This window comes from Anomalospiza imberbis, chromosome 13 (assembly GCF_031753505.1).
Source record: "Anomalospiza imberbis isolate Cuckoo-Finch-1a 21T00152 chromosome 13, ASM3175350v1, whole genome shotgun sequence".
Classification (NCBI taxonomy): Eukaryota; Metazoa; Chordata; class Aves; order Passeriformes; family Viduidae; genus Anomalospiza; species Anomalospiza imberbis.
The window spans coordinates 19966744-20110922 of NC_089693.1; the positions used below are offsets into that span (position 1 = coordinate 19966744).

The 144179-nt window shown below is 42.2% G+C and overlaps 3 protein-coding genes across 6 annotated transcripts; 1 reads left to right on the plus strand and 2 right to left on the minus strand.

Annotated features, from left to right (window-relative positions):
- The first annotated feature begins 15272 nt into the window (after positions 1-15272).
- NRG4 (neuregulin 4) lies at positions 15273-37523 on the plus strand. Of its 2 annotated transcripts, none has more exons than XM_068204428.1 (6): positions 15273-15440; positions 16419-16473; positions 20424-20517; positions 28130-28279; positions 31992-32071; positions 32144-37523. In XM_068204428.1, exons 2-6 carry the CDS (start codon positions 16464-16466, stop codon positions 32167-32169), a joined length of 360 nt encoding a protein of 119 aa, XP_068060529.1. In that variant the 5' UTR covers positions 15273-15440; positions 16419-16463; the 3' UTR covers positions 32170-37523. The 2 variants fall into 2 exon arrangements, with proteins under 2 accessions (XP_068060529.1, XP_068060530.1); XM_068204429.1 differs by having other exon boundaries at positions 15274-15440; positions 32164-37523.
- A 587-nt stretch (positions 37524-38110) lies between these two features.
- On the minus strand, positions 38111-45898 carry FBXO22 (F-box protein 22). Of its 2 annotated transcripts, XM_068204421.1 has the most exons (7): positions 45756-45898; positions 45533-45665; positions 44424-44511; positions 43956-44051; positions 42925-43089; positions 42437-42602; positions 38111-41378 (listed from the first exon to the last, which is right to left on the minus strand). In XM_068204421.1, the coding sequence occupies exons 1-7, from the start codon at positions 45857-45859 to the stop codon at positions 40949-40951; spliced, it is 1182 nt and encodes a 393-aa protein (XP_068060522.1). In that variant the 5' UTR covers positions 45860-45898; the 3' UTR covers positions 38111-40948. The 2 variants fall into 2 exon arrangements, with proteins under 2 accessions (XP_068060522.1, XP_068060523.1); XM_068204422.1 differs by lacking the exons at positions 45533-45665; positions 45756-45898 and adding an exon at positions 45141-45215.
- A 715-nt stretch (positions 45899-46613) lies between these two features.
- On the minus strand, positions 46614-92466 carry UBE2Q2 (ubiquitin conjugating enzyme E2 Q2). Of its 2 annotated transcripts, XM_068204411.1 has the most exons (13): positions 92036-92462; positions 76008-76112; positions 69384-69488; positions 67709-67765; positions 65541-65681; positions 59208-59292; positions 54403-54463; positions 52282-52372; positions 51916-51974; positions 50769-50817; positions 49865-49960; positions 49363-49429; positions 46614-47655 (listed from the first exon to the last, which is right to left on the minus strand). In XM_068204411.1, the coding sequence occupies exons 1-13, from the start codon at positions 92219-92221 to the stop codon at positions 47624-47626; spliced, it is 1134 nt and encodes a 377-aa protein (XP_068060512.1). In that variant the 5' UTR covers positions 92222-92462; the 3' UTR covers positions 46614-47623. The 2 variants fall into 2 exon arrangements, with proteins under 2 accessions (XP_068060512.1, XP_068060513.1); XM_068204412.1 differs by lacking the exon at positions 76008-76112 and having other exon boundaries at positions 92036-92466.
- Between the last annotated feature and the right edge of the window lie 51713 nt (positions 92467-144179).

Here is a 144179-nt window from a genome sequence, read left to right on the forward strand (position 1 = left end):
ATCAGCTGGATAACAGATGATTTAAAATACAAATATTCTATATCACATACTTCAAATCTAGGCTCTGAATGCAAACAGTACCATTATCTGCTTAACAAAGACCAATTATTCACTGAATAATCAAGCTACTGTGCAAGTTCTGAATACCTGTAATATGTTATTTGATAATATGGTGTCTTCTGACCTAGACAGTGCTGCCTACGATATGTAATTAAAGGTTTCAGATACGTTTTGCTTCTCGTCTGCCAAATGTTGTTCATGCAGTATGCTTTATACACTCAGTGAAACTAAGAGAAAAACAGCCTTTTTCAGACTGAATTGCTTCGCTAAACCATTTAAACACAAGCAGTAAAAGCCCCAACATCAGATGTCCATCTAGGGAAGGAAAGTACCACTGCTATCAGTTTTTCTTGCAATATCGAATCCTCCATTTTATAACTTCATATTTTGAACACTGGCATTCCTTTTTTTCTACCTTCATTCTAGGAAAGAACACTTAGCATTGCCTTATGATAGCATTATAAACAACTTAAGTATTTAACTTCATTAGACATTATCAGGAGAGAAAGCTCCTGCCCCACACAGCCACCAACAAAAAGGGAGTATGTTTAAAGGTGATTTTTAAAGCTTGTGAAATACACAGCCACTAGGGTATAAAGTCCTCCCTCTCTTGACAAAATGCACTGTGCAAACCTGTATTTCCTAGTCAATTTGTCGCATGCACCTTAATTATTTTCTGGAGGAATGAAGCAGAAGAAAGCTGACTGACTTCACATGTTCACTCAGTCCATGGAATCCCTCCATCAAGGCAGCCTGTGAAAGCTAACAGTTAACAGCGTTCTTAGAGGAGACTGTGGAACCTTTCTCACTAGAGATACACTTACTTCATTTAGCCCAGCAAACATCAATCAGATCCCAGCTGCTGCCAGTCCCCTGGACACTCAGAGACCTGGTCGCATTTGCAAATGCCTCAAACAAATAACCAATTAGTCTTTGCTTGCTAGTTCACTGTACCCAGTGCTTTCAGATTTGGGCCTTGGCAGGCTACCAGCTACTTGGACTGCAGTCCCTTCCCCCCAAAAAAGGGAAGGGACTGAAAGAAGTCCCTTATAGTCCCCTTTCAGTCTTATACTGAGAGAAGTTCTTCAAAAGCAACAAGCTGATCTACGCTTCAGAATGAAGTGTTGCAGTCAGATTGGGTAAAATATCCAACTGCTAATGGAAAACACACCAAGTGTCTTTCCATCACCCCCAAATTTCAGAAAAAACACAAGGGAGATGCTGATGAGTATTTTTAATCAAAAGAGAATGTAATTAAAAAATAAACCAAACATCACCATTACAACTGGACAGTCCGCAGCTCGAGATTCAAAGGGTTGTAACAGTCCCTGAGCTCCTGTTCCTTGGGCTCTTGAGGAAATCCTTTGCCTGGCACTCCAGGCCTTCCCAGCATTTCAAAGAATACCTTCATTTACACATCAAAACTCCTGCCTTCTGGCAGGATATGAAGCCTGGGTACTAGCCTAAAAGCAGCACTTCAAGACAACTGTTATAGTCTCTTCCTTAGCTAGAAGCATGGCTTTTTACCTGCACAACAGTTACTTCTTTTTCTACAGCAGAATAACAGATGCAGGAAGATGGCCAGCATCATTAAACTAAAACCCTTTAGAATCTTTAACTAAATATAATCTTTTTCAAATGTCAGTCTCAGGAGTCACTATGGTGACTATTTTGACTTCTAAAACCAGAGTGAAATTCCTTACCAGTTACTTCTATCTCATTAAAAGCAACCGACTAAAGGAATTCTTTCTCATTTTCACATTAAAAAACAATAGCAGGGAGACAAGTTTGGTGAAGATATCCATGAATCTCACTCAGCATGTCACATACAGATTCATCACAGATTTATCCCACAACAAAATCTGAAGTATAATATATTTCAGAAAATTTCAATACAAGTCATATGACAGCATGCATGTAAAAGCCCCAACTACTACTCAGGAAGTACTCTCTGATGTTGAGCTAAAGAACAGGGGCTAAAAGAAAAGCTTTGAATTTTTCTGTGCTACCCCTCCTTTTTTTCCTTCTTTTGAACTGGAAAAAATTCCACAGAGCACAAGCCATTCCCCAAAGCAGTGCAAAGCGCAGCTCAGCAGGGATTTAGCAGAGCCTGGCACTCAGTGTCAGCAGCAGAGCCGGCTGCCCCAGTGCTGCTGCAACAGGTGGATCACCAGTGGATCACCAACAGACAGGCCACAGCTCTCACCAGACTCTAACAGGAGCAATGAAATATTTCCTCCTCCCCAAATCTACTCAGAATTCCCACTGGCAGCCTAGTTTCACTGCTCTGTACTGAGAGTTGAATTCCCATTTTAAAATACTTGGAAGACATACTAATGCAGAGAATATCTGCTCAAAAACAGTTCCTTTGGAGTAAATCTCAAACTTGACATTTTTTTTTTTAATTTAAAATTAACTTTTCCCATTGCATGTTGCAGTACAGAACAAAAGTTTTTCAGAAAGCTATCTGTAGTCCTTTAAATATGCTCTTGCAGGAAAAAAGGTTAAAAAATCTCAATACTTACAATATTTAAAAACTTGACTGCACTTCTGTTCAAAACAAAATGAAAACTTCAGTGAACAAAGTCTAGCCACTCTCCTCCACAAAGACAAAACTCTTCTTTGCAGTCCACAAGCACCTTCACATCACTTATCACACTAGAATCACTGCAGCAGTACTATATAATAAATATACACATAACAATCAAAAGTGAGGATCCCTGATCTCAACAGCAAGGAAGATTGTTTCAGATAAATTACCTTCTTCTGACTTATCTTCTACTTGTATAGTCACCTGTTCCAATTTCAAAATATACAGACTTTTCCATGTGGCTATATGAAAAACAAGCTCTTGACTTACACAACAGAAAATGTACAAAAGTTAACACTTCTAACTAAAAAATAAACGGAATTTAAAAACTACTTTAGCAAGTACTCTTGTCTGCAAATAAGGTATCAGAATATTACAGCATAAACATCACCTAATTGTTTTTTTTTTCAGTGGTACTCCTTTAGATAACTAGAGGAAAGCTAGGTCATTACTATTTCAGTGTTTGCAATGTGAAATGTGATAACAAAAATGTACACGTGCTCATGGTGCCAAAGACAGTAAGTCTTCTCTTTGCCAGTATTGATCCTTGATATGCAGGTAAACAAGAAATACCTGGGTACACCCAAAATGCACAGACCTGAATGAACATCTGCTATGCATTTCAAGAGACTATGTGACAAGCTTGTGCTAGGGTGCAAAGATGTCAATGGAATTTTTGTGACATACACACAGTATTATCTCTATAACTAAGGGGTTCCTAAGCACCTATCACCATTCACTATATTCTCATTAAAATGTATTTAGACTGCAAATCCTCTGGGACAGGTCTTGTCTTTTATCTGTACTTGAAGAGTCTACTGTTCACAATGAGAATCCCAGCCTTATTTCCTTTAAATACTAGCATAGCACAAGTTGAGGTTTTTTAACGTAGAAGACTGAAAATATTCAGAAAGAGTCCTTTGTGTTCATTCTGTACTTAATTTGCATTTACAGCCCAGTATCAACACTTCAGCTGTCATTCTAGTAACACTTTTTCCTACCTAAGAAATTCAAGGTGGGGCCAAATTTGCCTGTATAATGATTTCACAGTAAGTGGCAACCAGATGGACAGCACACTGCCATGTGCTCCCCTTTGCTCAGAGGTGGAAAAGTGAGCAAGTGTGAACCACAAAAAAAGAACAGAGTAGGGAGAAAAACACCTCTGCAGTGTGCCCATTAATTCATGTACCAGGAGCATGAACCAACCTCCCTGCTCCTTGTAGCTCAGGATGTAAATTCAGAGGAGCAGAGATTAGGGCAGCTCAGAACAGCTGCTGTCTCCAGCACAGCCCTTGCTGGGAGGGCACTTCTCTGTGCTCCAGCCAGCAGTGGTGCGTTCCTGAGAGGAGCCAGGAACCAGCACCAGCAGGGCCCTGAGAAAGGAAGGGAACAAGCACTTCTCTCCTCGGGGCAGCCTCTCTGGAACCTGCACTCTTCAATGAAGCACCAAGAGCCCAGAGGCTCAGAAGTTGTGCCCACTCTGCAGCCTCCTCTTTTTTTTTTTTTTTGCCCAGGGATAACACGTGTCAAAAACTTTTAAGTAAACCTCGATGCTGCCCATGTTCTGTATGGCTCTTTAGTTGGAGGAGACAATCTGGCCATATTATAATGTCTCCAAGGAGTACCTGCCCTTTAAAGCTAGTTCTAAAAATAACACCTTTTCAAGTTGAACATATCTATTTAATTACACTACTGCCCCTGCTCTAAAAGTCCTCCTTCTTAAGAGTGAACAGAAAAAAAAAAAAAAAAAAGAAGAGAGCATTCAGATATGGCAGCTGGAAACAGAAGAAAAACAACAAACATGTGCAAGAAAAATCGTTCCGATTGGCTTTGTTTAATACACTTGTGCAATTAACATGTGAACTTTGATCCGTATCTCCCTTTGCTGTTAAAAAGTTGCTTTCAAAGCTGTCTACTTTTATCATTCCAGATAAAAATGCAATTATTTACTATATGTGGGTTGTAAAATGCAGGCTGCTATTATATATAGAGAAAAATTAAGCACTGCTTGCTGAGACACACCACATGCCTCATGTTTACATCCTGTATGTTTGCTAACTTTAATTATTACAGACAGGAGCTCTTTAGTTCACTCAAAGCAGAGCTTTCTTTACATTTGTACCATCAGCTAAATTCTGGTAGTCCAAATGACTGCTTTTCTGTAAGAAATTATTTGATAAACTTGAACAAAAGCATTGAAGGAAAAATTATAAAATAATTCAACAGTAAAGGTCTCACTAACTTCAATAAAACTTCTATTTTGGTATTTTTATACACAAATTCTCATTTTCTATTAGTGGAAAAACCTGGTAGGCACACTTAAATATCAGACACATAACACTTTCCACTACAAAGACTTTCACAACTTTTTTGAGAAGCTCTGACACTTGCCTGGTCTGCAGGCGCCTTTGAAGTTCCCTGGAACAGCAGAGATGCTCTTTGTCTCACAGCAATCCATTCAAGTTAAACTGAACAGTTCTCCTATGCCTGCTTGCTTTTTTAATCAAGTATTCGGTATCGCTCAAGCGCCAATCCAAATGGACACAAACTCCCTGTACAAAGGGCTGGGCACCAGGTGCCTCCGACAGAACACAGGCAAGTGTGCTGTGAGCACTGGCAGGCTGCTGAGGCCAAAAAGCAGAGGCAGGACACAGAGCAGAAAGGAGGATGAAAACGGTCAGATTTCACCTGTTCTTCCCCTACACAAAGCACAGAACCCTAAGGTCCTCTCCCCATGCATCCAGTAACAACCTCACCAAATAAGGCAATTACCTGAATTAGAAATGGCCACTGAAGGCTCAAATCCCATTTAGGGATTTTTTAAAGTCAACAAGGGAAGTTTATACCTCCATGCAGTGTAATTTTACAAAATAAAACCCAAACCAAACACACACACAAAAGGGGCTAAGCCTCCCAATACCAAGAGGTTCCATGTTAGCAACTAATTTGCAAGAAGGTTATTTGGGCTGAAAGTAAAGCCCTTGAAAATTCAGAAGCACCCCGTTTAGAACAGCCTATTACTTTAGCTCCATTTGCAGTAATCCTCCTCTCAACTATTTAAGATCACCTACTACTCTTCCTGCAAATCCTTGCCTCATTCAGTGAGCAGGATGGCTCGTAACACAGAACTGTATCTGCACAACCCTCAATCAGATATTTGCTGACTTACAGGTCTAACTCTGCAACCAATGGATTTGAACATTCATTTTCAAAAGTAGTTTCATTTGTTTGTAATGCTATAGGCACACATGGTGCTTTACAGATGCAAGGAAACATACAAAAATTGCCCCCAAAATTTTTGGTTGAAACACATCAAAGCAACACTGAACTCTAGAACACGATAAAAGGCAAGTGAGACAGAGGAATAAACCAAGAAATAAGTTGATGTTGCATTTGATAATGCTTAGCTGATAGACATTATTAACAAGTATCATTAGAAAACCTCCACCGCTACTTGAATTTACAAGACCTGACTTCACTCTATTCATGCAAATCCAGTGATTTCAACGGGATTACATGGAGGCAACAGCCTTCACTGGGACCTTATAACTCAGCTAAGAATTAAACCAAATACGTCAACTTGTCGCACCAAAAAATCCCAAGCCCAGCAAATGGGTGGGATGAAATATGACAGAGACTGAGGTAACCTTGCTGCTGCCCACAACACACCAGCTAGGAATCCGGAGGAAAAAAGGTTTCAATTCACCTTGGACAGAAATCTCTGGAGCCAAAGAATGAACAATAGCAAAGTTCTACCCCAAAGCAGTAAGAAGCCAACCTTTTACTATATTTTTTACTCTTCTTCTCTTGAAAATGGCATTTCACCAAGTATGCTCATACGCACCTACACTACAAAAATACTCCCAAAAGTTCAGAAATTTTTTCCAAGTCAAAAAATCCGAAACTCCGCATTTTCGAACACCACTGATTCCAGACTTATCCTCATATTACTGAGCCTAACAAGAGCGTGGCAAATACCCTTCAGCAGCACACAGTATCACTCTAGAACCAGAGGAGAGGAAAAGGAGGAATCAAACCTCAGTCCTCCTCTCATACACCAACCAGCACCGTAGATTCTTCAGATGGCACTTATTGGACACTTTAGATGTTAACACACGTGGAAGTAAGGACTCCAGTCAGTCTCCTATGTCAATACTGCTTCTGCAGTGCTGATAGGGATAAAGTAGTTTTTCTGTTAGTTAACCCCACTGTCCAGGAAGCAGTTTAGCTGAGCACCACTGTAACTGAAGTAACACCCTGTTTGCTACTCTGATAAAAGATGCAGTTTTGTCCTGCATAACACAATTCAATTAATTCTTGTGCTATTGCCAGGTAATGCAACTAATTTAAATGAATACTGATGATGCAGGTAAATTTTAGTCATGTCAGGATCTCACAGGACAGTGCAGTTTCTCCTCCTAATTTGGACCGTGTAGTAACACGGAAACCACGCGCTTCATCACGCTGGAGATTTTGCTAGTTCTGTCCCGCCGTGCTAAAAGTAACCTGTGATGCAATATCACTGCAGCGTCAGACTCCGCAGTGGAGAGGCCATCAGAGACAAACAGCAAGCTGCCAGGTAGCCAGGTTTGGGGGAGTCACCACGGAACCCAAGCTGGTGTAACAGCACAATAGCACTGGGGGCCAGGAGAGGCAAAGCGTAATGAGCTGTAAGCATCTTGTACAGGGCATCTTCAGAACTGTCATCACACTTACATCCAACTAACCTTTGGGAACAGGCACAGTGAGAGGGGAGACAGCTACACTGTTATGTTCTGCTTTTATGCTGTCAGTCAAGATCTGAAAATACTTCAGCTGAGTAGCAGGCTTGCACTGGTACTCACACGGCAAGCATACCTAGCTCACATCTTAATTTTCTTACTGGCCTTTTCATAAACCAGTGCGAGCTCAGATCTTTATCTCACCTACTACTCCAGTTCTGTGGCTGAAATAGCAGATGTGTACTCTTGCTTCACATCCTTGCTGTCCACTGCTGTCTTTAGCATAATTACTACCCGATAACCACATCTAAATTTGTGTGCAACTTCCACCTCTTTTCACCCTCTTTTCAGGCGAAAACAGCATTTTGCCCTAAACAATTTTGCAATACGTAGCATCAGGACAGAGCTGCAAAAACTCCACTTTGTTCAGAAACACAGAGGAATCAGTAAGATGAGTACGCACATGCACTGCTTTGGGAATGGGCTCCTCACTCACACCATCCCCTCACTGACTGTGGACTCTTCCCAGCACTTAGGAAACATAACACGTTTGAAGCAGCGCACACTTCTTATTCTGCATCCTCTGTAAATGAGAAGCATTCCTCCCCTTCTTTGCACAGAGTATTCTGCCTCACAAGACAGACACTGTTCACAACATCAAGACACACATTTTACCACACAAGATACTTGGTGCACAATTGCAGTATTTCATTGCGAAGCACCGATGTGCTACTATTGTACAGTCTAATTTATAACCCCCACCTAACGTGACTGAGGTAGCAATAACCCTTCTCCAAGTGTCCTGCAGGAACTCACAGCATCTTCACAGGAGCTATCAAAAAATTATTATCAGTATTGTTTCATCTAATCTACACTTGGACAGTAAAGTTAGCACAGCACATTAAAAGTACAGAGGTTGCTTATCCCTCCTTGTGCAAATTCCAGTAATAAGTGTTGCAAAAATAGCAGGATTCCTAAGAGTCACATAGCAAAGCAGCAGTTTCTGACTGTGTGCCTGTGAAAGGTGCCCTGCACTCAGACAAATGCGCCTTCTCTGCTGATTGCATTCACAGCTGTAAATACCCTACACCATTACTCATTTTACTTCGTTTACACATACAATCTTTTGCAGCTGTTACAACTGATGTCAGGTGCATGCTCTAATACAGTGCTTGCAAATAGGTTTGCTCCTAAACCTTCATGTAAGAAACAAGAAATTCTGGAAACACGCCTAGCAGAACCTTTTCCCTAACTTCAGTATAGCAACAAGCTTTGAAACCACGAATGTTCGTGTACTGCTATTTTTAAGAAAAGTTACTATAACATATTGTCCTGTTACAGCTCATCAATTCCCACAATTTAGATTTCACCTCTACAAATCTAAGAAAAAAGGCCTATAAAGTTTATTACATTTTATGGAAGGCAAGCCGAAAATTCCCTAGTAAAGAGCACTCTAAATGGATTTCGAGTCTAGAAAAGAAACTACTATTCCTTTTCTCGTTGGGGCAAGGAATAGCGTTACTTCAGGACAGGGGGCTTCCAAGAATCAATGCGGCACCTTACAGATACAGAGTACTCTTGCGTGAAGACACTGCTGAGCACCACCGTTGGGTGGGTTTGCACACAGCAGACAATAAAAGCAACTTTCACGCTCAGGCGTTACCGGGGCCGTTCGTATTCGGAATCCGCACACCCGAAGTTGTCCAGCCGGGCCCGTCCGGAGGCGCGCGGGCCGCGCCGACGAGCGGTGCCGGGGGACTGCGATGCGAGAGGCGCCGCTCGAGGTCGAGAGCCCCCCGGCCCCCGCGGTAACGCCGCTCCGGCTGCGACGCCGCGGCCCCGCAACACAGGCGAGGGCGATCCTCACGCCGCCCCGGGCGGGCCGCGGCTCGGCGGTGCCCGCGTGAGGGGGCTCGGGCCCCCCGCGGGCCGGCCCGCAGCAGAGCGCCCTCGGGCCCCCGGCCCCACCGCCGGCAAGTTGGCGGGAGGCGGCGCCCGCCGCCAAACTTTGTCCGCCGCGGAGGGGCTCGCCCGCCAGCGCGGCCCCCGCCGCCGCGGCGCAGGGAGCCCGCAGGGCCACCCCGCCCGACCCCGGGGACGGTGGGGCGTGCGGCGGCCCCGGGAGGCGGAGGAACCGGGATCCGCGAGCCGCGCACGGCCACGACGGGGGCACAGCACAGACCCGCTGGCCGCGCTGGAGCGCGGTGCGGTGCCGCTGCTCGGGCACGGCCGAGACCCGCTGCCCGCGCCGGGGCGCGGCGCGGATCGGGGCTCCCCGCTCGCGCCTCCGTCCCCGGGGCTCCCCCGCACGTACCTGCTGCCCGGCGCGCGCCCCGCGCGGGACCGGCGGCCGCGCGGGGAGGAACCCGGGGGCCGCCCGCGCGCGCCTCCCGCCGTTCCCGCCGGGTCGCCTTGGAAACGCGGGGCCGGCGCGCGGGGTCGGTCCGCGGGAGCGGAGGGGGCGCGCGCGCGCCCGCCGCGCGTCACGCGGGCGCGGCCGGGCCAATCGCGGCGGCGGGCGGCGCGCGCCGTAGTACTACGGGCCGGCCGGCGCGAGCGGCCCCGGCCCCGCCCCCGGCGCGACCCCCGCCGCGACCCGAGCCCGCTGCGGCACGGCCGCGGCCACGGCCACGGCCACAGCCACGGCCACGGCCACAGCACGGCCACGGCCACAGCCACAGCACAGCCGCAGCCACGGCCACAGCCGCGGCACAGCCACGGCCACAGCCACAGCCACGGCCACGGCCACAGCACAGCCACAGCCACGGCCACAGCCACGGCCACAGCCGCGGCCACGGCCACAGCCACAGCCACGGCCACGGCCACAGCACAGCCACGGCCACAGCCACGGCCACAGCCACGGCCACGGCCACAGCACGGCCACGGCCACAGCCACAGCACAGCCGCAGCCACGGCCACAGCCGCGGCACAGCCACGGCCACAGCCACAGCCACGGCCACGGCCACAGCACAGCCACAGCCACGGCCACAGCCACGGCCACAGCCGCGGCCACGGCCACAGCCACAGCCACGGCCACGGCCACAGCACAGCCACGGCCACAGCCACGGCCACAGCCACGGCCACGGCCACAGCACGGCCACGGCCACAGCCACAGCACAGCCGCAGCCACGGCCACAGCCGCGGCACAGCCACGGCCACAGCCACAGCCACGGCCACGGCCACAGCACAGCCACAGCACGGCCACGGCCACAGCACAGCCACGGCCACGGCCACGGCCACGGCCACAGCACAGCCACGGCCACGGCCACAGCCACGGCCACGGCCACGGCCACGGCCACGGCCACAGCACAGCCACGGCCACAGCACAGCCACGGCCACAGCACAGCCACGGCCACGGCCGCAGCACAGCCGCAGCACAGCCACAGCACGGCCACGGCCACGGCCACAGCACAGCCACAGCCACGGCCACAGCCACAGCCACAGCACGGCCACGGCCATAGCCACAGTCACAGCACAGCCACGGCCACAGCACGGCCACGGCCGCAGCACAGCCACGGCCATGGCCATAGCCACAGCACAGCCGCAGCCGCAGCCGCGATCGCCCCGCTCCGCTCCGCTCCGCTCCGCTCCCCAGAGGCCGGGATTACATAACGGCGCCGGAGCGAGCAGCTGCAGGATTACAGCATGCGGATTAGGGATTACGTTGATTCAGCAGATTGCCCTGGGCATGTCTGAGAAAGATTACACCAGCAGAGTTAAGAATACCCGTTTGCTGCGGTAAGCCGTGGTTTAAGTAGAACAAATTAACTCAATACAAAATTATATGCACAAAAAAAAAAAAAAAAAAAGAAGAAAAATGAAGTGAAACACCCCAAGGTTAAGAACTTTGGTGCTTTAAATGGACAAAATAAAAGAGGCTGAATTTCAGGGTTTGACATTTATCTCCCCTATGTTTTGGAACAGCTGCTGTTAGCAGCAACCAGCTATTAGAGCTGGATGAATCTTAAAAAATCAAAATCATTATTATGAAGACTAGTTACACTTGATTCCTGATGACTGCCACATAAAGTAAATATCTAAACTCCTATGACATAGATTTTTAGTAACTCAAGATTATTTAAATGGCACTGGCCTATTTTATCGTGTCACCATGTGCTAAACTGTCTCCTTGTATGTTAACCTGTAATATGCATATTTTGAGTCCTGATTACTGGATCTGAGATTTTTGACATTTGAGAGCTGAGGTTATGAGGGACACTACATCTGCCACTGAGGTATGAATAAAAATTAGCCATGCAGAGACAAACTTTAAGGTGCATTCATTTCAGTTATTTCTTACAAGAGTTAGGGATGAAACTTGGAAGCAAAAGTGCCACAATAATCATACAAAATGACAGGATAGTGCTGGGGGTTGGTTGTTTTCCAAGACTGACAGTGATTTTTTTTTAATGCAAGGGTCTGGTAAGATTTAATAATTCCCCTCACATAAGCATACACAAGCTTGAAACTGGAATCTCCATCTCAAAATTACAAATCCGTGGTGTGACTACAGTCGTTACATTGGGCAGAAGCCTCAACTTTGTGGCTTTGCCAACGTCTGTATGAATATCTCATACAATAGAACTGGTTTCAGATGGAAATTTGCAGTTGTTTGCAAGCTGCTTAGGAAATTTTGGCAATGGAAAGTTTTCCCTGAAATTCACTGTAATGTCTCAAATTTCAATTTCAGCACCATGACAAGAGCTTTACCCCCTGTTTTAGTATATAATTGATCCTAGACATACTGTAGTGGATAAAAATGAAAATGTAAACCTAAATTTTTGCTGTAGGGATTTCTAATGTAAGACTCAGCCATTTGTTGTCATTTTAGAAAACTGCCACAGAAAGAATTTTGAAGAACTGTTTAAAAAAAATTACCCTGTCAACCAAAGCACACTGAGATTTGTGAGCTGTTTGTCATCTGCATTAGCTTTCTGTCTTCTGTCAGAATTTCCTGATATTGTGGTAATCCCATCCTAAAAGAAAGTTCCAGTGTATAAATTTGAGTAAAACATTGTTCTTATACAGATTTGTTATCTTACCTGCAATTCTTCTTATAGAGATCCTCATTTGTTCTGATGCCTTAGGTTTAGCTGTAATATTTTTCAGATTCTGTACTGCTTTAGTGTGTAGTTCTGAGCTTGGTACTAAGGGATGGTGAGCTCTCTTCACAGAGCAGGGAGACGAAACAATTCCTTTCCTAGCTTGGGACCAAGGACAACCGATCCAAATTTCAGGCCCAAAAGCATAAACAATGTGGACTGAAGAGAGGAAAAACAAGCAGGATGGGGCTTCATAATCTAAAGCCATAGTTGGACAATTAACTCCAATATGCAAATGGACCAGAACTTATAAAAGTGAGACCTCATGACCAGTTGTCCATTTTGGTTCATCTAGGGCGTAGCCCTGGCTGGGCTTTTGTACTGCCCAAGGTGGATCCATTGAGGTCTTTTAATAAATCCCTGCTTTATTCTTTAGCTCTGTCTAGCCTCTGTTCTAGGCCAACCTTCACAAGGCATCAGTTTCAGGCAGTTTGATGGATTTTTTCTGATGCCTGATGATATTCTGTGCTCAGATCAGTTATGAGCTTCTGACACTAAAAGTATGAGAAGTTATACCCAGGTGAGAAAAAAACTTTTTAACAACTTTTTAACTTTTTAACTTCAGGACAGTTCCTGGCTTTTGGAGAAAGTACAAGGTGTAGACTACTGACTGCTTGACAGGTATCAAGGACATCTCAGAAGGAAATTTATATTTAATCAGCATAATAAGCAATTTTAAAATTTTTTCCCCTTCACTGTTTTCATTACACAAATATTTAAGCTCAATATTGGGGCAGAATGAGATTTTACCTTTTTTGATTTTTAGAAAGAATACATAGTGCAGTAGAATCCTGATCTCAAAGACAGCTGTAAGGTGCAACTTAATCTAAATGTACAAACAATGTATATTTGACTGAAACTATCTTCTTTAATTTGGGGGAGCATTTATATAGAGATTAATTTTAAGAATGTTTGAACAGCAAAGATCCATAAACCAAAGCCCAGATCATTATTCAGTGCTTTTTATCTGCCTGTGCTCATTAAGACTTAGAGGTACTGTGGATGCTTAGGCCAGCTAACCAGTAAAAGTACACAAAACCAAGAGGCAATACAGATTCTGATTTAAATAGATGGGGAGTAAAGCAGACACGTTCATTTAAAGACAAATCTAACAAGTTCAAGACTTGTTCCAATAGATCTCAGTATACACAGGTGACCTCACTTTCATGTATAAGTATTTCAAGCAATGCATTTCTATTCTTAATATCAGTTTAGATGGCAAAGATAAGGGGAAAAGGGTAGAACTGGTAAGATTTTTCAACAAGCTGGCACAGAGCAAAACAGGCTATATTTTAAATTTCAGATTAAAATACTCTTAACTGGATATACAAAGTAACATTTCACAAACCCTGAAGATACGTGGAAGATAAACATTTGAGCATTCATACAATTGAATTTTTAGTTTCTGTGAGCATAGGCTATATCTGCATCTAGAGGAAGACTCAGTTTGGAAAGTGCAAGAAATGCACAGATGATCTTTGTGTTTCTAGGATGAACTCAGTGCACACACAGGCGTGAGTTACAATCAAATTTAGCAACAATTTCTGCTGCAGTGCTTCCTTTTCTTTAAATGTATCATCTTATTATCTAATGAGATAGAGTCCAGTTTATTCTTTTTAGAACACTGATACATACCTGAACTTCTGTTCAGAGTGCAACACCTCAGAGAAAAGCATCTAAATACATGATTACGTAATGATGTACTTTTCAATCTTAAAAACAAAAAAGTCAAAGCTGCGAATGCTGTCAGCAACACCTCTTTAAAAACCCATCTTTAGACCCATATTGTGATACTCATTATCAGAACGTAAAAAATAAAGTTATGCTTTCACATTGGCGAGGAAGTATTTTCACTCTCTCCCTTTGTCACCCCTATTTCCTTGAATACACAGGCAACAAAGTTTGAAAATAAATAATTAGTAGTCCCACAGCCTTCCTCAAGCTGTCTTGCTCTCTACACTCAGCTTATAAACAATTTGTCTTACATGGAACAATTAGTCCTAGTCCCAAGAACTGATGAGTTGCATGGCACATCCATTTAACAGACTGATGCAGTAGAAAACCATCAGCTTTCCCTAAGGGATTTTCTACCAGATCATTGGATTTAAGCATCTTCTGAAAAAGTTAAACTTAGACCAGGAGCAGCACCAGAGATACTGAGGTATGTACTGACAGTAAGAGGAAGGAGAGCTAATGCGAGATCTCCTTTTGGCAGTAGCAAAACTCAAGCTGTTCTGTCAATTCAAGGATTCATATCCTAATTAAATCCAGTACAGGAGCTAGCCATGAAATTTAGGTTATATGTCCTGTTTGTATTTTATGTGAGTTATTGGATATTATACAATTTTGTGGAGCTTTCTGTGAAAAGAGAAACTAAATGAACAAAGACTACTTGCTCCAATAAAACACAAATTTAAATCAGATTTTTGATGCCAGTTTAAAATATATGATACTATTTATATGTACAACATTATGTGAGTATTTTGAATTCAACAATAAACTCTAGTACTGGTAACCCTGGAAAAATATGCAAGTAATCCTGTGAGCATGATGGGGTGTTACCCTATTCTGCACTTGGCCCCTGTACACGTGTTTGTTATAACCTCACCCACAGTATGTAAACTGGAAACCTTTTTAACAGCACTTATAGAATCCAGATCTTGACTGCTAGAAAAACGAATCTCCAGGATGATTTATTTCTTTTGAAAACAAGATTTGAGTTCTGAAGTGACCCCTGTTCATTTGTTTCTTCGTGCCACGTGCTGTGTTAATTGTTCTTGGTTCTGTACACAGAGCAAAGTGTAGCTGTGAGCCAGCTCAAGAGGACGCCTTTGGGTGGGGACCTTGCTGTTACAGCCCAGTATCACAGGGAACTGCCCGTTCAGATTGTCTTCTATGGACAGGACAGTTAAAAAGCTAGAGAAGCCACCTGAGGTCCCATGAAAACCAGAACCGTCTACTTATAAAGTAAGTACAAATTCATTACTCCTTTTGAAATGGGCCTCTACAGAAAGTCAGCTGTTAGTTAAAGCTGCAGTATAGGCAACTATTTCTCATAAGGCTGATAATATATTTTATTTGATCATTTAATGGTTAAAAAAATCTTGCTTCCAATATAGGACAGTTTGCTTAAATATTTACTTTGCATACACTCTGAAGACAGAAAGAGCAAACATGAGAAAGTGATCTATTATGTTGGACTTGTTCAGTAACCTATTTGGCATAGTAAACCTTGGCTATACCTAACAAGAAAACAGAATATAACTAGGATAGATGGTTATAGAGTTGCCATGTCTACAGAGTAAGTAATTTCTTTTAGCAATATCAAGTGAACATTGGTTTCTGTCCAGGCAGAGGGTTTCTACTGTAGATTTTAAAAATCATTGTACAAATTCTAAAAATTCACAGCTTATATTATTAATTTTACCTGACATCCAGACATGAGGAACACTCAAGTGAAACACATATTCAGTCAGAGAAATGACAAATTAGAAAGTTCTTGTTTGTGGAATGGAAGAATTCTACCAGCAGGATTTTACCTGACTAATTAGCAGTCTGAGGAATGGTTCAGTTGTGTGCATTGCCTTTCAAGGTGCAAGTGTCAATCTAATTAGCTAGCCAGAATCAATCAGACTGCCTAAATGCATCAGGTATTACAAATCTGAATAAGCATGACAGTTTTTGAAAAGTATTCATTGTTTAAACATGCTTTAGTCTGAATTTAGTTTTACTCTGCCTTCAGGGATTCACTGAACTTGACAGCAGACTTGAATGTTTGCCATTAACTGTGAATCAATGGAACTTACATATAACAGTACATTACTGTTAGAGTGCAACAGATGTCTTAGCAGGAACGCTGAAAGTTGCATTCCAATAGCTATTTCTTCAGGGGAAAAAGACACCAGGTTCAAAAATTATATGCTTAATTTACATGTTTGTCTTTAGGTGCTGTTGCCTCTGACCAAGAACAAAAATTGTTGTTGGAATAATATGCGAACAGGTAATTTCTTCCAAGTCTTTACTTGGATACATACACCTCTATAATTAGAGTTCATTAAAATTGCATTGATTTTGATAGCTGCCACTGGGATTGTCACAACTGCTCTGCAGAGATGCCACCCCTCACTAGAGTTTACCAGCCAGTGGTACAAATCCTGTAAGGAGATGTTTGCTTCGATCAATCCTCATATTTCAATTTGTGATGGGTTAGCGTGCAGTCCAAAGTTGCTTACCAGTGAGGAAGCATGCATCAGCCCCCTTTTACCTTCTGCCAACATTTCCCACTCCTCTCTCTTCCTTTTTTGTGTTGGCAGTCTAGTATTTTAGCCTCTATTTTAGGCAAGACAGCTGAGTCAACATGTGGATTATCAAGGCTGGCTGGCTCTTTGGGGTTAAGATGGTATTGAGCCTGCATTTGGTGTTTTTTCATAGTCAGGACAGTCAAGTTACAAAAGTTTAAATGCAAACAGACTAGATGGTTTAGGGACACAGTACTGCACCAGCTACTAGGAAAATTGACTCTATCCCAGCTGAAACCAGGACACCTGCATGTCCCCAAAAATAATAATTAAGAATAAGTGTATTTAGAGGCTGCTACTACCTCAGTCAGTTTTAAGTATTCAGTCTAGCATTAGAAAGAACAACCTCATTTTATTCCTCTTCACTTCTTCCACCAAAATCCAACTTTTTTAAGAAGTAACTTTTGTGTCCTACTTCTCTTTAATCTCTCACAAAGAAGGTGTTATCAAAATACATACTTATATGTTATGTGCAACAGACATTGATAGAATTCTATTAATTTCAAAGCTAAATCTTTTGTATTTTTTAATTGGCCATCATGTCTTGACTTGTTAAACTTTTCTATCTTCATTATGGAGTCTGACTGTATGATACATTTGACTTTCAAAGCATACAATTTGCATTTTTAGATTAATATAATGTATTGACTTACCTCATGAAAAATCATAACACATTCACCAATGCTAATGTAATTGGGTTTTGGCTTGTATTGAACCCCTTCTGATTCTCCAGTATACTCTTTTGCATCACTGACTATTGATTTAAAGGGATAAACTGGTGCTTTCACACTTTCCTCTCTACAAATACCGAACTGTAACTTTGAAATTTGCAGCAAGCTACTGCATTTCAATATCATAGGTGTGGAGTACAATAATACCTATTTTTGTACTGTAGCAAATTACAATTTGTTAGGAATATTTTTTCCTAGAGTTAAAGCTTCCTGAATTTCTTTGATTGTATTTCATAATTTGAACATCTATGTTATACTGTGTCACTCAGATAGTTTTACTAATCAGTAGCAAAGTATTAAAACACAAAATAGAATTAATGAAAAGCACAGCTGGATGGAAAAAAGGGGTACCTGCTCAAGGTGCACATAGAGGTTTTTTCAAGTTTCTCATTACTGCTAAAATTAAGGTAACCATTTTCCCCATAGTATTGGAAGAAAAGTCTATCTCTAGAAAGAAAGCCTATAGAAAAATTGTCTGTAATTACAATCAAAAAGGTTTCAAAGGTTTCCTAGGCACTTTTTGTTCTTTCTCTCCACCTCTGTCACTTTTCTCTAATAGACCTAAGAGAAAGTGTCTGAGGTATTTTGCCAGAACAGAAATGTCTGGTTGGGCTGCAGAGCTGGTGCTTGATACAAAGATCACACCTTAACAGTGTTCATTCTCCCAGATGTTCCAAGGCCTGAATGACTCGAGGCATTTAGAATTCTTCAGTACTCTGCCCCATGCCAGTGTGAGACAAGGCCTATTTCTGCATAAAGATGAAGAAGTAGAACCAACGAGGAAGGATTTTAAGGAGGCTAACACATTTGAGAATTGCTTTGAAACCTTTCCATGAGCTGTTCAAAAGCATTTTTCTGCGGGGCCTGCCTTCTATCATCTTACTTCTCTGTCTGCTAGAATTTCAACAGTTAACTCCTTCAGACACTTAACAGAGTTGAGATGAGATTGAAGTTGAGAGATTTGTTTTTCGCACTTGATTCTTAAAATTGTATAGATATTTGGATACACTGTTGATGTGTTCAGCGCCCTCTCTTCATTTAAGGAAGGATGTAGCCTTCAACTGAATTACACTCTCACAGGAGGTCCACTGTTATGTTTGAACAGACTAAAATCAACTAAGGTGTAGTTCTTGTTTAAAAACCTCCTTGTTTTCTCCCGTTCCCATTCTCTTCCTATTGCAAATGTACAGTTACCCATACAAAATAATTTAAAAAGTCTTTTAATTGTGAACTTGCAGTAAATGAACTGCCAGCTGAGAAGCACAGAAAGCTTCAGAGTTAAAATAAATTTCCATTTAACTTCTAACAAGGTAGGACAGAACACACATTTTTTCTGTGCAACAAGGTCAAAAAATGAACAATCTTTCCAGCCTGTCTTCTCCCCTCCTCCAGCTTCCTAATTTATCTGCCCACAGGCAAGAAGGTCCAGTTACCATTTGGATGCTGGCACTTTGGTAACAGGAACGTGAAACTGAATTCCTCTTGGGCCCTGGGGTATAACTGTCTTCATCTTAAAATAATGTAAGGACTTTACTCACACTTCTAATCAATATGCTGTCATAGAAAGGGAAGAATGTAGGAAAAGAAGGGAGAGTAGAATCAGTAGAGCTGGCCTAGAGGATAGCAGGATGCGCAATGGTTTTGTTGCACAGAGGTAGAAGTAGCTGAGCATTTCTGCCACTCTTAGAAAAGCCTGGCTTTTTTTAGATAAGAAGTTGTAGAAGGTCTCTTAGGGTAGAATGTCATACAGCCACACTTGTTACTTTTTTTTTTCTGTAGGAATAAAGGGAAACCCTAACTCTTTTTCTTGAAGGACAAATAAGAAAACTAAAATCTTGATTCCTCTTAACTCTATGTTATGTATAGAACATGTCATCTATACATAAATAGTGACACAGCAGAATTCTGGTTTTCAGAACTTCTGGGAGAAATAGCAGCAAGAACACCTAAAGTGTGAGGTTAACATGTGACTGTCACCCCTGTGATATCAGAAGAATGGTCTATTTTCGTTTTGATTGAGATACTGTGGTTTCATAAGATGGAAGAAATAGATAAAAATATTAGATGCATATATATGAAATGAGTTACTGATGCATTAAATGTGTCATAAATATATTCAGTCCAACTTCCAAATTTAGACTGCTTTCAGGAAGAGTGAAGTGGTACAGTTAGATGTGCTTTTTAAGCACAAAATGGACAAGTGCTGCTACAAGTGCCAACATTAGTGTCCTGTATTTGGGGTGTTTTTAGAATGCCTAATTATGTTTAACACATTAAGAATTCATCTAAGAAGCCTACTGAGTTAGGAAAAAGCCTTTTTGAGATCTGTGGAAATGATATAGCAGCCAGCAATCCTGTAGGTAAGTGTGTGCTTGCAGGCTGTGCCCTGGTTTGGCCACTGAGGATCGGGGTGGGGAAAGGTGGGGGTGTCCCCGTGTGCTGCAGTTCAGCTTTCATGCAGCCCGGAGCAGACCCAGAACGTCCTGGCCCTGAGCTGGGACTGGGTGCATCCGGACTGACTGACTCTGGTGCAGGAGCTAGTTAAGCTAAAGGTAGTTTGTGCCACTGGAACAGACAAACCAGACTTCACACAGGTCATCTTGTGAAGCACTGTACTCACTATGGTGAGTGGTCGTGAAAGGCAAAGGAAGTCACGGAGAATTTCTCACTGCAAGAGAGAGTTTGATTTATTCATCTAATTTAGCTATTTCACGTCTGATATGGTGATAAATTTTTGATCTTTTCTGCATATTGTTACATGAAACTGTTCTGCAAAACCTTGCACTGTGTTGCTGGCCTGGAAGGCAAGACCTATACCTTTTTTGCTCATAGGCTGGTTTCATTTGTGTAGTAATTTATTTTTGTGTTTATTTGGTTTGAAGTCTATTTTTCACAGTGTTTGTTTTGGTCTTATTTTTAAGATCATGAAGAACTCTGTGGCACCAGTTATGGATCTTTTTGTCTAAATGGAGGGATTTGTTATATGATTCCTACTGTATCCAGTCCATTCTGCAGGTCAGTGAAACTAAAGTGTGTCTAAGTATTGGACAGTAGCTGTCTAAAGACTATTTCTCCATTTTCCCTCTTTAAGGAATCACTGCTAAAGCATTATCTAAAAGAAAATACCAATTGCCTATTACTTACCTAGTTTACAGAGACATAGCAATATGAGAAAAATAAATGTGTATATTTGGTGTACACTTGCTTGTCAGGTGGAAGAGTATTCAGTTACGTATGCATTCAGGATTATATCTATAATTAGAGCCATATTTCCTCATTACAATGCAGAAAGAACAAAATACCCTTTGCCTCGTGGAATATAGACTGTGGGAAAGGCATTCAGAAAGGCAAAGTACAGTTTTTCTTACAAATTAATTCTATTGCAAAAATCTTTGTAATACAAAATGGCCTGACCTGAACAAAATTCAGAGACACAAAAAATAATATAATCTTCTAAGGGGGAAAAAGAATGTCATTCAAGACTTACTGTGTTCTTTGAATTGTGCTGAAATACTCAAAGAGCAGCTTTATAGTGACAGCCAAAGACTACTTGATAAAAAAACATCAAGGCAGCAAATACAGATCCTTCTTACACCACTCCATAACAGAACCATTCTTTCTTCTGGAGTCCATGTAGCAAACAGGAAAAGAAGCAGTGCCTGGTTTTGCATGCGGATACATTTCCTGCATAAATACTGCCCTATCTTTTTATTCTCTGCTTTAACAAGACATAAGATGCTAAATAAAACTGTCACTTTTCATGGTCCTGCATTTACTAATTCTGAGTTATCAATCATCAAAATAAATTATGGTTGATTTAATGGGCATTCAGACAAATATTAGATGCACTTAAGGATATTATCTTTTTTCTTCCATGGCAATTTCTGTTTCCTCTTCTGCCTTGAGCTATGACTAATGATAACTGGATAAAAAGTTGAAGAAGGAAACAACATCTTTTCCCAGATGCCTAATTAAAGTATTACTTCCTTTTGTTTGGGACAGTTCAATCTAAACACTTAAACTCAAGCACATAAACTCATTTAGTTAGGGAGAAAAAAGGCAATTTTGTGGTAAATGCTCATTGAAAAATATACACAGCATATCACTGTCATTGTTCAGTGTCACCATGAATCAGATCCAGAAGTGAGATTAAAGCCCTGAAGTGCTGTATGACGATTTATTCTATGTGCTAAACACTGCCAGCTTATGCAGTATAAAATGAATACTACACAAAAAAGTAAAACATTTTGAAATACATGTGTTTTTTTTTCCTAGGAGGAATTCTGTATTATTGTACATAAATGAAAAATGAATGGTTAAACTAAAGAGCAGCAGTTACACAATTTCAAAGCACCCTCTCAACTACTGCTGGACTGTGTAACAAGAAAGATGTATTCAATGCAATGACTATAAATATGAAGTAACCAATACATAGAAAAATTCATTCTTCAGGAGCACAAACTAGTCAGCATAGATAATTTCCACTTTAACAGCTCCAAATGAAGTAATTTTCAGTTCAGGTACTATAGGATTTTAAAATCTGCTGAAGCAGAAAAGTAACATCTTAAGAACATTTTTGTTATACTCAGACAATCTTATAGCATTTAAATTATCAACTATTTTTTCTGTATCTAGTGGTTGATTATGAAATTAGATTGGTTTAAATAGCAGCATTCTATTTAAGCACATCCTCATTCTAAGCATGTTCCTTAATCAGTCAGAGAAGGCTAATTATAGATGAGAAAGGTTTTGTTTACACACAGATATCTTAGTAATCAGCAGTGATGTGAATAGAAACAACAGAAAAAATGCATCACTATTCAGCAGAATTCAGAAAATATTTGGTGCTTTGGAACTTCATGACTGGCATCTTCACACATTTGTGCAGTTTCTTTGATGAAGGTTTCTGCCAAATCCCACCCAAAGTTCCCCAGTGTTCTCAAATGATCATGTCCTACTGAAAGAAAACTCAGATCACTTTTAGAATCAAGGGCTGAATGATTGTTAATTCAAAGGAGGAGATGGAGAAAGAACAGAGTAGCAAACTGTAAAAATACCTTAAAACACATTTGCCTTGACATGGTACTTAATCACACAAACGTGTTGTGCTCAGCAGAGTTACTCTATGCAACATCATTGGAAGTTAAGTTCACCATGTGACTAAGAAAATGCATCATTCTTTAGAAATATGTGTTTTGTAGCATGCTAAAAATGAAGAACTGCTGTTTACCTTTGGAATTTCAGGGGGTTTTTATCATTCAGAAATAGATACATGCAAGGCAGAGATTTAATATCTGTTGAACATTAGTTGACCCCCCCTCCATATGCAACAGTAGCAATTTTAAATACAGCTGACTTGCATTAAAACATGTGGTTGCTCAGCTGTCATCTTCCTTCACTGCTCTCCCAACAAGGAGTTCATGTTCTCAGCAGTAAAAAGCACACCTGTCACCATAAACCAGATGAGCTCCAAACCCAGGAACACTCAAATGAACTAAATAAACAGGCAGCAGGACAGAGGAGGATGGAAAAGCAGCTGCCTCAGGTGCATCATAAAACACAAGGTGGAAAGCTGTTTGCCTCAGCACCTGATGCACAGCTGTCCCAGCTGTCCCATAATCATTAATTAATGCACTGCAGAATTAAGTGAAGATTTTGGTTTCTGAGGGGAAGCTCTGCTACTCCCATTTTTTCTTACACTTGGCAGATTTCTGAGAGCATTCTTTCTGCATTTCAAGCAAAATGCAGATGGTTCCACATGCGCAGAGCTCTGCTTTGGAGGGCAGTACACACAGAAATCAGCAGTGAATGCTCCCATTTTGGGACAGGGATCCCACTCTGCTGAGGGCCAGGTATTGTAAGAGACACAGGCAGACCTCACAAATCTCCTCCCTGAAACTCCTGTGTATCTTCAAGGATATTTCTTCCTTTTTCCCTTCCTTTGCTTCCATCCTAATGGAATCTCTCCTCCACCTTTCCTATGATAATCCAGTAAATCCCATGCAAATTCCTTCTGCTGCTTTCTGTACACTCCCTCCTGGCCTGGCTCTCTGCCATGGGCCCTTCGTTCCCCGTTTCAGACATCCCCACAAGTCATACACTTGCTGTGCTCTCAGCCTGCAGAACATGCACCCTGCAAGTTGCCAGGGAGGGGCTTCCCAGTCATTTGGGCTTTTCTTCATTCTCTGCCTCCAAAAATACACTTTAATGTACCTCAGGCTCTTCTGAAATCAAACTGTCCAATCAGTATTTTTCAATTCTTCTTTTGGCTTGAAAGGTAGTAACAAAAGTTAGAATTCACACCAAAAGTATAGCTAAAAGGGGTCAATAATTAAGATTTCTTTTTAATGGGACATAAAATATAAAACACAACATTCTCTTATGTGTCTGAAAAGTATTAGCAATCTGAATTAATAGAACTGCCAGATAGGGGAACCTTCCCAGACAAACACATAGCTAAGGGAGGGGAGAAGAAGCCATTCTTTTGGGGAAGAATAACCCATTCTTTCAACTGCCCTCCAGTGAGAGCACTTTATTTTACTCTCTGTGTATAGAGAGTAACGGGTTTGAAACTTCTCTAAATGCAAAAATTTTTAAAAAGCTGCTTAGATGTCCAGTTAAGTTTGCCATTGCTTACTGACTTTGGCTCTAAATTCTTTTTCATCCTTACTAGATGTTCTTAGACTGAATGTATTAGGACAAATTTTAGGACTCTGCTACGACTGAAGATTATGTTGATTTTGAAGTTATCAGCCATGTAATCTGAATTGCATTGACAAGCAGATAATTTCTCATCTTTTTCTGCTCAGAGCTTTGTATTTACATGGAAGTAGTATTTATACCAAGAAGTATCCAAAATTTTCCTGACTGAAGGAAGACTAAATGGAAACTAAAGTCAACACCCTGATAGCATAATGCAAAGCAGTGAGAATCTGTGTGTGCGTTTGACTCAAATTCTACTTCCTACTTTTACAGTTTATCTGATACTTCCTTATGATGCCCACCTTAGAGTCTGGCAAAGAAAGAAACCTTACCTTCTTAGGATCATTTGCACTGTCCATCAAGCAGCATCTGGAAGGAGACAGCAGCAGTGCCCGTGTTACTGCAGGGCCATTATGTTTTAGTTACTAATCAGATTGTAAAGGATCAATGTAATTGCAGACCTGCTGGTCTTCTCCTGACATCTTATCCAATGCAGTCCATTTTCTTCCACCTTGCATTGATGCTGACATGATTACTACCCTGTGCTGAAAGATCCTATGGATTTCTTTCCATATGCCAGTGTTTTGTCTGGAGCTCCTATAGGACATTTGTATACAACAGTTAGGGCTGGCTCATCTCATCTGACAAGAGGTGTGGGTGTGTGTGCATGTGTGTGCAGCCATCTAGGAGAGCAGAAATCTGGATGCCAGCTGAAAATGGGAGGTTTTAGTCACAGATTTTCCTCAAACATTGAAGGCTGCCGTCTTTCAACTCTGAATTAGAAATTCAATTTTCTTAGAGGGGGAAAGACCTTTTTTCCATTTGAAAAATCAGCTCTGGAATGCTGCATAGTAGGACCGTTGAAAGGCAGCACCGGGCACAGGCAGCACCAGCAGGTTAACAGCAGGCAGGTGGTGTGCAACAGCAACACCTGGCCAAGGAACACAAACTCAATGAGTGCAGCTCCTCCTTACTGCAGCCTGCACCGGGCTCCTCTGGGCTTTGCCCCAACTCATTCAAGTGCAGGTACACCAGTGCCTGCCACGGCAAGCACTGCTCTTAACTCGTGCGCTACTTCCAGGCACCCGTAAACGGAGTTGCTACTGGTTTTAAGGCTGTGTATAGTAAGACTGCCTGCCTCTAGGAGATGCTACACAGACACCGTCATTCTGGGCTATGTTCACAGCCCACGTGTGTGTTAGAGACTGCATTTCTGTCTTGCTTACAGTCACTGCATATGTAACGCCACTGAAATTATTGGAGCTTTGCTAGTGCAACAGGATAAGCAGGTCTTCTGAGAGAATTCCACTGCTAATTACTGAAGTATGCTTAGTTTCTTTCTCACCTATTTTAGCAAAGCACTTGCAGAAGAAACATCTCCTGGTTGGTTTAAAGCATCAATTGCTTCTGTCTTTAACATAGGCCTTTACCTATTTGTACATCAGGAAAGGTGACTTCATAAAAGCTTGTTCAAACCAATATCTGAACATCTGGATTTTCACAAATGCTCTAACTGTAGCACAGCTTGGTCACATCAGCTATAATTTTATTATTTAAATGTAACCCAAAGATACCTCATCTTAATTTTCCTGTTTCTATGAAAACCTACATAAGTTTTAGGTTACATGACAGCATTTTCTAGATAGCCCGGAATCACTTTCAGCAAGTGTGTCAACAGGCCAGCACAGAGAAAGTGGATGGGTAGTTTTGTAATCCCTAATGCATTGCTCACAGTTAAACAGATACTATCAAACTAGCTAGTCATATTTCTATAACTTGTTTTTGTTACAACCATGCAGAATTAATAGGTTCAGCCTCCAGGATGTCTTAAGTTTGGCATGTGCTTCTTTAGTATAGGTTTTTTTCTTTTTGCTATAACCTTGGATTCATATCACTGTAGTTTTACCCTTACCATCTTAGGCCTTCAAGCTGTTTTCCCTCTTAAAGACTTGTGACCACCTTAAGCATCTGGTTCTGTTTTCTGTTTTGTAGGAAGTGCTACGATCTCAGTGACCCTTTTGCTGTGCTGTCAACACATTCCCAATTCTTTTCCCACGGTCTTTGCAGAACAGGAATACAGCTTCCATCACTGTTCACACCAGCTCACTCTCCTGTATCACAGCATTCAGTAACCCTTACCCTTCACCTGATCCTCTATGCAGCTCTCTGCAGCTATGACTGTCCTGTCTTCCTCCTGCTATATTCTGCTCTTTAGGCTACTGACTTACTCCCTTTACACGCATTCTTTAGAACTTTTCCATGAGCTTTAATTTGATGCCAAAACCTACTTTTTCTTCCTGTATCATTTTAGCCTTGCATTATTCTCCAGTTTTCATTGCTATTCAAGTATACTCCTATGAATTTCTCATTCCATTTTCTTTCCCTGTTACTCTATTCAGGTCTCCAAAGCATTTCTCTCTCACTTGCTAGAGAACAATGCCCCACTCAAACTACACTTCTATTCTTAAAGTATTCTACAGTATTTCAGAAATAGGCCACTGAAAAGCCACTACACTTAGAATAAATATCTGGAACATTATCTCAAGCAATCAGAGCAGTCTGCCTACCCTTGCTTCTCCCAGCAGTGAAACATCATGACTTTGAAAAGCCTCAGATTGTCCTTAGTAAATGCTGTCTGTTTGATCAGTTGCATACCTTTAATATATGATGGTAATTAGATGTCTTTTTTTAGTGTCCAAATCTTCTCTATTTCCAAAGACAAAGAATTTAAAGGGTAGTAACTGTTTGTGCAGTGGTTTAGGCCAGCAGTACTGAAATACTGGTCCAGAACTCACAGAAAGTGTAGTGGGAGTCACATCAGGCATCATGTCAGACAACTCAAAGGGAACCTTTGGTCCTAGTTAGATATGCTAAACATGCTTCTTTTTTGGCAGTTCCTCCCCTCTCCACCTTCTTACCCCTCATCTGAAATTATACCTTGCAGCTGCCAATGGCATTTGAGAATTTCAAGGATGTTGCAGAATTTAGCCCATTTTTCTCAGCTGGAGCCTGAAATTGCTTATGTCACAGATTATTATGACTTCAGTGCCAGAAATAGCAAGAAGGAGCAAGAACTTTAGTAATACAAATAGAGAGAAGCAAATTTACATATATAAAAAATACACACAGAATCTAGATATTGAAAGAAGTGCTTTCCATTTTCTGTAATGAAATCAATTCCTTAAGAAAACTTAGCAGAATAAGTGCAAAATACGTAACAAATGAAGATTAGTTTTGCTTCAACCTACCTATTTTTGGCTGAATATGAATTACTAAGCCATTGATTTTATTTATTTTTAATAAAATGTCATACCATTTTACCATGGTCAAATACCATATTTGTTTTAATCCTTTCTTCAAAAGAAGTTTTCAGAAGCTCAACACATAAAATAAGCATAGTAGAGAAGACATCTACGTAGGTCTCTCCAAGAGGGGGTTATTCACCTAGCACGTAACATGTTCTGGCATGAATTATTACACTGCATGAACTACTTTCACAGTTTAAGCTGGACTGTGTCTCAATGAATTCTCATTTCCTTGATCTCTTTAGCTGACACTACTATCTTCAACAAAGGATGCCAGAAAGTTACCTGAAACAGGGAAAGCATGACTACTGTGTGAGAATCAGTGGGATGACAGTTAACACTAAAGAAGGAGGCTTAATTAATTAAATCTGTCAACGATGAGTATATTAAACTTAATATATAAAGGCAGTATGGATCAGAATGTAAACTTGATGCCCAACATGCCTAATTCCCTTTGTTCCAGAAATATCAGGTGAGAGGAAATTCTGTAACAAAACTTGCTGTGAAGCAAATGTAACTTTTGAATTAAGTCTTAAGTTCTCTACCCAGAAGAAGCCTTTTGTGCTTTTCATCGTAGATGACAAGATACCATCTAATCCAAATCCAACTTGGTTTCCCAGGTGTATTGAGAATTACACAGGAGCTCGTTGCGAGGAAGTTTTGCTGCCCAGTATCAAATCCCAAACAAAAGGTGACCTGTTTGCAGCTTTCTTGGCTTCCCTTCTTCTTCTAGGAGTTCTTGTAATTGGAGCATTCTACTTCCTTTGCAGGTAAAAGTGATTCATAAGGCTGAAGCTATTCAATCAAGTAGAAATGTCTTCTGGCAATCATGTACTAATTATTTGAATGTAAAATTATGTAATGAATTATCCATAAGGTTGTATGGTTATTCAGCATAACGAATGGGGATGTCTCAACTTGTTGCTTGTAATATTTACTTCCTGGCTTGAAGTTTTCTCAGTGTCATTTCTAAGCTCTTACTTACAGCTGCTTTGTAAAAAATACACCCCTGAGATTTTACAGTCCATCTAGAGTTAGTGCTAACATTTTAAAACATTAGTCTACCTTATGTTGTCCAAAGACTGAGAAGTAGAAGTAAATTAACAAAGTGCTTAGGGATCAGAAACTGTTCCTACTGAACTGGTAACTGAAGCAGCTGGTGCCATTAGCTCCTGATTCTTCTACCACTCCCAGTCTAAAAAGGAAAGCTAAGGAAAGAATGCAATTGAAGAATACTTCCAGGTAGATGTTTACTAGCATTTAGGACAACTTAGAGAGCCAACTAATTTGTCGTGGATGATCCAGGTTTGAGTAGAAGACAAACGTCAATGCCAGCCAGCAAGTGCTGCAGGGTTGGTTTTAGTAGCATTTTAGACATGTTAGGACTTGGAATGAAAACACATAAGGAGTAACTGGGATTGAGCAACTATTTGATGCTGTACATATATCACTACACTTACACCAAACCCAAACAAATGTATCATCTTCACTTGCAATGCCCTCTTTATTTTGCACCTGTGTCCCCTCTTTATTTGTAGAGTACAGCACTTTTTGTAAGAACTCATTTTACCATATATCAATAATATGTTTATGCATCTCTATGTCTCTATAAGGCATCTTATAGCCCCTGTAATTCTTTACCATCACAGACTTGCAGAATCTTCTCTTTCCTTCTATACTGCATTTCTCCTTGGTTATGTTAACCAAAGGTTCTTGCAATTCTGTTCTTTGTGCTCCCATGGTCACATTGCCAAATCAACTTTTCTGATCTGTGCCTTTCAATGAGCGACCTTTGGAATAGCTGGTCTAGTTTTACCTCAGCTGCTGTCATGGAAACCCACTGAATGCCAGCTTCTCCCACAGCTGAATGTATTTAGAAGAGATAGAGAGCATTGGATAAAACAGTTGGTATAAAAAAAAAAATCCCGTGTTGTAAAGGACACCCCCCAGATTAGCAATTTTAATTAAATTCATCTTGCTTAGCCATGGAATTCCACAGTGGTTGTTCTCTAAAAAAACATTTGCAAATTACTATAAATTTATTAGAACAAACTACAGCTTAAACTAACTTAAGAAAAATTCATTCAAGTCTCATGGAGATACAGACCGTATTTCTTTAGAAGTAAAAATTGTCTCAGAGAAAAGGAAAAAAATTCTTCCGAGAGTAAAGTGTTAAAAGATCCCTTTTGTTTCACATACAGTAAAATTAGGGGAAAGCTGGAGACAATCTATTGAGTTTTATGGTCCATGTACAGAAGCTTAGAGTGACAGCAATGACAGGTCTGTGATAATTCTTTTATTAGTCAGTTAGAACATCAACTCCTCTTTACTCACTCTTTACCTAACTGGCAGAACAAGTAGTAGTGCCTCTTTATTAGCAAAATAAAAAGGGCAACAACTCAGTTATAAGTTCTTGAACCCTATCTTACACACCAGACTAATTTGGGAAATCTCATAAAATTATTATCAAATTCTTTAGTGCAGATAAAAGAACCTAACTGGCTAAAATTGTCTTACCTTTACACTTCAGAGGCTGATGTAGGATGATCATCTGCTAGAGAACTCATCTAAAAATGAAACACTTTACATCTCTGAGTCCTTGTCTCTTGGCTGAAGTGACCAACACGTGAGGAGTCTCAAGTGGATACTTTAATCTACTCATCTCTTTTCAGATGAGTGAATGAGCATTATTGCTAAGAGCTGTCGTTAATCCAGACTTTTTTCTCAAACTGCATCTATCACCTGTATCTTAGAAGAGGGTGGAGCTGGGGCTTATAAGGGTTAGCTGAGAGTTTGCATCATCTTTGACTTGGCCTCCTGACAGGATATATCAAGTTTAAAACGTTAAGAGACATACTGTGCTAAAGTTTCCACTATTCCACTTCATTAACAAAGACATCTGATCCACAATCAGAGAGCAGAGAGCCTTTTTCCTCATCCTGTGTTAGTGAGCATTTCCACAGCTCTTTCAGCAGAGGGTTCTAGTGGGATTTTAGTACAAACAGTAATGTAATCTGGAGGGGTGAGAAGCGGAAATACTAACTGAACTTCAGGACAAGGAAACTGAATTCCTAAAACTGTACATCAAATCGTTTGGAATATAGAACTCGGTGCTCTATTTTCTTGTCTGTATCATCGTACCTCCCTTCCTTTCCAAGCTTTCTTTCTCTCAGGCTATTTGGGGCAGATCTGAGGACCAAGCATGTGCAAGTGCATTTCATGCTCCCTAAAAACAAATCCATTCAACATACAAGGGTGGAGGTTTCATTGCCCTGCTTATGAAACTAAATCATAACTTACAGTAGAAGTAATCTATAAAAGAGTAGGGCTGCACATGAAAGCTCTGGGTGAGCAGTGGGAAATAATTCTCCTTTTACATTTAATTGAGTCATCACATTTTTATCAGCTGGTGATGTATTTTTCCAGTATGCAGAGCACATGGAGGCAGGGCAGACGCAGATCTAGCCGCTCTCCATCTTGAAACAATCCCCCACCCTCTCCAACAAACAGTGCTGATAAAGCCTGTCCTTCTGACATGGGCAAAACAGGGAAGTGTACAAAAATCCCTGCTATTACTGCTACTGAGGAACAAATGGCATATTCTGCTTCCAGCAATTCACCCATCAGACCAGGTCCATCTGGTCTTCTTCCTCCAGAAACATATTGTACCAGGGTTACTGGAAGAAGAGTAAGAAAGGTAGCTGAGCAGAAGAGATGCCACATGAGCCAGCTTTTCTTTAAAAGCAATATAGAAGCCCAAATGCCACACATACAGATCAGAGGTATAGAGCAAACCCTAGGGAAAAGCAAAATAAATCTGCAATTCATTTCTATATTCCATTGTAAATGCATGCTAAAATGCCAAATGACCTGTAAAGTAAGTGTAATATTGATGAACAAGAACTCAGACAGCCAAAACAACAGGGTCTAGGAATAAAGCCATTTAAGCTGTCCAAGACAACAGACTTTGCGGAGGAGTTACATCACCACAGGACACAAACTGGACAGAACAGAGAATAGCTCATGACTCTTCTCAAGAGAGCAGATGTCTGATTACTATTAAAAGAAAGGGAACTAGACAGCAAATGCTCAGCTCCATTTACAAGATTTGCTTCTCTTCAACAAAGTGTGGCAAATTACACATAATTTCCAAACACAAAATTGATAAATAATTCTGTGCTGTTTGCTAATTGTTTAAATGAAGACCTAAGAAATCAGACAAGCAGGAACATTACCTTCAGGAGAGAAGCCATGTAGTTCCAAATGCTGTACTGGCCTCTGATCTCTGTTCTTCTCCCTCAAACACATGCTTCTCAAAATGAGTATTAATGAGTATTAATTAGAAAGTAATTGGAGAAGATCCATGTCACTTTTTCCAATGGAAAAATCATTCCATTAATTTGTCTCTTCCCTGATAACATTTTTCACTCTGTGTGTATTTTTCTCTCTCTCTGTTGTCTCCTTTTTGTTTTTTATGGTCAGGAAAGTTTCCATTCCAAGGACAAGTTCTTCAGAGTGTGGTGCCAACCTAGTTGAAACTACAAGCAGCAATGGCTGCAACAGTGAGTACAGTTTAAAATTAAATGACCGGACTCCACAAGGGAAGCGGGGAAGGAAGTTTTTGTTAATTAAAGTCACATGTTTTATTTTTCAGAAATAACAACAGCCTAAAGAATTACAGTGGAAGAATGGTGGAGAAAAAACATGCAGAGCAACCCTAAGAATCTAAGCTGTAGAAGGTGACATGGTAAGCAAGATGAGAGAAGAAAGTTGACTGAAACAGGAGGCTGACAGGTTGGAGAAGACTTCATCTAAGACTTAAACAGTTGCACTTACTGGAGTTTCTATGTACTTTTAAAACTGTATCAATTATACAGAAATCACTCTAATTTATGTTTGAATTCTATGAGATTTTTTTATGGTTTTCAATAATGCACAGGTAGATGCACGAGGTAATTTTGGGTTTTACTACATGAGAAATAAATAAAATACAATATTTTTTTCACTGCACAGAGAATAAGAGATATCACAGGATTTTAGCGTGAGATGATACTATGAATTTTTGATAGTGGTTTTTCATTTTTCACAGGATTTCCCCAGAGAAGCTGAAGCCTGTCTTGATTCAATAGTTTCAAAATTGATATTTGTGATACATGTCCAGAATTTGGCTTGTTTCAGACACCCTTACCAGATGTAGGGGGAAAAACCCCTACCTTCCTCCCAGCTAATACTTACTTTCTTTTTTTTTTTTTTTTAATATTGTAACAACATCAGCACGAGGTACCATTGGTAGTTTATTGCCCAGGTTCCTGGCACACAATTTTAATTCAAATTAAAGGGAAATATTAAGAAAAGAGATTGATAATGGTTAAAAAGGTTTTTTAGGCAGAGTTTGGTGTGCATTCCTAATACCAAACAAGACATCTTCCTTCATAGTTTTTAATTTTGTCTGGCTTTCTTCTGAAAATCTCACTACTGAGGGAAATTCAAACCTTACCTTGAATGTTCCAGGTGATATTTCAGATAGTAGAAAACAGGAATTTTGTTCATCAGGTCAATTTCTGACACAAAATATTATCCAGACAGGTATCTTGGCTGAAAAAAGCTGTCCTCTCCAAAGATTTATTTCTTTTATCCACATAAGCATCTGTTGATCACACTGATATATTATATACCACACTTTGGTCCGTTACAGGAGTCTCTTACTCAGACAAAGAGAGGCCATCTGCCATGGTCCGTGTCTTTTTTTTCGCCTTCACAACACAAAGAGAATGCCTGGTTAGTCAGAGGCATAGAAAATGTGAACTGAACAGGTTTTTTTTCAACTTATTTCTAGCACTGGCGGCAGAAACCAGCAAAAAATCAGATATGTTTCCATAATGGCACATCACCAAGCAGGCCATTATATGGGATTTATAAGGTTGTACTGAAGGGAAGATTAGCTGAGGAAATTCATGAATTGAAAGGAGAGAAAATGCAGAACAGAGATTTCTTATCTCCAAAAGAAACAATCTGAAGAGGTATAAAAACATAGGTGCAGAGAAAATGTTGAATAAGCTCCTATTTCTAGGATGTCTACTACATGCTCTAGGGTCAGAAAAAGCAGTGTGCACGTTGTATCGATGTAGACAAAAGCACAGTGGGAGGGGGAAGAAAAGGCACTTGGGTACAGTGCATAAGGTAAGAAGTCAAAGAGAAATTATGTTACAATGGCTACTAGAACACAAGCCAGAATAATTCATTGCCTTCTGAAAACTCCTGTCAGAGAGGTCAGAGTCCAAGTTAGTGCTCAGCATGTGAAAGGAGAATCTGAGGGCACCAAGTCAGGCAGAGGACCTGATCCAGAGATTAAGTTATATAAAGCACTAGAAGATCACTTTCTCCCCAAATTAACCAATCTTACATGTTATTTTCTGGACTTCAAATCTTTAGCAGGTAAGCTGAAGGAAGCTGATAATATTGTTTTAAAGGCTAGGAAAGATAAAGGTTATTTTTCATCACATAGGGACAGGCCACTGTTGTACAGAGTTCAAGATGTGTGTAGCAGTAATGACAGCTACATCGGGATCAGCGTTGCCTGAAGGACTTCGCACAGCCTCAGTTAAAATTTATCAGAGATGACACCTGGTAGATCACTTTGCTGTGTTATTGATCGTAAGACAGCCAGGTTCACACTTTGGTAAACTGTATCCACTGAAGAAGGAAAAGGCTTTTGGTCATCTTAAGTGGCAATTCAGGAAGGAGATACTAATATAAGATACAAGATATAATACTAATATAAGATATAAGAAATAAATGGACTGAAGTTATTCTGTATAAGCTCTTAGAATCCTCTCAGCTTTCTAGACAGACATGGAATAATTATTCATTGTTACTGAGCTTGTTTGCATTATTTGGGAAACAATCTCTACAAAAAGTGGGGCTGAATAAACTGACCCCATGTTTAAATGCCAACAAGCTGATTTATGAATCACTGTTATTTGTGAAGGAAATGCTATTAGCAATTCAGACTGCCTCAAACCCATTGCACCTGAGAACATTTCAGCTTCTAAAATTATTTCAGTTCACAAACTTTGTGACTATGATGTTCAAATCAAAATGACATCAGGCTACAAATTCATTTTCAGGTGGTCAAATGTCACAGAAAGTACAGGGTAGCATTATATATAATTTAATAAAATAGTGCAACACTCTTTAGCAATGACTGCTTACAAAATTAATGAAGTAGATCTGTGAGCAGTTAAGGAAACTCCAGTTCCAATGGATCAGATCTTGTGGTTGGAGTCACTGGAGTCTTAAAAATTATTACGTGTTTATGAAAGGGTGAGTAATAAGGGCTCTCTCCTGTCTCCCATTTCCATGAAAGAGAAGATATCTTTGAAATTACCTCTCCACCAGCTGAAAGGTTATGTAGGGAAGAAACTGGAAAAGACTAATTTCCTAAGAAACTCCATTACTATGATTACACAACAACCTACTAGAGTGTTATGGCAAAAACTCTTTTATGCCTGGGGATCATGTTATCCTACCAGAACCTTGTCGTAAAAGTCTCGTCATAATCTATTCCAAAAACCTTTTAATCACTTGCAGAACAGACAGCCATTAGCAGGAAATCTATTTATAGACCTATAAGTTATATATATGCTTATATGTCACTTAATATAGAATTGGTTTTCATTAGCAGCCCAAACAAACACTGGAGCAAAGTGCAGTTAAAGTTACAGTTAAAGAAAGTCAAATGGCTTGTCAAAGAAAATGAGGATTTCTCTGTGCCTCATAGTCTTTTATTTTATAATGTTAAATATTAGGCAGAAAATCCAACAGAAGTCCATTTGGTAGCACTCCCCATTTTAAAGATAATGTCAGTGTTGTGCAACTCATTCAAAATTTACTGCACTAAAAGAAAACATTTTCCTTCTGGCCCTAATTTTTTGAAGAGCTGTAGAGAGGCTCTGATTGTGTAACTCAGTTATTTGAAATTGGAAAGCCAAGAAGAAATGCGGGATAGAACTTCTCACAGCAGAAATGGTCTGCGTGAGTTATCTGCTTATGCTTATCCCAGTCTGTTCTTGCTCTCCTGGTGACTGCAGCCTGTTCAACACAATCTGTATGTAAGGCAAAAGATCCATTTCATGACAGCAGAGCAGGCAATACAAACCCTGTGAAACACCAATAGTCAGACTGCTGCTCACTTCCATCTTTGACACTGATACTGCACTAAACCTTTCAGCAGGAACCATTTCTAGAGCTGCAGAACCTGAAATAACAAGAAGATACTGCTGGTTTCGGTCCCCAGATTAAAGCCACAACCAATTTTTAACACTTTTTAATGCACCTCTATGTGAGTTTCTGTACCATTTGAAAACTTTCTTCTGTGCACATTAAAAGAGACTGTTTTCAAATTTTCCTCTCAATGCAAGTAATATTTTAATCTAAAACTTGCAGTTGGGCTGCAAAAATCTGGGTGAGCTTCCACAGGTGGTCTTTTATAAGAGGGCTGGATCACTTGAATCTATGTTGTACATTCTCCATCACAGAGTTTGCTGCCATTCAGACATTTTCACCAGTTCTGAAGATTCTAGGAGGGTGGCTCTTTTGAGAGGATTATTGTTTGCCGTCACCGTTGCCATATTGACAACTCAGCTAAGATGCATTTATTTCAAAAAAAGCTGTTTCTAACTCTCATAGCTGTGAAAATTTATCATGGAAAGGTGACATGACCTCCCACTGACTCAGTGATGTGAATCTCTGAAACATTTCTTTTCAGAATTTTATGCTACCTGCTCAGGGAAGATATACTGGTGAGATGTAATGATGAAAATGTATACATTGTATTTCAAAAGCATTTAGAAGCACAAATCCCAATGATTTGGGAATAATTTTTTTTCACCTAAATTATCAAAGCACTTGGAAAAAAAAAAAGCTAATTAGCTGTTTCTCTGCTGATAATTCTAAGTATCCGGGTGATATCACTTCCAAATAATCCAAACCTCTCTTAGGCATTTCCCTTGAGTTTCCAATTTCTCACTGTAGCTGTCTGCTCTCTTTAGAATAATACCCCACACTGTCCTGAAGTGCTGGTAGGCATGGAATAATCAATTAAATGGCCCTACAAATGTTTAAACTTGTATTTGTTTGACCTAAACCAGTAGTACAGGACCAATGCACACCAGCAGCAGAAGTGAGCTTGGTTTACCTCGCCGCACACCTTGGAGCTTACAGCTCAGAACCCCCTCAAGGCTAATCTGGAGTCCTGCTGAAACAGCTTCTTCTGAAGCTGGTGTTGGCTGAGAAATGGACTTAGCAACAGGAAAAACTGCAGATGATAATAAGCCTCCAACAACTGTGTTACCTGCATTTGTGTGCAGAACAGACAACTGCTGTGTATTAAGATTAAATGGATTTTAGAGATCCACCAGAGATTCATAAAGTAAAAAAAAAAATCTTTTCCACCAGGAAATCATGAAAAATAATCAGACAGTGGAGGAAATCATTACTTTCTTAATGTTTGCAGAATGCTCAGAGACTATAACAGAAGAGATTCTATAAAAGACCACTTAACTGTACACTTAAGATCTTTGTAACTTCTAACTATGCAAACTTCTATACTTCAAATGTTATTTTTCTGTATCATTCTGTTGAGTAAAACAGAAGCAGGTATCTGAATGACAAATGCTTTTTGCTTGTTCTCTTACGGGGCCAAACACCAGAAAACTTAATTCCAGTTTCTAATATGAAAGCTAAGAAGCCCCACCACAGAGTTACTCCTAGTAGAAAGAAGTTCTCCATTTTTAGAAAGAAAAATAGAAACTAAGAGGGGGTAATGACACTGAGTGAGTTTTGAGGTAAATTTTAACTAAAAATTAATTCAGAATCCTATCTAACTATTTGTTCTTAAAAGTTTTGCTCCTCTTTATCAATTTATTCTCACTTTATTACAACAGCATGTTACAGAAACGTCCTATAATGAGGAGATCTTTGGACAGTAACTTTAAAATAAAAGTTGCAGCAATAGCTTTATATTTGGCAGTTGCTGCTTTGGTTGTGTGAGTACAAGTTTATACATCACACTGTTTGCCTATTATTTTTGGAATTTTTGAAACCTACAGATCAATTAATTGAATGATGCATAAGAACAAATGTGCAGCAAAACATTAATATTCAAAACACTGGAAAAAACAATGTCTTTACCTTTTGTAAGCAAAACTACCACTCCTCCCTGCAGGTCTTGTGACTTTGCAAGTTTTCCTTTTTTTGCAACAAAACCAAAATCCAGTTGTGGTCACTTAGGGACTCTGTTCTCTTGCTGGAAACACATTACTGTCAGCACTGTAACTGCAGTCACAGTGTTATCTTTAGATGTTTAGAGCAGGCCTGCTATTTACATTTGCCTCAATCACTGAATACTCATTTAAGTAACTTTACCTACTTTAAAACCTCATACTTGCTTCTTTTGAGTGACAGAAGTATAAATTTTGGCACTGCACAACTTTCTATCAATTATCTCTGCCTTTTGGTACGCGCACCTCGTAAGCAAATATATTTGGAGTTCTCTCAGGAGTTGTTGTGGTTGAAGAGCAAATATCAGAATGGAGGCAAAATTAATTTGGATAGCAAAACACTTTAATCAGAGATGTTGCAATTTTATCACTTACACCATTTCCCTGTCACATGGAAGGCATGATGTGGCCTGGGACAGATATTGTATTGGTTCCAGCTATGTGCATGGTTCTAGGGTGTTTTGGGCACATCCCCACACTTCTTGATGCTGAAGAGAAGGATTCCTGGATTCTGATGCAGACCCCCCACCCCTCCACCCCCTTTTCTGCACTGTTTACTCTGAAGCTTCCTCAGCTACAGGACCTGCTGACTGTCCCCTGCAGACCGGCCTAGCGGTTCTGGTTTAGCTGTGCCGTTGTCTGAGCTCACCACCAACTTCTCCGACCTTCTGGTTGAGTCTGCACTGTTACTGAGGACACGTGGCCGACCACTCTTCAACTACTCTAACACAGCAGCCAGTTAACCTCCCTAGGCTGCTCAGCATGGCTGGCAGCACCAGGAATCCTATCTGCATTACAGAAATGAAACATTTCCTTTCTGTCCTGTTAGACATAAAGGGCCAAATGTGACATTCTGGTTATGTTAAAATAAAACAGTCACCTCCCACCAAGGGGCTTCTCTGAAAATTCAACCATACTCCACTTCCAGACACCTCTCCCTCTAAATGAAAGAACTAAATGTTGTCCAAGTCACATCCACACTTACTAATCGCCCATTCACAGATGGCCACTGGGAGTTCACAGCTCATACTGTCTTCTAATTGAAAAAACCCTCCATCAATACAGCCATGGGGAAGTGCTGTCTGTGCTCAACACACACTGACACTAACAGTTACTGCTCAGCACAAATACACCCCTACTAAAGCTTGCTAGGCCAAGTTCAGGAAAAGTTTAACTAGACATGGGCATAAAGTTGCTAACTGAAGTCTTCCTTAAATAACATTTGTGGCAAAAATTGTTATTTTGTTGTACAACATACAGGTAAGTATTTTCTTTTTACTACACTGAAAATGGGCCAGGTGCTTGATTTAGCATTTGGAAATCAGGTGATATAGTACAAAATTAATCTTATTTTCTTGTCATTCTATTACAAAGTGGAAATAAAAGGGAGGAAAGAATTTAAAAAGTGGCAAATATATTATTAGCTATACTGAGACTATGCTGAATTTACTTACTTGATACTGCATGCCAGCTGCAGCAATCAAAACAGGTGACTGATTTAAAAGCATGGGAAAAACATGCAGAAGCACAAGTTTTATTTAAAGTCTCTATATAAATATAATATAGCTAGATCTTGTGTCTCACACAATTCCAAATTTAAGAGCAGAAAACCTCCTAAAGAAACTTAAAGACAGATAAGACTTATTTCTAAGTACTCTGGATTTAAAAGACTGTAATCACACTAGAGGAGAGGAGGCAACCACTATATTCTGAACCACACAGTTACGCAAATGAAATTCAGTTCAAGGTGGTGAGCCCAGCTGAACTCTTAGCTGGGCAACATCTTTAAATGAGACCTTTTACTCTAAGAATAGAAGGCAAGGTACTTTGACATACTTCTATCTTTATTTAACAAGTACTTTGTTACTTTTCTCTAAAGATTTTCATTGATTTTATCTAGTAAAACTGCTCAGTTTAGTAAATAGTACTCTGGGAAAGTTCTGCATCTCTTGAGAAATAAAATCCAGGAAATGATAGATTTAATGCATCAGTAGTTTTCCTAGAGTGCTTTACATACTTAAATAGAGCACATCAAAGTACTGTTTCTTTCTACATTTGGGTTTGGTTTGCCATTGACACTAAATTGGGAGGAGCTGTCAACTCCCTCAAGGACAGAGGCCCTGCAGAGACACTGACAAAAAGAGATGGGCAATCACCAGCCATGTGAAATGTAACAATGGCAAGTGCTGGATTCTGCACCTGGGACGGGGCCATGCTGGTTGTGTGTAGGGACTGGGGAGCAGGAGGGTGGAGAGCAGCTGTAGGAAGGGAGCTGGGCTCGATGGGAAGCTGGGTATGAGCCAGCCGTGCCCTGGCACTCAGGAGGGCCAATCGTGTGGGGGGCGTCAGGCCCAACACCACCAGCCAGACCAGGGAGGGGACTGTGCTGCTCCGCTCTGCACTGGGCAGTCTCCAGTCCTGTGGGCAGTCTTGGGAACCTCAGTATAAGAAAGACATCAAGTTTAGAGGGGGTCCAGAGGAATGCCATGAGGAAGTGAAGGATCTGGAGGAGAAGCCTTATGAGGAGTGGCTGAGGACACTTGGTTTGCTCAGCCTGGAGGAGACTGAGGGGAGGCCTCATTGCGGTCTTCAGCATCTCTTCATTCTCATGAACACTGACAGAACTTGAGAAGTGGCATGAAGCTGAGTCAGGGAGGTTTAGGTTGGATATCAGGAAAAAGTTTTCCACCCAGAGTGGCTGGACACTGGAACAGGCTCCCCAGGGAAGTGGTCAGAGCACCAAGCCCTGCTTGAGCTCAAGAAGAGTTTGGACAACACTCTCAGGCACTTGGTGGGATTCTTGGGGTGTCCTGTTCAGGGCCAAGAGTTGGACTCAATGATCCTGGTGGGTCCCTTCCAATTCGGCACATTCTATGATTTGTAGAAACCATTTTCATTTTGGAAGAAAAAAAGGCTTTCTTCAAATGCAGAATTCCATCAAATATAATTTCCTGCAATTCTGATTTGTACAGGGGATTACACAAAATGCAAGGCTTTCTCACAGACAGTACAGTAAACGCTATTGCAACTACAAGACTCAGTAATATTACCAAAATGATGTCTATGTTTTGGAAGGGGCTTTGACTGCAAGATGTCCACTCTTCCAGACTTCTGAGCTCTGGAACGAAACAAACAGCTCCCTGAAGCATTAAACTTTACTTATGCTTGGTTTGCTTTAGTTGAACCAAGGTGAATAAGAGTCATAACAGTAGTATAACCATGAAGCAGGTCATCCTTTATGTCATTACATTCTCTTAACACGAAATTCCCAGTAACTATTCGATCACATCCTATTTCCCCATGTCCAAAAAAGCCAAAGAGGGGTACATTTGGAAAAAACTTCCTAAATGCATCTGCTTCCATATTCCTTTTGGTTTTGTAATGCCGATATCCTCTGCCAACACAGGCAAACATGAAGCCAATGGTGTTGTGCTCGGGGATGTTTGCTGCTTTGAGACGCTGCATGGCCGCTTCTGCTGTCCTCTCATCAGCCACATCCTGGTCTAGCAGGACAGTGGCACTCTGGATCTGGGGACCGCTGAAAGCCAACCCAACCACACCGCAGGCGTCACCAGGCTGGGCATGGTTACTGAAAGGCAACGGGCACCCAGTTAGAGAATGTTTCTGGGGGACCACTTCTCACCTGACTAAACTGCTGCTGTGGCAGACGCAGGTTCAACGCAGCTGACATTGCAGTGATTCTGATACCATCCAAAGTTAAAAAGCAAACCAAAGACTTCATATTTTAGCAATGTTTTTGTGTAGCAACCTTACACAAGGAAAACTTCCACATCCATTACTAGGTATTAACCATAAACTTGTTTCACTCATACCAAACTCAGTAGTTTGTGTATGTCATAGCTCTGCAATTCCAACTAAAACATCAGTTAAACTTAAGGCAAGCAAAGGCACTGAGGATTTATGCATCAAAGCAGGGCAGCAGTCAGTAAAGGTTTCAGATTCATGTTGCTTTAAATTGGTTGCCCAGGACACACGAGGTTAAGTAGTTATGTACTTAACCTTTATCTGCAGTGACTTTATTTAAGGTCAGCTCTCTTATCTGGGGCAATGGTGCTGCTGGCAAAATCAGATGCAAGAAAAACGCCGATATTAGTATGAACTCCAGATGCCCAGTGGGACAAGAGGAGCTATGGGCATGGTTGCACTGTGCTCCACAGGACGGAGTGCCACGTCCTTCAGCAGCCGTGGTGGATCAGGTGAGCTCCTGGGGCACAGCCTTGCTGTGGGTGCAGCTACAGCTCCGTGCTCTGAGCCAAACTGAGGCAGATACACAAACACATGTTCACATCCTGGGCTCTGTCACAATGGGCACTCGTCTACCTGCACTCCAGAGATGAAATGCTGACTGCAATAAACACAAAAAGGTATCTGAAGCTGGAAATCTCCTTTTCATTGGGTTTCTCCTAGCTGAGTTTCCAGAATCCAAATTGTAACACAGCCATAGCAAGCTTCCAGCTTTTCTGGCTACATGACAGCTGTAGCAGTTGTAACATTTTTTCCCCTTTAAGAAATTGTTATTTTACTACTGGTAAAGGGGATTTTCAGTATAACTAGAAGGCTATAGATCCGCAATGTTTCTCTCATGTTAAATCTTTTTCATCATTTACCTTGAGAAAAAATACCTACTTCTCAGAGGTCAGTGATGTAAAGCTCTCCACTTGTCCCCCAGCCAGGATGATACTTTTCTCATTCAATGGATTGACTATTTGATGAAGAAATCGAGTAGCTCCAGTCTTCCAGGAGTTGTAGCCAAACAGAAGAACAACACGGAGATCTGGGTTATTCTTCAGACCTACAAACAAAAGCCAACACTGATCCCCTTATTTTTATATCGTGAACTCCAACCATCCTAGCTTCTCCTCAAATAATACATCACACCTCTCTCTGAACAGCTCCGCTTGAATCATAACTGAGATAACGGGAAACCGATACTAGGGATAACTTCCCCTTAGTAGTCCAGAGGGAGGAGCAGAGATGCACAGTCACCAGCTGGAGCCCCACAGAGGCTCTTGGAGCCAGTACAGAAGCTGCTGGTTCTACTCAGAACTCCAGACTGGCACTTCAGACAGCAGCACTGCACAAAAGCCCACGTAAAGGAGAGAAAAATGACATACCTGCTTCAGCAAATTTGCTTTCATCAAAGACCCTGTTCTTCACATCTTTAGAAAAATGGAAAGTATGAATTTTCACCCCATCAATTTTGGGAAACAACAGAGCAAACCCAGCTTCGCCCTCTTCAATTTCTTGCGGCTGATTGCTACTTGAACCCATCGGGGTAACTACGGAGACAAAACCAAGGATCTTGTGTTCAGAGATTCTAGTACATTCATTTACACTAACACGGGCAGAAAGAGGTAGCTCAGGTGATATAAAACATGACAATCTATTTCCATGACAACTTATCTAATTGAAAACTAACTTGTTTTTGTTAATGCTTTGGAAAGATGAAATGCATAGTCCTGCTGGCTATCGATCACACTGAAGCCAGTTTTGACACGGAGACATGGATATATTTACACATATCTCCCCAGTCACACCAAATATAAAACATTAGGAAAACAAGAACAGTGCAACACAAGCCTTCCAGCCAACTTCTGCAGGCACACAGACATACTCAAGTTTTTAAGGTGTCCTATAAGCATATGATGACAGTATAAAGCAAAACTGACACAAAAATTTGGAGTGTATTATTAAAATATGGCAATGACAACAATCAAAATACCTTCCTTACAATATGGGAAGTGAATGTAAGGTGACAAACCATAAAAAAACAACTTTCTAATGACAAAAGTGAAGCATGAGAAAAAGCCTGCCACAGGAGGCCGTGAATTTTCCAGTTACTGCATTTGCCTCCTGCTAGACCATTTCAAACAGGTATATACCAGGATGCCCTCTACAGTTAGACACAATATAACTGAAATGTATACATAAATCCAAGCAACATCCAATAAGTACATTAAGGCGCCAGGGAAAGCTGCCTGCCTAATTAAATCAACCCTTATAATTATAATTGCAATACATTAAGTAAGCTCCACGTCACTTAGCAGTGACACTGCGAACGCCTTAAATTGAAACCAGTGCTGAACAAGGTGGGAGATGACACCTTCAAGCTGATCTCTCAAAAACCCACACATTTTGCTCCTACCTACAATCCCTGGGGTGACCAGTCCAAGAACCTGACATCGCTTTGGCAACAACCTTTCAAGTGCGAGTGCTGTTTCTTTACTGTTTCTTTTTCTGGCTGTTAAAATACAAAGAAACCAATAAAACCATCAGACAGCAGTAAAAGCAAATCCCGTCCTGTTTAACCGATGCTGCCCATCAGTGGCCGCCCTGGTAACAGCACGCTGGTCTGTGCTGCTCCCTGAGAGCTGCGGGCAGGCAAACGCTCAGCGTTCTCCACGGAAGGGAAAGGAAAGGAACCCGTCTGTGCACATTAACACAGATCTGTGAGCTGCTTCGTACCACAAATGTGACACTATGCACTCATGGTTTCTGCAAAACATTTCCTTTCCACTGAAACCGAAACACAGAAAAGTCCCTGTCAGTTTACTATGCTCTACTCACATCCCAGCATATCTTTAAGTGGGAGTGAGTTAGGTCCAGGCTTTACCTTTCTTTTGCTCGTGACACTCCTCGTGCCCGCTGAACGTCTCCGCATCAGCGATGTAGAGCACGGTCTGGGGCAGCACGTGCACCTTCTGCAAAGACACAGGCGGAGGAGTATATAAGACAGGACTATAGTAAAAAAAGCAACCCCAGCTGGGAAGAAATGATGATGTCTGGCTCCAGATTAGAAGGCTGAAGGATAGCTTTATTAAAACTATACTATATTACACTAATATACTATTTAAAGAGCAACTATCCTATTCTACATACATACTTCTTACTTACCTATCAACTAACTACCAACCAACCAACTCATGACTGCCTGCTGAGAGTCCCAGCCACAGCTGGATCCGACTGGTCATCGAACCCAAACAACCTTCACCAGAATCCAATGCGGCAATCACTTCAGGTGAACAATCTCCATATCACATTCCACATGGGGAAAACAAAGGAGCAGAGATAAAGATTATTTCCTCTTCTTCTCTCTGTGCTTCTGAGAGAATTCTGTCTCTCTGTCCAGAGAACGTGAATGCCACAACAGGACAGAGTGGAGGACGGAAAGTGGGGGCAGAAACCGAGGATAAACTGCTCCTGCTCCACAGCCAGCCCACACGGGTCCCCTCCCGCCTCACCAGACTCCCGCCAGCCAACAGCTAACCTCTCATTAGCCTCAGAAGTGCCCAGGGGCACTTCTGCCCACAGGCAGGAAGCTGACCCAGACCTCACAGCAGCAAGAACAGCTCAGCAGACTGGCCCATGACTCTCCTCCTTTTGGCAGCATCTAAACTCCTTGCATTCATGGTGTTGGCATCTACCGTTCACCAGCGCTGATGCTGGTAAACACTGCAGAGCTGCTTCCGGCCCATCTTGTCCCAGTCGATTTAACACTGATCTGTCTACTGCTAAAGGCCCTGACATGAATCTTTGTGCGGTGGAGACCCAGCACCGGGTTAACACTGGAAAGAAATCCTGCCAGACAAAGTCCCGCAGTGTCACTCAGTGTCTCCCAGGCTGTGAGGGTTAACCTCTTAACGAGACGGCCGCGATGAAATAAGTGCCCAGAACCGCAGATCCTCGGCGCTTCGCCCGGTGCGTTAACGCGCCACCCCTCACCTCGAGCTCGCGCTCCAGCGCGCGCACCAGCGCGTGGTTCTCGGCAGGGCCCGGCTCCAGCGCCGACACCCACGCGATTCGCTGCCGCGTCCGCAGCGTCCGCCGGGCGCACTCCCTCCACAGCCGGCACACGCTGCAACACAACACGGACGCACCGCGTCAGCCGCACCGCCCCCACCAAACCGGAGCCGGCCGCCGCCCGCCCCACCGCCCCGGCCCTTACCAGGCGGCGCGCAGCAGCGCCTTGGTGGGCAGGAAGCCGAGGACACGCTCCACCACCTCGGCGAGGTTGGCGAGGACGTAGCCGCCCTTCGCCGCGGATTCCATGGCCCCGCCGCCTCCCCGGCCCTGCCCTGCCCTGCGTCACCCGCGCGCCGCCGGCCTGAGGCGACTTCCGGTCGGCGCAGCGGGCACAGTCAGCGCAGTGGCGCCGCCTGGCGGCGGGGAGGAGCCGTCCCACTACGCCTCCCGCCTTTCCCTCGCGCCCCGGGCCCCAGCACGGACACAGCGCTTCGTAAAATGCTTTTTATTCATAAACTTGATGCAAGTTTACAAATTATTGTACATTGCCAAGGAACTCTGCCAGAAGAAATGGAACCCAAACCGAAGCGTGCGCCGCGGGCGGAGGCCGGGCCGCCCCCAGCCCCGCCGTGCCCGGACAGCGGCACAGCCCCGGCGCACCGGGAACAGCACGCACTGGGAGCGGCGCCAAACCTCGCCCAGGGCGTTTCTCTCGAGCTAAAAACTGGATCTAGAAGCAAATGCACAAGGACCCGCGGGCGCCTGAGAGAGAAAAGAGCACAAGTTCGATAGTCAACTAAAAAAAAAACCCATAAAAACATGCTTCTGCACTTCTGGAAGTGCTTAATCCGTGGAACACACCCTTCGCTCGGCCCCGAGGAGTGCACACGCCTAAGGACTAGTACTACAGCCAAAATAAGAGTCGATTCCGGTAAGGCAATGAAATTTGTAAGTACACAGACCCAGACTCATCTCCTAATAAAGAAAGAACAGTTCCCATTAGTCTTTCAATAACAAAGCCACCGTCAAGACTATGGCAGCATTTCTTATGCCTCTGAACTGGATGACATGTTTTTGTACTTTACTGTAGTTTTTATATAAAAATTTTTAATTCAAGGACTTTCATCTCAATTTGTGCCAATCACTTTATAAGTTCATTAGTTTAGAAATGATTGCAACAACCCGTTAATAAAATGGAACACCTAGAAAGGTTTTTAGTATTTTAAATAACTTCAAGCTTCATACTGTGGCTCTTCTTGTTAAGGAGCTTGAGCCAACAAGTAGCAGGAACAGCCCAGCAAATTCTGATGCCCCAGTGGACGTGACTAGTTACAAGGTTTTATTGGCACAGCCTTGCTCTGCATAAAACCAAAAAACCAAAACAAAATAAAAAAGAAAAAAAAAAAACAAACAGAAAAATTAAAATAATCTAAACAAAGAGCATCTTTTCCAATAAAAAGTTCGTATTCTCATACAGCCATGAAAAATGTTTAATGACTTAACATACATGTGTTTTTCCTATATCATTAATTTGGAAAATACTACAAACGCTGTCATTTTAGACCAGAAAAACTACTGTGATTTGCAAGACCTGACATTTCCTAAAACAGTATTAAACAATGTATTAAACTTCTTGGCTTTAAATGAAACAATACAATGCAAGTCTCTGCAGTCTGCCTTTTGCAAAAAGTAAGAAATACACAGAAGTGTGTGAACAACTCACCCCTATTGTATGATCTTTAGTAAGTCAATAGCCTGCTGCAGGGAGAGTTTATGCTTTCAAATAAAAAAAGGGAGAAGGGAGGGCGTGGCCCAAATCTGCTTAATCCATAAGAACAAATATGGTAAAGGCCCAAACTGCTCAGTCCAGATGCCTAAGAAGAGCGGAATGGTAAGGCTGTAACTTATTCTGTACGTGTCAGTTGATAGATTATCCACTAACTTATCTAATAGCTAAAGTCCTCAGTACAGCTGTTATAGGGGCACTCATAGCTTGAGTCTGTGTGTTGGAAAACATAAAAAAGAGCTTGTTTTGTTGACATTGGTCCAGGTATACAACAGTCCTCAGCATTAGCCATCTTCTTTTGGAGGAGTGTACCAGCCTGTGGAGAACAGAGACATGTTAGGTACCAATGCTGCTGTGTCCAGACCATCCTACTCTTTACCTGTGGGAGATGGAAGCCTAACCTGGCTCAGTCCTTCCCTCTTAAAGCAGGCCAGCTCAGCGAGACCCAGTGCCCTAGATGTAGGCCAGCAGTGCAAGACAAACCATGTGGCACAAACCAGGATCTGACCTGGTATTTGGGTGTGCACACACGGATTTCTACGGCAGCAGCTCTTCCGAGCTGGACAAGCGGAACACCAACAAGAGGAAGCTGCTGAAGGAGGATTGCTCTAACCAAACTTAATAAAAGGGAGGTAAAATCCCAAGTCTTCAAGCTACTTAAAACACAGGCATACAAACATGACTGCACTGGGACACTTATTTTATGTACTGTAGAGTTAGGCATGCATGAGCAACTGAATGGTTTATCCTACTTCTGCAAATCTTACTGTAGGAATAAGCTCAGAAATGTCAGATGGATAACAGGTCTCCTCACATAGTTTGACATGTTTAGTAGCTGAATCATACCTGATCAGGTGTGCACTGCTTTTTCTAGAGACCTCCAGAGCTCCAATCTTAATTCTCCCAGCCCCTCTTGTAACATTTCCTTTAAACATGTGTGCAGTGACTACAAGGCCTGTTTGTGCTGTCCCAGAGGGCACATAGCAGCTCTAAGCTTAAGACACCTTTCACAGCAGCACTGGGTACTGTGAATGCTTTGTGTACAGATCCTGAGGCAGGACTGATCACTTGTAGCACATAAAAGTAAACAGCCACGCTGGCTTTTGTAGCAAACAAAAAGAGCAAAAGGCTCAGTTAACGGCAAGATCAAAATACTGTAAAATTGGAGATGATGTTGAAGTCATTATCTTTGATCTTCCTCCCAAGAGTACAGGTGTTCTGTTCCGTGTTAGCAGCAGGGAAGCTGAGGTGCTCACTGCAGTCACACAAACACCTTTACAATAACCTCAGTTCCTGGACACTGTGTCCAACCCAGAGCCCCGAACATCGTGGAAGTGTAACTGCACTGACTCCCTCATCACAAGACCAGAGTACCAATTCTGCTGACTGCCTTTATGTAACATGTAAGCTACTTAAACCTTTTAAAGCCTCAGGCTTCTCATACTGCCACAGTAAATTCAGTTACATCTAAAGCACTTGTACACTTGTTTTATGCAGCAGAGACGTTAAAAAGCCCATACCAAAACAGGTTTTTCTCTATTCTATTGTACACTTTCCCAGCTAGTACACCTCACTTGGACTTCTTGTATGTTTTAGTCTCAGGTCTTTTTTCCCCACTGTCTTGCTTCATTAATGTTATTTTCACTAGGTTCTTGACACATTGAAACAATATTTTTAAGGGAAAGGGATATACTCCCAGCAGATACTTTGCCAACATTAAGAGTCCTTAAAGCTACAGTAGTAGTGAAGTTCCTAGATCAACTGGCTGAAAATGAAATGCAGGTGACTTTCAAGAAGCAGCAGGAACATATACAACATTCAAGTAAACCAGAAAAGGTGCAGTGATTGCAGTGAAGTTATTTAAGCACTACTGTTTTTCTAGTGCAAGAAGAAAAGGAGGAAGAAACATTTATGGTCTTCCCAAGCCAAAACAAGACACTTTGTCATTTCAAGTTTCTCTGTGGTAAACACCAATTCCCAGGGTGCTGTGCAGACAAGAACAAAGTGGCAAGAATATACATACCATTTTTCTCATGTATTTGTACTAGTGACTTATAGGACTGCTGTGCTCTTGCTAGATTATATTGATTCTGAAAGGAGAAAAAAACTAACATAAAAACCTGCATCTAGACATGCAAGACTCAAAAACAGTTTTAACAAGGAAATTCTACAGTGGGCTTAAAGTCCATACACAATGTTAGAACATTCCTGGCTTTCAGGATTCCCTTCTCAGAGCCAGAAATTCCAAATCCTCCCAATTCTAATCCTCCTTGCCTCCCCTCCCTTGCCAATACAAGGACAGCAAAAGCCTATCCTACCCATCCCAAGGCTTTATCCAACTCATATGCTTGATATTACATAAAAAATGTTTAGTTGCCAATAAAATACTCATACAGGCACCAGCTAACTTGAATTGCATATATATTTGCCACAGCAATTTTGTCATTAAGCATCTTCTATGTGAGTCAGCAAGGAAATGGAAGCCCAACAGTGATTTGTGTAATTGAGAAACACAGCACATTTACCTTATTGGCTCCAAACTGTACTCTGGCTTTTCCTTTGACTAAAGTGGCATTGATCTGCATGATGACTGACTCTATTGAGTAGGCACTGCTCCAGCCCTGGAGGAGGAAAAGAATGCTAACATACAACATGTACTTGCTTTTTTTTTTTTTTTCCTGCATTCCAGTTTTAACTACTTATTTTCAGTTAACATTTCTTTTCCACAGAAAATCTGTAAAATTATATACAGTCCTAGTACTAAGAACTCGTAAGAAGAATGAAAAGGCTGAATCACATTTCCAAAATATAGCAAGACAGAAACAAAAAGAGCTCCATCCTTACAGCATTGACACATTTTCAGCAATGTCACAACAAAAATTACAACTCCTTTTTCCAAGAAGTCAAAAAGACTGATATCTAATGAAGTCGATTCAGTAAACTGTAAGAATTCTGCTCATCTCTGGCATTGCTTTACCTTCCACAGCTCACAAGAGTTTCTGCAGAGCCTGCAAGTAAGTTACTTCATTCATTTACTTATTTTAAAGAGAAAATCACCCTGTCTACACAAATCTATAATTGTCTGTATTCCTCACTTCTCCAGAGCTGACTTTATGCAGTTGAAGAGGCTTCTAGAAAAGAAAACAATGTGTTTCCACACTGCCTTCCTCACAGAAATTCTGAGAGCTCCAAGTTCACATGCTCACACTGCCTGCCTCTTCCTCACATCTCTTGTAAGCCATCCAAGGCAGAAAGTAAGATCTCAAACAAGATCAGCGAGGCAATCTTGTAGGATTGAGGTTTAATTCCATCATGTTTCCTTTGGAGTGTGTAGTTTATTCCATACAGGATTCCTCAACTCAAGGGAAGCACCTATTTTCATTTTTTTCAGGCATGTTTTATTATCCAGATAATAGAGCTCATATTCACCTGTTTAGTAAGAAGTTCCATGCATAATGCACCTCCACCAAGGACATACCTAGAAACAAATGTAAAAGAAAATATACTTGACATCAGCAGTTAGTAAAAAGATGCAAGTGCTTGCAGCACTTTAAGCTCCTGCTACCTTGTTTGTTCAATTCTTTGTTCATAAAGCTGAATGCCCTTTAGCCAGTAATATATTGTAACTAGTTAGCCATATTATACTTAGGCAAAGAAAATTAACATAGCAAGACAAAAAAAGCTGTTTGCTAACTAGACTTAGTTTAAACCACTGACTGAGCTATTCTGCACAACTGCAGAGACCATGGAAAAGCAAAGTTACTTTTTATGGCTACTCTACATATACATGGTAGAGATGTGTAGCTAAAAGAAACCATGACAAAACCTGGACCTAGGGAAGAGATTTTATCACTGCCAAAATGTATTCTCCTCTATGATCAAGACTTTTAAACCTCATAGATCCATATGACATTCAGAGGGAAATGACCACTGAAAAGCCATCCTTTTTTCATTCCAAAAAGAAGTCTGAGCACAATGAAACTAGAATCTAATGAATTTTCTGGTGTTTGGGTCTGCTTGTTTATTTTTGAGATAGCAGCACTCCTCAGGAACCCGATTTAACTGCACTAACCATTTACTGAATTAAAGAAGAATACATGGCAATTCAGATCACGTAAGAATCAGCACCAGCTATCACAGACTGCATTTTCAAAAGCAGGTATCATTTCCTGTCACCAGGAGATGCATAAAAGCCTTGGAAGGTGAATTTAATCGTCTCTCCATGGATATATAAGTGCCACAGACAGCACTTCAAACATGCTTTAGATGACATTTGGAGCATGTTTTCAATTAGATTTAGTGGGTTTGGATTAGCATTTGAGGAATTTTTAAACAAAAACTTTATGGCAGTGTTACCAGCAAGAGAGAGACAGGTAAGACTTTACAGCAAACTTAAGGCAACACAAGGATCAAGACCCATTCAAAGCACCAACCCAAAGCACCCTGCAACAGGAGAAGGAAGAGCGATGTTAGCCCCCCAGAGAGGCCAGTTCTTACACATTATGGCAAGCACAGTTTTTCAAGTTGTAACATTTTTACCACAAAGCACAATTTCTGCAGGGCAACTCAAACCTACCCTCCCGTGAGCACAGGAGACACCACTCGCACAAAGGGAGGATCAAAAGGGAAGTTATCCTGAAAAGAGTAATAAAAAAACAGGTTAAGGAAAACACTGTGAGACTGCTTCCAAACAGAAAGTATTTCAATAGCCTTATTTGTCAAATCACATTTTTCAGTTCTGTAAAAATTCACTTTCCATACTATTGGCTACAAAAGCATTTTTTGGGAAGCTTCAGTGCTGAACTTAAGTTAGTTTTCTTTACCTGACCTTTTTTTTATGCTACATTCCATTATTACCCAAGTAACAGCTGAGGGTCACTCCAGTAATTTTCTGTAGTAAGCCTCAAATTTAACTGCAGCTTTTCATGCTACAGACACTTACCTTAAAAGAGAAGTTCAGTAAAATGTATTCTACACCTTCTTTTTCTTTTAAGACCTGAAGATCACTATGCAGTGGGCTATCAGGATCAACCCTATAAAAGCAGCAGGGAGACCATGGATGAAGTTCATATTTTCAATACCTGTAAACAGTAGTTCCTCTTAAAGATTTCCTTAATGTAATTGTAGTTTAAGGTGAAATGTAGGAAATTCTGGCTCCTTTTACCCAGTAAAAGCTTCGTCATGAGATCAGCAGGAAAACTTGCTGCAATGTACAACATTCCCAATGCTATCAAGTGTTGCTTAAACACAGCACAAAATAAGCTGTTTATTGGAAAAGAGCAATTTTAATTCTCTTCAGTTCAGTTGTGTCCAAATAAGAGGGGAGAAAAACAGGAAGACTGTAGTCATCTTGTTTTCAGCATATAGTTAGTGAATCCTTTATGGAATATGTAATTGTAGTTCTGCTTCAGCTGTTAAAAGCAATCTGCATCAGCAGAAGTACTAAAGCCAGCAGCTTTTGCTAGGCAGAATTTCAACAACTGTTTCTTCCAAAATGCTGGTAGCAAACAGCCTGGCCATTAATTCAGACACTACTGGGTTAATATGACACCCTAGCAGCTTTTAAATAGAAGAGACTAGTCAAAAACACCTGCAGCAAGTCAAGGGAAGATGTTAAAGGGACTGAAAGGCCCTTAAATCTAATCCTCCACTACAGCTGAAAGTACAAAGTTATTAGATCTCATTTCAGAACTTCTTGTGCAGGTAGTTCCCATTCTGTCAGTGTGAAGTTATTTCAGAAAAAAAATCTTCCAGTGCTTAGGACCTCTCATTTCAAGCCATGGCTTTTGCTGGGCCAGTTCAAAGGGACTTGCTCCAAATAACAATACTGCTCCTTCCTCGTATGGGCTCTTTCCTCTGAACATCTACCCCTCACCTACTCTGCACACAGTGCATTTGTTTCCAGACACTTTTTACTGCAATAAACAAACACAACACTTCTCTCAGATGTTCTGGAAGGCACTTACTGCATGTATCCCATTTCCTCTTTTCTGAAGGCAGAAAATGAGACCTGTTCACAGCACTTGAACAGAGGTTTCAAATCCCTGCACATGGTTTGAGCACTTGGTTACAGATGTGCTCAATAGGAAAGGCCTCCAATAATGTGACACAGATTTCTCTGATGTGTCATTCCTGCCATTTTCAGCCTCAAAACCTTCACATGCCCATGATTACACTAAGGAAACAAAACTCTTTCAGCAGCTGGTGACCCAGTTTGCACAAGTCTGACCCCTAGGACAAGGCAACAATTCCTACAGGCAAGTCAACTACTGTGCTGAAACAGCCTCTGTCCTTATCCTTATCCCCCAGGACATCTCTGAACCCATGGGAGCTCTTTCATCCACTGCCAGATGCAGCAGCCACCCAGAACAGTTTGGGTAGGCTCTTCCTTTCTTTAGGGTACTGTTTAGGGATGCCAGCAGATGATCCTGTTACCAGGAATAATTTCACTCTAACACCTCTAGGATTAAAGTTACTGGACTGTGGATGTAACAAGGTGAGAGTTATGTACCGCTTTTCACTTGGTATACTAGGCAATGACAGAAGACAAGGAACATATAATTATATAATTCACATTTATGTGATACCTAAAAGTTTCAGTCCTATGTGTCTGTTTAACTGTAGAAATAAACAACTAATGACACTCAGTTCTGTTCTTGCCTACATCTTAAGTGCTACTAGGAGTTGGATTTTCCTGTAATTCAAAACAAATAAAAATAAAATCAATGCAAAAGTTCTTGAAAAGAATCTTCCTAATTTAAGGATGCATATTTTGGAGCAGTTTTAGAATTGAGCAGTAATGGCAGTTAATGCAATACACAGTGTTGGCAGGGAAAAGCAGGTCCGTCTTTTTGTCAGCTCAATTACTACTGTTCCATCTCTACACGTTTCTATGTATCAGAATTACAGCCACTATTTAGTGGCTACAATTACCATTACTGCTACTACTACTGTAACACACTATTTTATATACTATGGTTAGAGATACTCATTTATCAAAAGAATCTCTCCAGCAATAATAAAATAAGATTGTTCAGAACATGTAAAAACTTCATTAACTTACTTGAGAAGCTTAACATGCCATTCATACAAGCTGTCATTTACCAGTTCCACTGAATATATCCCTGTAGAAATATTAGATGGAATTAATTATGCACTAAAAGTGTAGATAGAAAACTTAGCAAAACCATTCTTTGCTTTAAATTTGAATAGTGTCAGCAGGTGTAAGCAATGGGTAGGACACTGATACTGAGGCACGTCCTTCCTCCAATAGCAGATGCACTTCTGAGGAGCTACAAGGAAAAAGTGTTTTCACTTCTATTAAAAAATTCCACATTAATCAATTTTTTTCTGATACTTAACCATTTCACCTTCAAACCTTCCACAACAATAAGTCCAGTTTGCTTATTACTCACTGTATTTTACACCCAGTACACTACCAACGTGTTTTTAAAACACTTCAGAACACAGTGTGAGTGTGCAGCGTTGTGTTTCATAGGTTCTAATCAGTACAGGCAGACCAGGACAGCATGCAGGACAGTGTATGCAGCAGAAATCCAACAAAAAGGAGATACAGCAGTGGATTAAGCACATTCCCAAAAGCTGACTGAGGAAGTCACAAAAGATGCATCTAAAGAATGGAATGGTCTGTGGGAACCAGCTGGTGACTTTCAGTGGCCTTATTGTTTTAAGCATGTTAAACAACAGTTGTGCAAGTGACTGCCAGGGAAGGACAGAAATTATCTGCCATTTTCTTATATATTCAAAGCTTCCTCTCTGCATAAATTCACAAGCAGCTCTGGAAAAAGCAATAGATCTTTAACCACCCAACAAGATTTAGAGCATGGTATCAGTCACGTACAGAAGTTAAACCTCCTCTTTCACAGAATATTCATGCATATAGACTAACCCACTACTATTAAACTTGTTACCTGGCCTAATATTTAACAGCATCTTTGTTCCTGACCTAATTATTTGGAAGCCATATATAAATCAGGAACCTGCCTAGGATTTCAGAAGGCAATACAACCACCAGATTGCAGTCACCACATTCTTCCTGAGGAACGGGGGGTATTAATTTCTGAATTATATTATTCTAGCATAATTTTACAGTTGAAGCTTATAAGCATTAGTACTTGGAGTACAGATGATATTTCTAGCTGTCCAGACACCATTATTTCTAAAGCATTTCAAAACTTAGCACACAAGTTAAAACACCCATGCTTGGTTCTCCTGAGTGCAACTAACAAGTGGGTACTGCAGCCACGAGCACAATTTCTAATTTTCCTGTCTAGAATAACAGTGTAGGCCTGAACACATACTCACTATGCTATCCATGTCCCTTTTAATCAGTAGTTACTTCAGAGACATGACATCTCTGTTTGAGGAGCAACCAAAGGAGCTATTAAGGCCTTTTTCCAATTCCCCAGATCCAAGGACATGATATTCTGAACTGACGTTAGTGCAAGTCACAAACTGTAAGAATTTCAATTTGCACTGCTCTGATGTAACAACAGAAGAGTTGACATTCAGAACTCTGCTCATTGTCAACTCCCATTAATGACAAATCTATTCCATTGTTGTATCCAGAATATTTTTTCCCCCTGCGTCCAAGTGGGAGCAAAGAATACTTATTACAGACAAGACAGTAAGTTACAGTAAGGCTCCCGACACCATGCTAAACAATGAAAGATCACAAGAGAACTTCCATCCCTTTGTTCACTCACTAAGCCTTCAGCCCCAGTCCTGCACTCCTTCCAGTTCTGAGCCTCCTGCTCTTAGCCACAGTTCCTGTCGCAGTCCAGCTCCAAGGCCCAGACACTTTGCCAGCTTCCCCAACAGGAAGAGCTGTACCTGAAAGAGTTGTACTGCATCTAAGCCAGAAGCTGCAGGAGGGTTCTTCAGAGACCGACTCAGCTCAGGACTGAGCCTTAACACCAGTGCAAGAACCTCCCGCAGCCGCTCAAGCAGCCAGGTTTTGAGCCAAACAGCATCTGTGTCTCCTCATGAGCAGCAGCAAGGGGGCTCCATGTCTTGATACAGAAGCTACTTAACAACATCTTCCAAAGCTGAGAGAGGGTGTTGTTTGGGGTTTTCTGAATAATCAGGAGGTGTTATTTGGAAGTAATTCACGTGCTTTTCTTGTAATTTTGACAGTGAGAGGAAAAAGGTTCCTGTCAAAAAGAATTTAACTTACTAACAGTAGTTTTTGAGAAGTCCTTAATTTAGAAAGTGAATCAAGGTCGGTTCCTCTTGCTTAAAAACAAGGTGGGGTGGAGTTTTTATTACTCAAAGGTGATAAAGTAAAAGAGGTGATCAAGGAAAAAGAAAACACAGAACCATGAAGCAAGCAAAAAAGTAAGAAATTGAAATGTAGAAAGAAAAGCAATTCCTTTCAAAACAGAGGCGACATCTTACTTAGGGCAACATTACTATATCAAAAAGTAAATCCCCACAAAGTCTTTGGATAAAAACAGGGAATTGAAGTCTATAATGAACTATATCTGAATAAAACAGATGCTAAAGATATGAACAGAAAAAAGTTCATTTAATATCCCCAAATTCTTGTTTCTTGCCCTCCTTTCCCAATCCCTTAAATTACATTAAGTCTTTTATGAATCTCCAATTTGATATGTGGAAATTAGATAATCTTGCTTTACAGGACTTGTGGTTCCCATTATCTGACAGGCTAATGAAACTAATTCACAACAGAGTATCTTAATCTGCTGGAGTGTTTTTTGCTCCAGTCAGCTCATGAGAAAATTATTTTTTGTTTCTTTAAGGGCAATTCTTCCCCTAGATTTCCCAGGTAGATAAGCAACTTTGCTGTTGAGAGCAAGTTGGTAATCTTTTGTTTGAACTCCAGCAGCATTGTTTCATTTGACAAAGGAAATTAATTTCTAAAATAGATACTACCTTGAATGCACAGCTACAGTTGAAGCCACTGTCTTTTAATATTGCTTTTTAATAAAACAGTCCAAGAGAAAAGAAAAAAATTAAAATACTATTGCTACAAGTATTATTCACTTCAGAACTCCCAGAATTGTTATACAGGCAGTCATAAAAACACAGAACTGCATGAAAACTAAATAAAGTGATCCTTACCCAACTAAAAATCAGCCTTAGCCTTTCTGGCTTGTCTTACAAAGAAATGAAAACAGCGTTAAATTACCTTGCAACAGTTACAAGAACCTGGAAGTTTCACAATGGTTCCCTTTGTGCATTAGTAGGAAGAAATTAAATTTAGGGTAAAATGGACCATGGGGCAAGTACTCTAACAAAAATGACATTAAAAAACCAATTACCATAGCCTGTGCTCATGGTGACAGTTACCTAACAAAAGGCAGAACTAGGCTATGAAAGCAGGAGTTTTGTGCAAAGGAAGAAAAAAAATTCGCTCAACGTCGAAGAATAAATGAAACCATAAGGAATGAATCCAGGTAAGTTTTATAACAAACAGCATAATTTTACTGGCAAAATGTAATAACTGTGTCACTTAGGATGGTGTTTCAAAGCAGAATAGCCAGCATCGTTGTAGTGTCAACCTCCACTTGACACTACTTCATTACCATGTTTTAGAGATCAACATGAGGCATCCAGTTGAAGTGTTTTTACATATTTCCAAAGTCATAAGCTCTAAGTTACTGCACTCACCCTTTAGAACCTCAGCTTTCTGTAAAGCTTAGCAAGATTTGCTCTTCCTCACAATTTAGAGTAAGCTTTTCTACCTCAAGATCAGTCTTTTGCAACTCGTTAGGACTTTTTATCTAAAGCCAAGAAATGGCATTATTAGAGAGCCTAAACCCTCCCCTCAAACCACAGCTAGCCAGGGGCCCTGGCTGACTCCAGTGGTACCATCACATGACTGAGCACCCCACAGCACTCTTTACAGTCTGGTTTGTTATAGCCAGCCTTAGCTCCGATCACCTAAACAAACCCAGAAGGTCAAAACCAGGCAGGAAAGCATCCCCCTTGACTTCACACAGATCTGCTTCCAGCTCTTCCCCTAGACCCACCAATCCTTTCCTTCCCGGAGAGGTGGTGATTGGGGCACATCGGCAAGCACTCAGCTGCAACAAAGCTAAAAGGAGGAGGCTGCAACAGATCGACACTAGGTCACCTCATCAAATCTCTACCCAGACATTTCACCACTGTCCCCAGCACTTCCACACATGAAACAACTGACCGAAAAGTTCAATATGACAAACCAAAACAGGAACCTATCGTCTCTTCACCTCTGTTCTTTTACACATGATTAAAATGGCATCGTCAAGCGAGGTTTAAGTCCACTAGAAATAAATATGGGCAGAACTCCAGAAAAGTGAAAGCATATTTAAATTTATACTGACTCTCTAATTAGGTATTCCTCCTGTTCCCACCCTGGCCTGCACCAGGGTCTGACACCTGGCTGCAGTGATGGAGTTGTCTATTTGGCAGAACTAGAGGATTACAACTTGCCCAAAATCTATGTAATTCCTATTTCTCATATGGTAACTCTCAGACGATTGATTATGCTGAATCCTTTGCTGAGCTACTTTAGCTACAGCTCCTATACGGAATAAATGAAACAGCCATCCACTACCTCAAGATAATCACTGGTCATTAGTCAAACCAATTTAAAATATAAGCTTGTTTTCCATTGCAATTCACATCATTATTGCAAGGAATCTATGTTCTGACTTTTCTCCACAAATAAACTTTGTGTAATAAAAGTATATATAATGTATCTATGTATTTTTAGATATGTGCACACACAAACATGCACGTATATACAAACACAGGACAACAAAACACAGAAGTTAGCAGCAAGTATTTCCCAAGAGGATTCATTTAAAATATCTTTTTAAAAGGGAAATCTGAGGCATTTACCTGTTTTATAACTCTGTGATCTATATATATCCCTGAGTTCTTTCATAAGTCGATCTGAAGCCTGAACTGACCCAGAGACTGCACCCTGAAATAAACAAAAAAACTCCAAATAAGTGAAAAGTAATATTTACAAACAACTTTACATTACTATCTAGAATGTATTAACAATATATTACTTTCTGTATGAGAATTAGGTTTCTGGAAAGTTAAATATTCTAGTGAGCAAAATCTACTCCAAAGAAACAAGGCCCTCCCTCTAGAGAACATTAACATATACTACTAAATACTATAGGTGATACAAACTTTTAATCAAGATAGAAGGTATTTTTCTGTAAAGGACCTAAATCTTTGGCATTTTAATTTCCAAGATGGATGCACAGTACATATCGGAGTGAAATATTAAATTTTACATTCTGCTTTAACATACTGGGAAGAAAAATAAACCTAATCCTAAGAGCAAGCCTCTACACATAAGGTTTTTTTGCTTTCTTAGAGGTACAGAGGTATATTTTAATTTGGTCATTGAAAAAGATACAGGAGTTGCTAAGTATCCACTCTAGAACAGCAGCTTCCAGAGGAATAAGATCAAGCAGCGAATTTAGGATATGCGGAACAAAAGCAATATTTATTGAAAGTGAGTGAAAAAAAATCAGCATCTACACAGAGGAAGACAAAGCTATGTAAACCTTAAAACACAAAATATTTCTTGTGACTCGTCATAGTTCTTGTGATTTATGCAGCTACGGCAAAATCTCTTTTGTTCTTTTAGAGTTTAGTTCTGTACTGCTCAGCACCTCCAAGCGAGAGAAGACTCAAAAGAATTTTCTTACATGTTATGCGATTACTGTGCTTATATATCCCACCCAAAATACCACTTTAGGTTCAAGTTACCACCCCAGACCCTGACCCTGTGACACTTGGGCTTTCACCACCAGTCTATTGCCTAAAGGTAGATTGTTCCATTGGACCTTTGCAGTTCCCTTCTGCTCCCGTTCTTCAGTCACTGCCACTGAAATACAGGCTAACATACAGAGCTCATCATCATAGCGGGGGGGGAGAAACCATGACAAAAAATAAAACTGCCCCACTACCAAATAAAAACACCCACCTAGGATAATTCAGCCTGTCTGTATCAAGTACTGAGTAAGTAAGTTGATGAGGCTGCTTTTTTACTCCATCTAAAAATTCAAGGATTCTTATTTCTTCAGTTTCCCTCCAGACACTATGAATGCCTATGAACATATCCCTTTTGGACAGAAGTGTCATGTTTGGAAGAATATGAAGCAACTGTGACCATTACCTAATACCCAAAACATCCTCCCTGTGTGCCTGAACTCCACAGTGATGTTTTATATTCTACAAGGTCTTAATTGTAGGACTAAATTACTTCTTAATAAAAATTAAGTATCAGTAGGAGTCACTTGATGGTAAAGCCTCCACATAGTCCTCTGTCCTCTCTGTCATAGTATCAAATAATACACACAGCTTCACACTAGAATCTATAGACTTTTCTTTTAAGGCTATTCATTTTCATACACCTTTGGATTTAATTAAGCAGATTTCTGAAATCCCACTAGTTTTTCTTAACAGACCGGTATGAAGGATGAACCTTGTAATTAAACATGCAAATAACAGGCAACTCCTTTCATCTGATTAAACAGAAGCCACATACAAACAAGGCTTCAGACAAGTAATTTCTCCATTTACTATGCCCCTCTCTATAGAGCAGTATCAGACAAAGAAGGGATTTCTCAAACACCACGTACATGAAATTTTATGGAAAAAGGTTGTTTATATGCAATATCTGCATATTACTACTATTTATGCCCACTATTTACAGATTAGCTAAAAAAGGAAGCATTACACTTAACCAGTTAACACAGCAGTGCTAATCACCATTCTTTGTAGAGTTGCTGTGCTTTGTGAGCATTAAGATTGAGACTCATCAATATGTTGAGTCTGAAGGAAAGACATTTCATAGACAAGTGTCAAGACTTTGGTTTTCTTCTGAATACAGCTGTGCAGATCCTTGCCCCTTCCACTGTATTTCTTACTAAAAGAAGGAATTTTTGTACACTTTCCACAGATTGTCAACCTATAAATATAGATAATTTAAGAACAAGTTAGATGGTCAAAGACATCCTATGGAAAACTCCCTCTCTCATTGCATCTCTATTGCCATCCAATTAAACTACTGAATTTCCATACATAATCTTGCAAGTTCATCTTGGCAAATGAAAATTTAAGTATCTTCTCTACTGGAGACATTTAAAAACCAAAGCTTAACACACCCACATCCCCCTGACTTCCATTGTAACTGCTGATAAATGAGGTGGTATTAAAGGAGTTAGTTGTAGCGCGTGTAAGCAAGCCTCAACACGCTTTGTCTTCGTCTTCACCCTTTTTCCCTCAGGAGTTTCTGGTTGGGCTGCTCACTCCTTATATAGCAGCATTAAATATAGTTACACTTGCTACTCTAAAGAATCAATGGACTGTAAACCAGTCATCTATAATCAGGAGAAAGAGGATAGCAAGCTTAAGTTAAGATGTTTAGCACAGGGGCTAGTTCTATGTGCTCTGAACTACCCTTGGAGGAACTTGGAGAGGAAGGCACAGCTAAACCTGATGGTAAGCCTAATGCCAAACACCACTGCTCTGAAGCACGTCTTCATTCTGGTGTCACTTGTGGGCTTTGGAGCCACTGTAAAGTGCAGTTTAGAAGAGAGCACGACTTGCATCCCACCACTGCACGGTACAGAGCATTGAGGTCAGTTTTAACTACAGTGATACTAAAATTAAAAAGTTTTTCCATAACTCACTACACGCAAGGTATAATTTCAAATACTGAACTCAGATATAAATAACAGTATCCTTCTGGAAAAGTGGGACTTGACACTCCAAGGGAGATAAAGTTCCCATTTCTCAAATTGTGACAGTAAGATTTATAGTTGCAACTGCCTCAGACATAAAGTGGTCAATCACGGGATCTGATGGGTATCTGTCATGTGGGGCTGATGCCAAGAGCAGAAAGGCAAAGCCATTTCATCTGAAGTAATTAAACGAGCTGCAGGACCAGACCCAGGTGACTTTTTGTGCCTATTTGATTACTTATTAGGAAAAAAAAGTCTCAATCATCCCACCCTGTACTAGCATATGTTGTAGCTCTCCAGAACATTGAGCAGGTAAGCTGGAGAAATCCCTGCTAAAAGAAGCAAACATCTATGTTGACAACATATCAGCTGCTGAGACCTGCAAATAACAGAAATCCCTGATCCAGGAATTCTCACAGCCAAAACTGTTGGACATGAAAAATATTCACAAGATGCACCACTACGAGCCTGTCTTGTTCTCAAACTCTTCCCCCCAAGGATGAGCCGCTGTTGGAAGCATGAAACTCGTGGTGCAGTTGGACCAGCACTTGCCATTGCCCTGCTCTACTAAGGCCACAGAGACATCAGGGGTTTCCTTTCCCCTTCCAGCCCTCAAAATGCACCCACAGCCTGCTCTCCTTCCCAAGTTATAGGGGATAGGAGGTGCAGTTCACTGCAGATTTTTATGCAAAGATCTGATAAGATCTGTTTTCTGTCTGATCAGAAAAACACTGTGAACACAACAGAACACTACAGGAAACCTCTTTGCTCAATAAATTTTAGAAGACTTAGCCACAAGACCAAAAATCACCTGCTGAAACAAAACATGAAAACTCCTCCAGGATAATGAACTGAAATCTAAAATAACCCAAAAAGAGCTAAAGAACCTAAGTTCCATTTGTTACTGAAGCTTCTCCATATTTGTGCAGAAGCACAATCATTCCTAGAAGTTAAAGTAGTTTCATACTTCCTTCAAGGATTAATCTAAAAATAGAAATGACACTCTAGATTTCATAAAATCTGAAGATGAAAGTAGAGACATTGGAGACTTCTGAAGGGAAGTGCTTAAACTCCTCAGTATGAAACAGGAAAAGCTAATAGCGTTATCTAAATAAGAAAGGCATTAATCTCTGAAATGACTATGTGGGGAGAGACCTCTGAAAGTTGTTAAATATTTGAAGTTAATGATTCCAGTTCAAAGACCTATTTTAACTACAGGAAAGCAAGTGGTTCTTTAAAGTTATTACAATGTTAAGAGGAGGATTAATTCTTGCTCCAAGTTACATACTGTACCAAAAGCCCAATTTATTTCCTGATGCCAACAAGAAGAATGGGATTAAGGATACTGCTAAGAACAGAACTCATTTACAAAATTAGTAAATACACATTCTTAACTTGTACAGCACACATAAACCCTAAAAACTCTTATGACAACATCTTGAGAAGCAGAAAAATGTCTTTAACCTATCAGGAATAAATGACAGTGGGAGTGCATGCACTGCTTTCCCATGTACAAGCCTTGAGCATGATCTGTAACTCCAGCCTGCACTGCAGCCAAGGGCAGAGAGGCCCATGGACCTGGGCCAAAGAAGATGGAAAGGAACTGAAAAGTCTTCTGGCTGCACTGGGCACCAGTCAAAGCCCTGTATTATGCTGCACATTCCCTTTTCCAACAAGCAGCATGTAAATGGCACGGGTTTGTTTTACTGGCCTCTGCTGAGGAAACAAAGTATCCCAAAGGGCTAAAAAACCAGACTAGTTTAGCCACAGCATTTATGTTTGTGAAACTCATAGTGTTCTCTAAGAAACCCAGTTGTGAGGGCTGTACAGATTTAAGTTTTGCCTTGTGTTAGGACACTCAGCAAACAACTGCTCCTAGAGCATGGTTAAATTCTATCAGAAACCCCCTGTTCTAGCAGCATGGAGAACCAATAAAGTGCAACTGGGCTAGCTCTTTCCTAGGTCAGTAACATAGCTATAGCTTTTGGTTCTCCAGCACCTTGGAGTAAACCCTCACAAGTCCTTGGAGAAATTATTTCAGCAGCACAGCTATTTCTGGTGACCCACAAAAATACCACAGTTCCTCGGCAGCAGCTGAATACCCTGTTCCCTGCACTCAGCTGACCTTGTTTATGCACCAGCATCAACGAGAGTGTCCTGGCATGAGAAACAGCTATTATGTAAGTTGAATCTGCTGTTGTCAAACAGAAAACCAGCAGTGCTCACTTCAGCTCCACTAAATGTGGAGGGAAAGACCAAAAGGAAAGGCAGTATTTGCCAAATAGGAAAAGAATAGATAGCAAAAAAAAAATCTGCAGTTTTAAGAGGCTTGCCACACCAAAGAAGAATGCTGACACTACAAAAATATTTTTTCTGTTCCACCAAATTTTAGATGATTGTAAAGCAAGCCATGCCTTTCAGGCTGCAAGAGGATATATTTTCCTTAACAATTAAAAGATTCCTTACTATTAGGAGTTTGAGTTATACACACAGAAACACACAAAACCTCACTAGGCATCTTCTCAAACTGTGAACATTCAAGTTGAAACAAAACCATTAAGTGACTCCTGTGCTTATGGTTAGTCAATTCTCAAAACCAGACTTGACTATACAGCCAAAGCAGTTTGGGACCTTATGTTTACCTGCTTTTAAACCCTGAAATGCCAATCAGGTTTAGGTTTTAAAATTTTAAAATCCTTTGGATGAAGCAGATCATAAACAGAAGTATTAAATTTCATGTTTTATACATTTTAAACCTCTATGAAACAAAAGCTTTGATTTCTTTGGGAGTCAGGGTAAATAAAATTAAGGTTGTACGACATCATCACACCCTGCTACATGCACCTTGGAAAAGTAGAAGTCTCTCTGGAACCTGGCACTTGGGACAGAACGCTTCTAAGGCTCTGGAGAACAAGCACATTTCTACACCTGCCTGCTGGTAAGATCACTCAGAAAACTGACAACAAACCTGCAGAGCTGCTGAAAGCCCCTTGCTTTATGCATGGCAATAAAAAAACTGCACAACAATCCACCACCCTTCAGTAATTTCCAGGTAGCACAGCTATTACTGAAAAATAAACTCATGCATAAAATGGATTTAAAGCACAGTTTTGCCAAGTATTTTGCCAAGTATATTTGCCAAGTCACCCATGACTTTTAACACAGGCAGTTTTAATTTTGGCTTTAGATTTTTTACTTTAATAAGGGTTCAGCAACAAAAGTCAAGCTCACAGCCTAGACTGTATTCTGCTGATTTTGCAAGGAGAGGTGATGTTTGTAACAAAGGCACCAAACAAGAGATAGAGGGACAGCCACATGGATACCTCTGGAGATGAGCAGTTAAACAGTCAGCTACAGGTTAATTTATGTCTAGGTGCATAGCAGTGGGCTTTCTTTGCTGAAAACCATCTCTATTTTCAAGTCAGAAGTCTTGCAAAAAAGAAGCATGGAATCATTAACTCACATTCAAGTGATCTTGCCTTTGATTTTTTCTGATTTTTTCTAAGATTGCAAGGTTCTCTTTTTCAATGCCTTCATCCTCAGATTTCTTCCCATCAACTGGTTCCTCCTCCTTCATATCATAGTGATCCAGATCTTCAATGTCCTACAGGAGAGAGAGAAGTTTATTGTAAATAACTGTCCTGTGCTCTTCATTCAATGAAGCTCTCTCCAAAGGCATGTGGGATACAGTCACATACCACACACCACTATGGATTTCTGATTGTTGGATGCCATTTCTATTTTGATCTAATTTCACCCTCAGCCAACATAACCACTGGAAGTATAGGGAACCCTCATAATACAAATGAAACCTGAATTCACAATGTTTCTGGTCACAGAAACAAGTACAACCTCTGCAAGAAGGTAGGATTGTAGAGAATCAGCCCACTGAAGTAGGCAGCAAATTGGACTAGAGAATCCAAAAGTACCTCAAGTTAGGGTGGCTCCAAATTGTTTCTAAAAGCAGACTCTTGCAATTAGAATCCTAGTTATACTACACTTCTGGCAAGTAGTGATTAACATATTTGGCAGGGCTACAGCAACCCTTCAAGAAAGTTAAATATTAGAAAACAATGTGTACTTTATTCAAGGTTAACATTTCAGCTAAAGATTAGATGCAGTAATTTTGGAATCAGGACATAAGACAAAATTCTGTGGCCAAGCACTCTGATCACACAAGCCAACACTTCAGTTCTATGTTCTAGACCAAGGCACTAAAACCCCTCCACTCTGCATCCTGAGATGAGGTTATCTTTGTAGCAGAGAAGCACTCTGGGCTTCAGACAATTGCCTGAAGGTGATTCAAATGCTGGTTGCAGAGAGGAGGGCAAGCATGTAAATACTTTGACACGAGAAAGGAAGCATTGCAGCAGCCACACCAGCAGGCTTTGGTTACACAACTACCAGATATACTCCAGTGTGCAGAGCTCTGCCACACCTGGGGGTGCTCTCCATGCACCATCTGTTTGCACAGCAGGAAAACCCAAATTCAAGGATGCCCTAGGTAACAAAAAATACACCTGGTTCATTTGACAACACTGTCTTCAGCTGTAACAGACTTTAGACTGAGTATTCTTCAAAATGCTCGTGTTTCTCCAGTGATAGAGCCGAGGAATTGTAAACTGCTTCTCCATTTAGAACTGGGACTAGATTACAGATTGCAGGTATCGCTGGCACACGCAGTGCCCCCTGACAGCTGATAAATAATGGCAGACTATTTCTTTTTTGTACAAAGTAACCCAAACAGAATGCAAAAGGCTAATTTAGCAGTCTGCAAGCAACCAGTACCTTGTGCCAGCAGGATACCACCTTTACAGAAACATGGGCTCCAGCAAACGTAGTCTGCATCAGGCTAAATACGGCATAAGAAAGGCTGCTACAAATTAATTTAAGAACTTGGTAACATTTAGATCTTTTCTATAGGAAGATCATTTGTTCAGAAAGCGTTGTTCATTCTTACTACACCTTAATTAAAAATCTAAATCTGAAGTAACCAGAACAGTTCTACTATAATAAGGCAGTCTACAGTGGTGTAGAAAGCAAGCGTCTTGGAGCTATTCTAACATGCAGCAGAAGCAAACAAAAAGGGTGATTCTTACAACTAAAGAGCTCATTAAAGAGAGCACCATGTTGCCAGACATGGACATAAAAGTTTAGTGCATCTGTTTCGATGTTCTTCCAGTCCCTTCAATTTATTACAGTCAAGAACTACATCACCCATTAAATGAGTCAGCAAACTGATTTACTCTTAGCAAGTCTGCTTCAATTTGGGAGGCACTTCCAACTGTATCAGAGCCAGTTCACATGCTGCTTGAAATAGGAGTTAACAATGTAAAAACTTACTGATTTTGCACACAATGTAATGTATTGTTTGACTAAAGCACAAACAGATGTCCAATTCTCTGTATCCAAGTACCTCACAGCTGAGATCTAGGTTTAAGAAGAAAATTTCACTAGTTTTCTGGTTGAAGGGAAAGCTGACATTCAGGTAAACATCCAAATTTTAATTATCTTTTCTGTTGAACTCCAGGGAGGTTACATTTTACAGTTTGGTTTAATTATTAGCCAGACATTAGAGCAAAAAGCCAAAATTCTACTAGATTAGGACAACAATCTCATATATAGACATACTTCACCCATATCATCTTCTTCCTCCTCCTCTGATGTAACTTCTTCTGTTGTTCCATTCTGCAATACAACAATGAAAGTTCTGCATAAATTCTGCATATGCTTCTTGCTTTCAAAATCAGCAAGTCTACTGTCCAAGAGAAGCAGCAAACACAAAAGTTACATGCCAAACTTCAGTCCTTTGCAGATAAGGGTAAGATGCATAAAGATGCTTTCCTGGAATATGACAGTGAAGAGACGTTTTCACAAAGCAAAAATAAACAGAAGGTCTCAATTAATTCCAAGTAAGTTGTAAATAGAAACCTTAAATTCAGATAAGGAACATCCTATTCTGAGACAGTGACAAATGCAACAAACACATCTAGTGGGTTACAACCCACCATCCCTTAACCATGAAATCAGACCATGGCTCTGACTAGAATCCATCTACATGCTACACCCCTAGAAAGAAAAAACTGAATGAACTTTAGACGTCTAGAACTTAACGGATTCCTCTTCTCACTGCCTGGAACTTCCATGCAGCCATTGGTATCATCATGTAGCCACTGCTATTAGCCTATCTGAGGAAATATCAAAACAATACACTGAATATAACTTTCTCTTTCAGGATACCACTCCAAGCTCAGGAGGTCTGAGCTGCAGAAATACTCAGGAGCATTCTGATATGCTTGTCCTCTGCTCACTCTTCCTTTGGCAAAGAAGGAATGACACTGCTCTAGACAATATATGGGACCAGATGAATCTTTGGTCAGAGTTAGGCCTTCTTATTTAACTTGAAACTGTCTGACATTTCTGGCTAAGAAACCTTTCATGAGTTTGTTTTGAGTTTCACAGCACATGAGACCCTTCACAAAGCTACACCCTAATAGCACAGCCCACTGCCTTACAGCTGCACTGCTGAGTGGGCGGCTCAGAGACAAGACCTATAGGATTACAATTTGGCATGCCACCAAAAATTAAGCAAGTTATTTGTCATTACTATAGTACTGTCACCACAGGAAAGCATCTGTTACTCTAAAGGCGTATTTTAGCAATCATGTCATCTTAATGTGTACAAACAAAAGAAGATCCCATAATCTTACTAAAAAACAGAAAAGAACAGCTACTGTCAGTTGCCAGTTCTGTTTTCAGCACAATACACAACATCTTGGTCAAGGACAACACCTCACAGGCCTTCACAATTCTTAATTTTTCAAGTGCACAAGAAGTAAGCAAGGCACCTCCCGGCTCAAAGTAACATATGGCCTTGATATTCTATGCCTCTGCAAGGGATTGAAGAAGGAAAACATCAAAAGTAGTTCATCCAAGTGCACACTGAAATACATACCCTTCAACAAAGAGCCAAATATTTCAGAAAAAGTAAATTTGGGAAGCACTCCAAGTGCACAGAGATTGGCTTGAACAGTATTTAGGAGGAAATTAAACTTGACAGCACTGGTATCACATACACACCTTTCAGTGATACAGAAACTTCAAAGGGAATTCTGTAATATTATCACACCATTATTAAATGGATTTTGCAAACAAAATTCAAATTGAAGACACCATAATGCAAAAGTGCTTAATCTCTCAGTTCTGGTTCACACAAGGTTTAATCATTCCCATTATCTTGTGTCTTGGAGTTAAAAAAACAACTCCTTTATTGGCCTAAGAAGGTGTCCATAGCTTTTTAATTTACCTGTCCAGCTGGCAATGGCTGATCTAACATTTCAACATCTGGATGCTGAGGAAGATTATATAATCTGCAGAGGTCACATATTAATCGCTTCAGCTGCTGAAGAAGCTATAAACAATAAGAAAACATAGATACGTTTATTTAAACCAAAGCACAGAGAAATATATTTTGAGTTTTCTTCACACACTGATACTGAACTCAAAGTCAGTGTGCAGCATTTAAATCTGCTCAGGCCAGAATAAATTTGCTCTGTAGTCTTTGTAGTAAAGTCCCCACAATAGAAACTCAAGGACGTGGCAAACTAACAATGACTCCCCCATTCATCTTCCTATGTCCAAGAAGAAAGTCATGAGCAGAAAAACAGTTTTTCGTCTGACAGCATCATCTATTCCAAGCATAGGTGTCTGAGCCACACATCACTATGGAATAAGCAAATGGTCACATTCCACGAGACAAAATGGTCCATTCCCATTTCCCAGCTCAAAAATACAAGGAGGAACAGCCTGGTTTCCCATACCCTGAATTCCTTTACAGGGTACTCCAGTGAGGCAGCACAAGCAGGACCAACCCTGTCCAAATCCCAGGAGCCAGGTGGGCTCTGAGCTGGAGCCCAGGCACTCTGCCTGCTGTATCTTGTATCCGGGTGAAGCACAATCTGCTGCTATTTCTGACTTGTGTTTCCAACTTGTTTCATTGATTGTGCTCTGTTAACTGCAAACTATGCACCACTTCACACTCACTAATGCAAGCCAGAAAAAAATTTACTTCTGCAGAAACAAACATTGTTTGCTCTTTGATCACTACACTAATGAAGTTGATTTCTACAGCTTTTCACTTTCTCTCGGCAGCCTCAGATTCCTAGCTAAGGCCAAGACATGAAAGACTATACTACTGCATTTCCTACCTTTCCAAGGTCTTTGCACAGCTATGTCAGGAAAACAAAAAAAGGACTGCAAAATCCATTTGTAAAAGGGTCAACATTTCATCATTTGCAAAATACTAACCTAGATGAAGCTTGCAGAAATTATACGTATATTTATGGACTTTTCTTCCAAAAACCAAGGAGAATTTGTCTTGCCACTTGTCAAGGGCAGCATGCAAGACAGTCATTTCTGCACACACACTCCAAAATACATGTCTAAAGCCTTGCTATTGGCCAGCTTAAATCCTCTCACCTTACCCTACTGGAAGTGAAAAATTCAGTCTCTCCAGGGTAAAGAGCTCATTTCCAAATCCTAGTCACTAGCAGTGATAGGAAAATGTTGCCCTTATGCTATCTGAAAGCTTCAGTGCTTTTCCCTTCTACAGCAGAATTCCACATTGTGTTTCATAGGAATGTTATTTATCCCTCTGAGGCCATGAACTGAGGTACCAGCCTGCATTAGAACACTGTCACACCATGTCTGCTGTTTCTGCATCATTCATGATAGTCAACCCAAACCAAAAATAAAGCAGATAATCAACCTAACTCAAAAATAAAGCAGACACCACCAAAAGGACTGGGGCACCAGCACCACATTTCTTAGGAGTATATACAAGAGACATGACAGGTTTTGGCAAAACCCCTTCTGTAACAATCACATTCCTCATCAGCATTAAGATTCTACACTTGTTTGAAGCTTCCCAGGTACCCAGAGCATTATGAATTCTTTTAGCAGACAGGAATCAGGTTAATCAATCAAAACGTTAGTTGCCAGACAGAACCACAGGTCTTAGAACTATTATTTTCAGTATGTGCAAGATGCTTAAAGTTGCACTGCTACACATTTTGTTGAGAAACTTTTTCTCTGCACAAACATTACCTCATGGAGAGCTGGAACATAAACCATACAATTCCAGGAGCTGCAGTTTTTCCTCACAGAGCCAATAATTTGTTTAAATCTTCTCTGAATCATACAAAAATATATCTAAGCAGTGAGGGAAGACTGCCACAACTGGGCTGGTCAATTAGCACTGGCTTTGGAAAAGCAGATGAACACAGTATTAGATGTGCCTTGACAGAGAGACAATAAGGGCTGGAGAGTTAAGAACTGCTTCCTGCCCTGCTTCCTTCATTCCCCCTCCTCCCCAAACACAGTCCTGTCAGCTGAACTGGAATTCAGAAGGGATTTTTGCAGCCAGGACCTACCACACTGTAAGCTTCCCTTGCTTCCGAGCACAGCACCACAAGCAAGGAACAGGAGCACCCTCAAAACAACAAGGTGCTGGCACAGCCTGGGCTGAGTTACAGCTGTGCCTGACAAGGGTCCAGCAGCACTTCACCTTCTCATTTCCACTGCACCACAGATCACACTACTATGTGGCAGCTTATCAGCCTTGTGGCAGATCAATTCTGGCATGCTTCAGCACATAACCACCATTCCATATTGAAGGGGGAGGCAGAGACCTGCTGAGAGCAGGGTTCTACATTGCAGGGTTAGCTTAATGCAACTCATACTGCAGTTCATTTTTACAGATCAGCTGCTTTATTTGCAATCAGTGTCTACAATGTGCAAAGGTGGTGGCAGAGCAAGAAGCCGATTCTGTCTGTACAACCCTTACACCCTTCTTCCTTATTGCTACATTTTTCCTCCACAGGAATTAATTTAATACCATTGATCTTTCTGCCACGGATCACCATCACTGTTATCCCTTATCCTCTGCTCATCTGTATGAAAAATCACAGGGCAATTTGAGCTGAAAGTCATGTGTGGGAAACATCTGATCCAGCCCTGTGCTCTAAGCAGAGCCTGGCATGGTTTGTATGTGTTGGTATGTACATGAACAGACTATCAAAAGGGAGAGCAGATTTCTGTCATGTATTAGTAATTTAAATGTATTTCCAGGGTAGCTTCACAGCCTTAACTAATGTAAAATGAATGCTTAACACACACACTTGGAGACTACTGAAGAAAAGTGAGCTATCAGTACACCAGGAGTTTCCTGGAATACAAACTGCCTACAGCAGAAAGTAAACAGCAAGCAGAACTCATAACCCACAGGGTAAAGGAGTGATGTGAATAGCCTGCAGAAGGGAAACCCTCAAGTGACCAAACAACATGTATAAGTTTGCTATAATGATTGTAATGCATATCAAAATAACAAAAATTACACCATTAGAATACACATCCTCAATAATTTTTAATGCTTCAGGAGTTCTGAGAAGTTGGTGGCTCTTTTGGACACCATAATGCTGGTTTAGAACACAAACACCTCTTAGAATTTTGATTCCTATCTTAATGTTCTACACATCTGAAAACAGTTTAAAACATTTTTTTTTTGAAACCCAGCCTACACTAGGCAGCTTTTTAATGTATGAAGATATCTTCCTAATGTAGTATGAAAGCATTAACAATTTTAGGATGCCTTTGATGATATTAATATCCTGCTGGGCTCACTATGAAACACTGTGTTTCCTGATTACCAAGAAAAATGAATTTAAGAAGTACAGTTTAAGCACAGAACGACTTAATTTTTCTATGTGTCTCTACCTACACCCACAACATCTATATAAAAATAAATGCATCAATAAATCTTAGCCTACCACTGAGAAAGTGCTGAAGAAGGATACAAATGGAAACAGGGGGAAGTAATAATTGTCACTTGGAGCGTGGCCACTACTTGGTTATCAGGTAACAGTGACAGTACCTCGCCTGGCCTCCCCCACACTCAGCAGCCTCGGGCAGTTTCAGACTAAAGCAAAGCTGATTCCTGCATTTTGTCTCTTTGACTCCCACTACAGAAATAGCTGCTGCCACACTGGGAGTTTGCAAGAGACTACATTCTTCCCTGAAATGCCTCCGTGTGGGACTTCGTCTAAAATATTAACACAGAAGCAGTGTATTTCAAGACAGCAGCTTACCCAAGCTGTAAACATACTTATGCCAGGAATTGTGAACTTACTTTTGACATCTTCGATGCAAGTTTAAGGTCTAGAGTGTGAGAATTAAAGCTGCCTCTCTGAATTTCAGCCCATTTCCCTATTCTCTTTAAAAAGCAAACCTCCAGATAGTGTAGAGTTACACTTAACAGCTCATGAAATAAGGTTTGAGGCTTCAGACTCGCATCATGTAACTTCCATCACATAAAACAGAACAAGGGAAATCACAGTGAGATTTCTCTTTTGCATAGCACAGCCACTAGAAGGCAGATGGCAGTTTCATACTTACAAAATCTAAAGCATGGCTGATTTTCAGAAGGAAATTCAGGAGACACTAGAGGCTGAAAGAACTCTGTAACCTCTTCATCTGCTGACTGAAACTTGCCTAATATTGACAACCAAGCAGCTAAGCTGTCCAAACCTGATAATATCCATGCTGATCACATTCTTAATAACCTTTCAACATTTTTAGTGTTTTGACAAATTTTCATAGTAAAAGCAACATGCTGGTGCAAGGTAACTAACAGTTTCAGACCCACAGAAGATTTTTCCAGGAAACATATTTATGATTTCAACATCATAAACCAGTTTTCATGTCAAATGACAAGGCTTCCACATTTCAAACATTTATGCCTGAAGAGCATGTTTTTCAGTTTCCCAACAGCTGACACCTGTCCCACGTTACAAAGCAGGTAGAAAGGGCAGTAGAATACCAAAGGCTAAACCAGGGTACACGTGCTAGCACTGCTTTTAGCACAGTTGAGCTCCTGGAAGGGTCCTATGCCTTCCTCCATTCAAAATTGGACTGCTCCAGTAACTTTGAGTTTAGAGTAACATGGCACTACTGACACTTTACCTGCAGTAAATTAAATGAAAGCTAGTTTGAAACATTCTAGATTATTCTAAATTAAACAAAGTGAATTTTTATGAGACTGTGATAAATTAGAAGCCTTTGGATTTTTACACGTACTCCCCTATCCCCTCCTACTTTGCTGCAAAAAGTCTCTATGTGAGTGCTCCATGCCATTGAAAGGGAGGGAAGAGTTGTAGGGAGAAAAAAAAAATTAAAGAGTTGCAAGCCATGCCTTTGGAGCAAAAAGAAATCAGATTCTGTAGAGTATTTGTCTCCCCAGCCACTCCCATCTGCCTTCACCTTGGCATAGCACAAAGCAGGGTGGATTCCTGAGAAACCAATGGGCCATCACAGGTGTCTATTACATCAACCCATCAGCTTTTTTACATGGGCAAGTACAATCTTGATAGCAGAAGCTGTTTTCTTACCAGCTACATAAGCAGTCTGTGTGCATATGCAATTCAGCACAGCAAGGCCCATGCATGTTTACAACAAAGCTTTCCAGCCTCTTGCAGGCAGTTGCACACAGGAAATATCTTGTTCAGAACCTTTAGGCTGAATATCAGCCACACCAGCTTCAAGCTGCACAATCTTCTGAAAGTGTCTTTAAGCAAAAAGCTCATTTGGCCAGATTTTCTGCTACTGCCCCTTTCTAGGCAAAGCTCAAAGAGTAAGATTTATAACATTCTTCTGAAAGTAGCTCAGTCTAAATCTTAGGTTGAAGTAGAAAATACAGATATGTACATCTTGTGCAATCAGATCCAACAAAATGCATGAAAGCATAACGTCCCTCTACAATTGTTTTTAATTACAGGAAGGTCCACAAAGACTCACTTTTATTAGTTTCCCAATTATTTTTGCTAGAAGTCAAATGCATCCTAAACTATCTTCAGAAAAAGACGCTTGTACATTCTTACGTAAGGCCGGGTATCCTAGATGAACATTATTCCCAGGAAACATGACAAGTAGTAGGTTTTCCTAAGAAAGAACTTTCCCAATTTTTCCCAAACCAGATAAATACTAAGCACATAATCCATGCAATAAACAGTATTCTGCAGACTGATTTGTACCTATCTCATTCATGTCCACCAAAATAACACAAAATGTTAATATCATCTATTAATAAAGATCACCTGACTTTGTCAGTATGGTGCAATACTCTTTTTTGTGGCACAAACTGCATTTGTACTGAAATTTATTTCCAAGCACTATTCAAGGACAGTTTCCTACAGAGACTAGGAAGCTAATTTTTATCTTCATGTGCCTTTCGCCTGAGCTCCCATTGCTACATGAAAAGGGTATTTAAGTAAGATACAACACTTGAGTTTTCTGAAATACAAAACAGCCATCAGAATCTGTACACAAAGATTTCCTTTAAGCAGCAACTGTCCAAAGCCACAACACTGCTTAAATGTATCAGTACCTAAGGAACATTCTGATGAACCAGAAGCTATGAGGTCAAGTTTCCTTTGAAAGAAGGAAGGAATTAAAGAAACCAAGAATTCTTGGTATTAAGAGTCATAGTTTGGAGAATATACATTCTCAAGTGTACAAAGTTTTGCCTCTGCAATTGATTTCTGTGCAAAGAGAACTCTACAACAGCTGTCTTATTCAGCAGTTTTAACATTTTCATCCACTTCACTGTTTAATTATTTTCAAAAAACATCACACTAATTAATGGGGCTGAAACTTTACTTAAAAGCTTACTCTCTAAAAGAAATGATCATTTCCTTCTTGCCTCAAGTCTTTTGGATTACTTTTGGCTCCTAAGTTTTTTTGGAAGAGAGAGCTGTGTTTATAAAATCCCCCAAATAACCCTAAAACTCAACTAGTTGAACTGCTTGTCAATGTGACAAAGCCAAGTAAACACACAATCCCAAGCAAATGTCCAAAATAACCAAAATATTTCACTCACCAGAGTATTGCTCTTCTTAATATCTTCTAAACGCTCTAAGACTGAAGTCAGGTTTGGGTCATCTGATTCTACAAACCATATTGGTGATGAAGAGGGGTAAGATTCCTGTTAAAAAAAAACAAAACAAAACACAAGACCCAACAAATAAACAAAAAATCCAAAGCTTTTAAAAATAATTTACCCCCAAAATTTCATAAACAGTGCTAGTATCACCTTTAATCTTACTCTGTCAGGTAACACAGAAGCTTTTAACACCACATTTTTAGCTAATGCAAAAGAAATGGAAAGAAATCCAGCCAACTGGTTCTCCTAGTATTTCAACCTATTTTTGACTCTCAGATGATGGATACATAAGAAACAGTGCTGAAATGTTTAAAACCTTGGGAGCAGGTGGAGCAGGAGGGAGAAATTGAAGAATGTGGTATGGCTGATAATCAGCAAAAAATGGAATCACAAGTAGTACATGTCAAAGAATAAAACTGAATAAAAAGAATAAAAACACAGCTTCTTGCAAAGAAAAGTTGTGAAAGTGATAAAAGTTGGCGTCTTTAGATTTCCTCCTCAAACAAGATTACTGAAACTCTTCTAGCACCAATCCACAGCCAAAAGCAATACAATGTCCTACCCTGGAGGACAATTTAACTGGCAGATCAGTTTAATGACAGATAAAATCTGCCATTTTATCTTTGTACCACCAAGGCTCATTGAGGACATTCCACAGTTGAAGATCTCTCATGCAGTACCCTGAATCCAGTAGAGCTCACAGCATAACTCCATTCCATCCAGAGTCCCACAGCTGGCAGGCAGGTGCCAGGACACCGCCAGGTGACACCAAACAAGCTCACAGGACTACAGGTATGCTCCATTTCCCACAACAAGCCATGGTTTGGGCAGATGGAATCCACGGAACAGATGTGACCCTCAGCTGCTCATGGGTGCCACTAAGGTGCCACAGCATGCAGCCCTTCCAAAGGTGCTTGGCAGACCGCTGCTACAGAAAGGTAAACAGAAAGCCCTTGGCCAGAGCAATTCTAAAAACCAATTCAGATTTTCTCCTCACACAGGTTTGGTAAGATTGTGAGGATGGAATAATACCATGTAGCTTCCAACTCAACAGTAAGCATCCCTTCATGTTGTTGATGTGTGTGGATTTTACTTGTTTTGCTTTAGTTATTTAAGGCGTTCTCCACTTCTCACCCTTTCAATTAAATTTTAGTAGCAGAGGACAAATTGCTGAACCTCAGTTTTATCACCCAGATATTATCTTCATGTCCTCGGGTCTTACAAAATAGTGAGGGAATTTTCATTCATTTCCCTCACTGCAGTTGAAAAGGGAAAAAATCCATCTTTCTCACTCCAGAGACAGTAAATTATGCTTCATTCTTCAACAGTTAACAGGCAAGGTTTGAAAATGAGAAAAATACATGAAGAAAGCATGTCAGAACTGGCTTTTAATAACGCATATTTCCTAACTGACCTTCTATCTGAAGTGCTGAACCCCATAAACAAAGCCATATGACTAAAGGACATCAGCTTTGGCAAAACAGGCTGACACCATACTCCAGAGAACTTCTAGCTACAGAGGTCTAAAATCCCACCTGTAAACTGAAGCCTCTGCATAAACTTTTTTTTTAACAAGTTCAATCCCCTCAAGTTTATGTACATTTTTTTCCTAAATCACAGCTAAAAACTCGTTAAAGGAATACATGATATTCCCAGTATCTTAATGAAAAGACAAACTGTTCACATCTTTCATCTTCACTTCAAAGCACACTACACTACACTTTGCTTGCTCTTTGTATTCCTTGATGGGAATGTTGATGTAATCTAAAGTCATGGTAGTAGTGCTTACCCCTCTGCCTTTCTCTTAACTTCATGAGCTGGACAGAGAAGTTTGGGCCTCAAGAACAGCTGGGTCAAACAAGCACTCGGGCAGTGGGGCCACAGTTAGCAGAGATTCCCTCGTGCTCTTCCCCCACAAAGCAGAGACCTTTGAATATCTGTTCTTGATTAACTAAGGCCTAAGATCTCAAAGATCTATTAAGAAAGTCCAGCTTGCCATGATTTACAGCTAAGGCAGGCTTACCAATGTGGTTTAGTCACCTTCCTCCTTCACACAGCACAGTGCTGGAGAAGAGTGGATTCTCTCCTCAGTTTCACATAACAGATTAACCACTATGTCTGTGGGAGAAACAAAGCTGAATTCCCTGTTGCCACTGGGTTTCTAAACTGTTATTTTTAGGAGCTAAACTTCATTAAAGGTATCTCAGGTTTTGTACTGATAACATCTCACTCATTTTTAATAATATGCAACCTACGTGTGAAGTCTTCTGCACTTGTGCAACCTTCTCACCTCAAGCCTTTCCCACTGCACGATGTGCAGGGGGAAGAGCACGAGGGAATCTCTGCTGTGGCCCCACTGCCTGGGTGCTTGTTTGGCCCAGCTGTTCTTGAGACCCAAACTTCTCTGTCCAGCTGATGAAGTTAAGAGAAAGGCAGAGGGGTAAACACTACTACCACGACTTTAGATTACACCAACATTCCCATCAAGAAATACAAAGACCAAGCAACATCCCTTCAAGATTCACCAAGCCATCTATTTCTTTAAATTCCTCAGACTCAATAGAATAAAAATATTCTCCAGATACAGTCACATTTGGACTGTGTATGTATGCACCATTCTGATAACAGGTATTTTTGGCTTTTTTTTTAAATCAAGCATTTTTAAAGTTATGTTAGTCCAGACGTATACAAGTCTAGTAATTGTGAAGATTTATAGAAGACAAACACCTGCTCATCCTGTCTTCTAAACTGTATCTGGAATCTGCTTAGAAAGTGGAACTCAAATCTTCCCTGTCTGTATTCCTTTTTTCTGACAATTCTATTTCTCCACCTGAAGAATTTAAGGAACAACCCCACAGTGGGACACTCCTTATTGCAACCAGTATCTGTTCCAGTCTAGGGGCCTACATAATTTTTTCCTCCAAAATACAAAACACTTGCAGCATGTCTGTCATCAGCAGGCACATGACTGACAGTGCAGATCTGATGATCAAGCAATCCCACTATAATCCCACAGTTTAAATTCACTGCAGTGGCTACTTGAACGTGCTGCTGCCTCCTGCTCTGAGTGACAGCTCTTACTCATGGTTTACACTCACCCCATTTCATGCCCTGAAAACAAGCCCTCCTGCAGGTGAGAAAACCTACAAGGACTCGATACTGCCTGGATTATTAGTGTATAGCACACGTGAATTCCTATGTCCTAAAAATCATTAACCATTCAAATTTTTAGTCTGGTCTAGCTTTTGAAACATGAATGGAAGAGTGCGCTTCTCAAAAAGGCTCTTCTTTAACACTGAAAGCATATTTACTCAGCTGTATCAGAAAATATTTCCAGTTTTAGATTTTTGGAATATGATTACTTAATTGCACATACCAGCTTCTTCACAACAGATACTTAATATTAAAATACAAATTCAATTAAACTCCCATTTTGTTGCCATGCTTCTTAATTCTTCACACTTACCAAAAAATATATTCATATAATTTAAAAAAAAAATGGAATTGAGTTTCTTTAGATCTGTAAGTAATCCATATTTTTGGAACAGCTGATTTCCACGCGGATATGAGTCACTATATTTTGAAATACACAATTCACACATGAACTTCAAACGTTCTGAACTTGAGATATAAAAAGGCTCATGAGTTTGTAATAACCACAGCAGGCAACTTAAAGCTAAGCTTGTGGTTTGTAAGGTCAAACAACTGAACTTTACATGAGCTAATTCTGTTGAGAGAATTAAGTCAGCTTTTTTTTTCTGTATCTGCATGCTACAGAAATAAGAGGTGGGTTTGAGCTGCTGTGTCATGTAAGGAACACAGGCTTCTCAAAGACATTTCATGAGAGGAACCCTAAAATAGCAGTTATTTTACTATTAATTGTCAGTGGCTAAAAAGCCTCATTATTGTGGGCCTTTCACTAGAGAGCTGCCATGCAGTGATTTTGTCTCTATAATCTCTCTCAGCTGCACAGCTCTCACCATATTCAGCAGTGGAGATGTTTTATGTAACTGCTGCTCTTTTGCTGCTCTCCACAAGCGAAGGCAGGGGCGCATCCCCCAGGGAGGGCTGTGGGCACAGCAGTGCCTGCTGGCCAGGGGTGACAGGACAGCAGTGACATCACACCTCCCTGCACAGGCAGGACAAAGGCAGGATGTTTACAGCAGCACAGACACAATTACAATTCATAGCATCATCACTTCTAGAGACTCTTTGTATCAGCACCAGGACAGACTGGGAGCTTTGTGAATGCAAACCCTTCTGTGACAGAATGCAGCGAAAGAATTTAGCCCGCTAATAAACACACAAAATACAAAGGGAATAAAGCCCTACGCTCCTGCCATGGGAACAATTTCAAAACTGATCAAAATCATTTAGAAAAACCACTGCGTTAGAAGAATACACATGGGATCTCACTGTTCAGACATTCCATTACATCCTCTGTAAGAGCTCTACTTATATGTAATTTTGCTAACCAAAGGAACAAAAATGAAGCAGCAAAATGTGACAGAAGATTCCAGGAACACACACATTAAGACAGCTTTTCCTGGGCAGGATCTGTCATCTAAGTATATCCTATCTAAGCTTTCTCATCCTCAACAATAAGGCCGTTTCCTTGCACTGTTACATAAACTTCAGCCTGCTTTCTAAAGCTACAGTGACACAATTTTGACATCAGTAAGAGATTTAAATGCAACCTTTCTAAATTACTACAATACTTTTAGAATTGTGGTGTTGTTAAATCAAAACAAAGCATCTTGCTCTCAACTCTGAACATCAGAGCAACCTGTCCTTGCAGTTTGCTACAAGGCGAAAGAGTAATCATCTCTCCTTGTACACAACTGAGCCATTTTATCACTGCTAAATGGTAGGAACATACATTTAAACACACGGCTACTGCATTATGATTTAAAATCACAGTGACAGTTCTTAATTTTCTTTAATTTCCCAATCATACTAGATGGAAAAAGCATGGGGGTGGTTTCTTTTAAAAATCCTTAGCATACTGTCTGAACAAATTTCAACCATTTTTATTTCTTTTCTATTTGTTTTGCAAAATCCCCATCATAGACAGAACCTAGTTCTATTCTTTTCATACCCAATACGACTAAAACTTAAGTAATTTTCCTGATAGACCTTCTAATATTCATTTTCTCAGTCCCAACATTTTTTTCACCCTCCTTTACTTACAAAGAGCAGGTCTTTTAACCAGATTAAATACTCAGAGAAGGCTGGAAAGAGACCATTCTTGCTCACCCAAATCTTGGTAACGAAGTAAATCCTAATGGAACAAGACATCTCAGAGGCCTAATATACAATCTTCTCAAGGTGAATACATTTGCAGCTATAAACACATGCCAAATATTTCAAATCACAGATGGCTTTCCAACTTTGTCCATTTAATTCAACAGCAAAATCAGATCTTTATTAAGGGTCATATATATACCCAACATGAACATTCAACAAATACTGAAGAATAAACAACAATTCGCTACACTTTAGTACACATTATTTGCAATTGTTAGTCGGTTATTCATCACTTGTTTTTCCACCTGTATCAAGCTGCCTTTAGAGGAAGAACCCCATAGAGTTAATATTAACAAAATATCAGGATTTCAGAAAACAAAAAATATTCTTAAAGCTCAAGTTTAGCTTGGTGACCATAAAACACTAGTACTTACAGCTACTTAAAACAGCATTAGTTGTGATTACACAACTGACAGATTGTTTCCCATTATGAGAGGTCAAATTTTCCAAAGGCAGCTTAAGAAGCAGCAAACATTTTCTACCACTAGCAGCTCAAGGGCCAGTGAAATCCACGGGTTTAAGAACCTTTAAAAGCCAGCAGATTGTCAACTGCCCTCTCAACCAATCCTTTCTAATAATTAAGAAAGAAGAAAGCATGAAGAATCACTTTCATTGAAAGTAATCCAAATCAAACTATTTTCCAGAAACCTCCTGTAAACCCCTCCAATTTTTTATTTTCAAACATTCAGACTCCACCATTTGCTGTGTTGTGTAGATCAAGTCATTGAACACCACAATACTCTAACATTTGCACTTTCTGATATGAAAAATGTGTCATTTCTTAAAGAATCTAACATGTCAGTGATCCAGAGTTCTAAAAGATAAGAAAAGTGTTCGCAATGGAGGGTTTAAAATGAAAATTAGTATCTGTGGTAGCAAGGAAGCAAAGTGAATTTTAAACATCACTACCAAACAAGAGGAACTTGCTTTAACTTGCTTTGTCTCTTGTATTTTAAAATCATATATAACATGCCATTAACTTGCCCAAAAGCAAGCCTGTATAGCTTTACTTTTCTTCCATCCTCCCTAAAGCCTGACAGGCTCAGTTCAGTGAGAACATGTGTTATAAATATTGCACTTGGTAAGGCACCAAGTTCAGCTGTCTGAAATACACATCTCTCTCTACAACACACAAAATTACTGCAATTCTACTCTCAAATTTAATGGCTGTATTGACAGCTACAGCCTATATATGACAATCCCAGGTGAAGCATCGTCCTTTGGTAGGATCCCTGGGATTGCACAGGCTTAATCATCCCACACCTTTACAGGAGGACGGTGAAAGAATCCCCTAATCCTGTTCTGTGTCAGTTCTGCTAATACGCTCAGTGCTGCAGAAGCCAATACCTTCAGGAGTGCATTAAATCAACACAACTAACAGGGTCACAGCTGGCCTCTCCCACACACTCTCCAGGGAAGGAGGCAAGTGTAGCAGAGGACCTTGTTCCAGAATTGTTCGTGTTATTAAACACAGCCATGCTAGAGATGGGAGGGTCAAAGGTACATACCTCATGGAGCAGAAAGACCACAACAAACCACAACTCCATAGATGCCAGTAAAATTGACTCTGCAACCACAAATTGTCCCAGACAAAAATACAGTTCTCTGTACAAACAAGTTCTACCAATTGCAGAAAGCTGCCACAAAAGTAACCAGGAGGAAGTGTTTGTTGTGAGTATACAGAATGGTTCTGGAGACCCCTTCTGAGAGCAAAGCCACTGCCCTGCAGTCACATCAGGTGTCACAGGCACAGTGTGGTGCTCGGACACTGCACCTTCTCCAGCCGCCTTCTGCACGAGTGCTCAGGGACCACAGCACGGACCCAAATCAACCGATTTAGATCATGGAACACTTTTTGCAAGATACAGATTCAGCAGCATCTATAAGTGCCAATCTTCACTGACAACCACCACCAGAACTAAGGAAGTATCAAAAGGGACAGTATTTCAATGGCAATTCACTTGTGTACAAATTATTCCAAAATCCAAGCAGTTTGTAATCTGCGTCTTCATCTGCGCTAATTTCCAGTTCCCTCTAAGCTCATAGAATTCTCTTGAAATTATTATGGAATCTTTAACTTCTTAAATTTTTTATACACCCAGACAGAAAATAACACTTTGAGGGGAAAAAAAAATTCCTGAAAACTTCAGCAACTGCTGCTTTCAAACAGGCACATACAAGAGGCCAGTAACTTCAGAGTTTGTGGAATAATCTAAGATACTTAAGTGTTTTACTTCCATATCTCTCTGTCCAGGTATACACATCTCTCACTGCTCAAAACATCACTACTGGGTAAGAAGCCAAAACATCTACAACCAAAGTAGAAAAGGCACAGAATAATCACTTCCAATGGTCACAAACATGAATACAAACGTAGCATTATAATTCTTACATTTCTTGTGGTCAAATTTTTATGGCCAGCTGTTCTTTAAATTACTAATCTATGCAAAATGTCCCTACCGCCAATTCCCATACATGAAATTGCACATAACCCTGGAAAAAAACAGGTTTATCGGATTCTCTTATCAGCTGCCACAACCTCATTCTCTCTCCATACCAAGCCAAAGGTAGGAGGCTACTTGTCCAGTGGAACAAAACTACATAGAATTAAACCAGGAATTTGGAGCATAAAAGAAAAAAATAATACACTTTTCTGACAAAACACTTACTGTTCATCGCTGTGATGCAGCATTTTACTCTCCACATCATCATAGTGCAGCATGTAATCTCTTCACTCAAGGAAATTCACAGAAAAAAACCACTTTTACCCAGACCCAAACTAAAAATCCACTAAATGTTACTGAATTGCTGCTCAAACACAACTCAGCACTGCAGGATTGCATTAACAGCATAGCATGTCAGTTGTTCTCAAGCAGCAAGCAGTCTCTGAATATGTACACTAATCGTGGAGGGTCAACCTAAGGGAGTTAAGGAGCATTGCTCTGCCAATGTTAGCAGCAACAAATAAAGTTAAACATCCTCCACACTCGAAACTGAGCAAAGCTACAGCACTGCTGAAAACTAAGTGACTTGCTTATTGGGAACATGGCTGTAGACCCAAGACTATGTCCAGGTTTTTATTACATCACCTCACAGCAGCAGGATTCAAGCTATCCTGCTCCTCACAGACAAAAACCCACTGTGTGCTTGTACCCTCAGCTTGCCAGTTGTCAGAGGCTGGTTGTTTGGGAGCCCTCAGACATAAGGGGTTCTCTTTAATGCACACATTACACACACACTCAAGCTGGCAGTGCTTTACCTAAGAGCAGCTACACACATGGATCAAGAGAAAGGTATTCTGTAAATCTGATTTTGCAATACTCTTTACTACCAGCACAGGATCTGATGTGTCCAAATTCCTGCAGGAAGTCTAGATACTTGAAACAAATTATCTACTCATTCTAATCATCAGGAGTTATAAATGACCTACTTCTGCAACTATACAGGCCAGTTATCATCAACATGAGTGTCACAAAGTCAGAGTAACAAGAAATGGCTTCTAAAATGGTTAGAACAGAAGAACTGATTATAACTAAGTTGTGACAGATCACTCTCTCACCAACTTAACTCCAGAAAGTTTCCCTGCAGACCTGCTCTCGCCTTTATCATGTACACAGTTACCCCACAGTATGCAAATTCTGATATCAGCTCTGTTGTCACCCAAAAGATCCAGGCTTCCCCTTCTTCTAAGTTCAGGAATTTACATCTTTCAAGTGTCCAAACCACTCATCATTGCCTGCTATCTGTGCCCCTTCCCCTCTGAGAGCAATCATCTTCTTTTCTATCTTTTCCCTTTGCAAACTTGTACTCGACACACCTGCAGGCAGAAGAATTTTTCATTCTCACCCATGGCTGAGAGAGGTCCTGCTGCTCCTAACCCCTGAGAGCATTCCAGCCACCACTCACCAGGCTCCCCAGCTCTCCCTCTCACAATAGCATGTACACAGCTGCCCTGATGCTGCTTAGCCACAGGCCTTCAGATTACAGCCACTTGGATGGAACTTTGTCCCCCACATGCAAAATTTCAGTACCACAGAGTTTAACCAGCATTTACCATTAATAAGTTTAATACCACAACTCTTACCACAGTTATTTCCGACTTCAAAAAAATCAAGGAAGCCTGTGGTATCTTGAACACCACTGCTCAGGAACGCTTTGATTTTTTTCTAATGCCACTATACAAGTTCTAACAGAGCTTATGCTCCTGCCTTCCTGAACACACACTGAAGAAGCTACTGCAAGATCTCCAACTGCATTGAATTCTTTTGCTGCAAAGGGGCAAAAGTTTATAAGGTCTGAGAGAAAGGAGAATACAGTTTATACTAAATCTTCAGAAGTCACATATTAGCTGCTCTACAGTACTTAGTACACCAAGATGTCTTGTAAGCAAGAGATAAAGAAAAAAATCCCCACATGTAAGGTCATTATTTTTATACCACTCTTAGAGATTACAGCTGGATGCAAGACATAAGACATACTGGTATGCTTGATTCCACCAGAGATCAACTGAGAACTACTGTGATCATATTAGCTTCAAGTGTACTGCATATAGGCAGACTGATGGGAGATCTAGATGCTAAATAGTGTCTTCTTACTTTAATCAGTCATTTAATTTTCCAGTTGTCTTCTAAGAGCTGGTGAAAGATCATTTTTCCTTCTCCTACATAGCTTGTAGCTGAAGAAACACAGTAGAACACATACTAAATCATCAACTATCATGTCTCTTAAAAAAGGAATTTAAAGGAAAAAAAAAAAACCCAAAACCTAATACTCCAGCCAAGAATTCAGGTATTTACAACCTTTCGAAGTTACATAAAGGCAAACAACCTGACAGTACTGAACAGTAGTCCACATTAAGGCATAACTAAAATAGGAGTCATTTCTGTTAATCAACTTCTACAAACATTTGTTCCTACCAAGAAATTTCACCTCCTCTTTTTGTTTTCTAATAATAATACTATTTAGAGAACTGTCTCCATCTCTGCATCTTGCAGTCTCTGTGAAAGAGTCAGATTTCTCAACTAAACAAACTCCTTGCAGTGAAGTCTGGTCCAGCTGTCACTGTAAGAACGCAGGCAGTGGTGGAGGCCCAGGGGCCTGGTGCCACCCCAGGCAGTGCACCCGGGACAGGTCAGTCCCCAGTGCCACCCAGGGCTCTGCCAGCACTGCTGGATCCAGCAGTCTCTGTGAAAGAGTCAGATTTCTCAACTAAAACTCCTTGCAGTGAAGTTTGGTCCAGCTGTCACTGTAAGAACGCAGGCAGTGGTGGAGGCCCAGGGCCTGGTGCCACCCCAGGCAGTGCACCCAGGACAGGTCAGTCCCCAGTGCCACCCAGGGCTCTGCCAGCACTGCTGGATCCAGCAGCTCCCACTCAGTGCTGTGCCCCCGCTGTGACGGGACAGATGTTTGCGCAGCTAAACCAGACTGGGAAATTGTCCAGATCAACAAGAACTCGGTAAGAACTTTTACATGCCAGCCAGGTCCTTAATGCAGCCAACTCAATTTCAGCCACCTCACAAGGCACACAGCCTCTACTGGTCTGTAAGAAACAGCACTAGTACCATCATGCTTCATTCTTACTAACAGTCTCCGTTTTCAATACATGTTGAGGATATCAACAAGGCACCAATAAACAAACCCTCCTGAAAGCTCAGAAGAATGTAGCTCTAAACAAAACCTCCTGAACAGCTCAAAAAGAATGTAATTCTTTCTACAAAACTTCTTGAATTATCAAAGTGCACAGAGAGCTCTTTCAAGGACCAGTTCTGAGGTTACTGTCATCAACTCACATGAGCAAACCACTGGAAATGAGCACAATTCACTGTGCACTGAGACCTCAACAGATCCCAGCATTTCTTTTTGAAGTCCACCACTGTGGCTTTCTAGGGTATTTTAGGAGCACTTCATATCTTACAGGTAGGAAGGAGGACAGAACCATCTTTTAAGTCCTGAAGTACTGGTTACAGCCTTTCACACATCACACAACCAGACTGTGGCATCAGAAAGGTATTGTCTTTCAGACACAAAAGATTCCTCCACTCCTTTTTTCGATATTCTTTTTCCAATTACAGTTTTGACATAAAAGAAAAAACTAAAACCCTCACCACTCTTTTAATAATTTTTTTGTTAGCTTAATTTTGGTTTGCTAAATAAAACAATACTAAGCCTGGTCAATTTCTATTGCATGTTATGTTTGATAGTAGTTGCATGAGTGCCTTTTTAAAAATCAGCAAGTATATCTAACCCTAGCTAAAAAGTACATATTATCAAGATGAAGCCATGTGTGCTTTTATATAGTCCTGACATCCATATGCTGCGAGACAAAGGTCTCAACCTAACAACAGAATGCCTAATGATGTACAAAAAAGAAATAAATGCAAGGTTAGAATGGAATGCCTCCTTCATTATGTGGTTAGTTCTGTGTACAAATAAATAACCTTTTTAAAAGGTTACCAGCTGTCTAGGCATTAGCTAGGAGTGAGTTCAATATGAAAATCCTATGCCTTTGAAGAACTGTCCCAGGTTCCAATACACTCACTCTCTGTGTACACCCAACTTGTCAAAAGCTTCACAGGTAATACATTTTCATCCATTCTGGTTTTAAGGGAAAATAAAGTCTTGTCCCATCAACTGCAGTTATCTGTAGGCAGCAACCTTTTCAAGTCTTTCACAGCAGCTTCTAACTCTGATTTAGCAGCAGGGTATTTTTCAGCAGAAGATGCTTCTTTCCAACAGAGAAGCAGGAGTTTACTGAGTCAGCCACATCACCTGAAATGAATTGCTGAAGTATGAAGGATATCACTGCACATCGCAGCCCCGTATCGTTTAGGGCAAACCTGCTCCCACATGGAACTGGCACAAACCCCCATTCTACCTGCAAGGGTCACTTGAGGATACAGAATTCCAACAGGAATTTTGCATATGGGTGGAGAGATATTAATATCCAGTTTCTCTTTGAAGAGATGACATAAATAATACAAAATGTTTTACAGCAATCCAGACTAGTCCTTTTCCTTGAAATAACAAGGAAAATATTTCGGCGTAGAATAGTTCTAACATACCCTTTGCAATACTATGACCAAAGTCTGAGAAGGTACCAAACTGAAGCTAGAGATTGTATTGAAGGACACTTACCTAAAGTCATGATCAATAAACACACTCCTCTAAGTAAGGCCAGAGGCTTGATATTATTTCAAAACACATGAGGAATAGGACAAAGTTTATTGAACTTGACCAGCTGGAATAGTGCTGTTAACTAAAATGGAAACCTGAGGAAAACAGAAATAAAACTCCAAATGGAGACGCTGCTGTTGGCATAACAAAATGGGAATGTGAAGGTACACAGCCTGAACAAGTTCAATAATTGGACAGTCCTCAGGAATAAGTAGCAATATTTCTGACAAGGATGACTCCACCCTGAAGTGTCTCTTTTAAAATAATCTGATTAACCATGTAAGCTCTAATACAGGTCACTACCAGAAATAGTGAAGGACAGACTTGGACAAAGTCGGCTGCCACTCTATAAACAGAGGAGCTATCAAGTGAAATGTACCTTACTTTCATTTCAAGCAGTGTTCAGTGTCACAGGTACAGTGTCCCTGAGATGCTATAGACACTACTGAACTTTGATAGCTCTACAAATTTATACTACAGAGACAATCAGCAAATCATCTCAGTGAGAAATGCCAGTGGCAGACTTTGCAAACTCTGAATTTTAGTCTAGAAAAACTTGTGGAGAACTACACAGTTCCTAATATATGCTCCCTCACATCTCCAGAGGAATATTTCCTCTTCCCTCGAGGCTGGAGAGAAAAAAAGATTTGTTGGGAATTTCAGAGCCAACTTAGTTATCAGATCTCTTTTTAGCTACTGAAAGCTTCCTTCCCTACCAGATATTTGTCCATCCCCTAACCTCTGCATCTCTACACACTGCAAGACAGCTGTCATTTTACGTAACCTATTGAGGTGTGCTAACAGAACCACAGAGAAAAGAAGTGGTGATTGAGCTCTGTGCTTACTCTTCCCCCTTAACAGGATTCTTGAACATCCAGACACAGCCCACTGGATGCTCTTGCTGAGTAAAGGAAATACTCTGGCTGAACAGTATCATAGGGGTTAAAACTAGCTAGAAGAAGCAAACAGTTGAAATTGCATATTTGCTCTGCAAATCCAAAACACTAAGACAGCAGCTTCTGATGTAGAGAGTCTCCCCAAAAAACCCTGTTTACCAACAACTTTATAGCCTTACTAGGCTTTGCATGCTACTACTGCTATTTGAAGTCCTACTTCCCTCAGTACCTGCAGAGCCACTGAAGCACAGTAAAAAAGACCTTGGCTCTTCTAGTATATAGTACCCACAAAACCCACCAAAAATATCTGGAGGCAATCAGGAGTTAGGGCCAAGGGACTCCATTCAGTGGGAAGGGGGGAAAAAAAATCACTTTTGTGACACGAGTTCTAAAATGCATGTCAAAAAACTAGGATGGAAGCCCAGAGATGAGCTTTCTCAGCTCTATTACCTGTTGCCCATTTGTTTCAAGGGAGCCACGTCTATCTCGGGTTGCCCTATCCCATTTATTTTTAACAGATGGGGAAAATAGCCACCTGCCTCAAAGAGCAAGAAATTAGTCAACATTGGAAAGCACCAAGCTGCTCACAGACAACTGTAAACAGAACTTTCAAGAAGCTCAGAACTTTCAAGAAAGCTCAGCCTTTCATCAAAGCAGAAGTCTCAGCTCTGAGGTTTCAAAGAGCACTTTTCCTGTTCTTTTTGAAAGTTCATATGCCACAAGTCTAAATGGCATGTGAGAGATCTCCTGACCTTTGGGGTAAGTGACTGTAACAGCAGATTGCAGACACTGTTTCCTCATTAACACAAATATGACAACAGTGACCCAAGTGCTTTCTTGCTTGCTCACCTCAACCAAAGGCCTACAGCTAAGGCAGCAAATTTCTTCACAGTAAGAATTACTATTGAAAGTAGTTACAATGAAAGCAGTCTCAGAAGCAGATAAACACCACAGCACAAATCCTGAGCACAACAACTTCAGGTCTTACTGCTGGCTTACCTGTTAGCTGTGACTTGACAAAGGAGATATAACCCATCAAATTCAACTGGCAACTAAGGGTGCACAATCATCAGACCACTCATTTTATTGTTTAGAGTGAGACTTATGAAATAGATCATGTTGTGTGGAAACAAAAAGCCGAATTTCTCTGCAATGGAAGACTCTCTACTGAATAAAAAATATTTATAGGAAGTCACAAAATCCATCATCTGATAGGTCATGTCTGGAAACAAGAACAGCAACGTTTCTTGTTTATACCATAAAACCCCAGAATCTTATGTCTTACAAGTACCCAGCAAAACAAACACCTGTCCCATGACCACAGAAGCACCTTCTCATAACAGTTAACTGTGAAAACTGAAAGATCCACTTAACAATTCGCCTTTAATTTAATAAAGTTAGTTAAGGCAAGTGAGAATCTGGTAATGATTATTATTAGACTTGCCTGGTTTGCACATACATTTTCATCTTTCAGTACCAAAATATTCGCATTTACATGAATGTTTTGACCACCATGGTGTTTGGAACTTTCATACAAGGGCAAAAAAAGGCAGTAGAATTTATCTTCCTTAAACACAAACATGCTATTTTCACCCAAAGTGTTTCAATACCTCACTGTTTAGTTGAATCTTGATAAGGCATTTAAATTCACTTACAGCTGCAATCAACCCAACAAAAATGAACCTCCAGCACTCTCCTGTACATGAGTCACAGATGCCAATATTCAGATCCTTCGGCAAGTTTAGGGCCTCATCTTCTAAAGAACCAGTGGACTGCTTATATGTCACACAACACTGAACGTTTTATTCAAAGAAATATGAATAAAACTCCAGTTTTATTCCACTCATATAAAAAATATAAAGTCAAACGAATTTAAGGGGGAAGAAAGCCCACAGAAAGGAGAACCTTCAAAGCCCTCGGCAGGCAGCAGACCCCCAGTTCAGACACGGCTGCCGGTACCCCTGACAAGTTTAAATGCACCGTTACGACAGAAGGGCCCTTCGGCGGCAGAACAGGGGCTCTGCGTTACCCCGCCACCACGGCGACACCGACAAGTTCCCCGTCGCTGCGGCCCCCTCGGGCTGCCTGGCGGGGGAGGCCGGGCCCGCCCCAGGCCGCGGCCGTGTGGCGCACTCGGCAAAGCGCCCGCCCGCCGCCGGCTCCGGGCTCCGCGCACGGCATACCGGAGTCCCGCGAGCCGCCGCAGGGCCGGGCCGGGCAGGGGAGAGGCCCCTCTGCTCCCCCCGCCGCCGCCCCGGGGCTCTGTGCCCGCTGCCCCGGGCCCGGCCGCCCTTTGTTCCGGCTCGCGGCTCCCGGCCCCGAAGCGGCGGCGGCGGCCCCGGCCCGCGTCCTTCCCCCGTGCCGGGTTCCCCGCAGGAGCCCCCGCCGCGCAGGAGGAGAGGAGAGGCCAGGGCCGCCCGCCCCCTGTAACTTTGTTATGGTGGCAGCGGGGAGGGCGCCCGGAGCCCCTGAGGAGCGGCCCCCCCCGTGCTGAGTCACCCGGCGGGGCTGCGCCCCCTCCCCGCGCCCCGCGGACAATGGCGAGGGCGGGCCGTGCCCGGCCCTGCCCGCCCCGCGCGGCCCCCGCACCGTGATGTTGCAGTGGATGGTGAGCGGCGGCGGCGGCTGCGGGCTGGAGCCCGGCGGCGGCGGCAGGAGCACAAACTGGCAGTGGAGCTCGTCCAGCTTCCAGGAGACGATGCGGAAGCGCTCGTGGTCCTTGTCGAAGATGGACTCGAGGAACTTCAGCTCGGCCTTGAGCCCTGACACCGACATCCTGGCCTCATCTCCGGGCCCGGGCCTGCGCTGCCGCCGCCTCCCTCCGACTCAGCCGGCCCGACCCTGGCCCCGGCCGCGCCTGCGGGGCGGAAGATGGCGGGGCCGGGGCAGCCCCAGCCGGCGGGGCACGGCGGAGCTCCCTTTGTACCGGCCTCCGGCGCCCGCTCGCTCGCTCGCTTAAAAGGGCAACAGCGCAACCCACTCCCCTTCCCTTCCCTTCCTCCCCGGCGGGCCGGGCCAGCCGCACCAACCGCCCCGCCCTCGCCCTGCCCTCCTCCCTATAGCCCGGCCCCGCGCCCGGGACGCGCGCACCGGGGCCGGTCCGCGCCCCGCTCCTCCCCCGCGGCCGCCCCCCGCCCCCGGCGGGCACGGCGGGGCTGACCCGCGGCACCTGCTGGCCCTGCCGCCCCGGCCCTGCCCGGGCACTGCCTGGGCACTGCCTCCTGCAGCCCGGCTCGCAGCCCTCCTGCTGCCGAAGCGCAGGAACCGCTCACCCGGACTGCTCCTCCTCTCCCGCCGCTCAGCCCTGCGGAAGGGCATGCGGTATTGCTTCCTCACCGCACTCCTGTTTTGCTGAGAAAAAACTGCAGCACTGGGTTTGCACTTGTCATCTCAGAGTCCTGTTAGTCCTTCAGTACTCCTCGGAGGTCAGTCGACTTAAGCCAGGAATTCCTGTACCGACGTTTCTGGCGGATCCTTACACATAAAATCTGCTCTCAGTCACTGCAGGCAGGAAATCAGCAATACAGAGGCCAAGAAAAATTGCTACTACTCCATTTAAGCTCCCCTATAATTGTTTGTAAAACATTTTATCCCCAGAAAAACCATCGCGATGCATGGAAGCATTGGTAGTGAAGTAAATACTCGCTACATTCAGAGATCAAGAAGTTCTGCCCCTTCCTGACACTGGAATACCATCTCTGTACCTTTATTTGTCCCTTCCCCTCTTGGTTTTGCATATAGATAGTTGTCAGTTCTTTGGGAATATGGAGCAGCTCTCACATGACAAGAAGTGTGATACAAGCAATGTTGTTGCACTGTGTCCTTCATGTTTCCCAACCAGGAATTAATTAAAGCAGTACACACGTAAACCTGGAACAGGGAATTGCCTTTTTTTTTTAATTGATATTTTTTATAAATCTTTAATTCCAGACAAGCTGGCAGCATTTCACAAACCACAAGCTGAATCTTGTCAAGTGGTGAGGACTCTAATCTTGATCCAGAAAACAGCACATGCCCAGCTCCAAGCATATGGAAATCTTACTGATTTGTGGGCTTGAGATTCCTGTCCTTCCAGCAAAGAGAGCTGCAAAGAACACGCTTCGCTACAAAAGGACACAGGAAGGATCGACGCTGGTTAAATACTCGGAATGAAAGATACCAGAAAGTCCACAGGATTTTTTAGCTGTCATTTGAAAGACTCTGATTGTACAGCATGTGCAACTCAGCTCTTCTAGACAGGCTGAACTATTGCTTAGACTGTACAGCCTGCAAAGTGAAGCCAGAGTGGATATAACTGTTGTGTGTCAATACATCAACAGGCAGGGCAAAGAACTTTGAGAGATAAGGGATGGTTTAAGTATAGGGGCAAACTAGCTATAAATAAGCAGCAGAAAATGACTATACCTCTCAGAAAGGAAGGACCTGGAAGAGCCTCCCTATGGGAACCCCAGAGACAAAACCAAACAAAGCAGACTTTGTCAGGCGTTGCATGGTGTGATGTATGGAACAGCAGAGGAATGAATTTGGTGACTCAGCCCAATTTCCCTCGTAGGAATGCCTCACTGCAGCAGTTAGGTGAGTAGGCTTAGCAAGTTTGAACTGCACCTTACCAGAGCTGCCTCTATCCCTAGCTCTGCTCTTCCATCCTCCTTGTCTTCTCATCTACCTTCCCTCTCCTCTGCCTCTCCGCTGACTGTGACATCACACTTTTTTTGGCAGCTGCACAGCTGAGATGTGTGGATGTGCTGGCTGGGAGGATACCTCACCACACTCTCGCCACACCTCTCCTGAGCACCAGGCAGGCCAAACAAATTGTTTAATTGGCCAAGTGTGTTCTGCAAACCCAGTCTAGAACTTTCCCCAGCTCATTCAATCTGCCTTTTTGTTGCAGGCTTCAAGAAGTAGCATGCAGCTGCACAGCCACCACTCCTCTGAATTCTCCTGCCCTTCTCAGTATTTAGTAGGCATTGTGCAAGTTGTGAATTAGTTTCTGTGATAAGACCTTGAGAACACATTGGGGCTGTCTCCTTTTCTGGAATTCAGAGGCTGCTTCAGAGGTGTGAAGAGCTGTTAAGACATGTTTGACTCAATCTTGTTTCTTTTTTCAGGACTTGCCATGGGACATTGACATGAATCTCATGTTGGTCATAAGATGATTCAGGAAAGCCCAGAGTTCTCCAAAGACCAAAATGGTTGTACACAGGGCAGGACCTGACATCTCGGGTTAATAAAGGTAATGAATCTTGGTACAGCCCCCCAGGAGCACTCCATCAGATTCCAGTAGTTACAGTTGCTCTTAAGTTCCTTGATCTATATTGCCTGTAAGCACCACTGTTTCCTAACTTGCATGCACATCTTCAGCATCACAATTACCTCTTTCTATCACACAGATAGATTACCTCTCCCAGGGGCTGAACTTCGGCCAAATCCCTATTTTGAAGATAACATACCTTCATAACCTCCTTTGTTTCTTTTTCCTCCTTTTTATTTAAATATAGGAAATTTTGTAAGAATCTTCAACTGAAACTCTCAGAAAAAAAAATAGCAGATTCCTCATTGTATTCTTGGGTAGAACAAGGAGACAAACAGTTTAGACCAAAGTTGTCTTTCCCCTTAGCATTTACTGCCAGCCCTGTTTCCAATAGATCAGACAGGCATGTCCATGGCAAGACAGAAGGCCAGCAGCAAGGGGCAAAGGGAACTGAAGGAAAGATGAGCTCAGAATGAGCGATTAAGAAGGAAATGAAGTAAAATAGAGGATGGATGGGCTTTGATGAAAGCAATAGTTGTCTGGGGCTTAAAGAAAGGATATTCCAGAACACAGATGAATTTCAGTTTGTGTTAGTAGTTTTCTTCCTGTGAATGCCTTTTCCATGTCTGCTGTATTTCCAGCTTTACCCCTGAATGAAGCTCCTGTACATTTAATTGAGTATGCCTAGCAGAGGATTGATTTGTTTCTCTGAGAGTAGTTTATAATTTTGTTTTTTGACTTCACTTCTCTCATTTACAGCCTAGCACTTAGAAAAAGGTCTTTCTGTTTAATTCTGATGTCACTTTCCCAAAAGAAATGTCAGGCACCAAAAAGGAACTGCCATTTCAGAAATAGGGAAGGTCCAGATCTTTTGTATCCCTGAACCTCAGTAGACAGAGAAGGTAAAGGATAAAGTTAATGAAATGGGAGGAAGTGTAAATTGATTTTACTGATGGATGATGCAGTTTGATAATAGTTGATCCCCAGACAGACTCTTGAACTTTTTTCACAGATAGCAGCAGAACCCGAGACTAGAAAAGACAAATAATACCTGACACCCATAAAGAGAAGGACAAGAGTGGGACCCTACCTAAAGCCTTGGACAAAGGCAGAAAGAGTCAAGAGGATCCTGCTTTACCAAGACACAAGACAAGCTGTCCTGCTTGCCAAAGCCAGGCTTTCACATCATTCTGAGCTCACAGCACCAGTGTCATTGCTTCAATAACGAAGTCACCTTCAAAGCCTTGAGAAAAAAACATACATCAGTGCATGAAAGCTGATTAAATAGCTAGTTTCAAGAAGCATCGTGTGCAGTGGGTGAGGGATTGATTAGTCCCTCAGACACCAATTTCCCTTTAACAGTTAAGGAAAGGCATTCCAAAACCAATCTATCCTAGAGCAGCTTGGGACAGAGAGGGATACTGTTGTCCAGATGTTCAGTAATAGGTGTCAAAGAGATGACTGCAGGCACTCAAATACCATGGCCATGAATTTAACATTAAAAAAACCAAGTTGCATGATTTTACCCAGGATGGTCAGAGTAGTTTTCAACTCCAGTTCTTCCGAGTCCATCCCTGTGGAGGTCAGCAATGAAGTCAGTCAGGTCCCTTCTGTGGAGTGCTTTGGCTCATCCGCTGAGGAGCGCTTGCAGTCCTGTACAGGAAACAGCAATAACCTGTTGGTGGAGATCACACTGCTGTTTGTGGATTTCTGTGTAGTTCTGGCTGTGCTTACCTCCATGGCTGAACAGTGAATATTTCTGAACTGACAAAAGCTGGATGGTGTCAGCATGGCAGGGTCAATGACATGTTTTTGTTCTATATGAAAGTTGTGGGAGTTAATTTATTAGAAGAAAGGTGCCCCAGGAAAGCCAAACCATGCTAATCACAGTCTTGCAATGCTGCAGATGGGGATTAAAATCCACCATACAAACACATCAGAAACCAAACTCCTTGTGCATACAGTGAGAGAACACACCCAGTTCTCTCCTCAATGGCTCACACAGCTTCCTGAAAACAGATTAAAAACACATCTCTGAAAGCAATAAGGAGCCATGCAGCCATATCTGACTCATTCCATTTGATAAAATAAATGAACAAGCTAGAGAAAAAAGGAAAATGTGATATTTGTCCAAAGCCAGCTTGGTTAGGGAAGAAGTAGTTGCACAGAACTGTTCAGAGCAGAGCAACACACCTTCCCTTGACTTCCTAGGACCTGCACCCTTTCCTTGGGATCCACAGGCTCACAAGCCTTACAGGGCTCAGCAAGCTTATCTTCCCTCGCCATCACAGATGCTTAAAAGGGATTTCAGGAGCAGAGGTCGGATGCCAGGCTCAGACCTGCTAAATACATTTCTGCCTGGAGTGGGAGGCAAGGGAATGGGCAGACCCCCAGCTCAAGTGCTCCCAGGGCTGAGATGCAATCATAGCCACAGCTGAATACTCAGCCCCTCTGTCCCCCTTTTGATTTCTTATTTTGATAGGCAGTTAACTTTGTCTACATTTAAAATACCAGCACAGGGCATCTGAGTTGGCAGGCACTGAGGTGAACTGGGCCAGTCAGAGTTATTGTTCCAAATTCTGCAACCACATCCCTTAGCATGGAAAAGACAGATCGAATGCATCACAGCCACCCTACCATGCACAGCTTCTCATGGACTTTCATCTCTTTTTGTAGGCAAGTTTAGATTCTGGGGAACAGAGTTGTGCCTGGGACAGTACTGTCCCTGTTCAAACCCTGCACAGACTCAAGTGCCGCCTTACCAGTGTCATACCAAACCAGGTGTGACAGGATGCAGCCTCATTTGATATGGGGGAAGGACAGACTGGGGAACTAAACAGTGGCTTTCAACCACTTACTGATTTGGAAATAACAAGTGTCCACAGGCCACAAGTCAAGATCTACCAAGCCCCAGTATTTTTACATAATCTGCATCTGCTAAATTTTAAATATCAAATGTACAAAATTGAGTTTGGTAGATACAACAGTGAAAAAAAAAAAACCCAAACCCCCCCCCCCCCAAAAAAAAACCCACAAAAAAAAACAAAACACACACACACACACACACAAAAAAAAAAAAAACAACCCAAACCAAACCAAAAAAAAAAAAAAAACCAACCAAAAAAAAAAGGCTAATGAAGTACATCTGGAAAACTAACCCATCTACCTTTACTGGTGAAAGAAGGACAGAAAATATAAGATTTTTTTTCCATTATAAAGCTGACTTGAAGCCATGTTTCCTCAGAATGACTGAGAAAAAAGTCACAGAAAACAGCAGGCTGAGAATCAAATGTGAGACCAAACCTCAGAAAAAGAATGATCATAGCAATTAATTTCTGTAAATCTGACTCTTTTCCTGCTAGAAACAAATTCTAAGCACAAAAAGCTGCTGAAACAGATGAAGGATAACAGACTCAAGCACTTGTATGTGCCCTGGAGTTTATAAGGAAGGGAACTTCATATAGATTTACAACATCAGTGAGTAAAAGGTAAGTGACAGAACCAACATATTTGGCTTTAAACCAACATTTGGAAGACTGACTCACAGAATTCTGATTATAACTAATTCACATTTCTTGACATAACAGCACCCACATAATTTGAGAACTGGCTTAAGAATTGTGAATAAGGAATAGCAAATAACTGAGCAGGAAAAGGTGTGTTTAATGTTAAATGTGTTGAAAATGGATCATGGTAGTGCTGTGTTAGAGTTCAGATCAAGACTTTCAGTGTGATTTAGAAGAGACTAATGGATGAAATTATCAGATAACAGAGAGAAACATTTAGAATAGCAATGAGGACAAGAAAATAATTCCAACAGGTGCAGAAAAATAAATTTAAAAAATAACGTCCTTGATCTAAAAAGCCACAAACCTAAGGATTCCTACTCTCCTATAGATTGCATTTTTATATCACCATCACACTGGATCTCACTTGGGCCCATTCTATAACCACCCACCCCCCCCTACACCTTCCCAGCTCCTTCCCATGCCTCCACACTTCTTACTTTCCATAGGATTCTCCGTATTTCCACCCACAGTTACAACCTGTTTTGGCTCGGGGAGGCAGAGCAGATGCTGTCACTGGTTTCAGAATCTACCCTGCTTGGTACATTCTATTGTGTTCTTTACCTAGAACACTGCAACTGTGATCTTGGCAGAAAATGATCAAAAACCACAGCAGAGTGTGGGACTTGGAGGAGAGATTTCTGATGTGAGACCTAATAGCATTAAACACCAGAGCTAGATTCTCTGATGCAGCCAATGTCCATTAGGATACTCCTTTACACACCCCAATCCTAGCCCTGGCTTGCACTCACATTAGCTCCAGGCACAACTGAGCAACCTCAGAACAACATCTGTGTGACACCTGCAAGAATGCAGTAGGGCAATGTACTCACCAAGGTGATTCTTTTTCTCTAGACAAGAGTCTTAACTTGTCCCCTATCTGCTGAGATAAATCTGGAAGATTTATCTGGCTTGAAAAACCAGTCTCATATAAACAATTTTAGCTAGGGAATAGTCAAATAGGAATACACTGTCTTCCCACAGGGACAGGGGGAGAACACAGTTGGAGGGAAGGAGCTAAAGAACCTTTATCATGCCCTCTCTTCATTAGTACACGGTTGTATCACGTAACCAAAAGTACAGCAAGTTGTAGCACAGGCCAGCCTTTGTGTTCTGCCCCCCCAAATCTGCAGGCTGAGAGCACTTACGTAAAGGATTATTTAGTTCTGATGCAGAGAAGCAAGAAAAGTTAAATTAAGCCGGGAAGAGGAAAACATAACCAGAATCTTGGCCCAAAGATTCCTGCCACATAACAGACCCTAGAAGGATTGCTTCCTCGAGGAAGTAATGGCATAGGGCAAAACAGCTGCCAAGAGGGGCCACCAAACCGGCCCAAGGGTGGCCCAAGGTGAGCACGGCAGGGAAGGCCAAGGGAAAAGCTGCGGTTTGACAGGGGAGAGAGAGGTGGGCAGGAGTGCGGGGCAGCGCTGGGGATGAGGCACTGCCCCAGGCGCGTGTCCCAGGTGTGCCCGAAGAGCTGCCGCTCCCGGTGTGCCGGCTGTGCCCAGGGAGCTGTCCTGTTCCAGTGTCCCCATGTCCCAGTATCCCTCTGTCCCGTGTCCCCCTGTCCCGTGTCCCGCTGTCCCCGTGTCCCTCTGTCCCCGTGTCCCTCTGTCCCCAGCCCCGCTGTCCCCAGCCCCGCTGTCCCCGTGTCCCTCTGTCCCCGTGTCCCTCTGTCCCCAGTCCCTCTGTCCCCGGACACACTGTCCCCATGTCCCTCTGTCCCCGTGTCCCTCTGTCCCGTGTCCCGCTGTCCCCGTGTCCCTCTGTCCCCAGTCCCTCTATCCCTGGACCCGCTGTCCCCATGTCCCGCTGTCCCGTGTGCCGCTGTCCGCGGCCCCGCTGTCCCGTGTCCCTCTGTCCCGTGTCCCGCTGTCCCGTATCCCGCTGTCCCGTGTCCCTCTGTCCTGTGTCCCTCTGTCCCGTATCCCGCTGTCCCGTGTCCCGTGTCCCGCTGTCCCGCTGTCCCGTGTCCCTCTGTCCGCGGCCCCGCTGTCCCGTGTCCCTCTGTCCCGTGTCCCGCTGTCCCGTATCCCGCTGTCCCGTGTCCCTCTGTCCCGTGTCTCTCTGTCCCGTATCCCTCTGTCCCGTATCCCTCTGTCCCGTGTCCCTCTGTCCCGTATCCCGCTGTCCCGTGTCCCTCTGTCCCGTGTCCCTCTGTCCCGTGTCCCGCTGGCTCGTGTCCCGCTGTCCGCGGCCCCGCTGTCCCGTGTCCCGCTGTCCCGTATCCCTCTGTCCCGTGTCCCTCTGTCCCGTGTCTCTCTGTCCCGTGTCTCTCTGTCCCGTGTCCCGCTGTCCCTCTGTCCCGCTGTCCCGTGTCCCTCTGTCCCGTGTCTCTCTGTCCCGTGTCTCTCTGTCCCGTGTCCCGCTGTCCCTCTGTCCCTCTGTCCCGTGTCCCTCTGTCCCGTGTCCCGCTGTCCGCGGCCCCGCTGTCCCGTGTCCCTCTGTCCCTCTGTCCCTCTGTCCCGTGTCTCTCTGTCCCGTATCCCTCTGTCCCGTGTCTCTCTGTCCCGTGTCCCGCTGTCCCTCTGTTCCGTGTCCCGCTGTCCCTCTGTCCCTCTGTCCCGCTGTCCCGTGTCCCTCTGTCCCGTGTCTCTCTGTCCCGCTGTCCCTCTGTCCCTCTGTCCCGTGTCTCTCTGTCCCGCTGTCCCTCTGTCCCTCTGTCCCGTGTCCCTCTGTCCCGTGTCCCGCTGTCCGCGGCCCCGCTGGCCCGGGCGCGCCCCGCAGCGGCCCCGCCGCGCTCGCACAGCGCCCCCTGGCGGGCCCGTTGCCCCGCTGGCCCGCGGCAGCCCCGGGCGCGGCCGGCGCTCCCCGGGCCCGGCGGGAGAACCGAGCCCCGGCAGCGCCGCCGGCCACGACCGATAGAGGCGGGCACTGGCGCTCTTCTGTGCTCTGAAACTGATTTCACGCCTTCAGAACGGTCAGTCGCATTTTGTCCATCACCTCCGATGGACTTCAGCGACCGCTCGGGAGCACTAGGAATTCTTAGACTCAGAGGAGCTGTGTAAAAACCGCACTTAAGCCCTGTAAGTATAAAACAGAAAAGTAGCTTACTGTTCCCTTTCCCTATCTTGTTTTCAGTTTAAATTAATTACATTTTACAGGATTATTAAAAACTAATCTGGAGAACTTTCCCTTTGTGTGTCTGCTGGTGAATATGGCTGATCATAAATTCTTACTCATTTTTTGGTGTGAATCATGCTATTTCATAAAATGCTTTTATGAATGAGATTCTTTTGTTCCAGGTACTGTGAAATCAGAAAAATCAACAGCATGCTCATCAATTTGTCTTTGTAGTCATACAAACGCTGATACCTTCTTCTGCAGGCAAGGAGATTAGTCAGGAATATTTTAAAACCCTTTTTCCATTCAAAAAATTTAAACTTTTTACCAGAAGGGCTTTTGGAAATACACAGTCATTTACCAGCTGCTGGAGCTTGGTAAATAGCAGGAAGATTTGTCCACAAACAACCCCTGAATTGGAAGACAGTTGTGACTCAACCATCTTTATTAACCTTCTGCTTTAATTTCCACAAAAGCTGATGCTTTTGGGATATTGCTGCTTCTTTATTTCTGCTGACAGGAAGCATTACAAATGCATTGAATTTACTGTGGAGTTGCTACCACCTCGACCTACTCAAGTTCTACAGGACAGGTTTCCTTGGCACAAATGTGAATGTAGAAGTTTATAGAGAGCAGCTGTAACAGACGTGGGTAGGCCCAGTTATCAACTGCGGAAATTGGTCAAAGCATTACCCCACGTCTATAATGAGCTCAAAGATGAACTGTAAACCACCTCATTCTGATAAAGAACCCACCGAGCTCCAGTGGAAGCCTACCCATTGAGCCCAGCAAGCCTGGAATGAGGTCCTGTTGGCAGGGGAACATTTAGTCACTGAAAAGGTACCCCAAACATTTAATTTGTATTACCTGGAGGAAAATACTGTAGTTAATGGAAATGAGTGAAATATCACGTGTCATCTTTCAGACACATTTGCAACAAAACTGAATATTCAACATGGACACCTGCTCAAAGACCCAGCTAAAAGGTGTTTTAAACCTCCCAGAACTTCAAACTTTTGTTGTTTTCTTGGAGACACAAGGGATAATTTCCCCAGCACTTTGAATGCCAAAACGTACCTTAGAATTAAAACAGAAAGTGTTAAACATTTAAGTCAGAAACTGAGTTTTCAAAGAAAAATACAAAATGCTTCATGAACAGCTACATAAATAGGTTATTTAATCCAGGAGCATTAATGTTACTGTTAGGAATTATGAACTTCTATATGTTCTGGACTAATTGAAAAAAACATTCTCCTTATACAATCAGTAGAATTAAGATTTGTCCAGTGTCCTAAGTACTGGAAGAAATTGTGAACAGCATTATTCTAATGCTTTTTCAGGCTGCAGAAGCAGAGACAGTGATGTGATCAAATCAAATATTCAATTGCCAACACATCTTTTAAAAAAGTTCTGTTTGGACTCTCTTTAGACCATTCCTGTGCTAGTAATTTTTCTGATTGTGAAACATGCATACTGTTTGGGCTTAACTAAAGAAACCAGGAGGTTTTACTGGGTCGTATCACTCGCACACGGGAAGAAAATTAGGTGTAGGCTTTGTTCTAGGCATACAAGCAGTGCCACAGAAATAGTTGGAATTTAAGCACATACTTTATATTAAAAGCAAATGCTCAACTGTTTTGCAGGATCAAGAGCTGCAAGTCTTAGTGATGCCATGGTTTCTATGACAACTAAGTGTGATATTACATGAAGGATTATGATTTAAAGGAACACACATCTGGCCTTTTCCACTGATGTGGTCCTAGTTTATCCTGGACATAACTTGTGTTCAAATCTGCTCATCTTTGTGGAATCACTGAGCCCACAACCAGGAAGGGCAGGCCTCAGCAGACCAGGCAGAAAGTGAGTGAAGTGCACTCTATTCCCGCAGATTTCAAGGAGAAAAAATAAATTCGGACTTGGGGCTGCACTATCCTCTAAGGCACAGCAGCAGCCCAGGGGCTTGCTGATAGCTGAGGATACTGCAGCAGCAGTGCAAGTGCCTGGCAGAAAGCAGCAGGTGCTGTGCACCCACACTCCCTCCCTTCGCAGCCCTGACATGGTTTCCTGCACCCAGCCTGTCCTGGGGGTGGCTCCACATCCTCTTGAAGGCTCGAGCTGTGGAGCTGTTAACCACAGCCTGGTCCAAGCAGGTCACAGCCCCACAGTCTCCCCGCTCCACCCCAGCAGGGATCTCTGCTGGCTCACTGCTCCTCTCAGCACTGAACTCTGTAGAAATTCCACTTCCACCCTGCTTTCTGATTAACTTATTTTCCATTTGGCTCAGTAGGAAACATGTTTGATCTCTCGGAGATATACTCCAGCTATCTCCATGGTCCTCAGTGATCTCTGCAAATACAACCAGAAAGGTATTTTCATCCCTTAGGAGTAGGTGCCAAAAGTAATTCCATATGACTTAGTGCTAAAAGCTAGCCCAGACTATCTAGTTTGGAACAGGGTAGGAAATACCTGAGAAAAAGTAAACTCTCTCCCTGTCCTTGGTGTGAGAACAGCAGCCTGCTCTTTAACTGAGAGTGTCTAAACCCATCCCTGCATGCCCATCCCTCTCTCCCTGTCCTTGGTGTGAGAACAGCAGCCTGCTCTTTAACTGAGAGTGTCTAAACCCAACCCTGCATGCCCCCAGCAGCCAGAAGGCTGCAGCACGTTCTCAGCTGCTCATGTGCTGTTGCCCAATTCATCTCGGCAGTTCAGGCATTTGGGGTAGGAATATCTTCTCCTCTGTCTCACTGTCTGATTTTCAGAGAGCAGCCTGGCTCTGGGCTGCTGTGCCAGGACACACTGACTCACCTGCTGCTTTTACAGGCAAATGACTGCCAAATTTGTTCAATGGCCCTTTTAAGTACATGGCTGGCTTTGTAGCAAACAGCTCCCTTTAGATTAGGATAAATGCTTTACCAGGGAGATTAGTGCCACTGCCACTTGTGAAGTCATGATATTCCCTACAAATAAAATCAGTGACTATAAATAGCCAGAACATCTTCCATCCTACGAGATTATGAGCTTCTTCCTTGCAAAACAGATGAGCTCATTGAGAGATTATTTTGTGATAGCCAGATAGCTTCAACATAAGATTGAGCCCATCATCATTAGTCCAATTAAAGCTCCTTTTTATACCAGTAAAATAATTGATGTGCTGATAAACTGCTTCAGTTCATTGTTACTGCAATATCCACAGCTGCTCTGAACACATCCGTGTAATCAATATGGCCCACTAAAAGGTTTCTAAATGAGTTAACTCTTCCAGGAATCAGCCAGATTTCTGAGGACTATCACGCTTTTTGTTCTGCGTTTCCTTTATTTACAGAGCCATTAAGTCCAATCACAAGCTGATCACACACACTCAAGCAGAGCATAATATGAATGTTGCATGCTATTATTGTAATAGAAGTTGAGCAAGAGAACCTGGCCTTGAGGCTACTTTTCCCATATGAAAAAAATAGCTAACCTAACCTGCATCATTCTGACAGAACTAGGTTAGGGAGTGACTGTGTGTGCAGTCACATCGGCAGAGCAGGATGTACCATGAAGGACAGCAGAGCAGGAGCCAAAACCAGGGAGCTCTCACTCCAATTCAGCACAGCTGGAACAGCACCTCCCAGAACAGCCTCAGCAACCCGGCCAGAAGGGCCCATTTCCCTTCCATGCCAAGCTGCAGGCCGCTCTGAAGACGAGCTGGGGCTCCAGTCTTCCTGTTCCTCATCGGTGCCACCGGCCCGAGTCCCTGTGCTGCAGATGCAAACAGCTGGGCAGCTCCAGGGCAGCAGCCCAGGGCAGCTGAGAACGGAATTCCTGCGTAAAGGTGTGGCTGTAGCTACAGCCATCAGGTTCCTGCCCTGCTCTCTGGGGTAGATTAGAAGCATTCTCAGGAGTCACAGAAAATCTCTCTAAATGCCTAACTTTACTGCAGATCCAGAAGAAACAAATCTCTCGGGTCAGCCTCTCCCTGCCCTGCTTCAGGGACTGTGGGGAAGACAAGCCTGCACACATTTATTTACTAGGGTGCATGGAGCTTTTCTTGTTGGCTGAAATTAAAAGCCCCAACTAAAATGCCAAAGCCTTTTAGAAGTTTTGTTAACCTGCCACGAGGCAAATGCTGGAACTTCAGACTGACTCATCCACCAATCTCTTTTGAATCACATACTTCATGCACTTGCCACATTCGGGAGATAAGGGTTTTTAGCAGCTGCAGATAACTATGCAGACGCAATTACTTCTTCCCGATGCCTGCAGCATTCCATGAGAACTTTGCAGTGTGAAATGCAACTGCCCAGTCTCCTCTCAAGGTTCACTGCCGGCAGCCTCGTACCAAGCACTGAGGCTGGTGCTGCACATGCACTAGAGGAACTACAAAGAGGTATGTTTTCCCTTAGAAGTAGTCATCAAATGCATACATACCATGATGGAGGCTAGGCAACAGCCTAAACAGAGATTTTCAGCTGTTTGTTGCTATCTGCTGCTGATGTTGCCACTAGAAATGCAAAAAGACAACTCTGCATTTCCCCTGCTGAAATACAAACCTGTAATGAGTTTATTTTGAATTGTGTCTCAAAGACCAGGCAGAGATAGGTAGTAGGCTGCACAGCTTTAAACAACTTGTCAAAATCCTTTCAGGAAACAAAATAGCATACATTTTTGAGAGGTTCCCATCTGTCTGAATTTCTGATTTGATTTTTGCAGCTCACACAGCTCAGATGGGATTTAGCTGAGAATTTGTAACCTGAAGCTGGGTTCTTGAAGTTTTCTTCATATCAGGATGGCACTTACATAAGAAAATTCTTAAGCTGCTGAGCTGCAGCTCAGGCCCTAGGTGTCCTCTCAGCCTTCTTCACATAAGGAGGGTCACCCAGCCCCGTTGCACTACGACACAAAATAACTCACGTGTTCACTCAAGATGCAAAAGAGGGACAAAAGGAAGTTTTATTTCTATATATAGAATTCCAAAAGTGACGGTGGATTGGAGAAAGAAATTGCCACCTCTCCAACCACAGTGGTCAAACCAACAGTCCATCAGTTCTCTCCTCCCACAAAGAGGAATACAAAACAATCATTGTTTACATGAACAGTGCGTGAGAACTCCAGTAGAAATATGTAAACATCAGAAGGCATAGAAAACTTTTAGAAGAACTTTAAAACTTTTAAAAGAACTGGGCGACATTGCCCCAGACCCCAGCGCCCCCGAATGTGCCAGGTACAGCTGCAGGGGAGCAGCTGTAACAGGGGTGCAGCACTGAGCTCTCCAGACTGGCTCTGCCTCTGGCCACCTTAGCTCTCCACCATTCCTGCTGGTCCTGGTGCCACGTTTTGTTAGTTGGTTTGCTTTAAAATCCCTTTGGAGGTTGTTTACAAAGGCTTTGGCTCATGAGAAGCACAAGGCCCACTTTGAAAAGGTGGTGTGCCCAGAGGCAGTGAATTCTACATTGCTTCAGTTGTAGAACTCCACCTTAGAGTTCCCATCCAGGGAAGGGAGCCAAAGATAGCTGCCTCTTCCAAAGAAAGATCTTCTGGAGTCTACATCAACGCCTGATGTTCTGAAATTTCCAGTGGACCATCAGCCATGGTGAAGTGAGAGGCAGCATTTACACTCAACCTTTCATGAAGAAGTGCAGCATCATCTGTGTTGAGGATACCACCTTGTTTCAAAAATCCCACATCTGTTAGAATCCTTTAGGCTCCTATTATAACGTCTAGTGACTAAAAATAATTGTTTTTTCCTGGTGTTTCAGTCAGTTTGCTTTGTGTGCCTGGCAGCATTTTGCAGAGTTTCACTGTTTCCCCAAGGCTGTCAGTCAGTTTTCCCTGTTGTTTGTGTGGGCTTTTCACACACAACACAGAAGAGGAAAACACTAAAAAAACCCTGGGAAAATGTGATTACAATCCACTTAAAATAGCCAGCAGGGGAACGTGCAGGACCAAGAACTCCTCTGATTTTTTGAAAAAAGTGAATGCGTTTCAAATTTCCTATGCCTAGTTACCTGTAGAAAATATAGTCTCTTTCTATAACAAAAGAGCACGAGTCATCAGCCTATCACTGTCTCTGGCAATTTCAAAATCAGCTGAAGAAACACAATTTAATCTCTATTGATTAAATTATATGCAGCTATGTAGGAAAAATGAGCGTAAGAAATCAGTTATCAACTTCTGCCTAACATTTTTAGAAACACAAGCTGGGTAACGTGTTGCTCTTTTTAGGACGGTGTTATATGTAACAGGTATAATTCACGCCATTTTCTTGCTTCATACATATATATATATATATATATATATAATGTTAAATAGTTGTTAGGATGTACCTCTTGGCATTAGAAGCCCCCCTTCTCAGGCAAAACTGAGTGTGTGTTGAAACCTGATTTACAAGCCAGGGGATGTGGCTCGCCAGGAGATGGGCCTTATCTGAGGCGATATGGAGACACCCAGGCGCTGATCACCATCAGGATCATCATCAGGATCGACCCTGGGCCGATACATGTGAATACTCTGTTCCCCTAAATTTCATCAAGAGTTTCCGTTTCCACTACACCAGACTTTGAATTTCTCTGCCTTGTTGCCCAGAAGGAAATCTCGTCAACTTATGGGACTTTGAATGAAACAAAGGACTGAATGCCGAAATCCTGGCCTCAGGCAAAATTTTCCCTATAAAAATCGCTTGTGCCAGGATGGTGGTGTGGGGGCACAGAGTGAAACCTCTGCTGAGGCTGATCTCTGTGTCTTGCACCCAGCGCCGATCCCGGGCTCGGCACTGTCCTTTTCCATGGGCTGGCTAAGCTAGATCTCTATTGCTACAATAAATTCTTTTTATTTTTTTAATTTGGCTGGATCATTTTTCATTTATAACAGATGGCAAAAAAAGTATGTGGTTATCAAGGCAGGAAAGCCAGGAATTTTGAATTTTCCCCTCCCAGTAAACAATAATTTGCTCTATTGTTTACAGATCTTTAGTTTTACTTCTGTTGGTTTAAGCAGTTATGGGCTTCAATCCCCAAAGGTAAGAGCTGCACCCCTCCAAGAGGGGCACCTGCTTTGAGCTCTTCTGTCCCAGCAGCTCAAGCTGCTCCTCTAGACACCGATGTGATCCAAGAGGCTGCACCTGAGAGCTGGGGCACAGGAGGCTCCGTGGCCCTTGGTGGGAGCAATCCCAGGGCAATTCCCTTGTCACACTCCTCGGTGCTAATATTTGGCACCTTTCATAGAAGAGCTGCTTTAAGAAAAATCACCCAGCTCGTGTAGAGCTCCTGTCTACGCGGGGAGGGAGCTCATGGTATTTTTTGTGACTTTCACGTCTGTGAGCAGACTGGGTGGTTAATCCAAGCAGCTTTCTTCACACACCTCCTACCAAGTGCCATCCCCATGGGGTACGGGTCGTTCTTCACAAGCCAGGTGTGAAAAATGCAGATTATATGGCTCTACGCAGATATTTACTATATGTATTATGCTAGGTTGGAAAGTTAAGCTGTAGTAACATTTTAATAATATAGTAAATGTAGTTTTGTAATTGAAATTAAGCTTTAGTAGTTAAAATAGAAAATAGGTGTGTGTGGTATTCTTTTTGCTCAAGAGAAGGAGAAGATAATCAAGAAATTCTTCACACAGAGATAACAATTACAAAAACCCCTAAATCTTCCAGAGGAAAGGAATTTATGGCTTTCTTTATCAACAAAAAACCGAACTTCTCCAAACTCGATTTAGACTTCAAGGCGCCTGGGATTAACAGGAATTCCTCCACAAGTACCGGACGAACTTCTTGTTTTAAATAAATATATGCATATTCATGAAGTGATTTGTGTATGCAACAGGTTACCCCTCTTAAGGAGGGAATTCTCTTTTATCGGGGTCCTTCCCCTGGCTCACTTTTGTCCAGAGAGAGGTACCCAGCCCGGGCTGTAACTTTTTGCTGTTATTGTCTCTTTAATTGTCCTAACTCTAATTGTCTAATCTTTATTACTTTACTTGTATTAATTTTTTTTCCAATTTATTTTTATTAAACCTTTATAAATTTTAAAACAAGTGATTGGCGTTTATAACACCAGGGAAGGCAGCAGGAACAAGAGGGAAAGGGCACGGTCACGCCTCCACCGGAGGACATTTCACGTTGAAAAACGCACACGCTGTGTGCAGCAGGACGAGCCGTCTCTGCCGAGCAGCTGACCAGAAGATGGAGACAGAGGAACACTTTTGGAAGCACAGCACATGGGGGCCGTGACCGCTCCCCACCCGGCAGGGCCCGAGCTGCCTTGGAAGCAGGGGAGGGGCAGAGCCAGCCCACGGGACCCAGGGATGGAGAGCTACGGAGCTGCTTAACGAAAGGCACATTTCTGCTCTCCAAAGCCCGCCCGCTCTGGAAATCTGACATTTTCTGAACATCTGTAAAACTTCAGTAAAAAAATGGAATAACATCTACAGATCTTTTGAGGCAGAAGAGGAGAAAATAATTCTTAATATTCGTAAGACATCCTGGCTCTTTCTCAGAAGGCTGTGCAGACACTACACTCTTTGGCAGGTATCTCCTCACAAGAAGCCACTGACAGGTAACCCTGGAGCGTTCTTTTGATATCACAGCAGCTACTACGGGTCAGTATTCATCCAGAGATCAGAACATTCAAAGGACATTCAAAGATAATTCCTTATACGTTGCTGTGGTTATTTTCTTCTCCTACCAAGCTGATGTGCAAGTTCAGAAAATACTCCTTGAATTAAACTGAACTATTAAGTTCGAGCAAAGTGTTCTATTTCTAGACAACTGTTCCTATTAATTTAAGTCACACTAATTTTACTATTCAGCATCTTGGCTAAACCAAGATGGTTTTACCAACATGGTATTACCAATATGGGATTAAATGTTTCTGGTAATTTTAGTGTTCCTGAGAATCTACAACATACTTTGTATTCTGAAAAAGCACCTAGAAATCTATTTTTCTGAGGTTCATAAAGCCTTCACCTGTTTGCCAGTATTTACTTTGTCTCAGACTGAAGTCAACCAGGGAATTAATTCTGTATGATAGACAGAGTTGTGATGGAGTTTTACAATCTGAGTGCAGCACAGGATGGTTTGATGAACAGTTTTCAGTGCAGATCCATTGACTGTGGTTACAATTTAGTGTAAAAAGGAAAGTATGCTCACATTAATGTTCCAAAGCTAGTCTATTCAATTTTATTAAACTACCACATTTTCACAGGGGAATCGCTCAGTTTGGAGAAGCAGTTTTGCTCAATAATTATCCTTGACTTATTTCCCTTTTAATTTCCATTTATTTCACTTTTCCCAACCCATTTTTAACTAGGAACACTGGAAGCTGTTCAAATCCGTCCTGATCAATCTTATGTTCCTATCTCGTATATGCTAATATCTTAAATCTCAAAATAAGAAGGACTTTATAGGAAAAATCCACATTATCTGTTAAACTGGAATCTTCAACATCACCTACTTCAGTTACTCACCCAGCATCCACTGGCTTTGTGCTCCATCTGGGCCCTTTGTACATCCACAGAGATCCAGATGGCCTCAGTGTTAGTCCCAGATCCTTGCCCTCTCATTCAGCACGTGAACTGGGGTGAGAAGGTTCCCAGCTCCTGCAGGACCAAGTCCAACGGCCCTGGAAGCTCCCTGCTTCGGACTGGCTGCACTGGATCATTCCGAAGCCCTCTGACACTCGGGATGGTTCTTCCTGAGGGCAGGTCCTGCAAAGTCCTCCTCTAAGTAACTTTGCCAGGGTAGCTTTGGGTCTCTTGGAAAACAGACAGAGCCACTCATCTTCAGAGACCATATGAGAAGTGAGGCAGTGTTACAGACTGCGTTTGCCGCGGTACATCCGATGTTTGCTTTGGTACCTGCGATCCATCTGTCACGCTCAGAGTGGAGCCAAATACTTGGCAGTCTGCTACAATCAATGTTCTTCACTTTTGTTTGCTATTAACCTTTTGCATTACTGATTTAGCTGCTGATTGACTGTGGTTTCTTTTGCACAACATGGTAAGAAATATTTGGAAAACACCCTATCAATGACATAACTACATACCAATTCAAGTGGGTTTTGTCAGTACTACCTTACATAAACAGTCTGCAAATATCCCCAGCGTCCTCCACGGGGAAACTCTTGTAAGATACATCTATTTATAGAAACAGGGCTCCTAAATGACAGAGGTGGACATGGGAGACTCAGGCTAAAGACTTACCAGCTGGACACTAGCAAAGAGCTAAAAAAGAACTTCTCTGAACACACAACTTAGGTAACCAGTGGCAGAGAAAAAACACATGATCAGCTGTGAGCTACAGAGAAGGAACAAAGTCTCCAAAAGGAATATTGGGGCACACAAGACAGAGAGTACTTTGGATCTAATTAGCATAAGAGATCTGATAATCAGGATGCCTTGGCAAGAACAAACAGCTTTGAGGATTGAATCAGGACTGGCTGAAGATTGAATCAAGACTGGCTGACAGGAAAAGAAGATTGAATCAACTTCTGCAAGCAAGAGATGTTGCAAAATGTATAAGTTTGTTTATTTGATGATTAACCAAATCATTGTAGTAAAAAAATATTATCCTTTCTAGAATAGTATATAAGCATATGTAGTCCACAATAAATCGGCTTTTGATCACCACTCAGTCTCCCCATCTCTCTCACCATCGCCGATAGAGGAAAGACTGAAAACAGCCTCCAGGTAGGTTCTCTGGGGAAGTTCAAAACTCCATCCATATCAGCAGGCACGTAAGCACCTTTAAAACATGTTCAGAGCTTTTCAGCAGTTCACCTCAATCAACCCATGGTTCCTCTTGGCTAGTTCTTAGTCACCGGCTTTTGCACACACACAGCCCTTGCCATGGTTCTAATGTTGCTGCTCTGGGGTTAACACAACACTTCACAGCCACCATCCTCTCCTGGCACTCTCCCCACCTGACTTGAAGTGTTTTAAGGCAGGAGTGGGAGACAATCCTGCACTGCCTGAGCCGTGGTGGGTTTATTGTCTGCAGAGCAAAGGCAGCAGGGACAGGGTTCCGTGGGGTGCAGGCTCACTGAGGCAGGTGGCACTCCTCAGGGACACAGCTGACTGTGCTCCCCTATTGTAAATGCAGGTGAACCCGGTGGGGGGAAATGCTGATGTCTGACTCCAGTTCAGAAGGCTGGATGACTTCTTTATTATAACTATGCTACAATCCATTAATACACTATTTAAAGGAGATACTAAAACTAAAACAAACCTACTAAACTAAAACAAACCTACTTTCTCTAACTACCGTATCTTACTCACTCACCACTTGTGCCCCTCTCTGAGAGTGCAGCCACAGGTGGGTTGGATTGGCCATCAGGCTCAAACAATCCTCACCAGAATCCAACCAAGCAATCACCCCAGGTGAACAATTCTCCAAACACATTCCACATGGGAAAAACAAGGAGCAGAAATGGAAATTGTTTTTTCTTTCTTTCCTCTGTGCTGCTCTATGAAAAATCCTGAGAGAGAGAGAGAGAAATGTGCTTGCCACACTCCCCCAGCTTCTGCCCTTTCACAGCTCCTCTCCTCTAAGTCATACAGACAAACAGTTGGCTGGCAGGCAGTTATAAATATGTGCCCAAGGGAGCAAACACTGAGGCATGCTGAATAGCACCTGCTTATAAGAAGTTCAGAAAACAGAAGTACAAATGTACCCTCCAGAAGAGAAAACATAATGAGAACTAATACAAAATACTGATGCTGCAGTGAAAATTCCCTAGTATAGCTGATAAACTCTTAATCTTATTTGAGTATGAAACTCTTCAATTTCCTAATAAACAGAGGGTGATTTCAACTCCACCTATTCCCTGTACAGCACCTCTTTGCCACAAGAGTGCATCCTTGCACCTTGCACCAGGCACACCCCTCTTGCTGCAGCATCAAGGTACCTTAAATCTTGAGCTGCCTTGTATCAGCAGCCCTGAGCAGAGCCTCTGAAAAGTAGCTGTTTGCAAGTGCTTAGTTTGATATAAGATCTGGTTTATAGTGCAGCAAATCAATGGGATGGTAAGAAAATGCCTTGTAACTAGATTTAAGATAGGTTGTGTATATTGGCACACTAACAAAACACTGCTAGAAAAACAGTATCCAAAGTAATATTGAAATATCCAAAGCAATATCTCTGGTCGACTTTCTTAGGGTTTCCTTGCCATATTACCCTTTTCCCTAACATTATAACAACAAAAGAATAACTACCCTAGTAGTTTAACTCACAATTCCTTACCAGGTACTGGCTATGTCTTTGTCAGCATTGTAAAAAAGTGGTTTTGTACCTTAAACTTCTCAGCTGATGATCTCCAGGCATGTCTCTAGGAATAGGAACCAAGGTGAATAGAAATAACACAGTATCTGAAGTGTACTCCTGATATTACACAGTCTCACACATCCAAGACTATGAGGTTTGTATGTAAACCAGGTGAAGGGAAAGCTGATGAAAACAGAAGTCTCCTCAAGTTTCCCTTTCTAAAAGAAGCTGCTCCATCTTTTTGTGGATTTTGACTTTCCCACCTGAGCCTGTTCACTCCTGTGCTTGCCCTGCACAGTTGGGTACAGAGTTGGACACCTAAAGAGAATGCTGAGTATTTCCTACTTTAGTCAAAGAACATTCTTGCTGAAATCCTATGAATTAGCAGAAGCAGCACAGCTGATCCCCAGTCAGGCTATTTCACTTCACAGACATCTTTCTGGAACTTCACTGCTGTCTTCCCAGAAACCATTCCCTCTAGGAATGATCTTATACTTTACAGGAATAGAAGCATCACTTCTGATATTTCCACGATTTCTCCATGACACCTGCCCTGTAAAAAAGCCACTATAAATAATCCCTAGCAATCCCATTTCAGACATAAAGGCTCTACAGATTATACACTTATTCCTGATAATTATTTTCTGGGCTGGTAAACAGTTGCATTGTTTTGATTTACAGCCACTCTGCACTCTTGGACTCTTGGTAAGGTCTCACTACCTGATACTTCGGGACTGACTGGTCTAGAAGCTGTGCCAAAGCCAGGGGGACCCAGACAGCTGGATCACTGCCCCAGCTTTGTCACACGCCCTGCATGTGGCACCTCACAACTGCCACATGAGGTCAAGCAAATCACAGAGCCTGCTGGTGCCTCCCTCTCCTTTCCACCTGTCATCTGTCTCATCTCTTTAGACGCGGAGCTCTGCAGAACAAGGGTTTCTTCTTACAACAAACTCATTCAAGGTCACAGGTGTGGTTTCTAGACACAACTGCAGCACAATGGGAAGCACAAAAGCAGAGCTGAGCTATTGTCGGAGACTGTCCCCAGCATGAGGCTGGTGAGGCCCAAGAAGTGCTCTCAAAGGAGGCGTCAAGGGCAGAATTCATGACAAATAAGATTGCTCATCTGAATGTTTAAATGAGTGTGCACATTACAGTCATTAAGTTCACTTAAGAGGCAGACAGCTAATGTGATCCACACAGTTGTGGATAGAGGACAGTGTAGTCACCGGAATCATCTAACTAATAAATACTGGTGGCTGTTCCAAGTTTCTCAATGACCTAAAAAGATTTTTGTTTTCAACTTCTTAAGAAGGAAGGAAGAAAATGTTTTTGCAGAAAAAGGAGGATTAAACAGGGAGATCAATGCCCTTGGTTAAACAGGTACATATCAGAGAAAAATACTTACAGTAATAAGTGGTGCTTATAAATATGGAGCAGTCTTGGATGTGAAAAGACAGGCAGGATATTGGTGCGAAGTGGTGGCACTTCTACTAGCAAGAAGACAGTTCTTGGATAAAAAAGCAATACAGGGCAACAGAGAACAGCACTTAAAAAAACACTACAAAAATCCCAAATTTCTCATAGGTTGAAGAGGCCACTACTAGAAAATGCAAACAACAATCTGACCCCAAAGCATATATAAATATGTCCCAAATCTCACACAAGAGATTTTTTTAACATCTCAGTTCAAAAACTCTGAAACTGTGACTTTTCACTCATTAGCTGATAGGTTCTCCATCAGTGAAACAGCCAAAACAGCCAGTAGAGGATAAGGAGGTACTCTAGAGTAATCTGATTAGCAAAAGGAGGATTTCCTGCATCTCAGCAATTGAGAATCAGCTGCTACAGCTGTACCTGCCAGTCACTGGGTTTGCACTTTTAGGAATTAGGAATTATTATTCTTTACTCTTATCTCACACCACTAATGAATCAGTTAATCCAGAACAACTTTCTGTTGTATGCATGAATAAGGACTCTGAAATGGAAAATTTGTGACACTGAAGCTGATCCCTTTGTTTGAAAGAAAACTTCACTCCTACAGGTAAATGCGAAGCAGCATGGTTATATTCTCCCAGCATGCCACCAGGCACTGCCTACCATCTCTTTTCAAGAATTTCAGGCAATAGGTCAGATCCTGCTTTCAGGCATATGTGATTAGCAGGGGATCAAATTAATCACAGGTGAAAACATAGCTATGACAACCAGGTCAATGGGTGCATTCGTATCTGTCTTTGGAAGTCCAAACACAGGCAAAATTGTTTTCAAAATGTCGCTGTGGTGTCAGAGGCAGGAATGTGACAAAGGCCACCAAGGTCCATGCACAGCAGCCACGTCCCCTGCGCGCTCTCTGTCTCGCACAGAGCCGAGCGCCGGCGCCCTCGGTCCCCATCGGCCGAAGCCGCTGCTCCAGCCGGCCAATGGCTGCTCTCTGCTCAGCCTATGGAATCAAGGTACTTGTAGAATTAGTGGCCTTTTAGTTAGAAAACGGGGATTAATTATTATTGCGAGGCCTTCAGGCCAGCTGTTGGCCACCACAATATCAAAATATGGCCTTAGTTTTCCCATTCTGCTAATAAGCTGAAATAAAGTCTGCTAAGCTATTTTCCATGATTTACAGTTGTAAATTTCACAAACTTCCACCTGTGGAAGAAATCTACCTTAATAAACACAAATTTCTACCTGTGGTAGAAAATGTCATCCAAGCAGAGGGACAGGTTTCATTTTTCTAGCCTCTTTTGGGCTCCAAAGACCTCTGAGAGAAAAAGTCAATTCCACTAATTTTCTTTAATGTTGCTCATTTGTGAGCAAAAACAGACACCCAGCAACAGGCAAGCAAAGGACATTGGTGCATGAAAGAGGGACCACTGTGACCTATTCTTTGGTCTGGGCATCATGCAACACCATTCTGTTACTATATTAAAATTTGATTTTACAGCCACTGCAAAGAAATTCTGAGCTGCCCCTAAACCTGCACAGTGGAACTGACACAAACTTCGACAGTAACATTAGCTGTGGAAATATCAGCTGGAAAGGGTTCCTGGTTTTCCACATGTCAGAGCTGGGGGAGGAAGCTGAAGACCTCACATTTGACTATTCTGGGCCTGGTCAAGTGGACAAATGATGGGATGCAGCACCAGCTTTTTGCTGGTGTCACAAGCATTGCACACAGAGCAGTTGGCATCTGGGTCAGTGATCCTGGGCTTCCCCTTGACAGAATGGCTCTGTCCCAGAACTTTGCTGGGCTTTTGGGTGCAGAGAAGCCCTTGATGCCTGTCAGCAGAAACTCCAAGACAGGTCTGGAGATCTTTGTGTCAGCTGCCACCTTCCAGTTTCCCTGGTTTTAGGAAAGCCAAGGAAAACAATAACTTGTGGGTCAAGATCCTCCACTGCCAAACAACAGAGTAGGACAATTTGTCCTCCTTGTTCAGGCTCCGTCTATACCGTTGCTGCTGGTATCTTTTATATCCAGGTGGATAAAGGAATGACCTAGTAGCAGCCAAGAGCTGTTTTTTCCTTGCAATACAGGTTTAAGAGGCCCAGTCCTCCTCCAATCCCTGCAGCAGGTGCTTAAAACAGACAGCGAGTGATGAGTCATTCCACTAACAGCAGAAGGATTGTATTCATTATTTACGTCCCTGGGGTTCTGTGCTGCTTGGAGATGGCCTCCATCTCCTCTCAATCATTTAACACATTCCAGTTCAGTGCAGTTATATAGCTCAGAGCACAAATCTTGTCCAGAAGAATCTCTCACTTACTGCTCTTTTTGTGCAATCTCCTCCCCAGTCTCATGTTCCTTCACCAGCCTTATAACCTCTTGGCAATGGTTCAGCTCTTTTTCACTTTAAAAATTCATCTGGTGTTCACGAAAGGTGCTGAACTGCCAGCACTCAAAACTGCAGCCTGATGTCCCACAGAGCAGGCACTGCAGGTGCAGGGAGATTGTGTTGTGTGGCACTGACATGATAATGCACCTCAGCCCTTTTATGAGGCACAGTCTTCGGAAGTCAATTAGGCACATTTACAAACAAATTCATTTCTCACCTTCTAGCTGAGAATATGCAAGGTCCAGCCATACAGAGCTGGACTAAATATACCTCTGGCCTCACTATCCTGGATGTCCTGATGTCCAGGCTAGATGCTCCAGGATGAAGGCAAGAGAGAAAGTACTAGTCCCAAATACCCTTCTACAGACCGCAGCTCAGAGACTTCCTGGGTGTCTCGGTTTGAAAACACAGGTGTCTGCTGAGGAAGGCAGGAGCCTCTCTTGAAATGGAAAATGTAAACCCCTTCCTTTTGAATTATTATAATTTTGAAATTAAGAGGCTCTTGGGTAAAGATATGGGCATTGGAATAACAGTTCTTTATCAGGAAAAAAATAAAATACAAAAATACAAATGCAGTAATACAAAACAGCACTGCCAGAGTGGGAACAGGCCCTGGCAGCCTGTGGGTCAGGGTGGTGGCAGCAGTCCCATCCCATGGTGGCTCAGCCCTCCTGCAGTGCCAGCTGTGCTTCTGCTGGAGCAGGGATCCTGGACAAGGCTGGAGTTTTCCTCTGAAGCTCCAGGGCTGGTGGGGATGGGCCTGGGCTTCCTCTGGGAATGCAGTGGGGAGGAAAGCTGCTCCTCTGGGAATGCAGTGGAGAGGAAAGCTGCTCCTCTGGGAATGCAGTGGGGAGGAAAGCTGCTCCTCTGGGAATGCAGTGGGGCAGAAAGCTGCTCCTCTGGGAATGCAGTGGAGAGGAAAGCTGCTCCTCTGGGAATGCAGTGGGGCAGAAAGCTGCTCCTCTGGGAATGCAGTGGGCAAAGGCTGCTGTGGTGTTCCCACAGTCAGATTGTATCCAGGTAGGAATGCTTGGCTCCTCCCCCTGGATGGAGCATCTCCCCATGGGATGATGGAATTTTATCAGGTGCAGGGACACTCACTGGCCCATTAACAGAAGATAATTAATAATTAATGGCTCATGAACAGAAGAGATCTCCTGGAAGGAGGATTGGTCATGTGAAGAGACAAAGAAAACTGCCCCATGAACAGAAGATACCTGCCCCACCTCTGACAGATGGCAATAGAATACAAACCCCCAGCCACATCTTGCATTTCCAGCCTATGACACTGGGTTTGAGGTATTTAGTGGTGCCTAGAGAATATAAATATCTTTTCCACAAACTTATTCATGGAATTCTTTGGCATCTGCAATCCTACAGCAATAATCCCATAGTTAACCTATCTGTTGCAATAACCCTCATATTCTTTTTCCTCTTGTGGACCTCCCACATGAGGCTCACATGACTAGAGAAGATAGTGATAACTGTTGCCTCATCTGCCAATGACCTACCCCAAGATACAGGACAAAATACAGCACATCTCTAGAACTCTGCTTTACCCAGGTCAGAACAGGATTTAAAACAAGCAGGCTTTTCTAGGACATCTCTGGATGAAGGGGTTTGTAATGTGCATTTTTGCCATGAGGTAACTGCTGGTTATAGCCTAACAGACAGAGAATAAGGTCAAACCACCAGGTCATTAAATGTTAGGTTTTTTATGCAGCTAATCTGGAGCAAATACTAAACACACAATTAGAAGTTGGCCTGGGGCTCCTTTGGGATCCAAGGTTAACTGCTTGGGATCCAAGTGTAACTGTTCCTTTGTTGATCCAAGGGTAACTGCCAATGCAACAGTGCTCTTTCACCACCATCCTTCCCCAGGGAAAAAGCTAAAAACCCTCTTGTGTCCCCATTCAGCATTTCTGGAAGGAAGGTGTACACTGAATATTTACAGTGGCAACTTAGAAAGCAGTGCAAGTTTGAAAGGATTTAGTAATATTCAAAATTAAAGATATCTGGAGAAAAATGTCTATTACATGTTTGTCAAACACAAACAAGGTTTCCTGTGAAATGTTTTGAATTTTCATTGCAAACCACAGTTGCTTAAGGCAAAATTGTAAATATGAGATTTCAGAGTGTTTCCCCTCTCCATTTTTGACAGCAATATGACTGCATTAAAAGAAAGATTGTTTCTTTATGTTTGCTAAATCTTTGGTAAAACTAAACAAACTCAACTAACCCTTCTTAAAAAACCTTTAACAAATGGAAATGACAACAGACGATGAGAGAGGGATTAAAAAATGATTTTTTTGCCATTTAGAAGACTTGGTGCATTAAAAAGAAGATAGAAAAGGAATTATGGGAGAGAGAAAGAAATTGCAAGATTTTTTAAAAGGTTACTGTACAAGCTGGCTTGTACTGGGCAGTTAATTTGGCTAGAAGCAGGAAATGCAGCGGGCTCCACAAACCAGCCCTGGGCTGAGTGACAGGAACCTCAGGCAATCCCATTGACCCTCAGCTGCAGACATCCCACTGCTCCGGGAGCTGGGCACTGTCAGGTCAGAGCCATGATCCATCCAGACTGGCTTTTTTAAACACCTTTATAAAGAGGGGTTGGAGGAATAAGCTCTCTTCTTTGCCACATGGACATCAGCATGTGTTTTGTGCCTGTCTCCAACCCCTGACCCCACGAAACAAGTGGATATTAAATGTCATAGAATCCTATAGGAAATCCAGTGTCATCCACAGGGTTTCAAAGGGACAGCTCTGTGCCTGAGCACCTTGGCATTGATTTGTGTGAACAAGGAAAGGAGCTGTTGCTCCTTCTCCTGGTGCAATTCCAAATCGCTTCAGTTCACTGAACAGTTTATTGCTTTGGTCTTACCCAGGCAGAGCAGAGCAAACTGACAGTGCGGGTATTTATTCTTTAGGGCTTTGGATAAAGCCAAAGTGCTTCAGTCTGCCTGAGAACCAGGGAATACATTTTGTAGATTATGACTTTGGAAGAGTTTTCTCCAAAAAAGACAAACATGAATTACTCCCATGGAATACTCAATATTCACAACCACAGCTACTTCCTTAACTCCTGCAACAAAACACAGCAATGCACTTCAGACAATGCCATGGATTGGTGTTTGCCTGGACTAAGTCCATTAACTCCAGCACTAGCAAGTGTCACTACTTGTGCCCATTTTCTATTCAAATATTTTGAAGAATTTTTGGGATGCGGGTCTGTATCTTCTGGAATACATAGTGAAAAGAGAGTATTTTTCTGATAGCTTTGGCAATATTTCTCCACACTACCAATCATGACAGGAACTTTCAGTTATCTCCCAGACTTTTTCACAACTTACTTATGTGCAGCTGTTCTGAAGTCAATGCATTCTTCATGATTACACAGGAGACAGACTGGCAAATACCCTGTATGAAGTAATCAGTTGCTGTGACCATGCTCTTAACGTAACATGGCAGCTCTTCACTCACCAACTTTGCAAAAGAAGCTCTGCTATTTAGAACTGCTATTTTTATTTCAAGCTTACACGGCAAGAGATTATGCCTGAGTTATCCTCAGGCTAAAAGAACAAAAAGTCTGTGTGCAGTTGGAGCATATGAAACCTTGTGTGGCTCTTTTCCTCTGGGCGAGTTGGGAATGACACCTACCTAGCCAATGGAATCCAGCTTGAGCAAGGTAAAGTCTCTGATGATTTTACCCAGCTTTAAGTTATAAATATTCAGAGTATAGACTCACAGAGTAGGGGTTAGTTTGGGTTGTAAGAGACCTTATAGGTCTCCTAGATCCAACATCCTGCCATGGGCAGGGACACCTCCCACTAGACTAGGTTGCTCCAAGCCCCATCCAAGCTGGCCTGGAACATGTCAGGGATGGCAATTATACAGCTTTTTTGTTTCAACCATGAACATTAAAACCTTGCTCCACATGCAAAAATTTCAATTATGACCCTATGCTGTAGAAAATAGTAATGTATTTATATTTTGCACAACAAAAGGTGAGGGGAGGTCAAACAGAATGAGCAAGAGCAAAATGCTAAAGTTGAAATTGAAAGAGATAAATGAATCTAACATTTAAATTTGAATCAAAAAGAAAACACCCCACCACACACAGCTCAAACTGAGCTGCATCTACAATGTGGTGAGTGAGCACCGTGTCAAATCCAGCAAGACTCATGCTGCACTTTCATTCCACATCATTTCTTCAGGGAACAGCAGTGACAATACTCCTCACCTTTATGTTTATTCACAGCTCTTTACATGCATCTGCCTGCTTTCACAGGACTGCCGCAGACAGCAAACTGTTCATTTTTCCAGCAGGAAGAGCACACAGAAGTTTCTGAGCTGGGCACAGCAGCCTCCCTCACTGCTGGGCCAGTGCTGCTTTCATGGGCACGTTGATGCTGCAGCCCATGGTGCAGGGCAGGTTTCCCAGCTCACTTCCCACGGCACTGCAGAGCCTCATTCAAGCTGCCAAGTACCTGAGGAGCTCCGTGCTGCCAGACCACAGCCCTACCACGACCCACAGGGGAGAACTGAAAGCCAGCCCTGGGATGAGCCTGTAGGATTGGACTCTTTAACATCCAGGACACTCCATCCCCAAATCTGGAAGAGAACTGAACTGGACCAGGAAGCTTTGGCTGTACCCACACTTGACCCACACTGAAACTTTCCTTCTCAGCTGTTTCTGCTGGCTGCTCCCTTTGTCTCCTGCCATTCAACATTTACATGTGGTTCCCCCTGGGTGAGCCCCTCTCTTTCTGTGTCTGGCTCAGGCACCTCTGTGCTCTCCTGAAGGCCCTTGGAACAGGCTGCGGTACAAACACAGCTGCATCTGCAATCTCCAAGGGATCTAATGCACAGACACTCACTCAGCTTCTCTAGCACTGTGCAAGAAATGAACTCAACATTTTTAAAATAGCATTCCACATTTTGATATCTTACTTGAGTTCATCACTACATCAGCATGGGAGTATTTGCTTGACTGACAGCTGGACTGAAATTCATGCAGCTCCTTTTTTAGGGTGAAAGAGTATTAAGAAAACCATGAATACTAATACACTTTATAGAACTGAGTGCATGAACCAACACACTTTTATGACTCATCTGTGACACTATTTAAGCATTCTAAGGAGTGAGAAGTTGAACAATGCACAGATGGTCTACTTCACATTGAAAAGAAATTTGTATTTTTGTACTTCATGAGAGTAGTTTGAATTCAGTGAAGCATTGTAACAGATAAGCTGGAACTGCTGACATTTGCAGGCTCAGTATTGAGTGCTGCAGGCATAAACTCCAGCTGACAAAACAGTTCCTCCCAAGTTTATTGGGAGGTTAATACAGGATGGATTGTGATGATAATGCTTTTCAGGTTCAGCCCTTTGTGTAAAGATCAAGCCACAAGCACAAATATCCAATAGACCCCAACATTGCCAGAGTCACTGCAATTTAGCAGCAATTGTAATTTCAATTGTTGCATCTACAAGTGGAAGTAGAGGTCACAGGTAAAATAGCCTGTCCTGGGTTCTTGCTGAGCATGCTGTATTTGTTCTTTCCTAAATCAGGCTTGGAACAAGCACAGCATGCAGCCAGGAAGGCATGATGCACAGGTGGATGTGGTTTGGATTTTTGGTGGGTTTTTTTGTTTGCTGGCTTGCTTGTTTTTTTAATAAAATGGACCTCAGAAATATTTGCTACAAGTATTATTCAAGCCTCTATCTATCTAAAGCATTGAGGAGAATGTTTGTTTGCCATAAGTAGAAGAGGATCTCATGATAGTCAAAAGAAAGAAAAAGTTTTTCTAACTCTCTTTAAAAAAAAAATCTTGTTCCAATCCCCAGGTATATATACTTTCCTAATTGTCACTCTTTCTTAACTCTTCCAGTCAGAAACTTAAATAGTAAGCATTTCTTCTGATGAATGTTGTATATATTGTACAGGTAATTACCACATGGAGGTAATGATATGTTGTCCCAATGGATTCTACTGATTCTAATTCTGAAGAAATAGCAATGTGAGACCTGGGAAACCTGGACCTTTTGTTTCTGAATCCTTTGATTCTGATGGATTCTGGAATGTTGTACAAATTTCTTTTGATAGATCCCTCCCTTTTAGTCAGTTCTGAAATGCATTATAAACTATACCACTCCCACAGCAAGGCAGGCAGTTTATCTATCACACTCACTCAAATCATCATTTCTGTTGCAAAAGTAGTTGCTGAGACTGGGAATCTGGGAGAGAAAGATTAAATATCTGCTCTTAAAACACAAAGATCTTGTGCCCAAACTTTTCATAATTGAAAATTAAATTCTAATTATTACTTGCTTTTACAATCATTTCTGTCTCATGCCTGAGAAATTTCCTGACAGATTTTGACCAAACTGAAATGTTTCTAGTCAGGTGCAGCTGTAATACTTTGCTATGAGAAAGTTTTCATCAAAACATTCCCAGCCTTCTCTCCTTTTAATACAATTTGTTTATTTAGTGATCAAGCTTTTCTGGTAGCTCTAGAAACAAAGGCACTGAAAAGCCCAGCCTCACTCATTACTGTGTTACTTGTTCTTTCTACCTGCAGCCACAGTTTTGTAGCTGTGTCCAAAGAGTGGCTCTGGAACCTGAAGAGCTGCCAGCTCTTCAGTTTGTTAAATTTGTTAAATTTAAATTGTTCAGTGTGCCTTTAACAAGCAAAGTTTAGGATATTTACTAGCCAGGTTTCAGCACACCTCAGGTATTTGGCCAGTATCACTGGAGACAGAAGAAAGTTCTAGCAACTCCCTTACAAGTTTTAAGCACTTGCATAATAAATAGAAAGATTTGAGCCAAGAAAAAAATATCACCTTTGTAGTCCTTGGCATAGGGAGAAGCAGAGGAAACAAATCTCCTGGAAATCCTTGTAACTGTGGGAAAGTCAAATGACACTGGAACTAAAGAAAGCACAATTTCTTTTCCACCTGAATAGCCTTACAAAGACAGAGAGCATTGGCAGCTGCTGTTCTCAGCCACTGGGAGCCAAAGCCGATAAGTAGAAACAGAAGCGGGGGAAAAACCCCCAAACTTTACAGCTAGTGTGGGACTTCCAAGGAGAACCAATGCACAACTTTCACACAGAAATGGCTACAGGGAATATCTGTTGAAATTCATGGTAAAAATCACTTGATGAGATTTTAACACATTGAAGTCACATGATTCTTTAATCACGTTAAGTGTGGGATGGGAGTGACAGCTCCTTACAGAAATGATGATTTAGGTGAGGCATAAACTAGGCTAGAGGATTACCTACCTCACAGTAGATAGGAGTAGCTGGCCCATAAATGCCAGAAAAACATCATCTTTAGCTATACTGTAGCTACAGGCACATCCAGCATAGATATTCTAAAACCTGTAGGCCAGCACACTGGCACAAGTCGTTCCTGCTGGTCTCTAGCCACTGCTGTTTTTCTAACAACTCTCTCTACTTACCTCCAACCCCTCAGCCTTGTACTTGCCCAAAAAAATCCATCTAGGGCTAAATCTGGATGACTGGTCAGTATCAGAAACAGACTTTCCCCATGGAAAAATATCTTTCATCAAATTTTAATGCTTGCTTCCAACCCTGCAGCTTCATCCACAAAGAACAGACAATAAAATTAATCTCCATCATCATTAAGTGTACAGTTTTGAAAGTTCAAGAGCGCTCCTAATTCCATTTGGATTTCCATTTAGGATGAGACCACTGTTCCACAAATTACACTGCCTATCAAATACACAGCTCCTGTAAAGTGACACTAAATCTCATTTCCTAATACTGTCTCAGTGATCTCATGTTGTAAATACAAGCACACAGACAGAGAAAAACAGGGAAGGAACTTTTCAAAACCCTCTTGATGATTCTATTATGCTGCTGCTTCTACCAAAAATATTATAAATTTGAGAAAGAGACAATTTGCATCCTGCATGCCTATTAGCAAAGTCATTACAATCCCATTATTATATGAGATTACAATGTAAAAACAACTTTAGTGCAATGCAGTGGAGACACACTGATGATCTTTCAGAATGAAACTATAACAAGCTTCCTCTGAAGATGGAATCACAAAGAAAATTGGGCAGTTTTAATACAGCTTTTACAGCTTTTCAAAGGAACATAAGGAATTAAAGTCTGTAATTCGAATGAATGCTGTATTATAGGCAATAAAGCCCAGCGACATGCAAGCCACCTACTTTTGCATCTGGCTGTTTTGGGCCTGCCCAAGTGTTACCATTTCAGTGTCTGTTCTGCAGTGGATGATGACACCTGAGCACAGCAGATCCCATTTGGTGAGCTGGGCACAAGGCTGGACATGAACTCCCCGAGTCACAGCCCTGCAGTCCACAGGGACAGGAGAGCAGCCCAGAAATGCTGCAAAGCTCAGCGAGCAGAGCTGGTGCTGCCAGGGCAAAGCACCCCTGTGAAAGGATGGTCTGCAGGACGACATCTACAACAGCTCAGGAATCACCTCAGGGTTAGACCCCAATTCAACATAACTTCCAAACAGATGTTTTGTTCTAAGCATGCATTCAAATGTCAGTAGTCTTCCAAAAGTGGGTGGACATTTGTGCCAGGTCCTAATGCAGATGGGATAAATGCTGTATTTACATAATTCTTCAGTCTGATTAGGAAAATAATGTTTGGATGATCTAACCAAGGAAAGATTGTTATTGATGTAATATAGTCCTTAGACCTTTTAAAATAAGCCAATCAATAGTCCTTCCATTTCCTCTCTGTCCCACTGGACTGCAGTAGCAAGATTATTTTTTCCCCAATATTCATCCTAGTTTTCCATTAGCTTAACATTCACCCTCTGACTAATTGTTGAAATAATCTACCCTCCTCTTTAGTGCTAGGATCCTCTAAAATGATTATATGATAAAACACACTCTATATCTGTTGTTTGTATATTTTTTTCAAAGATAAACCCATGCTAAAGCCGCTGCTGACAGAAGGGTTAGATGGACAGAGCTCAAAACAAACCTAATTCTTATACCTCTTTCTGCTCTCAGACAAGCTTTCAATTAATGTATCAGGACCCTCCACTGGCCCAAAATAGAGCAGAACTGGGACAGTTATTTGAAATGCTATAAAGGGGTGGAGGTGCTAACACAAAGCAGTGCCTGTAAAAGCTACATTCACTTCACTGATTACAGAGAGAGAAGATTTGTGTGAAATGATAAATGCCCAGAAAACAATTTCCAACCAACCATAAAATGTAGCTTATGCCCAGATGCAGCACTATCAGTAAAGATAAAGAATATCAGCAAAGGCCTGAAAGGACAGCGTCGTGAATGTTGTTAAGAAAATGCTTTGGGCATTTTCAGATAAAACATCTGCAGCAGGTGTATAAATAGAAAACACAATTGAAGCTTGAATGGTTATTCCAGAACTAAGGTTTGCTCTTCCAAACTCTTTCTGGGAGAAGTTTCTATGTGAATACAATATATATGCTAAGACATAACCCAAGAAGGTGTGCAAAAATAAATAATGCCCTCCCTGGCTGACAAGTTTACTCAAGCACAGTCCTTGTCACAAATCCTGCAAGTCATCACATTCAGGGCTCTCTTCTAGACATCCCAGATAGCTTCAGACACCAGCTCTGAGATTTCTGAGTAGTTACTGTTTCATTAAAAAAAGAAAAAATGTTGAATGTAAAGTTTAAAATTGCAAATCATGTGTCAGCTGAATATTGTACTCAGAAGGTCAGCTGGAATGCTCAAACCCCTAATCAACACGAACAAGTGCCAAAAATCATAAATGTGTCCCATTCAGCTGCCAACAGTTTCAGCTGGCACTGCACATCTTGGTCACAATACAAAAATCTGTGGTATGGGAAGTGCTGACAGTGCAGCACAGCCAAAATAATAACATCTATCAGTACCACAGGTCTAGCAATCTGCAGAGTAAGTGCCACGTCTGTTCCAAACCTCATGCCCAAGCTCAGATCCCAGACATTAGAACCTAGGCTGGAAGAAGATTAGGAAAAATATTTGTCACTACAGAAATGTCTCCAGATGATTTGGAGCTAGGAGGAGTGTCAGGGATGTGTCATAATTTCCTGTAAAGCACCCTGTATTCAGAAACACTGAGCCCAGGTTAGACTGGGCTATGCAGTTGCTGTATCCTTGTGTTCTGCTCAGGTTTAAGGTCCCAGTCCTGCAGGATTTATTCCCATGGTTTTCCTTATCTCTGCTCAGTCCAGACAAGTTCAATGGACCTGTTTGCATCTGAACTCCAGAACACACAGAAATCTCTGCAGGACCAAGAAAAGACAAGTTAATGTACTATTATTGCTAGCCCATGTGTTTTTTTAAACTGATCCTGGCCCAAAGACAGAGAAAAGTGGAAGAGGTTTGAATAATGTTTTCAGTGTCACACATCTGTCACTGCTCAGTGCATAACAAAAAGTCATGCTGGGAATCCACGGAGATTGAGACGCATATACTTTGCCAGCACCATCATAAATTCCTGTTACCACATTAAACTAATTGACTCTGAAGAAGGAAAAATAATTAGGAGACAGAGAATTCTCGCAGTAGAATAACACATAGCATGAATGAGCATTGCTATTTATTGCTCATATTCCTGCCTGCCTATTTTTGATACACAAGTGCTCTATTGCACACTAGCTGGAACTGCTACATAAAAATATAAGAATGAAAACCCACTTTCTTCAGCTTCTATCAGATTATTCAGAATAGAAGTGGATAAGGTGACAGCAACACAGATCCAACAAAGAAGATGACAGCAATACAGATCAGAAATGAACAGGAAATTGCAGGATATGATGAGGAGCAAAACAGGGACAAAGTAATTTACCGGTTAAGGAGACCTAGGTTATGGCAGCTGCCTCTGGATGTTTCAGGGATTGTGAAAAAGAGAGAAGCAAAACCTGGGCTTGGGACCAAGCCTGCATATGAGAAAGAAGTGCAGTGTCTCTGCGTGCCTGCTGACAGGGCAGGTACAGACGGCAGCATTAAGCATTGTTACAGATTGATGATGAGATGATTGGCTCTCACAGTTAAGGGATGACTATTGTGTGAATATTCAGAAAAGCTTTAGTGATGTATAGCTATGTTATTGTAGTTCAGATGTCCTCTGTTCTCCCCAGAGTTCCCTTTCCCCCCGCTCTGTGTTGCTGCCATCAGACAGCCTGGGGTGTCCAGGACGGGTCGAAAGAAGGCGAGCACATGTGCCCCTTCCATGGGGCAGCTGGGAATGGGACAGCTTGTTGCTTAGGGGGTTGTGGCATGGCAACACTTGACCTGCAATCAGGTTACAAGAAAGCAATCTCCACTGATAAATGGCAAAGCAGAGCTGCCTGACAGACTTTGGGAGGGGCCAGGCTTGGCTGATGCAACCTCCCCAGGGGTATAAAAGACTGAGCATCCATCTTGAAGACGAAGCTGCCGTGTGGTGCCCACCAGGGCAGCTCCCAGTGCTGTGAATTTTTCCTTATGCACTCCTTTTGTTGTATTCTTGTTAAGGTTTAATAAACCTTTTAAATTTTTGAAGTGAACAGTTGTTTTTCACAGCATCTTTGCAGTCTGAAGGGGTTCTGGTCATGTTGTCCTGTTCTCAGAAGCCTGGAGCAAACCTGATAACCCTAGTGAGCCACTTTGGTGCCACTGAGCCCTCTCCCCTCAGGTGACTGTGATCAGGAACAGCTTCAGCAAAGTCAGTGAAAACCCTGCAGTATGGCAGAGGGGTGAGCTCAGAGCAGATCAAATGGATGGTCAGGAATGGAAACTTGTGAGGGAAGCATCACAGAAGCTGGGTCCAAGTCAAAGCGAAACTGCAGCCTTCACTTCAGGCACCACAGGGCCCTCAGCTCCTGCCTGGGGACACGTGCACAGGCAGTCAGAGGAGCTGAGGACAAGGATCACTCCCCTAAGCTGCAGGCAGAGGCCTTTCCCAGGTAAAGCAGAGCTGCAGTGTCCCCTTCCCTCACTGCCAGCACAGCCCCAGGGCTCCACACCACAGCTGAGTTCATACACCCAAGGTGGCCCAGGAAACTCCTCTCCCCCACACAGGACTCCCTGCTCTTGGACGAAGGGATCTTAAAAAAAACTTGACCCTATTCTTAACCCACAGGAGGCACAGTTTAAGTGCTTTGAAGTCTCCCGTTTTGAGTTGAGAATGGGAGGGGAAGAGGGACAAGGAGGAAAGAGCTGTAGGAGTCACTGGGGCCATGGTGAAGCTTATCAGGACACATTCAGCTGATGTGGCCACAGATCACCCATCCAGAAATGCTGCTGGTGCTATTTTCCCTGATGGTTATGGCCAAAGGGAGATTGTAACACAACAGAAAAAAACTCTTTCTTCTTGGTGGAAGAACACCATTACTGCCCTGTGTGCACAGGGAGGCCAACAGCAGCATTTTTTTTTTACTTTGGTAGAAGTGAAATCATCAGGCACACTGCAACCCAGATAAAGAAAAAGTGGGGGATCAGGTGGGAGGGAGAACATGCACACAGAAATAATTTCTACTCAAGCGCAAGACTTAACCATGCCTCTTTTTCTAGCCAGTATAGAGCTTGTGGAGTAAAATAGGAAAGACGAGATTAGATGAAACTGGTAAGCTAATAAAAGATGTAATAATTACTAGAATTAACAAAAACACTTTCCTATCTGGGCAGGCAAAAGTGGAATTTGGGATTTTCTTTGTGTACTTGAATGCAATTTTTAAGTTAAGTCTCACTCCAGGCATGCAAACCCCATAATTTTCTGCTTACATTATATCTGCATCAAAAATAGCAAGCCAGAAAATTATTTTTTTCAATATAAAAGCTCCCTAAAGGAAGGCACTGCTAATCTGAGCTACTGTGGGAACAAAAGGCAGATTTAGAAGTACTGGACATAGAAACACTGACAGTTAAAGGAATGGCCTCAATGAAGTGCTAGATTCTTCCCTGTCCTGCCCAGTGACACAAGAACAGCAGAAACTGTATTTCCCAAGAGTCAGGGTTCCAGCTGCTTGCTACTCCGAAGTTTTTGCGAAGCAGTATCTCCTGGGATGATTTCATTTTTGAATGACTAGAGCTGCTCTGTGACTCTTTCCCCTCTGCCAGGAGCAGCTGGGTGCCAGTTAACTGCAGCTGCTCTCCAAGGCTTGCTGAACTAAAAGAAACCACAGGCAGTGTCCAGGTCCTGCTCACAAAGACAGACTTGAGCACAGTTCCACTGAACTTCGAGCCAGGACCTGCATGGTGTGGAACAAGACCAGGAATGCAACTGGGGAAATGTTCCTGCAGCGGATGAGCAGCACTCAGGACGCTGGGAGGAACGAGAGTGCCACTGCAGAGCAGCAGCAAGGGCAGCCTGCAGGCAGCCACCGTGCCTTGAGCTTCACAGTGCTGGCAGAAACAGAGCGCTGGCAGGGTAAATCCATGAGGCCTCATTTTCAGCTCCCCGGCTCTCCATCCATTTCAGTAAAGTTCTGGATTTAAACCAGGGGCAGAAAGAGGTAAATCTGCCTGAGAACAACTATTTCCATTAAATGAGCCAATAGGAACCATTCCAGTCACTTCTGGCCCATTTGGGACCTTCAGTGCTTTTTGGTCTCCAATAGTTTCTTTCCTAAATGTGCTAGGAAAGCTTCCTAGGACCTGTCATCTACTAAGCTAAAACCTTCTAGCATTCCCTGAGGCTCAGTTAAACTGGGTACTGAAGTGGGCATGGACTTTTAGATGGCTCATAAACTTTTCAGATCTTTAGTACTATTATTCCTAGTGGATGTTTTATAACATGATTCAGGACCTCGTGAGGAATTGCTCAAAACCATACAAGATATTATTAGCATGTGTCATGACTGGAAAACTCCTTTTACTGTGCTATTTTCTAAATGTGAAATTCTTCACTGTTGCTCTATTTTCAGGAGAGCAGAGTTTTTGATGGCTCTTAGAAAATCTCAGTATTTGACAGGAAACAGATTTGTCCGTGTTATTTTTTTGACCAAAGAAGTAAAGCACACAAATTCCCTTCTCAACATAACTCTTCTTTCATTTCAGAAAAATGTCAAGATTCTTATTAAAAACCCCACACGGGTATACAGACAAAGAGCAACTCAAAGTATAAGTCATCACCATAAATCAGACACCAAGAAATCACTTTGCCAGCTTTAAAAGCAAATAAATTTTTCTTGGTAGAAGGAACCTTCACTGTCAAGGTGAACTGTTTTTCTATTAATCTTTGGAGATATTGAATAAGCTGTATGTACCCTCTAAAAAATCTCTTACACTATTAACATACATTTCATAAGGCCAACGAGGCAAAAAGAAAATCATAAAATGTCATTAGAGTATTTCCAGAAGCTCTGCAGATACAAAATTTGCAAGACTTGCATATCCAGACATAATACAATCAGCAGCAGCAGCAAAGTCAGAACACTGTACCCAGATCTGCAGCTGCTTCCCACTCCATAATGAAATGGAAGGCAAACACAGTTATCACTTCCTTCCTTCTGTTTACTGAAAAAAAAGAGTAAACTCTTTTGGTTTCTGGATTATAAGAGTCCAAGGAAGTTAAAATCCACAACACCAAATAAAACCCCATCCATTTTCTAGACACAGAAATGGTTCAGAAATCAAGATGTGATCCATTTCAAGTCTGGTGCAGTGATTAGACACACTGGTTAAGTACCTGCTTTTCTGTTATGGGTTTCCTTATGTGTCTCTGAAAGAAGGTTCCTCAGACAGACTCCCTTGGCAGTGAAATTAGTCCTTAAGGACAGCATAAATTAAATACAAATGAAACATGGAGCAGTGGAAGGAAACTCTTTCCAACTGCCAATTGGGTTTGCAGTGCTCAGGTTGCAGCTGCTGTTTGGGAGTATGCACAGAGCAGCTCCAGCCCTGCCTGTAGCTGAGCATGTGGATGAGGGGCTGTGCCAAGCTCTGGCATCACCAGCTCTGCTCTGTGCCAGCTGCTGAGATGTCTTTACCGCAGTGCAGACACAGTTGGGGCTGACGGGGCCGTGTGCTGCACAATGTGGTACCTACACTCCCCACTTAGGTCTGGTCCACAGGAGAAATGTGAATTTCAGACTATCTCTGAATCTCTCATGTAATTTCCATGCTTGGCTTGGACTAGCAGCCATTGCTTTGAGTAAATAACTTCAGTTTAGAAGGATCGCTCAGTTTTTCCTTCCAAAGTTAGGTTTGCCCACCTGAATTTTCCTCCCCCTCAAGTGCAGTTGTGAAAAATCAGTGTGTAAATGGAATGCATCGCCCCACACAACCTGCAGAGCTGTGGTAACCCTTTTCTCTTTGATGTGCCTCTGAGACCTGTTCAGCTCAATGCACATATCTGCAGACAGCAAACACATACTGTGTGCCCCCCTGGAGATCTAGCTTTTCTTTCTTCTTTATTGTTAACTTAACAAGACTAAAAGCTCACTCTTTTGCTCTGTGTAAAAGGAAACCATATAAACCTCATTTTGCCCCAAAACTGTATAAAATTCTATGTGCAGCCTCTTTAGCCGAACAAAAATATTAATGAAGCTCAGTTTCAGCATCTGTGTTTGATTCTCTCACTTCCCTACAGCTGACGTATTTTTTCTAAACCCATCCTTCTCTGCCTATTCATTTATGAAAAGAATAGGGTTCCTATGAGTCCTGTGCATGGTAAAAGATGACAGTTTGCTGACTTATTACTTCTCCAGCAGATGAGGTTGCTTGTTTGTATTTACCTCAGTGCATTTAGATAACAGACCCAAGAGGAAAAGAAAAGCTCTGGGGATCTATACAAGAACTGCCTGACTGGCTGCACTTCCACTAAAACAAGAAGGACTTTCAAAATGGAGTGTGAGCCCTTTTCTCACACAGAAGCTTTGGCATTTTAGCTATGTTGTTTATATACAGGCAACTGTCCTCAGTGTGTATGCACAGAATTAAATCAGAAAAGCTTATTCCTGCATAGGAAACCAATCTGATAAAAGGCAATCTGATTTTAATTTGACTAATTATGAACTTCACAACTATCAATTTGTCATACATATGTATTTGTAAAAATATCAACTAACATATTTTTGCCTACAGACTTTGTTCCTGGTATGAAAACCTATGCATTTGGAGACTCTAAAAGTGCTGTTCTGAGAGGAATGATCTATTCCGTTCCCAAATTATCCCCTACCACTATCAGTCTTAGAAGTTCTGCTTATCTACATATTCAAATTGTACCTGTCATCCTCATGACCACTTTTCTTCTTACATGTGAGGATACACGATTTCAGAAGCTTGCACTCCCTGTGGAATTGGCATGTGGAGTTACACAAATAGATGGATGTGGAAACAGATCTGTTCCTGTGGCTGTGGGAAATCTCACACATACTGCTGCCTTTGGAATTGCACCAGTTACAGCATAGGGATCACACATAACTGTTTTCATAAAATCAGAAGGGAAGAATTAGAGCAGCCTTACTGATATAAAAGCTGATGGCAACATGTCCTGCAGGTGCAGAAAGGAAAGTAATGCAAACTTGAGAGAACACTTTACTTGACAGCAAAGGCTGAGAAAGAAATAATTGCTCTTCTCTCCCCTCCATCAAAAATTCAGCTGCTGAGTGTTTTTTTTTTTTTTGAGGAAAAGAAGGCAATGGCAACTCTTCCTTGGTTTATTCCCAAGACAAGACAACAAGATGCTGATTTCTTGCCCAAATTGCTCCCTTTGAACCTCCCAACAGAGCCAAGTCCCTCTTGGGCTATGAGCTTTACTCTTTGGCCTTAATGCCAGTGTTACCAAAAGGACACAAACACCCAAGTGTTTGCCACAGGGAAGTTTGATGTGGACTGTGTACCACATCCAAATTATTGTCAAGCAATACCGAGCCCCACAATCACTTCAAACAAGATTATAAGCAAAGCAAAGAAAACCAAACCAACACCAATTCAGCAGTTGAAGACCAGATTCTGAAGAAATTCCTGCCCTGTGAGAAAACTACCGTACACAGAGTTAGAAAAAGAAAACAGAAATGTTTGAATAGTTTGAGTACCTAAAATGTTAGGAAGAACCTTATGGAAGACAAATATAACAGGAGGCACTACACTCTTGTCAAACCTGCAGGAGCAGTTATTTTGTAGTTTCTTCAATTTACAACCACTTCATAGATCCCCTCCTTGGAGACCACCTCCCCACTTCTTACCTTCACAGAATTCACAGAATCACAGAATCACAGGGTTGGAAGAGACCTTAAAGATCATTGAGTCCAACCTGTTCCCTGACACCTCAACTAAACCATGGCACCGAGTGCCACATCCAGTCTTTGTTTAAACGCATCCAGGGATGGTGACTCCCTGGACCACCTCCCCGGGCAGACCATTCCAATACTTTATCACCCTTTGCGTGAAAAACTTTTTCCTAATATCTAACCTATATTTCCCTTGACACAGCTTGAGACTGTGACTTGTTGTTCTGTCAGTTGCTGCCTGGTGAAAGAGACCAATCCCCACCTGACTACAACCACCCTTCAGGAAGTTGTAGAGAGTGATAAGGTCGCCTCTGAGTTTCCTTTTCTCTGGGCTAAACAACCCCAGCTCCCTCAGCTGTTCCTCATAGGGCTTGTGTTCCCAGCCCCTCACCAGCCTCCTTGCCTCCTCTGGACGTGCTCAAGCGTCCCAAGGTTCTTCCTAAACTGAGGGGCCAGAACTGGACACAGCACTCAAGGTGTGGCCTCATCAGTGCTGAGTACAGGGGGGGAATGACCTCCCTGCTCCTGCTGGCCACACAATTCCTGATACAGGCCAGGATGCCGTTGGCCTTCTTGGCCACCAAGGCACACTGCTGGCTCATGTTCAGTCAGCTGTCAACCAGTATCCCCAGGTCCCTTTCTGCCTGGGCACTGTCCAGCCACACCGTCCCCAGCCCATAATGCTGCAGGGGGTTATTGTGGCCAGGACTCGGCACTTGGACTTATTAAACTTCATCTTGTTAGATTCTGCCCATCTATCCAGCCGTTCCAGGTCTCTCTGCAGAGCCATCCTACCGTTCTTCAGGCTCCTAACAGAATGAACCAGGTAGAGAGCATCAGTAACCATACAGTACCAAAGCCTGCTTTTACAGGTAGGGAAAAGAAGAAATGGGACACTGGGAGAAGGAGGAGCTGAAGGGAAGTTCGAGAATTAAGCTTCTTTTCAATCCCAGGTAGAAGACATGTAAGCCTTCTCTGCTTCTCAGTTTTACTCAGCATCCAGTAAAAAAAATATTGATGCAAACTACAATTGTCAATCAGAAGAGAAAAGCAATGGGAAACATGCCTCCCTTTTACACAGCTTTTAAATTCGTTAATCTAAAGGCAAAAAGAACACAGCATGAAAGAGTTCTTTAGACTGTTGTGCAGACTAAAACGTGGCCTATATCCCAGTAAATCCTTATATTTCATTGTGCTTCTATGTTAGTGTAAGCCAACAGCTTGGGCTGTGTCACACGAGCAGCCATGCTCGGTTTGCCTCCCAGCCCTGTCTGAATGGTGCAGGACCCCCCAGAGATGCTGTGCTGCTTGCAGAGCAGACTGAGCGCTCAAGCGTGAGCACTGTCCTGCTCACCCTGCAGGTCCTGGGTCGCCCTGGGTCGCCTCCTGCGCAGCGAGGGAGGAGCTGCTGCCAGGGCACGGCTCAAGCACAGCCTGGGGCCCACACTTGCTCTGCAGTTTGGATGCACCCTGCTAACAGCCCTGAGCCACCACTGTCATTGCAACTTCATTTAATTTACACCACCTTCACTAGACTCTGCTGTAGCGTTGTCAATCAAAAGGACAATCGGTCCATTAAGGCTGCCACCAGTCAAATGCAATTTTGGATAACTCAGGGGAGGTGAACTCAGTCACTGTATGAATCCTGACAAATTGGCTATCACTTTCTTCCTTCCTTTTGCATTTTTTAAGTCACCATGTGAGCTGTTTCTTGCATTTCTATTAACTTCCAAAGTGATGCAGTATGGGAGCCCAGTCAATCAGCCAGTCAGTGAGATTTAATGGCCAGTGGAAAGGCTGCCTGTGATAGATTGAGCTTTCATGAAAGAAAATTGGAAATGCAAGTGAAAGAGTCAATGGAGTAAGCCACAGTAGCCTGGGGCCCTGCCAGCAACTGAGTGAAAAATAGCTACAAAACACTGTACAGCTCACTGCAATAACCTGACCCTCAGATCACGTACCAAGGCCGCAGAAGAATAAGGTCTGGTATCAACACATTGTTACCAACCTCAGGTGGGGCTGCAAACTCATTAGTGGAATGAAGCTGGGGGAAGAAGAAGATGAGGCACTGTGTTTTAGAGAAGATCCAAACCATCTCCCAGCCTTTTATATATGGGTGGGGAGGCTTATGAAAGGCCACAGAACACAGAGTCCTTCACCACAACTCACTCTGTGTCTGCTCACCTCTATGTCAGCTAATAGAAACTGATGGCAGCTTTTCTAGCAGAATACACCAGAGATAAATGCAAAGTTTCCCTTCTTTTGGCAGCAAACCACTGTTTCATCATCCAGGATCTGAGATGGAACTTCAAGGCCTCGGTCAAACTGAAGGGCTAAGGCAGTTGGATTGCAGCTCTCTAGTCCTCTGCATTTGAAGCAAAAATCTTCTAGTTTTGGCTGCTTGAATGCATTCTGCATTCTGCATTGATGCATTCGAATAGAAAAGCAAAAATCTCCAAATCTGACAGGTGGTTCTGGAAGATAATCCTCCTTCCAATAGAAGTAATTGGAACAAACCTAACCAGTTCAGATGCACAAGGCCATAGAGGAATGCTTGAAAGCCAGGATTTGGTTGTCTGCAACAACAGAGGACAAGGTGTGTTGGTTTCACAGGGTCACATGTAGGCAGACCACAGTCATACAAGAGCAAAGAGAAACACAACTGACCTAATTCTAAGCCTTCAACACTTTTATAATTTGTGATGCTTGATGCTGTGCATTAAAGCAGTGCACATAGTACCAAGAATAAAAGGACCAACTTTATCACTCTCACAAATAAGATTTTCTTGGCCCTGTAATGAAGAGAAGCAGATAAAGATGGCTTGTGATGCTCTTTAGTTCTATGTACCACCTGCATTATCCAAATGTCACACAAACTGCTCACTTGTATCAAAACACATCTGGGGAAAAGTTTATCACTGACACAGTCAAATATGCTTAGATTCTGTAAACCAAGTGTGCAGGGGTGTCTGCTCACTCCGTTACTTCTGAAGAGATTCACTTGTATCCAAGGATAAGCTTTCACCATAAAAACAAACAAGCAAACACTCAAAAATAACAACAACAAAAACAAACAAACAAAACCACACCCAACCCCCCCCATGTTTGGTTGCTTTTTTTCTGCACGTTCCAAGTGATTTCAAGCAAGAGATGTAAATATTCCACTTCTGGAGTCTAATTTCTGTAGGAGTGAATCAAATTACCTTTTGGAAGTGACTTCTGGCTAGCACTCTTCTTAATTCATTCTGTCAGCGTGTACTTTAGTGCTTTGTGTGGGAGACTGACTTTGTCCAAGACTGATGCTCTCTACTCTGTAAATTGAATCCACTGATGCATAATTGAGCCCTTGACTATATCAAGCATTTGCTTCACCAGACCCTTTTCTTGCTTACTTTTGCTATATTTGCTCTGTGAAAAATATGCTGTTTTCATTCCAGGGAATGAAAAATTGAGAGCCGTGCTGAGCATGCTAGGAGCCCTGCAGAAGTAGGTAATATTTGATACATGTCAAGTAATACCTTTGATTTTTATTTTGCTACTCCTTTTGTTTTTTTACAAAATGCTTTTAAGCAAATCTTATTGGAAGCAAAAAACCAGTTTGTGTTGAAACAGTAATTATTCTGGTTTTGGAAAGACAAGAACCAGGCTGACTCCATAGCATCCATGTGTGTATCTTACAAAGCTCACAGGGCTGCTCTTGGGGAAGTAGCCAACAGTCTGGAGCCTTTTGGCAGAGCCCAGCCAGCATTCTGTGCTGCCCACTGATTGTACAGCACCCACAGCACACACCCTGTTGCACACCTCAGATACTTCATCTGGAAAATGATGAATAAGCGTCCCACGGGGAAGCCAGTTTCCCTGTCCCTCTGTCAGTGCTAATTAATAGCATATCACGACTCATTTTACTCATTCAGAGAGAAGCACAGAACAGCAGGATTGCCATTCTAAGTGCCATTCATCTCTCTGCTGCTGAACTTCCAGGCTTTGTTCCAAAGAGATTTGAAAGGTGTTAGGAAGCAGCTGCTCGGAGCTAACGCCTGACAGGCACAAGTGTCCGAGCACAGCAGGCTGAGCCAGGTGTGGGCAGCCCCAGCACAGAGCCCTGCCCCATGGGCTGTGCTGTGTCTCCCTGGTAGCATTGCCTGCACTCAGCTGTAATCCCGGTTTCTGCTGCATCTGAACTCTCAGAAAGATTGCCTGCTTTTCTGTGTACGGTGAAATGTGGAAAGGCACCAAGGTGCCACTACCACCATGCAAAATGGATCCGGTAACAAGAAAGGAGGAAGCAAAAATCAAGTTTTAGCCAACACACCTATTTGGAGAAGCATATTTGTGGCCAAACATCACCAGGCCTTTTTGACAGAAGGGGGGGCCAAGATGACAGAACAGCTTGAAGCAATGGTACAGGAAAGCCCATTACTGCAGGGATTGATTGTAACACTCCTTAAACTCTTTTTGCTGTTATTAGGAACTATGTGACTGTGTTAGCCTGGAACAGAGAAGCTTATTCCACAAGCATAACATAATTACACTTCACTTGGATATAGTGGAAATTCTGCTACAGCCTTTGAGGATCTTGTTACTCTTTCCTAGCTTAATTTACACCAACTTTGTAATTCTGGAGAATTTCAAACCTAGTGTTTGAAAGAGAGGACAATGCTGAGGTTACCAACTCCGATGCAGTTTGCCAGCTCGATTAAAAATTGTATTTGGCCCAGACTTCCTGCATGATCTGGCCAAGCTGCTCCCTGCCCATCTTGCAGAGAGAGAAGAATACTCTTCCTGCACCAGTTGGTGTCCCCATGTGGGACATGACAAATGGATGCTCCTTGAAGTGGGGATGATGTTCCAGAGTATACTGGAGTATATATATATATCAGGACTCTGATTTTAAACCAGTTAAAACCTAAGAGTGTGTCACAGTGTATGTGACAACAATCACCTATGGACGGGGGATTTTCTGTTTGACAAATCTCCGCTTATCAGCAGCATTCATCCCCACCAGAAGACATGATCTTGAACCTTTGCACAGGAAATAAAAGAAGTCATAACAAAGAAAATTGAGCAATAAGTCGAAATAATTTCAAGTAAAACAACCCACAGCTAAACTTCAGGAAACAAGTGTGCTAGGAATTTTGTGTTGAACATACAGAAGTTTGCCATCATTGTACATTTTTAGGTCTCCTTTGTTGGGTTTTGTCAAGAATGTATCTGTGGTATTTTTACAACACTGATGTCACTGGCACATGTAAGCTATCTCATGACTGTCATTCATAACAAAATGGGGACAGGTTGTTACAAGTTTAACTTTTTCTGGAAGCCCTTGGGTTTCTCTGCACCAGTTAGGCAGATTGGTTTTGACATGTGGGTTGCACTTGCAGATGCCAGTCACAGAGCAGCAGAGAGCTTCAGAGCAGCCTCTGTCATCCCTCCAGCTCTAGAGGTCACTGCACAACCAGGATTACATTCAATACTGGATCCAGAGCCTCTGACTCACCCACAGCTGAACAGACCCTGTGTCATAGGGCAAGGTCCACATTCTTAAGTTTTTCAGATTCTCACTACATGTATAATGAATACCATATTCTTCACCTTGCTTTATAGTAGTCCTCAAATAAAGCATACTCAGAAGGCATTCAAATGAAGGCTGCTGTGAAAAATAGTAAGAGTACTACCTGATAATACAAAGTTTCTGCATTTACTAAATTTTTGGAAAGTATTAGGAGTTTTTTTGTTTGGTTGGGTTTTGGTGGGGGTTTTTGTTGTGTTATTGTTGTGTGGTTTTTGTTTTGGTTTGGTTTGGTTTGGTTTGGTTTTTTTTTTTTTTTTTTTTTTTTCATTTTGTTTTTAAATGAAGTTAATGCAGAGAAGCTTTCTGCAGGTATAAACTGTCCAGCCTGGAATAACTGTAAATCAATATGTACTGGAGCAGGACGCTTGGATGTGATTTCCAAGTCCTGGAGCACAAAGGAGTAAATTATTTGCAAACATATTGTGTAAAAATGTAGCTGAATTACACTGCAGAAAATCTGTTCCCAAGCTCTTAAAAGCCCAGTAAAGGTCATTACAATTTATTTCATACCATCCTTTGCTTACTCTGTTTTCACGTCCCAGGACTGCACAGGACCCAACACAGCAGCAGTTGGTGGGTGAAATCAGATGAGACCTTTCCTAGGCTGAAACATAATCAGCTCCAGTCCCCATCTTAATGTCTATGTACACATAGGAGAAGAAACATTCATGAGTCTCAGAAAGATCTAGAGAAAAACCAGCAAGTTTCCAGTTTCCTCAAGAATCTTTCCACTGTGTCTGCTGTGATGAGGACGGACAGTGCTGATGCATTATTTACAGTGCTGTTGGGAATGTCCCAGAGCCAAAGAAAGCATATTGTGGGCAGGAGAACTGCTGCTGCCGAGCTTGTGCTGTGGAGACACACAGCAGAGCCGGGCAGCCATGGCTTCACATGGCACCACAGCAGTGCAGGCACAGCTGAGGCTTTTGGGGTAACAGAATTGCTAGTTCTGGAAGGAATCCAATACTCATGAAGCAAGATATGTCTCAAAGGCGCAAAGAAGCAAAAGGCTCAGCTCCCTCCGTTAAGAATTCTAACTTTCCATTATTTCCTTTATTTCGTGGGCCTGCCTCTACATCACACATTAATGATGACCCTCTTTCTTCTGCAAAACAAGCCTGTTCTCGGACCAGACTTTCCTCTTGTCCTGGTTTAGGGCAAATTTGGGAGAAAACCTCCAAAAGTTCCCCCCCCCCCCCAGAAAGCAAACCCACACAGGCCCTCCCCCCAGTTGGTTTGGGAAGAATTTCTCAGAGAGAAGTGGAAAAACCTGTTTATTTACCCAGGCAAAACACTCCCCAGCACAAAAAAATGAACAATACCAGATGACAAAGCTCATTTGGTGCTCTGAAGAGAAGACAAATTCAGAAAGTCTCTCCCGTGGCTGCGCGCTGGGAAAGGCTGCTGCCCAGAGCAGGTCACAAAGTGCGAGCTCTCGCTGCTCCCCGGGTCCCGGTCCGGAGCAGCTTCGAACAGTCCCGAGAAAAGGGAAAGAAAACCAGTCGAGGGAAAACGTGTACCGCCTCAGCTGGCCAAGCTAACTAAAAAGCAAAGGAGCGCCCTGTTCTGCCTGGACAGCACAGTGGAGCTCTGTGCTCCCGCAGACTGTGGAGGAGCCAGTGCAGCCTCTGGTAACAAACTCCGTGCTGCTTCTTCCGCCTTCGCTCTCCCAGCCCGTCTTGAAGGCACACAATAGAATATCCAGCACCAACAGCACACACGACTGGGGCTACGAGCATCATAACGTCACCCTAGGACACCTCTCCAGCTTTCTTCCAGAGCTGTCCTCTTATCAGTCACTTCCTTCCACGCTCCATGCACCAGCTCTCGCCTCTACTCAAATCCAGCTCTACTCTCTCTTCTTTCAAATCCACCATGTCAAATATCTCACAGGAAAATGCTTTCAGATCAGCTCCAAGTTAAAAAAGCACACTAATATAAGTCTATTAGTCTTATTGTCTATAAGTTGTCTTTTCCTCAGTGTTGCAATGTATTAGTATCCAATTGCTTGGCAAGGATCAGATGCTGCAATGGTTTTTGCTTTTACTGCGACTACAAAGAACAGCTGAAAGCATCAACAAAAGCTGTACTGCTTACAGAGGTGGCATTTAGATTTTAAACTCAAGACAACAGGAAACTTCCACCTCCCTCTGGCACAGCATCAAGAAATCTGCTGGCACTTGACAAACAAATGCAATTACAACAGCAGCAGCAACTTCATCACTAGGGACCTGCCTGGGCTTTTATGCCTCTTTCTGCCTTCCCTGTGCCTGAGAACCTAGTGGGAGGTAAGGCCTGAGGCAGCATCACGAACTGTGAGCAAAAGGCTGAGGATTCTAAGGATAAAGCTGAGGGAAGAGCACTTTGCACACGTGTGACTACAGGTCCAGCACAGACGTGTCCAGTTCTGAGCCAGGGCATCCAAGAGCTGCTGCACCAACCAGCAGTGCCGAGAGCTCTCCTTTGAGTGCTCAAATGTTTTCAGCCTTGGGCTTTTGAGAGAAGATTCATTTCTCCTTCTGTATTTCCCTACTTAATTTCTTATTTTCAGGTGGCTGTTTTGAGACATGGTGCCTTGGTAAATATAACAATATAAAATATTTCAGTTGGACATTGAAATGAATGACAGAACAATACCTCAAGGCTAGTACATAGTTTCCTCTTCAACCACGTCCCCAGAAGGAAAGCCTGGAACAAGCACTACAATTCATGCTCTCAAATTACTATGGACTGACTGCACACCAGAAGTTGTAAATTATAGACTAATATTTTAATGTCAGTAGCCAATCTGGATTTATTTACTCAATTATTTGTGGTCTTTTCTGTACAGGTCTGTGAGAAGTTGATGCAGAGCTGCATGGTATTTTGAAACTAGAAATTTTATCAAGCCTATGTATTTGGGTTCTGAGGTTTTTAAACTGTTATTTTGACAGTAAAGAAATACTTGAACCTGTAAGTGGAATTTTTAAAATAAAGATATGCTCTCTCTTTATTAAGTAACCAAATGTGATCAAAAGGGCTGGCAGATGAGATTCAAAGCCTCTCAAGCATAATCAAAACCTCACTTGTTGTTTTTACCATTTTTTCACACTTTTTTTTTTTTTTACCGACTGTTTAAAAAAATCCCAAACAAACAAATACAAAGGAAGACAAACACATTAGATGCTAGCTCTATTGCTACTGGCTTAAAAGCATAAGGATCCTGGCCTTCCTGACATTTCACTTCTCAAGATCACTCCAAGGGTTTGCCCTCAAGTGAACTACATGAACAAACCTAGCACACGATGAAAAGTCTGCATCTCAGGAGCAGGTGCAGCTCCAGCTCTGAAGGGGTCATGCCAAAGCTGAATGGGCATATGAAAGCCTGCAGCTCCAGTGAAATGAAGCTTTAATGTTGCTAAGCTTGCTCTTAGCAAGTCATTCTGGTGAAGTTGGCCAAAGCTTTTTAAATGTAAGGGCATTTCTGCATGTTGATTAGCAGCCAGCAGCTATAAGCATGGAAATGCTATTTGAAACACTCATAGCATAATTCACACATATTTGTTGCAAAACCTAGTCAGGACTGCAGCGCTTGAGACGGTAAGACATGTCATAAACTTCTCCAATGAGTTAATGTCCAGCATTTTGCAGGAGCTGGGCAAACATTAGTGCTAAAATAAGAGTGCAGTCCAATGTAGGTTCTCACATCCACAGAACTAACACAAGTCCATTTATATTCAGAGAAGATATATTGCACTCTGGAGTTTACCTGTTATGTAACATATGAAAATGCTGCCTAATGAGGACTGACCTCATTTTAAGAAAGGAGAGAGCACCTTCTGTTTGCTTCTCCTTTCACTGTTCATTAGCAAGTGCCTTCCTCTCCAACAGCCCCCTACCAAACCAGTACAACACATGGCTGATAATGGCATTTTTTCACTGTCCATTTAGGATCTCATTGGTTAACAGTAGCTCTAAATTGCTCAGGGGAAAACAACCACCACCACCAGCCTCCCCTGCACCTGAA

Bases quoted from the DNA above. Each gene is read 5' to 3' on its own strand.
- NRG4 (XM_068204428.1), top strand. The intron at 20,518-28,129 runs GTCAGTGAAACT...TTGGTTTCCCAG, and splicing joins GTATCCAGTCCATTCTGCAG to GTGTATTGAGAATTACACAG. The intron at 32,072-32,143 runs GTGAGTACAGTT...TGTTAATTAAAG, and splicing joins AAGCAGCAATGGCTGCAACA to TCACATGTTTTATTTTTCAG.
- FBXO22 (XM_068204421.1), bottom strand. From the start codon at position 45,859: ATGGAATCCGCGGCGAAGGGCGGCTACGTCCTCGCCAACCTCGCCGAG. The intron at 44,512-45,532 runs GTGAGGGGTGGC...GTGTCTTTGCAG, and splicing joins CGCTGGAGCGCGAGCTCGAG to AAGGTGCACGTGCTGCCCCA. The intron at 41,379-42,436 runs GTAGGTATTTTT...GTTGCCTTTCAG, and splicing joins ACATCACTGACCTCTGAGAA to TAACCATGCCCAGCCTGGTG.
- UBE2Q2 (XM_068204411.1), bottom strand. From the start codon at position 92,221: ATGTCGGTGTCAGGGCTCAAGGCCGAGCTGAAGTTCCTCGAGTCCATC. The intron at 67,766-69,383 runs GTAAATTAAAAA...GTTGTATTGCAG, and splicing joins AGCCATTGCCAGCTGGACAG to AATGGAACAACAGAAGAAGT. The intron at 59,293-65,540 runs GTGAGTTAATGA...TGTTTATTTCAG, and splicing joins AAAGGCAAGATCACTTGAAT to GGTGCAGTCTCTGGGTCAGT.